This window comes from Drosophila eugracilis, unplaced genomic scaffold (genome assembly GCF_018153835.1).
Source record: "Drosophila eugracilis isolate 14026-0451.02 unplaced genomic scaffold, ASM1815383v1 contig_1858, whole genome shotgun sequence".
NCBI lineage: Eukaryota > Metazoa > Arthropoda > Insecta > Diptera > Drosophilidae > Drosophila > Drosophila eugracilis.
The window spans coordinates 6,084-127,803 of record NW_024572708.1 but is presented as its reverse complement, the minus strand read 5'-3'; the positions used below and the strand labels follow the sequence as shown (position 1 = coordinate 127,803).

Sequence of the window (121,720 nt, the reverse complement as noted above, 5' to 3'; positions counted from 1 at the left end):
CATCCTGCAGAGCCTAAAAGATAGAACCATGGCAAGCCTTTCCCACAGCTCCCCGAAAGGAGGTCCTGCCGTGCGATCCTCATTAGCTAAACTGGCCAGATGGATGTCAACCGATCGATGGGTCACCAATCCACTCGACAGACGCGGCGTTAAATGAGCTGTCATAACATTTTGTCCCAACCCCTGAGACAAGGAGCAGAGAGTGGGTTAAGCCAAAAGCGTTAACACGATGTCTGGGCAGCAAAAAGGAACTTCTACGACTACTTCCACTTCCACTACCACTTCCTATTCCCCACTTCCCATGGCAATGTTCAGTAGAGCGTGAAAGTTTCATATGCAGATGATGATGGGTTGACCATCATCTCGTGCAGCCATACACATTGTCCACTGTGACAGGGAAAACAAAGTAAAATACTTTATTACGTGATACCCGGGGACGAACTCCCTTCAAGTTTTCGATCGCAAGAAGGTCGAGCGGTCAAGCAGCCTGGCCAAAGGATATATATATACATATATAACCCGCCGAAATCAGGGCAGGTTCCTTGCCTTGTCAAACCCTCATCCTGAACTTTTGAAATACAAAAAGAAAAGGAAAGGTTCACGCCGCTGTTTTCTTTTTTATTACTTTCGCTTTTCTTTAGTTTTCCACCGCGAGCTGTTTTGGGCTGTTGCCCATTATTATTATTGTTATTATTATCTGGTTCTTGTCCCTCCGGCTAATGACCGCCGCTACTGAATTTTAACCCAACTTTTCCCGCTCTGAATTTTTCTTGTCCAGTTTTCGGACTTGTCGTCTCATTAAACATGCATTTCTTTAATTTCGTTTTGATTGAAAGTGAAACGGATACTTACGCATTCCGAAATCCGGAAGTGCCATGTAGTTGGTAAGTTTGGGATCCTCTTACTATCTTCCTCCGGTTTCGGATGGTTGACGAATAATGAGTCGAGTATTAGGCGAGGCAAGGTTCCATAACCGATTGTAGATTGTGAGGTAAATCTGAAAAAGGTTAAGAGTAAGTAGGTTTGTAACATTTTTTAAAGGGGGGTTAATACTTAGATATACTTGCACGTGTACTATTTTACAATTTCATACGAAATAATAGTAACTGAAAATATTTTAAATATCCATTAAAAAGGTTTCAAAAACTATTTTGCTGAAAACTTCAATGAAATTTCCACAGTTCTAAATTGAAATGTTTCCTTTCAAACCATTTTGTGGCCACACTTTAATAAAGATAAAGGCGAGACAATAAAATCTGCACTCAATTTGAAACCCAATTTTGGTAAATTGAGAAAATTCGTGAAAAATCGGCCATTAAAAGCGGGCACACTCCAAAACTCTAATTGCAATTTAAACGTTTCTCGAGTGGCGAAAATGGGAAACAACAACAGCGCCCGCCCAGGCACCCGCTTAATTTTGTACATTGACAAAAGTATCGTATCGGTGTTTTGGGATCTGAAAATGTATATATATATATATATACCATATAGACAGAGAAAGGCAGATATATCCTACCGAACCGATTGACAAAATATTTAACGCACCTTTCGACCCGCACACTTTTGTTGATTTTGGTCGCGTTGGGCCCGCTTGAGATCCGCTGGCCGGCCATGCACGCGTGCCTTCTCCATTATATTATCCTGGCTGGCGATCTCTGATCGATCGGCGCGAACAGTTGCAAAAACAGCCCGATAAAACCCAAAAGGACCAGTAGAACACGAAGCGAGAGGGCGGGTTTTTCCCGTGTCTCCTGCATGTCCTGTCAGGAAGTCAATGTCACTCGCCATCGTTGACGTGTGTGCGAATGTGTCAACATGTGCAGAAACGGGAGACCAGGACAATGGACATTTAGCATTAAACAGTTATGTTTGGCTGGGCCCTGCGGGTGCTCCTCACTTCCCCTCATCATTATTATTATTATCATCAGTGCAGGGAAAAACATTGCCAAAATTGGTGATCAGTTTTCCTACAGACTTCTATCTGTGAAATATAAATATTATTATTATAAATGCTTTTATTTTAGTGAATTTTTTAGACATACCAAAGTTGTTTTAACTAAAATCTGCAATAAAAAGTGTTATTATGCTATAGGATTTAGGATTCTTTAAGTTTAAAGCAGTCATTTACCACACTTTACTGAAGATCTAGGCTTGCCAAGCTTAGTCTTTGAATGTTTGTCAGTAAACTAATAACTACTAGCTTTCTAATACATGTTATATAAATATTTATTACTAGTTTTTCAAAGTGTATTAGTAAAGTAGGTGGAGTTCTGAGCACCGCATGAAGGCGCTAAATGCGCTCCAAAAAAAACCTGGTAGTGGAAATATTTCTAGCAAGGTTCTAACAAGCCGTATCCCTCGCAGCCACACCAAATTTCACCTGTTGGCCAGGGCAATGTCCTTCAGTTCCTTGCTGCTGCGTCCGCCCTTGACTTTTGGACTCATCCTTCTTCTGTTTTCTGTTTTTTTTTTTTTTTTGGTCCAATTAGGCTGCACATAACATGTTATTTGGGCTGCCAAACCGCACATTGTCCAAGGCAGGTGTAAAGGTCACGAAAAGTGGTGAAGGTCCAAAGAAGGTGCCTTATCAAGGGTCCTTGGCCTGCGGTCACAGCTGAAAATCTAGACCACGTGCTTAGGAAAGTTCATAATAATACAAGGGCAATCAATGTCTCTCTAGGAACTTCTGCTTGAAATAGAAAGAGTTTATTATTAATAAATGTAACTTAAATGAAAATTCTGTAAGACTTACTTTTGAGATGCTATTGAAGGTATGTAAAAGTTTTATATAATATTAAAACATTCTCCTTATCATATACATAGATGTGTGGGAACCTTTAAGGATCCAAAAATATGCAAAAATGTCAAAAGAAGATGCATCAAAAAAGCATTATTTCAATATAATCCTTCCTAGCCCTAAAAATAATCAATCAATTTGCTTTTTTTTTTGTCAATAATCTGAACTGTAGGAAAAACCCAGAAGATTGCTGATGGATATATCCATAAATATTCAACGAAGAAGCGCCTAGTCTAGTCACAGCCCTTGACATAATCAATCTTAGGGATTCCTAGATCTGGATTATAACTCCCCCCCTGATTTGCATATGCTCTGCATAATATTGCCATGCATCATCCTAGCTATAATTGCCAATATACCTTACGGAACCCAACACTTCTAGAAGACAAAAAAAAAAAAAAAAGAAGAAGTAGAAAAAATGGAAACCCATCAAGATTCCGTCAGAAAGAAGACCGCGCAACCCTTTTACCAAAACTTCTTAGGGGCAGGGACGTACAAATGTTGCACATCATCGGGCCGCATATCATTAATGCAAATCTATGGGACTGTCATGTCATTGAAAATATTATTATAACAATTGCCAGAGCTCGGGCACGGGAGATATCCTACAGATCTTGTGCGAAACTTCAAGCGATCTTTGTTGCGATCTTTTTCCCTTTTGCTACTTCATTAAGTGCGGCTCACTTGACAGCAGTCTCTCTCTGTCGGGATGTGACAAAATCATCCATCCTTGAATCTAAATCGTCCTCAAAGGAACCCTTTTCTTTTTGCCATCGTGAGATTCCGATCACTTGAAGTGTGCAAAAATTTAAATGAGACGAGTCGAGTCTCGCGGCATCGGATTAGAATTGAATCATTTGCAATTTTCCGCATTTCACTAATGAAAGGACGGCGGTGGCGGAGGGAAATGCAAAAGGAAAATCTCAAGGCGTCGATAAGGAAAATAGGAAAAAAAAATAGGGTGATCCCTGGAAGGGTGACAAATGCCAAATGATGGGATCCTTCCCCCTTTTAATCCTTTCATTATTTTCTTTTTTCGCGCGCGCACTCTCTCCAAAAAAAAACTGATTTGGCAAACAAATTTACAAATGCACTTCAACAGAAGTTTCCCCCGGCGACTTGGTGCGAGTTAGGGATAGGTGCGTCCTGTACAGGTATATGGGTAGCGTGTGTTCCGCTACAGCGATCCCCGCTGCACTGCCCTGCCATGTGGCCATATGGACCTGACAGGCGCGACTAAAAGTCGCCCGACTTCGACTATTTTGCATAGAATTCCACAAGCAGCGCAGCGGCAGCTGTGACTATGCAAAATGCTTAAAAAAAAGAAAGAAATATTTATAAAAAATATATATATATAAAAATGGGTAGAAGAAAGGATCATAAAATATAGCATTTACCCTTAAGAAAATTTCAACCCTGTTAATCTAATTTTGAAAAATTTTAAACAATGTTTTAAATTTAAGACATTTTGAAGAACCTTATCCCCTCCAGGTTTTCTTACGACATGGAATATGGTTTAGAAAAGAAAACATCACCCTCTGGCCAAGATGGGCAGATGGATATGGTGATGGAAACCCATAACTACGCCTAACTCTAGCTTTGTGCTTGCCATTTGCCGTAATTGAAGTTGAGACCCCGGCGACACCCAAAAGTCTCTCCAAAAAATCAAATATCATATATCAACTTACATATCAAAACAACGGATGGCAAACAACAACAGAACGCGGAATGGAAATGGGAAATGGAAAATGAATGGGTATTATTTGGAAGGAAAGTCCAGGTAGAGTCAAATTCACTGCCATTACATGAGCTCACACCTTTTCGCCGTGCCAAGAAGGCAGGAATCTGGTGGATGGAGATGGAGATGCCTACTCTTAGAAGGCAGCTGCTGCCGCTACCGCTGCCGCTGCCTTATGCAAATCATGTTTATGCAAATTCCCAGGACACACGATAGCTTCTTGCGTTTTTTTTTTTTATGTTATGAATTATTGAACTATTGGCAGTCTAAGCAAATATAAATTGAGCAATAAATTGTTCAAGGGTCGCAGGATCGCAGAAGTAGCTGGGACATCAAAACAGCGACACAAGAACGCTGTCCACAGGGACATCGATACGCGTGAGTCCTTTTCCAGAAATATACAAAAAAAAAAAAAAAAAAAAAACACAACATGTGACATGACGCAGTCGGAAAAGCAAAAGCCAGATCCAATTACGATAGGCACTGAACTCCGGCCAAGTGGATGGATGGATGGATGGAGAGCGGGAGCAGGCCAATTAGACGAGTTAGTCGCCCGTTTGATGGGCCCAAATTGAGGTGACCACGTGACCACGTGCAGCTGACAAGCGATGTGCAAGTTTACCCATCGCAAATGAAGTTATTACGAAAGTTGATAGCAAACGAAAGTGGAAAAGAAAGTCCAGAGCCTATGGTACGTGCCAAGAAAATGACAATATCAATTACAGAAATGCCAATATATACTTAACTATCTTTTAGTTAGTATAAATTCTGATTAAACTGAGAAGAAGTTGAGTTTAAGAATTAAGATTCCGATTTTCTGTCAGAGATTAGAACTTTTGTTATGCGAAATAGAAGCATTTGGATTGTCAATCACTGGCAATGGACAGCTGGTTGTATGGCCGGGAAAAAAGAGAATGAAAAACAAGTAAACAAAAACACAATGAGCCCATCCATTTGGCTTAGAGCGTCTTAGGGATCGTCGTCGTCTTAAGCCAGATGCAAATGTTTTTTTTTTTTGGGAGCAGGCACCCACACACCGAAAGCAGCTGCAACAGTGATCCCAAAAGGCATTGTGCAACGGGGCGAAAGGATTTCGATCTGGGGACAAGAAATATTGCAGGATTGTCCTGCAATACGATGGCAATTGCCACAGTGGGCTAAGCCAAATGAGTTCCACACAGTTGGAAAGGAAAACAGGATTTAAAAACTAGAATAGGACAAGATTTGCAGATACGTACATGTGAATGGTGGCGACTCCTCAATGAAATGAATGGCACACGCGCTCATCGGGACTCAGGCGCATTAGATGTCGCCTCCTCCGGTTACGCCGGACGTCGGCTCATGCTAATGAGGATCATCCAAACAGGTAAGGTACACAGGTACACCAGCTACACCGATCGTAAATCACAACACACCCCGTGTAGGCGTTGGTAATCCTTTCGACACTTAATTAGTCCAAACTGTGGCTAAGTCTCGAGCCTAAGAACCATAGAAATCGGCATTCGTCTTGGATGTAGCTTCGGAACTGAGAAGAGATCAGATCTGGAAGAGATTAAAGTAAACGGAATAAGATCATAAAGTAGTTGACAGGGTGCATTATCTTACCAAATCCTAGTTGTGGAAATTCACAGGTTCTGGCTGAAAGATATCCCCTAAAATTTCAATATGCTTAAGGATCAGCAGGGGAGTTCAAGGAGTGTTAGTTAACGTAACATTTATTAGTTGAAAATAAATATCAGGTAAACATATTTTATATTGGTCTTGGCCAAAATAAAGCTTTCAATGTGTATTCAATTCGTGTACAAATTACAAAGGCCAGCCTTAAAATTTAACACAACTTGAAGTTCACATTAGATTTGTTACAAACAAAAAAAAAAAATAGATATGAAAGCAATTCATTTTGGTATAACTACAAGTTCATTGTCCTGGACCAAACGCTTTAATTCCTGTGCACGGAGAAATGGACGGTATCGTCGTTGGACCCTGCCGCTCTGTACCCAGAATATTCGTTCTGCCAAATCACATTTTCCCTGGTGTCCTGCACAAATAGCTGGTATCCTGTTTGTCCCATATACCAATCGATTTAAATTCCTATAATGGCCAACAGATGCACTTCCTTTAGTTACAGAAACCGCTTTTACTTCCTTATTTACTCCTGATGCACCCAGATCATCCAAACCAACTGGTATGCTAGCGACAATTGATTCCGATGTGTCCATTTCTTGACAGGCTTTCATCGATAGTTCTGGTAGATTTTTAACTTCCGAAATAGTCGGTTTGGGACGTGGAACGTATGGACTTATTGCCAATGATTTTGCTTTTAATCTCTCCAGCACTTGGTTATGCCTTTCCAATCCCAAAGAATCTTGAAGTATATTCACAAGGTTGCCTTGGTTTGGTGGGCGTTGGATATTGACTTCCGGTTTCTGAGATCGTGAACTATTTATGGGGTTTTTAGTAACAATAGTCAAAACGATTAGATAAACAAACCTTAAGTACAAATTTAACTGCGCTGACCTTTTTAAGCCATATATTGGCCATGTACGATTAGAATTATGCCGCCGTATACAGCTATCAGGTATCGGTAGTGAGGCATAAGGTACACAATGTAGAAAACCGGGTGGCGGCAATTTTGCAGCTCGACGAGAAGGCTTCGATTCCTTAACCGGATCAATTATTTCCGATAGAATTTTCGGTAGCCCATCAATGAATGGATGCCGATTACTTGAATCGCGCATCATTCTATTCAAGAGATAAATACAATTCGGTGGATCAATTTTAATATCCTTGCTAGTGGTTGTGGTTGGTGGTGGCTTACTCGAACTAGCTTTTGGATCCACCGAGTCTGGCTCACTACTAGACGGAAGATTATTTGTAGATATCTTTAAGTCTTTGGCCTTTTCGATCGCTTTTTGAGTTCTCTTAGCTTCTTTTGCTGCTAACTTTTTTGATTTTATTTCATTCATACGAGCTGTTTCCTGTTTTCTAAAACGCCTTTTAAGCTTTCTAGAATTGACAGTCTTCTTTGGATCAACACCAATTTTTCGTGTATCTAGCTGTGGATCAATCTCCATCTCATCATCCGTTGAATACGTATCCGAGTCCTCCAAAAGCGTAAACTTATTTGACTTTCGAAGCAGTAGATCGGTCGCTCGGCTTTTGGATTTGTCTTGGGTATTCTTTGGTACATTGTTGTATTTAGTTATCACAGACTTGTTATTCGGTGGGGATCTTAAAGTATTACTTTCCAGAGACTTCTTATCCCCCGTATGACTAGATTTATTAAGAGTAGACTTATTTGACCTTTGAACTATTGGATCAGTCAATGGTAGTTTGACTTTGTCTTTGCTGTTCTTTGGCACGTCATTTTCGTTCGTTATCACAGACTTTTGATTTGGTGGGGATTTTAAAATATTATTTGCCAGAGGCTTCTTATCCCGCGGATGACTAGATATATCTTTCTTAAGCTCTTTGACTTGTATCGGGCTAACCTGTGGTAAGGGTAGTACATTTTTCACTTTGGTTTTGGACTTTGGTGAATTTTCCGTTTTAACTTCTATATTTCCAGGTACAATGCGTTTTGGCTCAATCACCGGTACTTCCTTATCAACATTCAACATTATTTTCGGTCCTGATTTCGGGACATTCTTTCTTGGTTTAACAATGAGCCTTGCTGATTCTGGTTTTGTATGTATACGGGTCCCCAAAGCTGGCCACTGACTCTTATTTAACATTAGATCATGAGGAATAGGGACCTGTAAAAACAAATTAAATAGATTTAAAGCTTTTTTAGATTCAAACCCATTTCTGTAGCTCACTTTTGGGCTCTCCTCCGATTTTTCGATTGGCCTCGATGGTATAATATCATCCGCTTTAGTTGGTTTTACAAGAGTCGCATTGGTTGATGGTAGCTGTGGGATCTTCTCCTCATGTGGAACCCTTTTAGAAGTTGCTGGTTCATTTGGCTTACTGTTTGATATCGTAGACGATTGAGTCGCCAGATCAGCCAGTAAATTAGCGAAATGCAACTGATCCTCTCGTGAAACTTTTGCAGGAGATGGTATTGTCTTCTCCGGCAATGGGCTAGTAATTCGAGCTTTTTTAATTGGTGAATTTGCAGGTAGCTGCACCACCGGATCGGCAGGTGGATCAGCGATATGCAACTTATTCTTCCGTGGAACGTTTTTAGAAGTCGGTGGGGTCTCCTCCGGAGGTGGGCTAGTGATACGAGCTTTCTTAATTGGCTGACTGGTCGAATATACAGATGACTGCGCCACCGGAGTAGCCTGTGGATCAGCCGTCGGTGGGATCTGCTTCGGCAATGTTCCAGTGATAAGAGCTTTGTTACTTGTCTGGCTGGTCAAATTTGCAGGTGGCTGAGCCACCAAACCGGCAGGTGAATCAGCGATATGCAACTTATTCGTCCGTGGTACATATTTAGGCGTCGGGAGGATCTCCTCCGACAGTGGGCTACTGATACGAGCTTTTTTAAAGGGATGACTGGCCGAATTTGCAGGTGGTTGCGCCACCGGATCAGTCAATGGATCACCGATATGCAACTTATTTTTACGTGAAACATTTTTTGGAGTCGGTAGGATCTTCTCCGGCAATGGGCAAAGAGCTTTGTTAAATGGCTGACTGACCGAATTTGCAGTAATATGATCTTCTTCAATTAGTTGATTGTCTGCAGTTAAAGGTGGCAGAGCATTAGCACCGGACAGTGATTCAGCGATAAACGACTTACTCTCGTGCGAAATCTTTACAGGAGTCTGTAGAATCTGCTCCGCCATTGGACTAGTGGCATGACTTTTTGCAATTGGTTGACTGTTTGCGGGTTCCGTTGGCTGCGCCACCGGACCAGCCAGTGGATCAGCGATAATCGACTTATTCTCCTGCGGAACAATTATAGGACTCGGTAGGATCTGCTCCGGCAATAGACTAGCGATAGAAACTTTTTCAATCGACCGAGTCACAGGATCAGCCAGTTGATCAACTACTTCCAACTGATCTGTTATTTTTTCAGTAGTCGGAATAATGTTAAAATTTGAGTTCTGCTGTTTTATTGGAGTGGCTTCAAGTTTCTGCTCAACTATGGGGCCCTCATTTCCCATATATTCTACAGTTTTCGCTTCCTCTTTATCTTCCTCTTTAATCATGATCACATTGTTGGGCTCAGGGTGAGGAAGTTCGTCTTTGGTAGCATTATGTGGCATCACGCCCAGGCTGGGATCATTTGCATCAACTTCCGCCTCGACCACAGTCACATCTGCGTCAGATTGATCGGTCAAATTAGGATCCTGAACAAAAGCTTCAATAGCCATTGGGTTCTCCAGTTTATGTGTCATATTGGGATCTTGAAACATATCAGGTTGATTAATCATTATCGGCTGTGCCATGTCTTGAATCACTTCGCTTGTCCGAGCCATTGATCCGTAAACAGGATTATGGTTCTCGGGCACTGTATACATCATATTTTGTGGCCTAGAGTCCAGGATTAACCTATCCCTTGTTCTAGTGACTCGAACATGGGATCCCAAAATGATCTCCACCACCTGTGGTTCCTGTTGCGCATGAGCCAAAGAATGGGTTACTGGAATCTTATATGAAGCTGGCTGCTGTTGCTGTGGCATCATATAGACTCCCAAAGGCTGGGGATTGTTATCCAGAGGCTGAATTAATATTGGCTGTGGTGTGGCCAAAGCTTGCTGATGCACCTGCGGTTGCTGTGGCATCACCAAGGAATATGTTACTGGAACCTCTTGCGAAGCTGGGTGAGTCTGAGCTTGCTGATGAATCTGCTGTGGTGGCTGAGGCATCATATAGACTCCCAAAGGCTGGGGATTGTTAGCCGGAGGTTGAAAGGATATTGGCTGTGGTGTTGCCAAAGCTTGCTGATGCACCAGCGGTTGCACTGACATCGCCAAGGAATGGTTTACTGGAACCTCATGCGAATCTGGTTCTGTCTGAACTTGCTGAGAATCGTTAGCCGGGTGTTGAAACGATATTGGTTCTGGTGTTGCCAAAGCTTGCTGATGCACCTGCGATTGCTCTGGCATCATATAGACCTCTAATGACTGGTGATTGTTGGCCACGGATTGAAATGGCATTGGCGATGGTGATGCCAGAACTGGCTGAGGCATCTGAGGTTTCTGTACCAACACATAGACCCCCGGTTGCTGGTATTGATTGGCCACGGTTGGGAGTGATGGTGATGGCAATGGTGCCTGACCTTGCTGATGTATCTGAAGTTGTTCTGGCATTATATAGCTTCCCAATGGCTGAATATTATTGGCCACTGGATGGGAAGGTTGCTGGACATTTGTGATCATGGGTTGTGATGCCTGCACTGGCATTTCATAATTCTCCGGTTGCCGGACGATCTGCTGAGGAGCACTGGGATGAAACTGAGACACTTGAGCATTGTACCAACAGCCGTGACGGTAAAAGCCCGGCGTGTTACCAAAAAATACGGTCTTTCGGCGCCTCTGTTGACCGTTGAAGCCCTGATACAGCGGGCCCTGTGGTAGTGCAAACTTTGCAAAATGTGGTTGGATAAACCGTGAGTCGTACCGCGGGGCATGCCGTTGGGCGTACAGATGGGCACGAGCTGGGGCATGGAGATCGGAATGTGGTGAAGCACGCGGTTTGCCATACGGTGCTACGTTTGATGTATAATACTGTTGAGAATGCAGCGAATGATACGGATTGGTATAATGCTGGTCCAAGTTACCAGCCATGGCCCCAAAGTTCCTTGCGCGTGGCTGGTAACGCACACCACCGTAAGCCATTGCGCTCGTATTAACTTGAAAGTAATGAGCTTCCTGAAATTAAATCGTTTTCGATTTACCATCAAACAAATTATTAAATAATTACGCTTGGATTCAGTTGATCATGCTCCATGTACACGCACAAGTTTAAGGAACGCTTTGCGAGACAAACTGCGCACCTGCGCTGACGAATAGGAAAAGAAAAAGGGGTAGACAAATTCGCAAAGCGTTAACTTTTAAAATCACAGCTGGCAACGCTGTCAAGTGTTCTAAAAGACGCACTATTAACAGTTAGCCTTGTTTGATGTAAATACAGTATGATTTTACCTTTCCAAAAAGTTAAGTCATCTTATTCAACCATTTTTGATTTTATTTTTTTTAAATATATTAAATTAATAAATAAAAACCATACGCAGTCAATTTATGTGATCTCAAAATAAAATTACATACATATGTACATAGATTAAGGATATTCGACTTGACTTTTAGTAATTTAGTATTTATTTAAATAGTGGCTGCCCTGGCCTTTGACTCTGGCTGTGATTAATTAAATTAAATCTATATGCTTACAAAATCAGTGACTATATTTATATATATACTTATTTATATTTTTGTTATATTTACTTACATATATATTTGTGTATGTGAGTATTTTAAATTCGCAAAGTTTACAGTTACATTTTCTGTTGTGGTGCAGAAATCAGCTGTTGACTTATTAAGTTTGATCGTGCAGTAACCCTGGCAATTTATCTTCCTGCTTTTTCCGGTCAACTTGGTCGCCATTGAATATTTTGCCTGGACAGGAGAAGTCATATATCTTATATTAAAATCAATTTAATTTATTGGAACTGCTCAGGGTAAGTGTGGAAATGCCAAAATGCATATTCGGTTGGCCGAATTAAACAGATTTTTCGGTTTTTCTTGGATAAACGTGGTTTTTTAAATAGTGATTGGTTTTTTTTGTGGCTTTGCTGGAATTCAACTGGCTTGCCTATATTCACCGCGTCAATGACAAAAACAAACGCCTTAAAGGCTAAACGTTTAACGCTCGCATTTGCATATTTAATTGTGAAGAAAATTGAAGAGAATTGCCCAAATAAAATGCTGGGAAATACAATCAATTCTCGTGAAAAGCGGACCAAAAAATAGTGAAGTTAGGGGGAAACTTCGAGACGGAGCAAACGAGAGGGAAGGAATGCATCCAAAGTGATGCGAGTGCGTCGCGCGAAGTGTGAGTAAAATAGGAAGGTAACCGCATGGCGGCGAAGACGTCGCGACTTCTCATCATTTGCTTAAAGAAAAAGGGTTAAAAAAATGCAAATCATGTAGATACCGTAATGGGAAATGGGTTCTCCAGGCAGGCATCCGGGTTCCGGATCTGTCGGAATCCCAACCTTCACATCACATGTCACCCCGGGAAGTTTGTCAAACGTTTGACAGCGGCGCGATCAGGTTCCCCGAAATTACTGCTATGGCCTGCAATTAAATGTGCATAAAATGTAAAAGTTATATGCTGAAGAAAACCCCTTCGGTGACGTTTTTCCTTAAACGTTGCGTAATTGATTAGCCCGCGGCGGCACTGGGCAGGATTTTCCATTATTTCTTATACTCTTCTTTGGCAGCAGCGAGTCCCGCGCTACCATCCCGTTGACCCATGTCCAGGCGTCGCTAATTGTGACCCAAAACCCAATTATAGTAAACGACCCTCTGTCAAGGATCTAAAAATGTTCATACATATCTCCATATGGTGTGCAAAGGTGGATCCGACTCGCTATAATTATTTGTTTAACTAAACTCTGTATAGTTTTTATCCAAAAGAACATGAAAATTAGTTTAGCCCAGAGAGTTTTATGTCATATTTTTGTATTTGTATTTCAGAAACTTTTTAAAAAAAAAGGAAGCCTAAGTATTAGATATCTTCAAGATTCAATATCAGAATGCATTTGATTAATCATCGTAAGTTATATACACATAAACTTTGAACTAATTCTAATTTAGTTCTTATTTTGATGGTAATCACAGCTGAACCTGTGCCAAAACCCGAACCCGCACCGGGGGTAGACTTCGACGATGATGACTCGGACGATAGCGATGACGAGTGGGAATTTGTACCAATTGATTTCGAAACCGATAATTCTGATTATGAAATTGATGATATTGATTGTGATGTCGATTGATCACGAAGTCTACTTACACTAAGTTTAGATTACTAAGGCGCTACATATAATAAAATGTACTAATCATTGGAGAAATTTGATTATTTATGTATTTAGGTTTAAACTTCTGGAGGCATCAAAATGGCGTGCATCTGGAAAATGGGCGAACAATTTTAAAAAACGCTGTCCTTTTTAATGAAAGGGGCATCGTACCGCAGGCAAAACTGGAGCACAAACAATCAGAGATCATTGCATTTTTTTCGCACGTTTGTAAGTTGTGCGATATTATTGCAACCCTTAACCCCCTCGACGTTGCTTAACCCTTTCGGTCGAGGTGGTTGTGACCCCGGCGATTGTCTGCTGATGCTAAACGTATTAACCCATGACCGCTTTAGCCATTGTTTATTGCCTAATTTGCGGTTAAATTTTGATTTTGGCACAATGATTTAATTTTCGATTTCACATTTTCCAGACAGATTGAGATTTATGTGTGTGCTCGGTATGCGCATGTTTGCCAAATAATAAATCTGGCAAAGAGTGTGCGAATTTTTATATTTTTGGCGCGCCGTGTTCAGCGATAAGGAAACACAAAGGATCTCTCAAAACGGGAAGACGTGAGAAAGAGCCAAAAACGGAGGGCAAAACAGAAAATCAGATGATCCATATAAGGTAGGCATTTATACATATATATGTAGCTGAAGTTCAAGGAAATATCCTAGAAGAAATTGAAGTTCTTATAGTAGTGGTTTCAAGATCAAACAGCTCTTAACTTTTCTATAGTCATTAGTTTAAAATGCATAACCCACCGAATACGTAAGTATATACAAATTATAATATTGGTCTTAAACTTATATATACTTTCTTATAGATGCATTAATCATGCCGCTGCTATCGCTATGAATTATCTGGATCTGGACCTTGGACCCCCCCGGCTAATGACGGAACCTGGCAACTTGGGTCAGTGCAGAAAATCAATTAAATACAAAACGCAAAATGTTTACAATGTAATGACCAATGACCGAATGACCCACCACCACAATAACGCGCCCATGAGGGTCAAGGATCACGCCGGCATAATGATAAACTGTCAAAACTACACTCTATGCTAGATCATATCTGGCAAATTGCAAAGCCACTACTGTCCAGAAACAAACCACCCCCAATTCAGGTCAGGTCAGTATAACCCACGTGCCTAACACATTAACACACGGACGGACACAAGGATCAAGGACCTGCTGTCGATCACAACTTTATGACTTCTCGTAATGCCTCTGTAACGCCCCCTTTTTTTATTTTTTGCTTTTTCCATAATGCCCTTGACATTGTGTGGGGTTAATTTAGGGTTACCCGCGGGGTTTTACGACGGGAAATTTGTCAGACGTTGACAGTTTTCAATTATATGTTTGCATATCGAGTGCGTTCTAATGTATTTGTGGCATGTTGTTCTTGGCCAGGAAGTCAGTGAGTCAGGAAGCCAGGTCCTTGCATAATTACAAAAGTTTTTACGACCAGGTTGCCATGGCGAAATCTAGCGAAAGAGGTTGAGATTCAATAACGGTCGGAATATGGTAATTATAGTGCCTTCTAGATCGGGTTCTTTGAGAGAAAACTTAGAAATTTAGATATAATAAGTATCTCGAATCTTTTTCTAATAACAATCATAAATTCCTATATATTTAACCTAAGAACTATTTATATAAAAGTTACTAATAAATTTAACCTTCTGGGACAGAGAGGTGATAGTATTCTCTTACATTTTATAGGACTAACTCCCCTGCTGCTACATTTTCACAAACTGATATCATACATTAAAGAAAACCATTAAATTTCATCCGCTATCCATATCCACTTTTCATCTTTCAAGAGCTTCTGTTGCGAATTCTGAACTGGACCAAAGTACTCACTTAAAGGCATTGTAAACAAGCATGGATCACCATTTATATATGGGCCATATATCACCGGACCATTGTAAGATTCTCACTGATTTATGTCCATTGCCATTGACAACTATATTCCCTCTTTCCAGGTAGCAAAGCTGACCAAAGCTGTTTACACCAAATTTATGTCACACGATCAATTGTCCGACACAAAGCAATAAAAACAAGCACGCAGGGGTCAGTCTTGGGAATTGAGGATCGAAAATCATGAATCAGTACTGTGGAATATACATATATATATATGTTTTCGCTGGGCTAATCCTCCTGTTTGTCGTGTTGCATAATTTTCCAACCCGCTGAACCGCCCCGGTGTGGTGACCCGCCAAGATTGTCGCCGTGTAATGAAGAGGTCACTCGGTTCATCGGACGGGGCGGACACCGTTTGTTTGTTTTGGCTTCGTGACAGTTAAAGGATTACAGCGGCCGCGACATGGGCGCGAACTTTGTGGTCCTCTGATAATACACGTTGACTTCCCGCCGGACAGCTGCGCACATCCTGCTGGATCTGGGTTTTCTCCATTCGATACGTTTTCTAGAGCATTACATTAGAGCAAGCTCAGGACAATTGGGTTTTTGTTAAGGCAGGATCTTCGCAGGATGCGGTTTGTGTAACGATCGCCAATCACTGGACATTTTATGCAATGTCATATCCTGCAGCATATCCTGTCGCTGTATAGCGTGATGAATGATCCCAGTGATTCCCAATGAAAACCAGCCCACGAGATTCCCACAACCGTACAAAAGTCAGGAAACGATGTTAGATGGTTGGTTGTGTTTTTTAATCTGCTTAGTAGCTATAGTGATTGAAAATCTTGACAAAGAATATAACGAACACATAATGGTAATACATATAATCTGGATCTTTAAAAAGTATCTCTGTGATTTCTACAGATTTTACTAAAACAATTTCTTTCCCAAAAATTATCAAACAACATTGATTCATGAACTTAACTTATAGAATTTTATAAAATTAAAGTCCCAAAGTCAGTCAGTCACTTGAATTTAACATCACTACCTATAAAATTTTCTAATTAGGCCTTTTTTGACATTATTTTAAGGACACAACAATAGATGAGGACCACAGACAGTGAGAACTTCAAGTCAAGGTGAAGCTCATAGACAAAGCCCGGCAGCTGAGGTGATCTTGCTCCAGTTCCACATCCAAATCCTCCGCCAAGTTCAAAGATAATAATGAGCAATGTAATTGGCGCATTTTGCAGGATTTGAACAAGGACAGACAAAAGGAGAAGAAGCAGCTGCTCTGCCAATTGGCACACAATGGAGCGGCACATGCCACACTCTGGCGAAAAAAAAACTCAAATCTAAAGAATGGAAAATCGGGGGACTGAAGGGAAAAGAAGTTACGGAAGAATAAAAAAAAAACGGGGACAAGTCGTCGGCTATATACGACGTAACTGCACATTGACAAAAAGGAAGCGTCGCAACAATGGAAAAGTGAAAAATCTCTGGCGGAGGCAACACCCAAAGGACAGCTGTCTGCATCTCCATCTGTTTGTGATTCCCCGCAAGAAAGACGAGACCAAGCAACTCCGAAACGACTATCGATCAAAAAGGACTTGATCCCAAACACATAATGCAAAAAATATTTTATTTTTATTTCAGCCAACTTAATGCCTATAATACATTAAGCATAATATTAAACGAATAGCGCGAATTTATAACAAGGAGGGAAGTAACAAATGTTTATAACTAGAAGATAACTAGAGATTAATACTAAATTGTGTTACTGCTTTAGGACTCGAGAAACTTGGCGTCCTCTTGCCCAGAGATCGGCTGGATGCCTTTCGCTTAAGACGTCTTCTAATTGATGTCTTGGCCAGGGAAGAGACTAGATGGTTGGTGTGAGCTGCGAGACGACTCGAGTGACTGTTTATCTGTTCCCTGACAGATGGAATGTGGAGGCCACTTGCTACGGTTTCGTTTCTAACGTACCACTCTTACTCGTACTCTTTGTACTTTCTTGACGTTAGAGTCTGAAACCATGCCCCATACTTGGATGCAATAAATCATCGAGGGCACCACAATTGATTTAAAGATTAACAATTTGTTACCAAGACTAAGCTCCATGTGAGTCGCTTATCCAATATCCGCGAGCAGCAATTTTTGAAAATGTTAAATATTTAAACATAAACGGAAAAATTAAATGTTAATGTCAAATTTTTTAATTTTAAAGCAAATTAACTGAGTGCCGAAAGCCAGTTTACGGCTATATGAGTTACCAGCAAAGGCTTAAGTTAATAACCCAAAAATAATCATGAAAAATGGGTCCTTCTAACGCCCAAATTTAAAAAATTAACTAAAACTTAAGAGTCGACGGTTACCCGCCAGTTGACGGCCAATTAATGGCTATCTTTGTTAATTTTAAGTTAACCGAAATTTTGGCGCATACCGCGGCACTTGTAATTCTCAACAGGTTCTAGCAGAAATGTTATGACTAGGGCGTTGCTGGCCGGTGAAAAATTAGTCAAGTCATTTTTGTGTGTGTGTGTGTTTCTGCTAGTTCAGTGCCTCCAAGTGCCTTCAAGTGCCTCCAAGTGGTCCGGTGGTACCTGGACATGGCCTCCATTGAGGATGCAGTGCATCATGGATTTTTTTTTGGAAATCCATGTGCTGGCCTTTTGATGAAGTGGGATGCTGGATACATACGACGATGCCTTCTATATCAACGATGGACTTCGGCAAGCCGGAAATAAAGGTAGGTGGCAAACTTTTTTTTTTTATTTTTAGTGCAAAAGCCGAGGAGCATAGCTGTCCCATAATCCGCAGAATTTGTATATATAAAATATAGAAACTACCTGAGCATGTCTTTAAGATAATCTGAGCAGAAAAGGATGTTATTTTCTGAATTAAAAACTAATAAGAATAAAGATATTAAAGATAATGTATATTATAATCCCAGGAATATAACGAATTTTTAAGAACTCCTTGCTTATAAAATTATGATCCTTTAACAATATATACATTTTCCAGATCTACCATATTACGCGCGAGTACGCGGTCAATCGCGGTAATTGGATTAGGGCAATCGTGCTGAACCCTTTATTTTTTCTTCGGCTACAACATTCGGCGATCTACGTTTGACCCTTGTCTCCTGACCCTTCGACCTTTTCGGATGCTGCTAGCTGCAAGCAATCAAGGAATGGCCCTTTCCAGCCCTAGGAAAAACACGGAAATTAATTAAGAAAACATCCCCGCGGCCATCTACTGTCCCACAGCGGATTTTTATTACTTGTAAGTAATTTAGTCTCACATCAGTGGGCAAACGAAAATTTTTAGATACTTTTTGTAGATGCTGCCAGGGAAAAGATACATTAGATGAAGGCTTTGGAAACTTTTGAAAAATATTAAAAAAAAATAATAGGAATTTAAGGTTGGGGACTTAGGTAAAAACGATGCTCACAAAAGGTACTTCCCTATTAGGGCTTGAAAATTGTAAAGTTTCGTGACAAAGGGCTGGCTAAAAAAGGGTGTGAAAATGTCTTAATAATAGTTAATTTTCCGCTTATCACTCCTCCAAAAAAAAGTTCCTTTTACGCTGCTCATTACCTGGCTTTCAGTAAAGCTTACCCACGAGCAAAAAAAATTAAAAAAACAAATCCAAGCCTTCAGCTGTCAAAGGCACACACCCACTGACTTTGGAAAACGGGAAAATCGACGTTAATTTAATTCAATTTCCAACCATTGTCTGCATATAAACAGTTCATTAGGAAGCTAACCAGTTATGAGAGTGAAACTCAAAACGCTGCCGTTGCCTTTTCTTTTGAGTTTTCCCAATACACGAACGGGACACTTGAAATTACGCTTAATTGGCGGGGAAAACAATGTTGAATGCCTTTGGCATTTTGGGAAAATGATAAGGAAAACTCCCTAATTACAAACAAGACTTTTTTTCGGGTGCAAGTAAAAATAAAGAAAAGGGTTGGAATTGGAAGAACTCGCCTGGGAACGTTGAAACCCCGATTTTCCATCAAGTTCGAAAAGTTTCCCGATAAACCCCGGCGATGGAAAATTGTGTCCCCAAGCAGTCATAGTCATACATAGATTTTTTAATAAATATTTGACATGGCATTTTCACTTAAGCCCAGCGCATGGAAATCCATTGTGTGCAAACAGGAGGTCGGTTAGCAACCCTAAGCGGAAAATTTGTTTAAACAACTGAGCAAATATCGGCAATTCGCCCGCTAGAGAGAGAGAGAGAGGGGGTTAACTATGCTTTCATTTCATTTTTTATTTTTATATTTTTTTTTTTTTGGGAATTTCTCCCCCAAAAAAAAAAAAGAGAAATGTGAACAAAAATTTGCTCTAAGCCGGCAATCAAAATACAAACAAAACACAATCATCACTCAATGGGAGCTATTGTTGTCCATGTGAAGCACCTGAGTATATGGAACAAGGACGACATCCCATCCCCCATGGTGACTCTGGCCAATGTGCATTTTGCAACCGATTTACGTTCCTTTATAATCCCTTCAATCGCGCTGTAAACTGGCAACTGGTAACTGGTTCCTGGTTACTACTGTCGCTATTGTTGCCCTAAATAGCCTTTTCTGAATCACTGGACTGGCACAAAGGATTCGCCCTCAATTGCGCAACTATTTCGATTTAGAAAATAAAATCAAAAAATTTAATAGAATTGGGCCAAACTGGGCTTAACACCAAAAAATTATGTTTAATTGCTCGAAGTTTGGGCAGGACTTGAGTACTACTTACAGATGTTTATATATATATATATATATATATATATATACACTTTTTAAAAGATATATTAATAATTATAAGAATCCAAAACAGACTGATTCAAGTAGGCTTATGATTTTAACTTTAAAATAAACTCAAATTAAAGTAGGCTCCGTGTGTATTAATCATTTTTAGATTATCGAGTTCAAAATTCGTCAGTACATTTTTAGTAGGCATTATGCCAGCATCTAAAATTTAAAAAACTAAAGCCAGAGAGTTTATATATATATATATATTTTTTTTTTGAGATCACAAAGGGATATCTCTCGGAAGATTATCCCAAAATACTAACTAAAATTCAAGGAGCAAATGTAAGTTATTAAAGTAAAAACTTTTTCTCATTTTCACATCAATTCTTTTTTTTAGAAAACCAAAAACATCGAACTTGGACAAGTTTTGAAAACTCGTAATATTCAGGCATAATATTCCGGCACAGACGACAACATATTCTCTTTATATCCTTTCTAACAAACTGAAAGGATTCTTTGCGAGTATTCCCTGATATTAACAACAAAAGCCTAATGGCCAATAACTTGCCATTATTTTTCCGATCGTAATGAAACGTTACTTTAAAATGCCATGCGGCCTTACTAATGAGCCATCTACTTCGGAATTAATAAAAGAATCGAAAAAGCTCTCTAAGGAAATGGACCAACAGTTTGAAGAGCTAGAGCAGCATTGTGAGAAATTCAGAAGGGAACATGGTAATCTAGTCGCAGAGACCGAGGAGCGTTTTAAGAATAAACAAACTACTAAACCGATCAACTTGAATAGGCCAGATGAATTGGAACGTCTACGCGATGCGTTTAGTGAGGCAGCCGATATGATTTCTCGATCGAATTCCGAGTGCGATTCCAATGATGAATATTACGATCCACGTTTGAGTTTTAATAAAGGTCTAGAGGAGAGCTCCTCGGAGTATCGTGCTGGTGGCTATCATCCGGTGGCCATTGGTGATATATTCAATCATCGGTATCATGCTATTCGAAAACTTGGATGGGGACACTTCTCTACCGTTTGGCTGTGCTACGATTGCGCCATGGATCGTTATTGTGCAATAAAGGTGGTCAAATCGGCTGACCACTTTACAGAAACCGCACGCGACGAGATCCGATTACTTTTGACTGTCGACAAGAACGGCAGCCACTCAATGAGGGAGCGAATTATTGAATTTATTGAACATTTCTATATAAGCGGATCGAGTGGGACACATCTTTGCCTGGTGTTTGAGTTACTTGGTGACAATTTGCTAACCCTAATCCGAAAATCTCGATTTCCTGGACTGCCCCTTGGGAATATTAAGCAAATAGCACGACAGGTTCTCGAGGGCCTGTACTTCTTACACAACAAATGTCACATAATACACACCGATATAAAGCCGGAGAATATACTTCTGGTGGCCAACGAAATGACAATACGGTCTCAGGTCAACCGGACAACCAATGCCTTTCTCAAGGTCCAAGCTCAGAAACAAAAATCTAGGTAAGTATTATATTTAGAAAAGCAAATTTTGATTATGATTTTTAATTTGCCTAAAACATAGTTCTGCTCGTGGAAATCTGAGTGACAGGCGTAGGGAAGCCAGTTCCAATCCCTATGATATGAAGATGACCAAGACGGCCAAGAGGAGAATGAGGGCCCGGTCGAAGAAAGTGATCTCCTTTTTCGAGAATCACCGCCGGTGGCTTCGCCGACAAGGCACCTTGGATCTGCTGGGGATGGCGTTAAATGACCGCCTTTCACCAATAACCGCCGCATTGGGCGTCACCGACATGCTGCCGTTTATGACCTTTAACTTTGATGGTCTGGTGATCCTCAAAGAAACCGATTTGGCCAAACTACAGAATATGGCCAAGGTCGAAAGAGTTGGCGATATGCTCGCTGTACATCTTAACGACGACAGTCCCGAGGGGCAAGCAAAAAGACAGCGCAAAGTGAATGTCAAGGATAAGACCATAGAACAGATACTAGAAGAGAACTTGGATCCTCTAACGCTCCTGCTCAAAAGTCCGTTGCAATTTATGCGCTATGTACTGAGACAGGTCATTATATCGGATCGCGCGATACATGAAGCATCCCATAGTCTGAGCAGGAATCAGCGGAAGTCCTTAAATGGTCATAGCCATGGCCATGGTCATGGTCACCAACACCAGAAGAAGAAGCCGGGATCAAAACCGGTATGGATAATAATAATAACTATAAATATGCAATGAAAAATAATACCAACCAGATTCCAATTAGGTTTGTATTGGATTTTGGTTGGAATTGGTTTTAGTGGCAGATTTCGGAACTAAATATATAATCTAAATTTGGATATTTGAAATTCCAGAGTTACATTTTTCATTTAATCCATAAAAGTATTATAGTTGACCTTTTTTCTTTTAGAATAAAAGCCCGGATAGTAAATTCAAAAGTAGGGGACCCGTTTTCAATCTTTACCCTTTGGACCCAGCCAACGAGTACTGTAGGCTGAATGTGAAAATAGCTGATATGGGTAATGGCTGTTGGTTCGATCATCATTATACCGACGATATACAGACCCGAGAGTACCGTTCCGTAGAGGTGATTCTTGGCGCGGGATATAATGAGACCGCAGATATCTGGAGCGCGGCCTGCCTTTTTTGGGAACTAGCCACTGGAACTTATTTATTCGATCCCCAGTCTAATCGTGGCAGCGCCAGTCTGGATGAGGCACATTTGGCCAGAATCATCGAGACATGTGGTCCCATACCCAGGGGTCTTGTCGAAAATGGTGATTATTCTTCGGATATCTTTACCGAACATGGCCAGCTACGCAATATTACCCATTTGAAATCCCGAAAATTGGTCCCTATCCTGGTTGATCAATACGGATGGGACATCCAGGAAGCCAGGGACTTTGTAGCCTTTTTGAAGCCAATGTTGGATACAGATCCAAGCCGTCGGATCTCTGCCCGCGAAGCCATGGACGACTACTGGTTGTTGGACGAATGGGTTGGGAGTGAGGAGGAAAATCGTGAAAGGTATCGAAATAAGATGCCGGGGTCTACGAGGAGCGAGGTCGAGGAGGAGCCACGACCAGGGACACCCGATCCGAGGTAAAATGATTCGTTCCGTTCTTAGAAAACTTTCGAATCCCCTGGCAGTATCCTTTTAAAAACGCCAAGTTAAATAAAGTGCGTCTGTAGTTGCATTGACTTTTTATGAATTGGTATATAGGGCATTTTAAAAATGAACATGCAATTAAATCAACTGAAATTGAAAAACTTACGTTTTAGAACTGGTTCTAAATATAGCATTCCATTGCTTGTAGAAAAATTTTTAAGCTTAGCCCATTTTAGGCAATAAAAACAAAATACATATAACACCTTGTAGAGTACTGCGAAAATCTATGTTTCTGTATTGGCTTGGGTGCAATAGCTAAATTTTTATAACGGTTGTTTAAGCTTAGAAACTAGCTAAATTAGCCATTTTGTCACAATAAAAGCCAATCTGTCAGCACTGGCGAAACAGCTGATTGACTTTTGTGTCCCATCCCTAGAAATTAACGTGTTGGTGGAAGTAGAAGCAAATTGAAATCGCGCGCTGTTTAATTCGCTTGTTTATGCCAAAGTCCATGGCTGTTAGATCGTTTAATTAGTCGTCTGCAACTGGTCGGATTAGCTTAGTGACACCAATAACCAGTGGGTTTCCTAGTGAGTTTCAACAATCTTCTAATCTATCCCAGATATTAAGTAAAGAAAATATGTAGATGTTTGGCGTTGTTTGTTATGTAAAGCGCGTATAAATTGTCTGGCGCGTTGATAACAGCAGACACTCAGCTGATAAACATACACAAAACCCATGCGGAAACAATTGAAACGACCCCACAGCACAACCGACTACCCGCCACCCACACGCACCTTGGGTTGCCGCTCAAGGTTGCGCTAGAGATGATCAAGAAACTGTGACTGTTATCGTGATCGTTATCGTGACAAGGAACAGTTTCATGAAACTGTTTAAAAACAAACTGTCAGTTGGTTTGAAATCAAACCGAAAACCCCAGAGACTTAACATAATCCACGCTTTTCGAAGTAAACCTAGTTTGAAATTCTTAAATTATATATGAGATATATATTTACATAAATATAATATAATCTATTTATATCCGTCTTAAAAAAACATAAACCTTTGAAAGTTTGTGGTTCGAATCTATATCTATTATTTATTACATTTAATGTTGTTTGATTTTTTTAAAAAATTTAAATCATGTAACCTTTTTTGCTCATCTCAATCGCGTGTTTTTGATATTGACGTTATAGCGCCAAATTCGAAATGTCAAGAACAGAAATCCAAACGTAACAACAGCCATATCGCTTATCTTGCGCCGGCGAGAGATAGCGGTTACCTGCTCCTCCACCTTCCTTAGCTTTGCATCGGATTTGCATCGATGTATGGAGCCATGCTGCTTTTTCACCTGTCCGTTTTGCTTCGTTTCACACACAGCATGCCCAGGAATTGACTTCGCCTCAAATTCTGGATATAGTGAGACGTTATAAACGCCGCCACGCCCACTGCGGTGCCACCAGATCTACGGTACCGAGCTTGTGACGCCAACGTTGTCGACAACCGTCGTCGTCGTTTCTGTTAAATAGCGAGATTATTTAATGTTGGCCACAGGGCTTCTGGCTCGCAGAAACATTCCAAACCTGCCGGTGCTTAATACATGGAGGACGCTTCTCCGGACCGCTAGAAACCGCCCTTCATCCACGGCAGCTCTTAAAATCCAACAAAACGTTCTGGAGCAACATCAGCCACTGCGGCCATTCACCCGAGCATACCCAGCGTAAGTGATCATATTTATCCCAGCTTACGTTGTTTTTTTTAACTTATAATTGTTACGCCATATAGCTCCAAAGTCATGGACACACCGACAGATGTATTCCAAGGAATTACCGATCGCTTTGCCGGAGTCACAGTTGATGGACGTGAAGAGAAAGTGGACAATTTCCGGGAAAAACTTAAAAGTAAGTTTATATTTTATATAAACTTTTCCAACTTCATTAATTTTATAAACATAATTAACTTACAAATGACTTTCTTACAACTTTATCTTCAAAAATTGTTTGCTATCAAAAATTAATTAAAACCTTATCAATCTAAAATTAGAACTATACTAAATTAAATTTTTGCCAACCAGTATAATCCATCGTGATTTTCTATTTTTATCAGCTTAAAAAATAAAAAACCAACAAACACAAAACAAGCAAAAATGGAAAAGTTCTGTAATCTATTATTATTTTGATATTCTCACCTTGTTTTCTGTCTAATACTTTCCAGAATCCCTTGACTTTTGGACAACAAACAAGAACCGAGCTATTTGGTTCCGTGTGTACAAGGAGCAGGCCGATTGGGTGCCAATTCTGGCGGAGAATGGCTTCGATTTCCATCACGCAAAGACCGGAGTGGTGGTCATGTACCGCTGGCTACCGGAAGACGAGTCCAATAATCTGCCCAATTTCGCACATACACTGATGGGCGTCGGCGGGCTAGTGATCAATGATAAGAACGAGGTTCTGGTAGTGTCCGATCGGTTTGCAATGATACCCAATAGCTGGAAGCTACCCGGTGGTTATGTGGAGCCGCGGGAGAATCTCATCGATGCGGCGATACGTGAAGTGGTAGAGGAGACAGGAATCCGCACAGAGTTTCGGTCGGTAGTCACTCTGCGACATGCCCATGGTGGTACCTTCGGTTGCTCCGATCTATACGTGGTCATCGCCCTGAAGCCCCTTAATTTGGATTTTAAACGATGTGAGCGGGAGATAGCACGACTCCAGTGGATGCCCATCGCGGAGTATCTGCAGCATCCGCAGGTGCACGAGACGAACAGGCAGTTCGTTTGCACGTTCTTGGACTACCAAAAGCGTGGCTTGACCCTCACCTGTCGCGACGATGTCCACCAAGTGCTTAAGAAGAAGTATAACTTGTATTACGTGGAGCGTGAGCAAGAACAAAAGCAGGATCAAAGTAATTTGTGAGACTTGAAGGTTCAGTGGCCAAATCCTTAGTGCAATTTCTATTAAGTTTTTTTTTGTATTTCCAAGCCAGGATGAGCACAAGTGCATATTGAAATGTTCATAATATAGTTAAATACATTGTGTAATCAAAAATCACACACTTTTTCAACACGCCCAAAATATGGTAATATTTTTTTAAGGGTAAGCCGATATTATTAGAAATATTTTAAAATTAGCTATTAGGAAACTGAAATTAGTACAAAGTAGTAGCTATTTATAAACTTGTCCACACTCGGATATTGCTGTAAAGGTGACAATATATAGAATATAGTTAGTATAGGCTTTAAATGATTATTTTTTGAGAACATATTTTTTTATTGTCACGTCAAACTTAATGTGATCATAAAATCAATAAGTAACTTTAAAAATCTATATTTAATCGAAAAAAAATTAAAAATTAAATTTTGAGTCATTTAAAAGAGATAAAGAAACATTCGCTTTAAAAGGATAGTCGTTAAGATTTTGTTTTGTCTTTTTCAATTTGTTTTAAACATTTTCAATGAAAATCGCTAGATTTCTACAGAGTTGCAGACTATCAAATGAACAAAATTTGAAAATAAGCTTGAAATGAACAACCTATTAAATGATTTTATCAAGATTGCTTAAGTATATTTGATATATATTTGATGATCAGTCAAAGACAATATAAAATATAACTCTTTCCCTAAGGTACAAATAAATCTTAAGATTTTCCTTTAAAATTTGATGAATAAGAATGTCTTTTTATATTTTATTAGCATATATTATCAACAATTTTTGAAAGTATCTTCAAATTGTCCATTACCAAAGTTCTTAAAACTTTACTATACACAGAATAAAGTAAATGTTAATTCATTTACCATCGATTTCAAAATTGGATTAAGTGTATTTACACAAATGTATAAATAAATATGTTTTTGGCAGTTTTTATAATCGTTTTCTAGTTTTTTTGAAATGATATTTCAAAATTTAAAACTGAAACGAAAACCTCATAGGAAATAAAAATAAAACAATCGATAAATCTACTAGGATTTAATATTTAAATAAACAGTCCATTCAAGCGATTCTCATTAATATAAAACATTTTCGGGTTGCCAATCTATAGCCCGGTGACTTCGGATATAGGCCAGATTCGGCAGAGCACGCGACTCCGGACGAGACCGACAGGTATAGGTCCGTAGTAGCGAGAATCTGAGCTATTGCCCTTGTTGTCGCCCTCAATCCAAATGTATCCGCGAGGCACGTAGTCCTTGGTCATCACAGGTTTCTTGGTCTTGGCGCCACTGTACTCCGCCTCAATAGGACTAGGTTTTTCGATTAGCACCTGGTCACCGGACACGGCCACGATTCGCTTGCAAATAAACTGGCTGGCGTTGATGGGCGACACAGCAATAACTATATCACCCGGCTGATAGCTCCGCCAGTACTTCGACAGACGTTCGGTAAGCAGGACGTTGTTCGAGTAAAGAGTGGGCTCCATGGAGGGTCCTTTGCACTGAAGCAATGAAACGAGATTAGTAACTTGGACCAGCAACGGATATAGGTGTGCAAGGCTGATGTGTTTTCGTAAAAAAAAAGTCTATAGATTTCTTAAAAAGCACCAGCACAGTCCACGTATCACCCCAAACCTTAACCCTGGTGGCTTACCACAACGAAATCGCCAATGTACTCGGCGGCGCAGTGCGTAATGGCCGCATATGCCACCGTGTACCGCATCAGGGTGCCCAAACGGGAAAGGATCTTCATGGTGGCGATTCCGGCGTTGGCTGATCCACATCCGCCCGTTATCAAAGCATTTCCCGACTCCTGATCCTGTCACTAAACTCCGGAAGAGGAATGTGCTCCTCCAATCGAATGTTTATGTTGTGTAAAAATCAGGGCTGATCTAAAGCACAGCTGAGCTTTGAACGAGGGCTACCATACGCAAAATACTCACAATAAAAGCGATAAATTTGAGTTGGCGCAATTTTCAAATTGACAGGCCAAAGAAAACCACAAGAATTTAGCACATAAAACCACGTATATTTATTCCTACTTTTCATCAAGATTTTTGACTAAGACTGCCAGGCCTGGCATTTATAGGAGTATATCTTTTGAATACAACTAACATTCATGTTTCGTATATTTCTTGCAGGTCTCCAATTACATTCTTTTAACTTACAATTAGAAATACATTAGTTACATTGAGAGAGTTGCTAGGGGGAGGTCGTTAGTCGAACCGAAAACGTACACAATGAGATAAATCCTGGAAATAGACACTAATTCATATATCGGCCTGCATATATGTTTTATATATAAATATATATATATAAAATTAAAGCGATTCGGTTAGTCAGAAACTGTTGCATATTTGTTTTGCTCTTAATTAAACGTAATTTACAATTTTTGAGGCTATATATATACATATGCCCCTGTGACACTTAGACCCGATATATGTATATATATACATTACATATATTTAAGATACAGAAATGTTTAATTAATTTTAAGTAAAGGCAATATAAATATGCTGCTTGCTGCTAGCTGAAACGAATCGCTTGAACTTCAATTTCAATTTAAAAATCATTTAAATACAAATTGTCGGATGATTTCGCCACCCGTCTAACTTAAAATATAAAATAAAGTCAACAATAGTGCAATAGCGCATAAAAATAATTTAAATTCTACTACGGCCTAGTTGGTTGCCTAATGCCCATAATAATATTTCATCTGATCGCTTTCAAAGTTTTGTTGTTTAGCTTGGAATCAAGAGTTTTTCGCTTTTAGTACTTTTAGTTGGTTGAACTGGCGTTGGAAGATTTTGGACTTAACCCGACGATTTACTCCAGTTTCTTGCCAGCTACCGGTTCGGATTTCTGACGCTTTTCCTGGCGCTCACGCACATCCACGGCTGCCAAATCAATGCCCGCCACGTAGGCGTGCATTACCGAGATCAGGGCCTTGAGTACGGCAAAGGGACCCGTGAGGAAGGCGAGTATTTTGAAGAGCGATGCGCCAAATACTGCAATTCGTTGGTAAGCATTGATTAGATTAGTAATACCAGTTCAAATAACACTGTACTAGTGTACTCACTCAGCGGTCCGTAGGTGAAATGCAAGAGGTACAAGCACACATAGAACAGCTCATTGACGCAGCACATAAATGTAAGAATGTCCTTCTGGTAGTACAGGCGCATCACAAAGTTTTCATTAACCTTGTGCGAGCTGCGTCCAACCACAACGCTCCTGTAAAAAACAAAGGAATACGTCATTAAATTGTTGTCCCTAACAGTTCAGACGACGTGTCCCATTTACGTCTGCATGAAGAGCCAGTGACAGGCGACATCGATGGCGATAGACAACTGGAACCAGAACATATACCGGGGGTAGAAATAGGCCAGGGTGACTAGCAGACCAGTGGTGCCACAACGGTCGGTCAACTGGTCCAGCATTGCTCCAAAGCGAGTGCCTGTAGGATGGAAAAGATGGTAATTTAGTAATCATTAAGTCCAGAAATAGCAAGGTCCAAACGTATAATAATTGTACAATATACTTTCATTTAACTAACATTGTACAAAGTTCCTTCTCAATTCTAACCACTATCTTTGTTAAAGGACTATCAATATACCCATAGGAATATTCCCTATTAATGCAGATAGCTTTTAGCGGTCTATCTCGGTTTTAAAAATGAATCCATTAGAATCGATTTCTTTAAACGATCTTTCTATATTGTTTTGTATATTCCATAATTCTAAGGCATAATATTGCCCATCTCTCTGTCCATATTTCTGGCCCTACGTCATCCATCGATTGGTTATCCAGCCGTGACCATATCGGGATTTTTGGGCGTGCTTTTATTGGCAAAATATCGGCAGATAACCATTATGGAAACAGGTGCTTGCGGTGTGTGCTGCGGCCAAAGTGCGCGCACAAATCAGATACAGATACGGCAATAGCTATAGCTAATTTAGATTTTAAAGGGGAGAGGATCGTGTATGTTGCTTACTTTGGTTGAAGGCCCGGGCGGCGTGTCCATCGACGGCGTCCAACAGGGCGGAGGTTACATAACACCAGCCGGAGATCACATAGTTGGTGGACATAAACCAGAACGCGATCAAAGCCAGAACGATGCGGGCATAGCCTGGAAAATATCAAGATATGAGCGGCGATATATATACTTCAAATATATTTGGGGGGAAACATCGGATTGTGTGACTCAGTGGGGTGGACACTTCACTTATCGTTGAACCGCCTTGCATTTCACAGGTTGCCAAGCAGCACTCAATAATCCAATTAGAGAACACCCGAAACGCTATAACTGCGCCGCATAAATCGAACATGCGATTTGTTTACCTTACCTCAGCCCACTGGAACGCGTATAGAAAACAAGACTCACCGATCAAATTTGGTACGAAGATGAAAACGTTATCGTGCTCGGCGATTGCCATTTTGTGATGGTGCTGTTATCTTTTAGTTTTTAACTTTTACTTCCCGATCGGTTTGTTTTTACCTAATTAAATGCCAAAAGCTCTGCAAAAAAAACCGAACAAACGAATTTTGCTGTATCTGGTGTGGCCGCAGCGTGACTTTTATGAAATACCAAAGAAGGTCGCAGAAAATACTAAAATATACAGTATGGTTGCCTCAGTGTATATGGTACATACTTTAAAAACTATTATATTCCATAGATTTCCATGGCATGGTCACACCGCCCATGACGACTTTACACAAATCATAATAATAATAATAAAAAGTAGCCGAAAATAATGCACAATTAACGCGATCCGACGGAAGCTACGCGGTGACCCACATGCTGTAGCATGGACAAACTCCGAGGCGGCAGCCTGGTCGGTGGCGGCAGTGGATCCTCCAGTGTCGTGGGATCAACGACTCCGGGACCGGAGCACCAGCAACTGGAACAGTATCCTAAAAACCTGATCGAGCAATATCTAAGGGCCTCCAGCAAGATTAAGAAGTTCGAGCGGTCCGGCTTCTTCAAGTAAGTGGTATCCTTGGACTAAACCTTTGTACACAGTTGGATATACATACATACATATTTAGAAACAAATTAAAAGCCAAAAAAAAGATATTTCAATATGTTTTTATTGATTAAATTATTTGTGATTGTTTGTGATCCTCAGACGCTTTGCACCCAGCGTGGTAGATGTGCAGGCGGACTTCCAACGACTGGCCTACAGCTTCGAGGAGTCGGGCATCCTTCAGTATGCGGCCATGTGCCACATAGGCTACGCCAAGTGCGAATCCTATGGCGGATCTCCTCAACGTGAATCGGAGGCCTACCTGAGAGCAGCAAGATCCTTCCTGGGAGCACACAATGAATCTGGACAGCTGCACCTGCGCACCCGGAGCTCGGGTTTCCGAGAGGGGGCGCTCCACTGCTATCATCGTGCCGCTGAACGAGCGGTGGACGGATGCGTCTTCAAGGCAGCTATTTTACGAGAGCTAAAACAGTTGCAACGCCAGTTGGACAGCACCAGCAGCTTCGCTTCGCCCACGCATCAGATTCATGACCTAGAAATCAGCGCCGAGACGTGTGGGCAGCGCGGCGACTTCCGGAGTGCACTGCAGCACTATGATGACATTGTGGACAATGTCTACGAAAGGCGCGGTGCTCGCATGTACGGAGAATTATTAAGACGCGTAGAGGTATTACGTCTGCTGCTCCTCGTCCATTTAAATCTGCCGCCTGCACGCCAGTCTCCTGCCCACATCAAGCTGATCGAGTACTACTATAATCTAGCCCAATTCGAGGCGTATCCTTGCTCGGCGGACGATGGCGGATCAGTGGAGCGTCCGGGTGCATTTGTACCGGAGCAACAGCAGTATGCTCTAGCGGAGATAACGTGTGCCTGGGTGGAGCGCAATATGTGCGATCTAAAGCACCTGCTTCGCGACTTCGGAGCGGAATTTGGAGCCCTGAGTGGCGTGGAAAGGCAGCTTCTTACGGTTATGCATGCCAACTTGTCCAGAAGCTACTAGAATCTAGACATAAGATCGTACTGTACATTATATACTACTGGATCATTACCACTGAATAGCACATGTAACTATCGCTTAAGTGTAACCAAGTCTACCAACTAACCTTTGAACGTGCCTACACGCATTAAAAACTTTAATAAACGAAAGACCAGGTGAATGCAGCAATAAACGAGACGGTGCGAAACGCAATGATATGTAATGTAACATTTAAACAAAACCATTTGAGATTTGTACAATAAATAATAGAATGCGAATGGAGATTGAGATGACTAAAAATTGTCTACTTTCATGTTTTTTCCCGTGAAGGATCTGATTTATTTACTTTTTATGGTAGCCAAGAATCTTTTCCTTTTTTCCCAACACCTTCAGATAATCACTAATAAAGGAGAAAAAATTTTGCATTATTTTGGTCATTTAATTTGTTTATTTACCTTGTCAAGCAACTTCTGTTTTGATCTTAGCAATTTCTCAATTAAGTTAGCTAATTAATACGACAAATTTCGGCTGCCACAACTGATATTCAGCATTTAAATCGTTTAAAATTCTATATCGCATTGTATATGTTTCGTTTTTTTTTTTTTTTTTTTTTGCCATACAAAACGTATATATTTTTTTTGCTGGAGTTTACAATTCCAATTTGTTAAATAACCTATAATATCTGCTTATGTGATTTGTAAATTTTCATATATATATATATATATGTACGTTTCATGTAATACCCATTAATCCTTTCTATGCCTGTTTTGGTTTTTGTTGTTTCGTTTTGTTATTTACTTTAATTTAAATCGAATATTGAATCGCTAAGCACACGCTGTCTTTATCGAATCCGCGGGCAACAAAATCACGGTACGGATTTGGGAGGGCAGTTAACAATCGTTTCTCACACATTTTGGTTCGACTCGCTTAATCAGAACTTTAATTACATTGGTTTTTTTTTCTGTTGTTGTTGTTATTGTTGTTTTAATTGTTTAATATGTAAATATATAGTTAAGGCGTAAATAAATTACAAAAAATAAAATATATTTTTATATATATGTTTATATGAAACCTAGCGAAGAATTTAACGAAATTATATAAGCGCAAGATCACAAGCAGTTTTGTAGTTGGTTGTAGTTGATTTATATTTATATGTTGTAGTTCCTGGTTTGTTTGTTTGTTTGTTGTTGTCGTCCACTTCATATTTATATATGTATATTTATAATTTTATTTAGTTTAATTCGACACATAAAATCATAAAAATTCAGCTAAAATTTGTGTATTCTTGTTGAGTTATCAACAGTGATTGTTGTTCTTATGTGAGTTATGTATACTTGTGGTTGGATTTGGGTGTTTTGAGTTTTATTGTTGACTTAAGTTTGCCGATCGAAATGCTGTTTACATGACTTGACTATAACGTAGTGTAAACCGAAGGATAATTTCGCACAGAATTGTATATCTAGCGAACGGGCAGCCCAATATCCGGATATCACCCGCCGCCTATTGAAGAGAATGGATAGTGTGGTCTGAATGTCACTGTGGGTGGGGGTGTGTGTTTGTTGAGTGTTGTGGGTGCGCGACTGTGTGTATGTGCAGGTGTGTTGGCGTTGGCATCTATCCACTAGATATTGTGTATCTAACGGATATGATCTACTTTCCCGCCTTAGCCTTCTTCTCGTTCTCGGAGGTGATCTTGTTCTTGAGATGGTCCTTATAGTCCAGGATGCCGCCCTTCCACTTGGTTACCGTCTCTTTCTCACACACCCAAATCTCCTCAGCCACCTGGAAGAAATGAAAAATTATTAAACAAATCGTGAGTATGTATGTTTTCCTTGAAGAGAATGATATGAATAATTGTTGATTACTTACCTGATTGATCAGACGGAAATCGTGACTAACTAGCACCATGCCGCCATCGAAATCGTTAATCGCATCCGCGAGCGCGTCGATGGTCTCCATGTCCAAGTGATTGGTAGGTTCGTCAAGGAGGAGAAGGTGCGGCACCTGCCAGGCCAGCCAAGCGAATACCACGCGACACCGCTGACCATCGGACAGCTGGCGTATCGGACAGACCTGTTGGCGACCGGTAAGGCCATAGCGACCAATAATCTTTCGCATCTCCTCCTTCTCCTTGACATCGGGGAAAGCGCGCATCATGTACTCCAGCGGACTGGCATCCAAGTCTAGCAGCTCATGCAAATGCTGGTGGTAGCGAGCAATGCGCAGATGGGAGTTCTTACGGATCATGCCAGAGGTGGGCACCAGATCACCATACAGCAGCTTTAACAGCGTGGACTTGCCGGCTCCATTGGGACCTACCAAAGCAAGACGTGTGTCTAGATCAATACCGAACTCCAGATTCTTGTAGATCCACGGTGTTTCATCGTTGTATCGGAAATTCACATTCTACGGCCAAGCAGATATAAAAGTTAAAGTTTATGCTTAGTAAATTAACCAGAATTACATACCTGAACCATAATCACGGGTGGCGGCACCTTTCCGCAAGATGGGAAGTAGAAGTTGAGCACCTTGTCATCAGATACCTTTTCAGTAAGACCCTGGGCGACCATCTTGGCCAACGTCTTTTCCTTAGACTGCGCCTGTCTCGCCAACTTCGCGGAACCGTGACCGAAGCGGGCAATGTAGTTCTTCATGTGCGAAATCTGATCCTGCTCCCAGTTGTACTGCTTCATCTGGTTCTCCAGCAGTTCCATGCGTGTGCGAACAAAAGCCTCATAGTTTCCAGTGTAGTACTTGAGCCGCTTGCTCGTCAGGTGGATGATGTTCGTACATACACCGTTGAGGAAATCCTGCGAATGCGAGATGAGTACCAGGATTCGCTTGTATGTCTTTAGCTCCTCCTCCAGCCACACGCAAGCGTCCAGATCCAAGTGATTCGTCGGTTCGTCCAACAACAGCAGATGGGGCTTGACAAACAGGGCGCGGGCCAACGCGATACGCATACGCCAACCACCTGAAGGGGTAGGTTAGGATATGGATTAGTTAAGACATTCCTTGGGGTAAAAAGAGAACTACTCACCAGAGAAGTCCTTGGCCTGTTTCTGTTGCATGGCCTTGTCGAAACCGAGACCGTGAAGGATGCGGGCCGCCTTGACCTCTGCCAGATCGGCTGACATGTCGTCCAGTCGCTCATAAATGTCGATCAGCTGCTCCTGAGCATCGTCCTCATCGCTCATGGCCAGCTCTTCAGCAAGTTTCTCCAGCTTGATGCGCTCCTCATCCACCTCCATAACGCACTGCAGCGCACTTTTCGAGCTGGCCGGAATTTCGCGCGTCAAATGGAAGATATCGATGTGCGGAGGTACCGGTACCTCCCTGCCGCCGAGAACAGCCAGCAGCGAGGATTTACCACATCCATTTAGACCAATCAGACCATAGCGGCGTCCGCAATTTAACTCCAGCATGGTGTCCTGCAGCAGCTCGGAGCCAAAGAACGTGATCGAAAAGTTAGCGATCTTGACGTCGCGGGAACGCGGATGCACCGCCAGCGATCCGGTGCAGGATCGGGCCTCCGCACTGATCCGGGCCTCCTCCTCTAGCTTAGCGCACAGCTTCTCCTCCTCAGTCAGTTCACGTTCCGGAACACCATTGGCCTTCTTCGTAGAGGGTATTTGCTGGATCTTCTTGTTGCGCGCATCCTTCTTCTTTTGCGCGTCGCGTTTCTTCGCGGCGGACGACATTATTCTGGCTGAAAATGTGAATCAAATCAGGTTAGTATTACTTTACTGGTATTTTGTTCTCTTTCGAAGATTTTATTTCAATCTTTCTTTGCCAAAGGTTGTTAATATTATGTTTTAAACAGTCGTCGCAAGTTATGACAGCAAGTCTAAAAAATCAGGAGTGCTACGAAAGCTAATAAATGGAAAATAATTTTCAAACTACTAAATTTACTAACAAATTAAATATTGTCGTAATATAAAAGAATAGGTCGTGTAGTTATTTCATTAAAAAAAAAGGTTAGATATTTCCACAAGGTGTTAGAACCGGAACGGGTTCCAAGTAATGTTGTGGTTCCCTTATCTACGAAAGCCAGACACGGGTTTTTTTTTTGTATTTGCAGTCGATTACCTTTTTAAGATTAAAACAAAAGAACCAAGAGTTGAGCACGTTTAAATATTGCAGATCTAAGCTGTTATGGTAGGTAATATATTAAAACACTTATTGATTTATTTGGATAACAGAATATTGAATTTGCAATACAAGTAATTACTCATCCATAAATAGATTTTTTTTGCCAACACGTACAGCGTTTGCTGATTAAAGAACTCTAAAAACTGTATAAACACCTATTTTTTTTTTGCCCTTCAATCTTTATCAAATTCTTTACATTTTAATAGTTCGGTTTTAACTATCGATTGGAAATTATTTGCTTAACACTTAAATATTTGATAGTTCATCTATATTTTATGAATGTTCCATTATTTGCTTTCTTTGATGTGTTATTTAAGTGAGTGATTAAATCAGTTTTATTGGTTTTTCTATGTAAAATATTAGTATTATAAATGTATTACTTATCAAATTTAAAGCAAAACTAAAAAATTTGGCACCATTTTAGGCAGCACTGTTACTAGCCCTTTTGCCGCCTTTAATTTTATGGGCAGCACTGTTTATGAAAGAGAGAGCCAGGATCACGTTCAAGGCCACCTGGATTTAGATTTCCGGCTGCCATTAGCTCCCTCTTTCACCAACACTTGCACTTGCATACACATAGGTTGCGTGTAGCCAACTGTTTCAACAAAAAATCTGAACTCAATTTTAAAATTAGACAGCGTCAGCAAAAACTCAAAAATTTCCACTGTGCTAACTGCGCTCCACTGTGCCGCTGTCGGCCTCCCTCTTCATCACGCCTCGCACTCACACACATGCTTTCTCTCTCTTCCTCTCTGTTGCCGAGGGCAATACTTCTTGTTCTTCTTCTGACCGGGATGTCTCAATGGATGGATGATTCACAGGGACACCATGGTTACAAAGGAAACCTTGTATCGGGAGACCGAAACTACAGAAAAACGCATAAAAATTGAAACACACGATCTGCCCCTTTCCTACAAACACACACTTGGCTGATGTTACAACACGCACACACAGAAAAAAAACACCAACACACAGTCAGCATTCGCAGAATGGGAAATTGCATGTGTGTTGCGCTGCGCACATTATTGAATTTTCCACAGTGAGATGACGATGACAGCGTGCAATTACTCACCTTGGCGTGGACTTGGCTAAATAATTAAGGTCAGGAAAGTGTAGCGCGAAGGAGTTACAGTTATCCTATAGTTCGAAGTTCGCGAAGGATAACGGTACGGCAACGGTAACGGAACGTAACGGAACAGATCGGTTCGGATCGCACACACACACGCACGCACGGAGCAGCTGCTGAAAAGTGCCTGCTGCCTGTTACCGTTTTCGGTAGAAAAAGAGAGAGACGACTGAACGGAACAGAACGGGAGAAAGGCTCCACGTGGTGGCGATGTCGTTTTGCGTGGAACGCACGGAGCGGGAGAGGATTCGGTCGGCAGTGCAGCAGGGTCACACTTGACCAACGGGTACACTGGCACACTGGGGATGGGACAACTAACGATATTTAAAGCACTCCAACGGGGCCAATGATACGTTCTTTCAATTTCTTAATTTATCTAATTGTTATGATGTTTTTTTTAAATATTAATAAGTAAGTATAATGTGGTAAGAAAATAAGTATTCAAAGTATTTATGTCTTTTAAATGAACAAAGATTTGTATGTCTTCGAGAATGTTATATATATTCATATGATATAAATATTTAAAAAATTATATATATGAAAATTAAAATTTACAAAGCAATTATTAAAAACGTTATGTTAAACAATACATCATTACTAAACATAATCGTATACAAGCTACTAACTATCTGGGCACACTAAACGAGGGTAAACAAAAGTTGTTTTATTTATTAAAGTTTTATTTTGACTGGATAGGAGCAAAGAATTGGCCCGAATCGGCCACAAATAGGTGATGTTGAAAATGAGCGATAGCACCAAGATCCCGATCACCGAGTTCCTAGAGGCGTACCGACGCCAGCCGTGTCTCTACAATACGCTACTGGACACTTACAAAAATCGGGTGTCTCGGGAGGAAGCCTACGAAGCGATAATCAGATCCCTAAAGATACCTCAATTGACCGTGGTGGACATCAAGCTTAAGATCAAAAGCGTGCGCACTGTGTACTCCAAGGAGTTACGCATCTGGATGCGAGAAAAGGAGCAAGGCAGGAGCTACGAGCCCAAATTGTTTTGGTTCAAGTTGGCCGACTCTTTTCTGCGCTCCGTATCCCTCTCTCATTGCAAAAGGGTAAGTTATGGTTTGGTTTGATTTTAGTTTTTGGTATAAATTTAATTTTCGGAATTTGCAGCCTAAGAACAAGCATCCTAATGTTTCACAATCTCCAGTTAAAGTGGAAGAGGCGCCCCCGAGCAAATTGCTCTTCAATGCCACCGCAGATATCAGTATGAGCGAGGATGCGCTTGAGGAGGACGACCCAGATGCAGATGGCGAGGCAGTGTGTGCTCCCAACGATACCAAGGCTCCGGGGAGCAACTGCATAATTTCCATAGCACCGGAAATGGTGCGTGCCAGTAAGACCGAGCTAATCATCGATGATTCGTCGCTGTGTTTAGTGGATCAGCAGCAGCCACAACCTCAGGTGCATCCACAACAGCTCCCAGCCACGCCGTCACAGCGAACACCGAGGAACCATCAGGTTCTAGATTCCGTCAGCGAGGATGAACTTGTAATATTCGGCCAAAGCATCGCCTCCCAGTTGCGCACCGTCACAGACTCTTATTCTCGGTCCGTAGCCAAGCTGCGCATCCAGCAGGTACTATTTGAGGCGGAAACTGGACAATTTCAGAGCACCGAAGTCAATAGTACGCAGCTCCAACATACTTTATAATCCTAAGTCTAGGTTTAGGCCAACTAGTTTGTGTATTAACGTGTAATAGTTGTAGTCGTTGTGCTCAACTTTGGAAAAAGGCTTCAACCTGTTTGCCGTTTAATGTTTGTAGTTAATTTCATTCCGATTAACGAAGTATAAGTAGAAATTGTAAATATTACTTCATAAAAAATATATATATTAAGCAATATTAAGAAAAAATATAATAATTGTTCTTAACTTCCAAATACCTTAACATGCATTTAGCAAAATATATTTCATCATGTGCAATCAATAAGTTAAAGTAATAATTTAATAAGGAAATATTTATTAGGTGTATTTCTAAGCATAAAATATTATAAATATTACACATTTACGTTTGTCCTTATTTAAAATTTAGACTTATTTAACGATATTTTTATACAAGACTGTAAAATAAACTAAATTGTGTTGGCCCAAAACGGTCAAAAGTACATACGATAAAAACAAAAGCAATTCTGCGAAATAAGTTGAATCAAGTGCAATTTTTAAACTATAAGACCAATATATATTAAATCCTTTAAAACTTTTCCTATTAACTTAAAAAATATCGAGTAATGAGCTAATTCTTATAAGTCATGTCCATTATCGATTCATATAAATTTAAATTATTTGAAAGTCACTTGGCGGCGATATATAAGTCACATTTCATATTAGACTGCCACAAAAAATCAAACAGTATTTCCACAAATTTTCTATTTGCTACCAAAAAGTTAAAACAAGAACCCATCGATAGCCATCGATAGGAAAGAGTGATTGCAATTTATCGTTACCGTGGATTGGAGCTTTGGCGGTGTTTGGTCACACTGTTTACGCTTGTCTGTGGAAATTTCATTTCACAAAAACCGAGATTGTTAAATTAACCAAATTAGAACGTTTTAAACCGAAACAAGAATAGCAGCAGTTATGCTGCATTTATTTATAATTGTGAGTATCGCTAGTCGCAATTTCGAGGACGTACAAACATACACACACGGTTAGTACTAGCACACCCGACACAAACAGGCACAAACACGCACACAGACAAACTCTCACCCACTGCATTGTTTCTATTCTGACTGTGGCAATTTCTTTTCCCTGTTGTCTTTTTTTGTGTTGTATTACAGCTAAATTACTTTTTCTTCAAATTTATATTGCGCTACAAATTCGCGTGTGAAAAATAGTTTATATTTGCTTGAAACAGCCCTAAAAGAAAGGAAAAATGCAACCGTGATAGAGGAAAAAGTTTTTGTTGTTGTGGCTGCTAGTGCTGCAATAATGAAAATTCGGTGAAGCAGACACATGCATACATACGAACACTTCTCATTTTCACTTGTTTATTGTGAATTGAGGGGAAATTGGCATAAAAGAATGTGTGTTTTTCGCGTAGTTTCTATGTGTATGTGTGTGTATGTGGAGAAAAGGAGTTTGTTGCAGTCTCATGTTTTGTTGTTGTGCCAACCTTGACTTACGCATCTTTCCTCCACTTCACTTTTCCGCTCTCTTTCTCCGCTCCTCTTTCTCTCTTTTCGCCTTGCACCTTTATGCGCTTGGCGCTCATTTGACATTTTGCTCAAACATGTTGCGTTTGACATGTGTGTGTTTGTAAAAGAAAATAGTGCAAAACAACAATTGAATCGGAAATCTAAGTCGTACACCTTAATTCTTTATAACCAAAAACACAAAAACAAAGGTCTTTTAATGCGCGCGCGCTCTGTTTGGTGTCACTTTTGTTTTTCTTAATTTTTGCGTATCGCTGTTGCCAGTTGGAAATTTGTGTCCAATTTGCTTGGCTCAGCTGACAAGTGCAGTTAAGTCGCGAGAGCACGAAGAAGGAGAGAACGAGAGTGTTAGAAGGAGTGAGCGGGAAAGAAAATTCAAACGTCAAAGTCAAAATTCTCAATCAAAATTTTACAAACGTCTGTGCTTTTTTGGTCAATGTATTTCATTTATACCTTACTTATTTTCCTAACAATAGTTATTCCATAACTTTACTTTTACAGTTATTTGAATACGCTGACATATAAGTTTAAACCAAAATTCGATGCCCAACCAATAAACAATCGACAACTTTTCGCCATAAACACCCACCAAACAAATTAACCACTCAACGCACAGCCAACGGAAAAAATAAGTGAAGGAGGGAGGGGAGGAGCACCACCACCACCAGTGGTAGCCACCTGCTGCTCCATAAGCTCCAGGAAAAACTACCGCGATGAAGGTGGACACGGTGAAGCTAAAGAAGGGCTCCTCGGAGCTGACGGCCGAATGCCGCGAGCTTATCGATGAGCTAACCAAGCGGCGAACGCGAACCGAACTCCTTGAGTTCCTCGACACCGTCCACGTCTGGATCTACGGCAAGTGCGAGCTGTACCATTGGATCGAGATTCTGGACCGCTTCGACAAGATCCTCGAGGAGGCATCACGTCATGTCAATGGCAACGAGTTCGTGCTGCAGTGCGACACCAACTTTCAGGAAACGGTAAGGACAACGGTTAGTTTTCACAGTGTAGTACCTCTAAAAATGTTTCAAATTTCTCACGAATACCTTTTTTTTTTCTCCAAATTTTTCCTATCGCTTTAAATTTTATTTCTGTATGGAATTCATCTTTGAAAAAACAATTTGAGAAGTTCATCTTACTGCGATTCCATATTATTTTAGGATTTTAAATGGATAAGGAATAAAATGTATTAATTTAAACCGACATCGACCCCATAAAAATGATTATTTTTCTAAATATGTATAATAAAATGTGTTTTCCTCAGGATGTCACTCTGCTGTTGCACGTACTTAACTTCACCACTTTGCTGATCGAGCACTCGTTCTCGCGCCACCTGTACAACTCCATCGAACACTTGACAGTGCTCCTCTCTTCTCAGAACATGGATATCGTCCTGGCCGTCCTTAATCTGCTTTACATGTTTTCCAAGCGCAGCAATTTCATACCCCGCCTGCCGTTCGAGAAAAAGGAGTTACTGATCGTTAAACTTTTCAACATAGCTGAGGTAAGTAACTGCGGTTTTCTTTAGAATTTTTAAAAATAAGAACTATTAATTTTAGCGCTGGGGCGATCCCAACTATGGCCTGTCGCTCAAGGACTGCTGCATTGGCGAGCCAAAGCTGGAATTCCTTTACCAGCTATGTATCGACTATGTGGACGAGCACGGTCATGCCGCACAGCTGGAAATCCCGGACATGATGGACCTATGCCACACGGCATCAGCTCCCGAGGTGATCAAGACGATTGCCGGACAGATCTCAAAGCCTAGTGAGGCAATCAAGGTATGTTCTCAACCAGCATGACTATAAAAATAACCAATCTTTAACGACTGATGTTTTCCATAGATGCGCATTGCCCATCGGGTGCGCTTGATCTCAGGCTTCAACAATTACAAACTGCGACTTCAGTTCGTCCAGGCGCGTCTTCAGGCCGTCTCCATTTTGATTTACTCTAATGCCCTGCAGGACAACACGGACAAGGTGTTATATGCCGGCTTCGGCGAAGAATTATGCGAGCTAATCGACAAAGAGGACGTCCATCTTGTCGAAATACGGGCGGCAGTTTTGCGCACACTTACCTCGATGTTGCACTTCGACCGCAATCCAAATGTCCCGAGGTAAGAGATTAGTTGTACCTTTATTGACTATATTGTGGATTCACCGAATATGACTTTTTTTTTGTATGTTTCCTGTGCAGCAGGGCCGGGTCGCGTCTGTTGAAGATCGTGCATTATACCGGAGCTGAGCGGCAGGGCGGGACGTTGCCGCTTTTGGTTCGTGACTGCATCGATAATCTAACCACATACGGACTCACCGAGCGGTACCCGCTCATTCTGGCCACCTCACTTTTCTCGCTGCTGTACCATCTGGCCAGCTACGAAATGGGTGGCTCTGCTTTAGTTAAAAGTGGCATGATGCAATCCCTACTTTGTGTCATCAGCTGGCCGGGAGTGGACCTCGAGCACATTACATTCGTAACGCGGGCAGTGCGGGTGATCGATTTGATTACCAACATAGACATCGCCCGTTTTCACCAGAACAACGGACTCAACGTGTTCATTGACCGTCTGGAGAAGGAAATCAAGAGCTGTTGTAAGGCATTGGCTGACATCGGCATCACGCTAAAGGAGTCGACTCTGCGTGACGACCATAAGCTAGATACCTCGCTGGACCAAGTCGATGAGGATGTGGAAGGTGGTTAGTGAATCTATATCTATTAGTTTATATTAATTTTGAAAATATCATGCAAGCTTTTTAAATCTATCATAACTGTAAAAGTCGTAAATGTTTTATGGATTCACGGCTTTTATTAATGAATATAATTTGTTTGCAATATTTCTTTTACAATATAAGCAAAAATCTTTATATATAACCCTTTTATTGGTTACTTTTCATTTCTATTTTAGACGGAACCGGAGAGAACACCTCCGTGGCCAGTGGAAGTGGATCGCCGCGCCGCGGGAGCTCGACGCCCAGAGGTTACATAGACCATAGTGAAGTAGAAGGCTTAGGAGCAGGACTCCTGGATATTGGTGGATCACGCAACTTGGCAGGCGGCAGCGGAGAAGGGGCATCAAGTAATTCCGGACCGATTATGGGTTTAATCAACCGAGAGATTCGTCCGTCGGCCATTATGTATCCCACAAATAGTTACTACGCCCGTCCACTGGCCGAGCGCAAGGCGGAGCTATCTTCGCAGCTGCCGAGCAGCCTGGCGCCGAAGAAACCGTCCTGCGTCACACAGCGGGCGGCACTGCTAAAGTCGATGCTAAATTTCCTGAAGAAAAGCATTCAAGATCATGCTCACTTTAGCAACATGCGAAACATTATGGAGACTAGTCTAACACAGTCGCTGCGCCACATCATTGCGAATGCAGAATACTATGGACCTTCGTTGTTTCTGCTGGCCACCGATGTGGTAACCGTGTACGTGTTCAACGAACCATCGCTGCTCTCCTCGCTGCAGGATCTGGGTATAACCAGTGTTATGCTAAAGGCGCTGTTACACAAGGATGTGCCAGCTACCCGGGAGGTGCTGGGATCCCTGCCCAACGTATTTTCCGCATTATGTTTAAATGAGCGTGGATTGTTTGAGTTTCTTTCCTACGATCCGTTCGACAAGGTGCTGAAGGTGCTGCTTTCCCCGGACTACTTGGTAGCCATGCGGCGGCGCCGTTCTTCGGATCCGCTCGGCGATACGGCTACCAATTTGGGCAATGCCATGGATGATCTAATCAAGCATCATCCCTATTTGCGAGCCGATGCTACAGAAGCAATTGTCAGGCTCCTAAATGAGTTGGTTCGACTCGGCTCCGATCCAAGTTTCATTTGCTGGCGGGCGAATAAGGAAAGCAGTGGCTCTGGATCCGGATCTGGCAGTCACGGCGTTGGTCATCATGTGGCATCAACACCCTCGCCCATGGTCATGGTGGCCGGCTCGGGAGGATCATCTTCAGTCCTTCAGGGTGCAGCGGATACAAATGATAGCAGCGGCGATGACGACGACGATGATGATGAAATGAGCTCTGCTTCGCAGCAGCAGCAACAGCCTACGACACCGGGTCAAAGTGGAGGTGCATCAACACCCAGGACTCAACAGGCAGGAAGTGTAGGAGGAGCTGGAGGTACAGGAGCGCAAGCAGCTACATCGCAAACTGTCAAAGTGGTGACGCCTCCGGAACGAGAAGCCATTCCCCTCATCGACTATATTCTTAACGTAATGAAGTTCATCGAGGCGATATTCAGCAACAGTCCGAATGGCGATCACTGTCGGGAATTTGTACTTCACGGAGGATTAAGGCCCATCCTTCAGCTGCTATCGCTGCCCAATCTACCAGTGGATTCACCAGTGTCCACTACTTCACAAGCGGTAGCAAATGTTTGCAAGGCGATACTTAGCCAAGCGCAAGAAACCAAAGTGCTGGATGTTGCACTCAAGCAGCTGGCCGATATTGTGGCTCAACTGAAGCCACTTATAAAGCACTTTACTTTTCCCGGCGGCAGTGTCTTACTAGCGGAGCTAGTTTGCTGCCAGCGGCTAGAGGATGGCTTTGCCAACGCCGAATATACACCCATCTTGCACAACATGAGTTTTGTGCACGGCTACGTGGTAATGCTGGTGCATCTTTGCCGAAACGCCTCCAGTGATATGAGAGGTATACTTCTAAAGCGGTGGGGTGTCAATCGCGAAACCGGAGTCCAACTACTGCAGCAACTCGTCCAGCTTTACATTTCCCTAGTGTGGGAGAGCACTATCCTGTTGAATCTTTGCTCGGATGAACCCACCCAGCATCCGGATCTCATCTGGGACGAAATTGCAGCCCAAATGTCAGCGGCAGCTGGTACCGCGGATCCGCTAACGGAAGCAGAACTATCGAGGAAGCTGGAAAGAGCGGCAGAATTCCGGACAAAGTACACCCCAGAAGAACAGTTTCGATACATAAAGTCATTATTGGCTGCGAGTTCCCGATTGGGAAGGGCTCTCGCTGAGCTTTTAGGCACCTTGGTAAAGCTATCAGTGGGATCACCACAGACACGGCAACGTCGCATCAACGATTTGATTAGTAATATCAACAAAGTTCCTACGCCAGAGGCGCGCGAAATAGCCCGCATCCTCAGCTCAATATTGGTTAATGGATTTAGTCACGAAAGCATACTGCCTAAGCCTGTACCAAAACTTAAACTCACTTTCCTGATCTGCTCGGTGGGATTCACAGGCCCGATGCTGTTCGACGATAAGCGCAGCGCATTCCATTTGATGATATCGCAGTTTTGTGCTGAGAACGGATTAAAGGCATTCTTTGAGATGTTCTATTGGGCCTTATCGTTGGATAATGTCTCCCAGAAGTTTGATTTTGATCAGTGGGCTTCAATGGAGGATCTGATGCAATCGCATGAGGATGACAAGCGTGATTGTCCGGAGGGCACCGGTGAGTTCCTTGACGCGTGGCTGCAGCTGCTCGAGAAGATGGTGAATCCCCGAGCCATGTTGGACTCTCCATACACGATGAGCCCCCGGCTAAATTATCTACCCGATTCGGTTCCATTTGAGCCGGTCTTCTATCTAATCCACATCCACCAGCTGGCCATGCAAGCACTGCGCAGAATCTGGGCCCGGCGCCCGATTCCAAACTATGGACCAAGCATGTTTGAGACTATGATCGTGATTCTGAAGCATCTGATCAAGTCACATCAGACCCTGTTGGATCGCTATCACACAAGGATGAAGGAGATTAAGTTCGAGAACTTATACATCCGGAGCACGGACGATGGTCTGAATGCGGATCACATCAAGACGCTGACGGACATGGGATTTTTGCACTACCATGTCATCGACGCCTTGAGGACAAATGCCTCTCTGGAAGAGGCCACCGATTACCTGCTTAATAATCCACAAGTAAGTACCATGTCGACGACTGGTGGTCTGTCAAGCGGCACTGCTCCACCTCCGCCGCCACCACCATCGGCATCCACAATGGACATTGACATGGAACTACCCGCGGATGGCGAATCAACGCAAAGTAAATCCTCCACTTCGGCGCAGTCCAGCTATGATTATAAGCACCTAAAGCTAATGCCGTCATTGATCTTTGATCGCTTTTGCGATGAAGCCATCTCTCGGGCATTCGAGTTCATGGAAGCAATACCGGATACGGTCAATAGTGCTGCGGATTTGATAGCTGTACTATACAGACGCCACAATCACCTGAACAAACAGGTGTTTGTTACCAACTTTGTGCGCAATATCATACAGTGGGTGGACTTTACCTTACAGCTGTTTGAACCGGCCAAGACAACCGGGTCGAAGGCGTCGCGCCTAGAGGAATGTTTAACCGGAATGACGGCCACTCGCCTGTTTGTACGCCTCAAGACATCGACGCTGCTGCTCGAGGAAAACTACAGTGATCTACACCGGCCCCTGGTGGAGGCGATAACTGCCCAGGATGCAATGGTGTCGCTGGTGAAGTTACTGGACTGTATGAGCCAGTGGATGTTGGAACAATCCAGCGAAACGAATACCGGTCAGCAGCGTGCAACTGTGCCGCGATGGGTGCAGAATCTGGTGGATCTAATCGATGCGATTGACAGCATTAGCCATATTCTGCAGCGTAAGGCCAACATGCGAGCAGTTAGCAGCGATGTGTGGCGCTGGTATGACGCTTCCACGGGCAAGTGGAATACCTATTCGGATGCTAACAACGAGCTTATCCGAAATGCATACGCGGCCGGTGAAAGGTGGATCCATATCAACATTGGAAGACAGCGGTGTACCGTCAGCCTGAACTGCATGACGCAAGTGAGTGAAGCATCCGGAACACATCGACCCGTCTGTCCTGCTCTGAAGCTCAGCGAGGCCATCACCAATGTGCAAAATCCAATGGCGCTACACAAGGTGGAACATATGATGAATCGCGTGGTCCGGACTTCGCCTGACGGCACGGGCACTGTGCATTCCGATGAATTAATTTCCTTGCGACAGCTAATAAACTTTAGCGATGGCCAGCAGCAGGAGAACTCAGCAAATTCAAATGAGGAGGGAGCCAACGATGAGGGCTCAACCGGAGCCAGTAGTGGATCCCCGCCAGCCGCTATGACCACGCGCAGCAAGTCGCGACTAAAGAATGCAGCCGCTGCAGCTGCCGCTAAGGTGAAGTCCCATACCGCAGGCTCACCACCCATACCCAAACGCACCCAAAAGATTATACTCAACGAGGAGCAGGTCGGCTTAAGCAAGTTTGACTGCGGGCGCATTATCGGCAGCATTGTAGACCTACTGCAGCCTTCGCATCTCATGCTCAACGAAACGAAGCTTTCGCTACTCCGACTATGTGCTAGATTAACGCGAAACTACGATAACGCCCAAGTGTTTATCCGACGTGGAGGAGTACGGATGCTCCTGCACCTCCAGCAGGCTTGCAGTTTTATGGGCTTTCCTACGTATGCAAACATTATCCTGCGCCACGTTCTTGAGGCCCCACCCGTGCTTCAGGAGGCCATGGAAAGAGTGCTGGGCATGCGGGCAGCGGGTAACGTTCCCGTGGGTCATCGCGACCTTATATACGTGCTGACCCAGGTGTCATCGGCGGTTTCGCGCAATCCACAGATCTTTGTGGCCGCCGCTAAAGAGATGCTCAAGGGCGAGTACCAGATTAACACAAACGGCACGACGCTTGCAGACGATGCACGAGTTATGGTCAAGTCGAAGTTTGGCCAAACACCGACGACAGCAACAGGCGGTGCCACGCCGCATTCGCAAACGCCAACGCCACCACCAACGTCTAAAGATGAACTCAAGGACGATCCCCAGGTGCAGTCATCAGTAGCCGTACTAAAGGATCTGCTGCATGGATTAGTGCAACCGTGCTGGCATTATGGCGGCACTGAATCTGCAGATCGTGGTCAAGGCGCCGCGGAGCTGCTACAGCCGGATCAGCCCCCAGGAATGGCGCAGGGATGTCACGATGATGAGGTAAGTCGAATTCCTTAGAGAGCAATTAGTTTATAAGATATTTATCAAAAACAAATCTTCAAAAAATCTTTGGTTTTTAAAGTATAAATAACTAAATATTATTTTATTAGTTATATTTCCGGTTCCAGGAAACCCCCGCACCTGCGATCAGTAAGAAACAATCCTCAAGTGGTGGAGGAGGTGCAGCTGCTGGCCAAGCCCAGTCGACAGAAAAGTTTGAGCCCTGCTGCTGCACCTGGCACATCCCTACCAGCGGACATACCCACGCAAAACCCACTATTTCGAGGGCAACCCTGCTCAAACTGTTAGCGGATTCAACTCGAGCCTACCAGTCATTGGTGCCGCGTGTCCTCTTGGCCCACGTTTATACACCTGCAGATAGTCCACTGATCTCCGCACCGCAGCAGACCTTCCTTGGCGTGCTTCTTGATCGTTTCCTGCCTATAACCCAAAGGCATCATGTCCCCGAGGTCAGCACAATGACCCGGGTGCTGATCTGTTCCCTATCAGACTGCTACCAACAACCCGGAGTCCAGATTCATGTTGCCGGGGAGCTGCACGCAGCGGTGGCCAGAGCCTTAGCCCAGCCGGATTCCGCCGAGAAGCACACACGTTTGCAGGTTCTGATGAGTCTTTACCCTAATCTCATTGAGTCACCCATGTTGTATGACAAGGTCCACTTGCACCGCAACAATATGTACCGTGTACTCCTTCGCCAGGGAGTAATGACCTATTTAACGAAGGTGGCACAATACAAGGATCTATCAAATCACAATACGCTGAGCACTCTAGCAGCTATTCTGCGACCCATGGAGATCCTGCTGAGATTCAGTGTTTCCACCACTACACTGGGATCGAAGAGACTTCTTTTTGGAAGTAGCGGAGCTGGATCGAATGGATCTGGAAGTGGTAGTAGCGCTGCAGGCAGTGGCAGTGGCACAGGACCAGGATCTGGTAACACCTACGGGACCATCATTAACCGGCGACTATATCCTCGTCTGGCAGGACGTAGTGTTGTCAATGTGGAGCGCGCCAATGCGATGGGTGGTGAGCACGTACTGCGGGACATAATTCGGAACGTGCTGTCGGATCGTCGTCATGCCTTCGAATTCATCTTCAACTCAGACGAGATGGCCGTTGACTCGGAAGACTCGGTTGCTACGGGCTCAAGAGGAGTGGGCGGAGACGGCCCTGGCACAGGTGGTGTCGGAGGTGGTGGGTCGGGTTCAGGATCAGGTGGAGGCACCGCTGCTGTTATCGACGTGGTCGAGGAGCGAAGCAACGGCGGAGATACCAACGATCCACCTGTAAACGTAAGCTCTGGATCATCAGCAGCGGGTCAATCTTCGACTAGTGGTGGACCGGTTCGTCCGGTACTTAACTTCGATCAATTATGGGACGATTTCCTGCAGAGTGAGGGACTTCGCCTGGCTTCGCGAAGTGGTGGTGGCGCCGGATCCGCCAGTGGATCCGCTGTAGCAAGTACAACCGGACAGCAAAACGGAAGCAACGCCACCACCAACTCTGGCAACAATTCCGTTAGCGGTGATCCTCGTTTGCGAACAAATCCCGATGTGGATGTGAGCGTTGGCAATGGTGGAAGTAGCAGTACCAATTCTGGTGTTGTAAATGACAATGGTATCAGCGGTGGTGGCGGTAGTGATGGCGCCTCCACCTCATCGGACACTGGAGCTCCTGGTGGTGCACGTGATTTGAGTACAACGATTCTGGGCGATGTCAGCACTTCCGAATCAGATTCGGATGCTTCCACAGAAAACGACGAGCGGAATGAGGAGGACGAAGATGAAGATGACGACGCACCCGATGAGGATGTGGATGAGCATAGCGAAACAGATGTGGACGAGGAGCGTCCTCGCCAGTTTATTGAGGTCTTTGATCACATTTATGAGCCGGAATCTTCTGAGACGGCGTCGAACGATGCAGATGTGGACAACGACGATGATGATGACGAAGATGAGGACGATGTGGACGACGACGATGATGACGACGAAGACAATGACGACGAGGATCGCGAGGAGGGTCAGAGCGTCATGGATGCAGAGCTGGAGAACCAAATTGACATCGCCCTCGCCCTTGTGTCTTCTAACAATCGCCCTAGGCGCAGTGCAGCGGTTAACGCCTCTGGCGATGGCTCAGCCAATCGTCCCAATCCTGATGACGAGGTGGACGATGAAGACGACGATGTTGATGGTGATCCCGATGGAGATCCTGATGTGGATCCCATTGGTGGACCATCGGCTGCCCATGCAGAGGCCTATCTATACGAGCGTTTAGGTAGCGGCCTAATACCCACACCGCCGGTTGGTTTCCGTGTGCGAATGAACAGCTCCATTGCCCAACCGCTAGACATTGATGTAAATGGCGGCAATGGTGGAAATGGAAGTGGTTCTGGAGTCACTGGATCAGCCGGCGGATCCGGCAGAGGGTCGTCGACGAGTGGAACAACTGCCAGCATCGGAGCAATCGCCTCGGCCGCTCTACGTCCCTCATCTGGCTCGTGGATGGCACCGGACTACAGTTTTATTGGATTGTCGGGTGGAGCAAGTGGTGGTTCTGGCCTCGATCGTTCCATTGGCAGCGGAGCAGCTGCTGGTGGCAACACCAATGGTAGCGAGGTAAGCGCATTTCTAATGCCCATTATGTCGCATTTGGAACGCACTGGTGGTGCCTCTGGCAGTAGTCAGAACATGAGTAACCTGCTGGACGAACAACCAATGGGGACCGGCAATGGAGGAAGTGCCGGAGGATCAGCCTCTGGCGGAAGCGGTGTTAGTGGGGGTGGTGCAAACTCCGGCACTACGGGACAACATCCGAATGCAACACTCTGTACGAATGGAGTCCGGCGACGATTGCTCTATCTGGACCAGCAGTACTGTGTTTGCATGCCCACACATCAGAACCCCACTGAAGAAACTCAGATGGAGACGTTTACTCAAGATGGTAAGTAATTAAAGTGTTTTTATATTGAATTCGCTAATTTAATTTTTGTTCACCCATCCCAGCTCTCCACTGGTGGCTAGAGGAGGCCACGCTTTTGGACATGGAGAGCCAGACTGACGCATGCCTATATGCCGCTCACTTTCTGCTGCCGCATCTTATCAAAGATTTGAAAATAGCGCATCAGCAACGTAAGCAGGATGAAGCTGCCCGAAAGGCTGGTACCATTTTTACAACATCGACACCAGCACCTAGTGGAGTTTCAACATTCTCCAACACAACGGCGGGAGCGAGCACAGGCGCGCCAACATCGACAGCTTCGTTTGCATCCAGTATACTCGCGAATGCCGTTACAGGCGGCTCAGGAAGCAGCAGTGTGGTAGTGCCACCAGTGGCAGCCTCTGCGACAGGGGGCACCCGACGCAGTTCAATTCCCGTACTGATGTCATCAAGCTTTGCTCCAAGCAGCGGTACTAGCGGAACGGGAGCCAATGCCACCAGCGACGCTACGGCTTCATCTGGAGGAAATACGAGCCCTTACACATCCTGTAAGTAATTTTCAGAACATTCAAGTAAAAATTTATCTATACAATGTTACTTTTGTAGCGTCCATGAGCGGTAGTGTATCCTTGGATGCGCAGACTCGTCCGCCCCGTCAACGCGGTGGATTCCGCCAGCATAGTCAGCTGCCCTTTAACATTTACGCTGAGATTGACCTGACCAACGAGCAGGATAGCCAAGGCGCTACCTCAAACTCGACAGCCGATGGGGCTGAATCACAGTCACAGCAGAACTCCTCTTCATTGGCACAGATGGCAGTGATACACCATCGCCATCCACCGGCCCCAATTCTGCCTTCTTCGCGAGCTCACTCGCGTCTTGATGAGGCAGAGATGCTACTTCTGCAGGTATTATTTTCGTAGATTTCCACATAAATACAGATGTAAATTTACTTTCTCTCTCTTTTCAGTTGGCCGATCGCCAGGCTGTACGCAATCGCTTGCAAATGTCCAGCGGACATACAAATTCCTCGCGAACTTCGGGGTCAGCGCTGATTAACGCTCGACCCAATCGCGATTTACCCGCCCGTCTGCAACGTCTTGTTCAGGCCCATAGCTCTGTTTCCAGCCGTAACAGTGCGTCCGGGTCCGCGCCAGCTTCGTCACTTGTTTCAATGCCGACTCCGATGTCCAATGCGGCTCTGGATCAGATAAACGTCACGGCTCCGGATGTTGTTGCTTTGCCACCTTCCCTAGAGGTTGATGTAGACGTGCTTCCTGACATACTGGATATGCCCCAACAGGAAGCGCAACCAGAGGAAGATCAACTTTTGCTACCACCACCTCCGCCGCCACCGCCCAGTGATACGACGCCATTGGTACTTACCGAGGGCGAGCTGTGGCCCGGTACTGTGGTCAGCGTTGGAACTAGGCAGGACCAACCAACTTTACCGCCAGCCAATGAAAATACTGACGAAACTAACCAATCTAATCAGATTCCAGAAAGCAGGGAATCTACTTCTCCGAATTCACAGGCTCTCCCCGCAGAGCCAACGCCAGTGGAAACGGAAATCGGTGGAGCTCCCACAACCAGTACCCAAACTCCAGCATCAACAGAAGATTCCGCCGCTGGTGGAACAACATCTGGAGGAGCGAGTGGAACGACAGCCACCATAACGGACATGAGTCCTGAAGTGCGGGCAGCTCTCGGCGATCTAGAGGTGCCCGAAGGTGTAGATCCCTCTTTCCTCGCCGCTCTGCCGAGTGAAATGCGAGAAGAGGTAATCCAGGAGCATCTCCGTATGCAGCGCATTCGACAGCGTGCGCAACAGAATGCTATTCAGATTGCCCACGACTCGCTGGTCGAGGTCAACCCCGAATTTCTCGCAGCCCTGCCACTGAATATCCAGTCAGAGGTGCTAATGCAACAGCGCATCGAACAGCAACGACAGGCGGCTCAGACAGCCAATCCGGAGGATCCGGTGGACACTGCCGCATTCTTCCAAAACCTGCCCGAGAATCTACGCCAAGCGGTAATTATTAAGAATTCCATGAATGACTTATGTGTTTAAAGTACATGTTCGTATCCGTTTTAACATTAGATACTTACCGATATGGAGGAGTCGCAGATAGCCAGTTTGCCTCCAGAGTTGGCTGCCGAGGCGCAATTCCTTCGTCGTGACTGGGAATTTCGTAATGGCGCCCGCATGGACGCCCATCCACCAAGCAATGCGTTATGTAAGTCGGTCGTAAATTCTATATTTGAAAATATATTAATCCTAATATTTTACTAATTTTTTTTACTTTAATAGCTCGTTTCCAGACAACGCTGCAGAGCCTGGAGGAGGCACGCTGGCACAGTTCCATTTGGTATGATGCAAGTGGCAATGCCCAGCCGCAGCACCACCAGCACACAACGATTGTACATCATCATGCGCACCCACATCATGCTCCGACCATGGGCAAACCACTCGCCCTTTTAATGATGGAAGATGAAAACATCCTCCTTGATCCGGATTCGCTAGCCACACTCCTGCTCTTCCTGTTTGTAGAAGACCAGAAAGTAAACAGCATGCGTCTGCATCGCGTCATTCGCAATCTGTGCCACCATGAACCCACGCGTGACTGGATAATCAGTGCTCTGATCAGCATCGTACAGAAAACCAACGAGGACAATGGGAACTTTGGAGCGGGTCAGGCGGGCGGCAAACCGGAGTGGCTAAAACTGCGTGTGGACGCTGCCTTTGGCTACAAGAGCAACATATTCCTGATAAATCGACTGTACGAGGGTAGTGCGCGGAGTATCAGCATCAATCCGCAGGCGGCACAAATGATAGTGCGCAACTGTCTGGACTTACTGTTTGTCCTGGCCAAGCACTATCCATCCAGTTTTGTACCCTACAATCGCGAGGTGAAAGCCAGGCGTATATTGAGTGCGGTATTTGGCATGCCATCGCCTACATCTGGAGCAAGTGGAGGAGCTGCTAGCGGTTTGGCAGGTCGTGGGGTCGATGATGGACCACCAGGTGGAACTCTAGACTTCCGTTCACGTTTCTGCCGCTACCAAGTTGCGAACCGTTTACGTGGAATACTCGATGATCATCCTGCACCAAAACCATCAACGCCTTTGGATGAAGCCCCCTCCACATCGAAGGCGGCGGCAGCCAAAGCAGCTGCTACTGCCAAAGTATCTAGTGGAAGCCTTAATCAGCAGTCAGTGCCGTACCAAACCAATGCGAAGAACTTTTGGGATGTAGTGCTAAACATCGATCAGCAAACCCAAGTGCGTTTAGCCAATGTGGCTCAGTTTCCGCTTATCTCACAGCCGGCGTGGGAATGGCAAACGAATACCGCCGATTTCCTCTCCTTTAGCGACTCGCCATTTGGTCAGTTGCTTGAAATGCTGCCCTACAAGGTTATATGCCGATCTCCCCATCTCACCGATATGCTGGTAAAGTTGCTTGCCTCACTCAGCACTGAGTTGCCCAAGGAGGAAGAGCAGTTACCACTCAGCGATCAAATGCCCACGTTGATTCCCATTGGTCAGGCAGCGGGAGCAGCGGCGGCATCAGCAGAAAATACCCAGGTCAATGCATCCGAAATTGGTGATAGTTTGACCGCCAACATTGAGGAGCAGGCGACTCCAGCCAGCGGTAATCCTGCCTCCGGTGATAGTAATGTGGGAGCGAAGCGAACCCAGCTTCCAACTTTAAGTGTGGCACTGCCAGTAGCGCCATCGAAGCCACGTCGCAAGATCTACTCCAAAAACTTCTCGCAACTGCAGTTGGTTATCGAGGTGCTGACACACCAGTGCGGAACCACCGAGGGCTTAGACAACGTGGCGAAGTTGATTGTGAACCTTACTCAGTGTTCGCAGGCATCGAATGCCATTTTCATCCAGTACTTGACAGCTGCCATACTGGGATTGGCCGAGGAAGTGCGTCAAGCGATACAGATGCTGCTAAATGAGATTCGTATGTATAACATTCACCACGGCGTGGCTAGAACCACCTCACAGGCTGCCTCCACTTCCGGTGCAGCAGGCGCAACAGTCGGATATGTACCTACAGTGTCGGGAGCCAGTTTGCTACCTAATTTGGCCGTCCATGAGGGCATTATGCAGGATCGCTTTACCGCGGAACATGTGATCATTTCGGCGCCAAAGAACGCCAAGCCCACCTGCGAGTTGCAGTTGCCTTCAATGAAGAAACTTATGTCCAACTCCTCTGCTCAGCCATACTTCCTACGCACGCTGAAGATCTTCATGCAGGTGCGTGATATGTATGAGGCGCAAAATGGTTTGTCCACAGGCAGTGGAACTTCTGGTGCTGCCGGCGACAACGACGATGACATCATCGATATTGAGGGCGATGGTGGAGCGTCCGGCGGTAGTAGTTCGGATATGGCTCCTGGATCAGCTAGCACAATTTCTCCTCCTCCACCTATGGAAACCAACCAGAACATACAAGACGGTGATGAGGACGAAGAAGATGACGATGAGACAAGGGCTTCACCTGGAGTCGGCAATCATTCAACAAGCGCTGGCAAATCAGCCAAGCCCACTTTGAGTCAGATTCTCTGTCTGGACGTGCTATGGCACACGCTTAGCGAGTGCCTGGTGGCTCTGGAGGAGTCCAAGGACGAGTTCGCCGTCTTGGTGTTACAGCCCACTGTGGAAGCCTTCTTTCTCATTCATGCCTCCCATCGCGGTGCTACCAAAAAGTCGGGACGCGGTACGCTCGCTGGAGTTGTGGGCTCTGGACTGCGAGCAGCCGCCGGAGGAGGAGCACCCACATCATCTGCCCAGGAGCACAGTCCTTCGATGGACGATACTAGCAGCGCAAACACTCTGAGTTCGACTAGCTTTGATGGTGAGTTTGGGGTTAATAGAAACATTTAATGTATTATTCAAAAAATCGAATCACCAATTTCATTATAACCAGATGAGCCGCGAATGCTAGATGCCTCCACAAACACGCCGCTTTCGACTAATAGTTCCGCCAATACAGCGCTCAGCGCACACGAGGCGCAGCTGCGGCAGGACCGCCAGAAGTTCCTTCTGTTTGCGGAGAAGCACCGTACTGTGCTTAACCAGATCCTGCGCCAGTCTCCAACTCATCTTTCGGACGGACCATTTGCCGTGCTAGTTGACCACACACGCATTCTGGACTTTGATGTCAAGCGAAAGTACTTCCAAACGGAGCTGGAGCGCCTGGACGAGGGTATCCGGCGAGAGGAGCATACGGTTAGTGTTCGTCGCGTAACCGTTTTTGAGGACTCGTTCCGTGTATTGTATCGTCTGGGTCCAGAGGAATGGAAGAACCGCTTCTACATCGTCTTCGAGGGTGAGTTTCGGACTTAATAAACTCTTAGTTTATAAGAATTATTTTATTCATATTTATCCTAACTTCTCTTTGCAGATGAGGAAGGCCAGGACGCTGGCGGTCTGCTACGCGAATGGTATGTGATCATATCACGTGAGATTTTCAATCCGATGTATGCCTTGTTCTGCGTATCGCCTGGCGATCGCGTCACCTACATGATCAATCCCTCCAGTCATGCCAATCCGAATCACCTGAGCTACTTTAAGTTCGTCGGCCGCGTAATTGGTAAGTATATTCAGAGACTCTTGTCATTTACCAGCGTTTAAATATCACTTTAATTTTTTTCAACAGCCAAGGCTGTGCACGACAATAAGTTGCTTGAGTGCTACTTCACCAGATCCTTCTACAAGCACATACTGGGCAAACAAGTGAAACACACGGATATGGAGTCGCAGGACTATGAGTTCTATAAAGGACTCGATTATCTCATGAAGAATGACATCTCCACTCTGGGTTACGAGCTGACCTTCTCCACTGAGGTGCAGGAGTTTGGTGTCACCCAGATCCGTGATCTCAAGCCAAACGGTCGCGACACCGCCGTGACCGAGGAAAATAAGTTCGAGTATGTGCAGCTGGTGTGCCAGCTTAAGATGAGTGGCTCCATCCGTCAACAGTAAGTATTTAAATGCAGACATATATTTTATTCGAGATCATGGATTCTAATTTCTTCTACCCCCAACACCAGATTGGACGCATTCCTTGAGGGCTTCTACGACATTATTCCAAAGCATTTAATTTCTATATTCAACGAACAGGAACTGGAACTTCTCATATCCGGCCTGCCGGATATTGACATTGAAGATCTAAAGGCGAACACTGAGTACCACAAGTACACCTCCAAATCGGCCCAGGTGAGACCTTGACTTCCCTCTTGCTATCCCTCTCTAAATCATGACATTTCCATTTGTTAGATTCAATGGTTTTGGCGTGCACTGCGAAGCTTTGACCAAGCGGACCGCGCGAAGTTCTTGCAGTTCGTCACCGGCACTTCGAAAGTGCCCCTGCAGGGCTTCAGCTCTCTGGAGGGAATGAACGGGATTCAAAAGTTCCAAATCCATCGGGACGATCGTTCCACTGATAGATTGCCCTGCGCGCACACCTGGTGAGTAAGAGTTGTAAAGGTTTTAAAATATAGTAAAGAACTTTGGGAAGTTATTAGATATTTTAAAATTTATTTATTTCATTTGCGTTCTATAAATTTAATTATTAATTAATGGAATTTCTTGATTGCAGCTTCAACCAACTGGATCTGCCCATGTACAAGTCATATGACAAACTACGAAGCTGCCTGTTAAAGGCCATCCATGAGTGTTCCGAAGGCTTTGGCTTTGCTTAAATAGCAACCGAGAACCCATGGACGCAACACTATTCCTAATACGCCTGATAACACCGGCTAAACGACGAGAAATGCAAAAATTGATTTGAACAGAACAGAATAGAACAGAACAGTCACTGCAAGTTTGCGAAAGCCGCAACAGAAACTGCATGCATACACAGTACATATAGTTATATAGTATATATAAAAATGTTGAATTAATTATTAATTTTCGCGCCTATATATATAAAATATATATTTTCTTAAATTTTCAAAACAAAAAAAAAATCAAATGAAAACTAAAAAAAAGGAAAGAAAAAATACTGATACAAACGCGAAACAACATATTCGACTAACATTTCTCTGCGAAACTCATCCTACTATATTGTTTTGAAATTCTCGTCGGTTTGCACATTTTCATTAAAAGGAAAGGATTTATATAAAAGAAAAAAGAAATCACAATTTGACCTATTTTTATTTACCTAAACACGAAACCGAATAGCAAAGGATTAAACGTAGTATATAGAACGCAAATGCACATAAACAGATTATACACTTTGGTTTCTTGTTTACTTAAGTGAATTTACCGAAGATAAATGGGGAGGTAAAAAATAATTAAATGGATTAAAGTATTTTGATGTAAGAGATAAGTCCTTATGTTATGCATTTTATGTTTACCTTTGGAAAAATGAGCCGCAGATGTAACTTAAAGAATGTGGAATAAAGTAAGAGTAAGCTCATTTATCATAATACATTTTTAGAAATCACTACGTGGGCAGGACTAAAGAAAATTTAGCTGGATGGTTAAAATTTATTTATTTGTAGAAATTAAATTATTTAATTAAAAATCGATTAATACATTTTGAATATTTCGATATTATCGCGGTTTTAGGCTATCGATATCACCGTTTAGAAATAAATTGATCGGAATTATCGATTGTACCACCGATTTTTTGACAGCTGTAGTGCATATGGATTTGTTTATCCGAAAAGAGCTGACTGTTCTAGGCAGCGGCACTGAGCTCGAGAATGTTGTATCTCATTGCATCAAGCTACTCACATGGCTACGCGCATGTCAGGAGGAGATACGCTCCCAGCATTGTCATCTGGAACTTAACCAAACCGTTGTTGAATCCCTGCTGAAGGCTCACATATATCTGTTCGAGTGCTATGATCGCTTTGGCGAATCCCTGGCCGATCGCTGTGATTCCAATAGTTTTTTTGAGGGGTGCTCCAGCGCCGAAGATCGTAAGCAGTGCATCAGAGAGCTGTGCAGGAATATTGTGAATACACGAAAAGGAGAAGCGCATGCGCCAATCCTTTATTTATTGCATAGAACGTTTGCTGAGATTCAACCTGCTTGGAGTGTAATTCGTGATCTGGACTGGTCAGAGATCCGGAAATCCGACACACTGAACGGTAGTGATCTTATCAATCCTGATCTTCACCAAATGCGACGCCTGGTGAAGCGAATTTGTCGTTTGTCCAGCTTTCAGCATATGCAGATCGCTCTGAAACGCTCTCTAGTGCTGGTCGGCTTCCAGGTATGGCTGAACCTTTTCCAGGAGTTAAGAGAAAGTGAAATCCATTCCGACTGCCACTTAGTGCGTCATATGATCTGCGACATTCTGACAGAGGGAGAAACACCCACCAGTTCGGCTTTTTTGCACAATATCTATCTATTCGTATCTCAGTCCGCCAACAAGGTTAGATTCTGGGCATGTCTGGAGCATGTGCGTCTGCCTGGTAGCCTGATTGCCTACTTAACCGGCCATTGGAGCCGTTACCTGCCATATATTGACCTGGATGAAATGCAAATGACCGCCGAGGCTCCTATCGCCCAAGTACCATTGAACGAGGCTATATATGTGACCCACCTGATGCTGGTAACCGGATCCCCCTGTCGCCGCGAATTCAGTCACCAGCTACGCACCCTACTGTCTGCCAAATCTTGGGCCCTGCTTCTGGAGCTGCTCAATAAAGTGGCCTTTGTATTCAGTTGATTACAATACAATTTTAATCATTTCTAGGCAGAAACTCGCAGTTGCCATCGGTCAGGCGGATCACCTTCTCGCCCTTCTCGGCCAGAATCTCCTCGATGTTGCGCTTGCCCTCCAGATCCGTAAACCAGTTGAGATTGTCTGCGATCAAATGGTGATTGGAGCAGCCTTCGCAGGTCACAATGACAACACCGCGCTGGTAGGCCACCTTCGAAATGGTCTTCATGTTCCGCGTCTTGCACACTTTGCAGGTGTAGATCAACTGCATCTTGGATTCCAGTTTCGCCAGAGGAACGCTATTGGTGGCCACAGTCTTATCAGCATCTTTCTGAGTGTGAAAAATGTAATTATTACATATATGTATTTCTTTTGGTCTGATAATGTTTGTTATTTGTAACTCCCAAAGAACGTTTACCTTTTATATAGAACCTATAGAAACGAACAGAAAACCATTCTTCAATAATAAATGTTAGAATTAAAAAAAGGAAATAAAAACGAAGTAGTTTATTAATTAAGTTGGTTAGAAAGTTACAATATTTATATGTATATTTAAAATTCAACATTCTATTAATATTACACACACAAAATCAATACAAACTAGTAATTTGTAGAAAATTATCAATTATTTTCTAGTATAAACCCATTCAAATTGATTGTTTTTGGAAATACAATAAGTAACTAAAGAATTTCCAAACTTACCACCGTCTGAGTACAGTGTAAGCTGCGACAAATGCACGTGTATATGTTGCTGTTGTTTTTGCTTCTTGGAACAGCTGATTGTGTTTTGGTTGCAGAATATTGCAATTGCAACTGGAATTGTGCATAATTTAAAGCCCTAGTTTGTGTTTTTGGGTTACTTGCATACAGTGTGAGTTTTGCTGTACTTGCACTTATTTTATGAAATTGTCGTAGAACAGACATTTTTGATTTGTTTTTATATTATTTAATTCTGTTAAGCCGTGTGAAATTCAGTTGTACTTAGGGATGGAACTTTTGTTCTAGTAGTTGTAAAATAAAAAATAAAAAAAACAAGCAATGAATCAATACCTAGACTAAGAAGCTCAAGTTCTTGCTTTGCTTAAATGTGAATCTATGTTCTGTATAATTTAGCTTTTAGTTAAATTTTTTTAAGACGATGTCACGGTTTTGAATCTAACCGGTGACTCCGTCTATCGATAGCTCCAGTCAATGTCATCTCACGTGATACTATCGACAGTAGTGTCAGAACCATCTGGTAATAGCACTTATATTTTCGAATTTTTTTGTGGAAATTGTTGAGGAAAAACAAATTATATAAAGAGCAAGAAGCGATGGCGACACGTGTGGTGGCAACAGCGACAGTGCGGGCGGTGACAGGTCGCAAGCTGATCCCGACGCGGGCCGCTTTGACCCTGGTAAGAATCCTAGAACCTGATGAAATAGGCGCGTGCTGCTGATGAAGTAACAGTCCTCACGAACACATTCTTAACGTCAAATCCTTTGCAGACTCCCGCGGCGGTGCTTCGCATCAAGACCCTGCTACAGGACAAGCCGGACATGGTAAGTGGCTACTGACAACCAATAGATAGGATGGCCAGACATGTAAACATGTCACTAGGCTTTTAAGGTTCTTATCTTAAGATCGCAGCCCACAGTACCACAATACCTTATGATTTTGTTACTTGCTTAAGATTCTGATTGGGAAAACTTAAAAAAAGAGGTTCTGTTAAATGGTTTTAAAATGTATTATTGTTAGTGGATGTGCTTTAAAAATTGTTTGGAAATTCCCTGCGAAGTTGTATCTGAAGTTGTTTTATGATAATAAGAATCGCATTTTATTTTATAACCGCTGTATTTCGGTTAAAGCTTTGTGTATCTTTATAAATAAGCAAGAAAATGTTGTCTTCTTTAATCTACGTAGATTTCTGAATATTTTAACCTTCTCACACAAAAAAATTACTTTATGGCGTATAGACTTATCCTTCTTAGTCTTGAGTGAATGTCACCCACTTATCATATTAAATATTGACGAAATTTATTAACTATTAGTCCAAAAGAATGTGTGACCGTGATCTATAAATTAGATTTAAAAGGCTTAGAGCTTATTCTATACCCTAATCAAAGTCGGCTAATAATTTGGTGTTAATTCGCCAAAAGGTTGGCTTGAAGGTGGGCGTCCGACAGCGAGGATGCAATGGTCTATCTTACACGTTGGACTATGCAAGTCAAAAAGGTAAGCCGTAGTCCTTGGAACTCGTCAGTGGAGAGCTAATGCATGACTTTTTTTGCTAATATTTGCCAGCAGACAAGATGGACGAAGAGGTAATCCAGGATGGCGTCAAGGTGTTTATCGACAAGAAAGCTCAACTCTCGCTGCTGGGTAAGTTCAACCTTGAAACTTAAACCATTGGGTACCCAGTTAACTTTTAATCCTTTTCAAGGCACTGAGATGGACTTTGTGGAATCAAAGCTGTCAAGCGAGTTCGTGTTTAACAATCCAAACATCAAGGGCACCTGTGGATGCGGAGAATCGTTCAGCATGTAAACCGACGGAGATCCGTCGGCACCCGCCTCGCAGACCTAAATTAACCAAGTTAAATGCAGTATGCGGCCTGACTTAGTATCTCAATTCTGTTGGCAAAAGCACCGCATCCTTTGTAAATTTTACTTCGCAAACGAATTCTAAATGTTAAGTTGTGTTCTATAGTTAAATTTTAGTTGTAGCGCTAGGTAAGTGACCCCCGCTTCCTGGCTGCAGGCTGGCAGTTTGTCCTTTTAGCCCTAGTTCAATATATAGACAAGGAATGTTCTATGAAAGATCGCAATCCTAGTTTATTGTGTACGAAAAATACTAAAAACTTTATTTTCACTATCGCTGATTTATTCCCTGAAAACCATACTCCTCGTAATCATCACGCGTATAAACGAACTCGTCGAAGTTTGGACTGGTCGCAACTTCTTTGCCGCCGTACCAGGCGTAGCTCACCGGATCCTCTGGGCAGACGAGCGAAACCTCCAGGTCATCGGGAACCAATGCGCGTAGGTCGCTCTTAAGGCGCGGAAGAAAGCCGGGAAATTGAGAGCTGCCGCCCACAATAAGGATGTTGAGAAGAAGTTCGCGATGCGCCTCCCAGGGGCAAGCCTTAAGGCAATCAGCTACTGCCTCTGGGATGCCGACCTGTTGCACACCAATATCAGAAGGATTAAAAAGCAGCTCCGGCACGGTAAAGCGCTCATTGCAGAGCGGCACCATCTGCTGCTGATCCTCGTCCTCCCTCGGCTGGCCCGGCACACGAACATATCCCCGTTTCACAGTAGTAAAGTCCGGGAGAACATAATCCAGCGAAAGTTCTCGACGCTTCTCCTCGGCCTGATGCACCCTCATAGCCTGCTTAAAATCTTCCGCCACAAAACAGACATCCTCCTTGATCTGGTTCACGACATGACTCTCGTCCATCACGTTCAAATGACGATATGATATCAGCTCCTTGAGATGATTAGTTAGCGCCTTACCTCCCATGTCAATACGACGTATGCCCTCGAGGACTCGACGTCCCAGTACAAAGGGTACGATATGGGTGAAACTGTATCCGACGTCGATGATGATGCAGTTCAGTGCCTGCATTGTGGTGCGCTCCTCGCTGTCGGCAACATAGTTAAAGGCGGCCAGATCAGCGGCAGTGGTCTTATACACTCCAGCCGCCCGGTATTCCTCGAACAGCATCTCCATCATTGCCTCTTGGACGCTTTGAAAATTCATCTGTGGCTCAGTGATTACGATATTGCGGTTCTCCAACGTGCAGCCTATGCCATCCTTGCTGAATATGTAGTCCCATACCGTTTTCTGTGTATCCCAGTTCAGCAGGTACCCGCGCTGGAAGGCCAGAATGTAGAACAGCGCAGAAGTGTCCCGACATTCGTCTATCTGATTTCCGACAAAAGCGCGCCGTCGCTCGCTCTTCGCCTTCATGATGCAGTTGGGGACTACCTGTGGCTCATCCTGGCTAGCCAGACCCACCTTGGCCGTGTATGCTCCGTTGTCCAGCACCACCACTGCGCTGGCCATCCTTTCCGTCATTCGTGTGATTCTTTAAGCGATTCTATGGCATTTTCCTAAAACAAAATTATTTACGCTTTAGAGCTGACGATTAGAGTCGATTGTTCGATAGTGATTACTATTTAGCTTTAGCGCAACGATTCCATTTTTACCGGCAGTTTCGGATCTGGTATTTTTTTCCAGAAAAAATCGATAACTGTTAAATTATCTACAGAGATAATCGAATAATCACTTTCAAATTATTTTACATATAAACCAACAAAAAACCAACATTGTCATAAGGCAATGGGATTTGCATTGATAGTTGAAAAATTAAAAAAAAACATCGGATTAAATCACATATGAGTTTTCCAGAATCAAACGCTAACAATATTATATTTGGGCCAAACATGAATATATTACAAAACTCCTCAACTAGGCTTACATGTTATTTGGAAATTGAGGAGGTAGGAGCTGCCAAGGGCAGAACCTCAAGCTTGTGGGAATCACTGTGATCTCTGACGAAGTGCAGTACCTCAAAACCCACCTCCACCATGATTAGGATAATGATCATCCACTCCAAACGGATGTGATGGGCATCGTTAAGGTTGTGCGAAACCAGTTCGGCCAGTTCCACACAATGGTTGATCTTCTCGTTCATCACTTTGGTGCGACGAGTTATACTAAAGTAGGAGCACACCTGCAGGTAAAGTGCCTCCAGTTCCTCTCGATCCCAATAGAAATCGGGGGCATCTAAAAGGTCCGACGATAGGTTGATCACATGACGCAATGCAAAGAGTTCGCCAGTTTTGCGAAGCATGGCCGCCCGTGAGATCTTCAGTCGGCGGCCCCGCTTCAGATCTTCGGTAAGATGCTCTATGGAATCTATATACCGATCCAGTGTGGCCTCCCAAATGCCTAACTTGATCGACTGCGCCATTGCATTGGAGAATGTGTACTTGTACAAAAAACTATCTGTATCGGCGGTGACAAAAAACTTGCCATTCTGAAAGAAGGCACGCGACGTCACATTAAAATCACTGCTTTCAGCCACCAGATCGCCCTCCACATCCACCGCAGTCGATGGTATATAGGTGTACGGCATCACTTCGCTCTCCCCGTGAACCAAGGCACTCACATACGATTCCCTTTCGAAAGAGCGCAGGAAACTCAGCACATTGTTTGTCTCGATGTCGCTGCAGTTCCAAAAGACCACCGAACCCTCGCGGAAAAAGAATATCTCTCGTGGCTGCTGTCCCGTCGGATATTTCGCTGCCACAAAGAGAACGTTCTGCTCCATATCCAGATTGTCTGTGGAAAAGAAACGCTTTGTTTCATACAGATTCTGTTCACGAAGCGCTATTTGCAGATCTTCTAGGTTGTACTCTTCGGCAGTCGTAAAGCCACGGGTATTGAGGAAGCCCAGAGCGGACAGTTCATCGATGGCCAATCGCTTCTTCCGAATGATTCTGGTGCGAATGGGCGATAGTATGGATTCTAGGCGCTCCTCGGCCATCGGCATTGGTTTCACCTGAACCTGAGCTTGTTTTCTGGGAACAGTTGGTGTAGGAGAAGCGGGTGCTGTTGTCGGAGACGTAGAAATGGCTTCACTAGCCAGCCACCTTCGCCGGTTCGTCATCCACTGCGCCTGGAGCTGCTGGCGAGGAGTTCTAAGTCCTCGCAAGAGCACTTGCTCGATTCCCAGACGTGCAAAGTTCATGGCGTTTATCTTAACGTTGATTTATCCAAAAGCAACTAATTGGCCATTTCTTGCAGATGGGTTCGGTAACGTATCATATATAATGGCTATATAATATAATAGCCGGTTAGGTTTCTTCACCGATTGTCCTTTGTTGTGATTATCGAATTCGATAAGCGCCCACAGTGATGGAATTGGATTCATGAAATAAAATTCAATGATATCTTGATATATTTAAATACCAAATAAAGAATCTTATGGATGGGTAAAAAAAAAAAGATAACTTGGTTACAAATTTCATTTTATGCCAATGTGTTAAAATTTCGTTATCCAGTCTCTTAAACTACCAAAATCTGGCGATAAAATAGCTTAACTATCTGATCTGTGTTTTGGTGGTAAAAAGCTAGCATTTTCAGCTAACCTAAAACACTATTCCGATAGCGATAACCATCAGCTGTTTTCCTTGCTCCCATTCAACCAACTTCTTTCCCCAATTGGGGAAAAACAAAACGCAGTAACTACCCAACATTCAGCACGTGCGGCGTCAAAAAAAAAGACGCACTGCAGCAGGCGATAAGAGAAGGAGGAACGCAAATGTGCAGCACCGACTGAGAGGGACATAAAATGAACGCATTGCGCAACATCTTCACATCACGAACGCTCAACTATTTGCGCCAGAATGGACAGAACGCTATTCTCAACGCCACCCAGCAGCAGCAGGCAGTGGACGCCGTACCTCTAACCACCGATCCCGACCAGCTGCTAAAGGCATCGCGTCCCACACCGCTCTCCATACCGCGCTCCATACTCGATGCGTGCCAGTTTTCGGCCAAACCGTTTGACCTCGGACGCACTGCCTCCGGAAACCAGGGAAATGGCTCCCTTTCGCCGACAACACTGAAGCGTTTCGGTCGGATGCAACGCCGGGTGGAGTTAGTATATCGTTGCAAGCTGTGCAACACTCGAAATACGAAGACTATCAGCGAGGAGGCATACTACAGCGGTGTTGTAATCCTGCAGTGTGACGGTTGTGCCGTTGACCATTTGATCAAAGATAATTTGGGACTCTTCACTGGGAGCGATGGCGATAGTAGTATTAGTTCCGGAATCAGTACCAGCAAGAATATCGATCAAGTACTAGCTGATCGGCATGCTCGGGTCCGAGTGATCAAGGTAAATGAGCACGGTGAGCTCATTTAGAAACTCTAGTCAAGGGGCATCAGTACAGGAGACAACCTGGTGCCGTCAACCTACGAATCGTGTCCAAGGAGGACACACTCGAAACGGGAGAAGCACATTGAACCCAAGCACCCAAGTTACCAATTACAAACCGGAATCCCACATATTGTTCCGAGCTCAGACGGCTGTAAATGATAATTGTACTGTAATTGTTGATTGTTTCGGGCCGTGAGTAATGCCTAAAAAGTGATTAAAAGAACGCCCAGTTCGAAAGCTAAAACGTTTATAAATATGACTAAATCTGTTATTCCTGTACGGACTATCTAATCGGGGTACACAGAAATGCAAAGGATGTTATATATTTAATCATAAAAATATTAAATTAAAAAGATATTTAAATATGCAATGGTCAGCAAACCTTTTGTTAAAACTATATTTACTTAGTATTCATTATTTGCTTAATTTGATATGCACCCGGCTTTCTTTCTGTGTACGGAAACGCATATATACTAGACGCTGATAAATGTGTTTACCGCACAACTAGAAATCCCGTCCAGTCAAAATTCGACGTATCTGGAGTGCCCTAGAACCCAATAGTAGTGGAGGGGTTGGTGGTAGCAGGTTGCTAATTGATCGGATCGATCAAAACACAGCCGGGGTGCTAATTATCGCAAAAATAAAAATTGGCACGCTGCCTTCTTTTCAAAGCAATGGTGAAATTTACCGCGGATTTATGTGTATACATACATATATTTATATACGGCTATGGCGCTAGACTATAGTTTATAAATGTGTATATAGAACACGCCCCTGCCGAGTGATCGCTTCTGCGTCTTAGGGGCTTTGGGGGCCAGCCACTTGCGATGACACAAACCCAGAAAGATATGCCTCCGAATTGGCTAACAACAGCGGACTTTTTAAAGTGACGACACGTGCCCGTTAGTTTGATCGGGATTTAGAGAGCTCCGGAGTCTGTTATACATATATATTAAATACTTAATGAGTGTGTCTTTTATAACTATGAACTTTTGTAAAGAGTTTTGCATTTTAGAAAAATCCAATCAATTAGTTTGGTGTCATACAGGCAAACATTCGAATTCCCATCTAAGCATGACTTTGCACTTTATATGACGTCAACACAATTAAAAATATATTATTTAAATGGTAAAAACAAGCACGATAATTCCAAAGTATAACTAGCTTACTTGCTATATAGTATTTACCAGACGTGCGACAACAACTGTAAAGATACTGATAACGACGTCATCTGCTATCTTTGGATGAAAATTCAAGTGTAATAAATAAAACACAGATGGTTTGTTGTTTTGTTTTTAAATATTTAAACCTATTTATTCGAGAATACTTCGAATATGTGTGTGTTTGTATATATTGTATCGTACTAAAATCTCATTTGATATTACTAGGATAAATAAAATTGTGATTTGTTTACATTTTTTCTCTTATTTAATTTACATTTTTAGAAGACGCTTATTATGTTTTGTTAAAATAGTCATTACGATTCTACTTTGTTTAAATATTTCGTTTTTGTTTCGGATGAGTTTCTCTTTGCTTTTTGTAGGTTGTGGTTTTTCCGTCTGATTCTCCTGGAAGCGCACTTTTGTTACGATTCTTGTGATTATTAATCTCCTTCTGGCTCTTAATTGTTTTGTTTCTTATTTTGTCTCCTCGTTTTCTGTTAACTATTTCACAATTTGTTTGAATGCTCGACTAAATCCAAAAAGTAAACCAAGTGAATCCGCTATCGGCGACGATCGTTGATAAGCAAGATCTTGGATTTTGGTTTATTTCGCATGAGTAAGCTGGCAGATCCGTGTGGTCCGCGAAATTGTGCTAAATGAACTTAGGATTAGATGAAGCTTCGCCCAACACTGGGCGATCGTTTCCGTATGCTATATTGCCATGGCTATAGCTAATATGTATGTTAATAGTTAATCGGCCTGCTCGAGTTATATATTTACAAATAGGGTTACAATATACGGTTAAGGTTACAATTACAGGACGAAGCGGCGCGATTTTCGAGAAACTAATTCGCCTCGAAATGTATTACAGATTCAGTCATTCGCGGACAGTGCGATTCGTAACCATAAGGCAATAGCAATTGCCTTAAAGCTGCATCACTCACCGTGCAGTACATTATATTTTGTGTATGTATGTGTGTATTTCGGTTTTAGTGGCTTAAACATAATTGTTAGATGCTTAGTAAAATAGTTATTGCTGTTAATTATCGGCATAAGTGGCTTGGTTTTCTGTTCGGTTTATCAGTTTGATGGCATATATGGTTGTCTGCACTTTTAGTTCACTTTCGTATAAATATATAGTTAGTACATAGAATACTTTATGAAATACTTAGTTCTGGAATGTATCGACTCGCTCACATCGATTTTGGGAACGGAGGGGATGAGGAGGAATGTTTACAATTCTTACATGGTTAATTACAATCTTTGTGTTTCCTTGTGTGTTGTGTTTGGGGTAGAAGAACTCGAAATTGGCACTGAAATGTTAAGTATTTGTTATTTGTTATAAGTACCGATCTATCCCTCTCTTTTTTGGCCCCTTCCTGCCTCTATCTCTTTCTATTTGAACTTACTCAATAATCATTGGGAAGTGGAAGGAAGTGTTTGCCATTTTGCTTAAAACTAAAGTTGCATTAATGGGCGTTGTTAAATACTTTTTTGCTTTTAAGTACGACTACAGGTAAATTGGATTTATATAATATAAAACACAATCAAATTAAAATATAAAACAAAATAATACAAGAGACCCTGCTGTTTGAATTTTACGATTCAAGCAATATAAATGGTACAAATAAGAATATTTGTAACGAAGAGAAACTTCGATTAAGGTTTCTGATTAATCCTATTAAGTTTCAGTTAACTGGCTTTAATTCCGAACCGAATCATATTGCAAAAAGGGCCGAGCCTAAAATTAATATTAAAAAAAACTAACTAAGCTGCCTGGATTGCTGGCAATTTAAAGACGTTACAGTTGCAGTTTCAGTTACTTTTAAAACTATTTGACATAGCGACCACGCCCACGGCCACGACCGCGCCCCCGACCGCGGCTTTTGGCCTTGGAATGGTCCTTGTCCTTGTCCCTCTCCCAATCCCTATCTCACAGACTACTACGACCCGAACGCCCAACAGCTCCGACGGCTCCATTGGGTCGATTGTGCCGACGTTTGTGCAGATAGAGACCAGCCGCCTGGGCGAACGCCGAACCACAGATTTGGCAGACGTAACGCTTGATTTTGTCATGGATTTGTTTGTGGTTCTGCAGGTTCTTTGTAGACTTAAATGTCTTGCCACAGATATCGCACTTGAACTCCTCGTTGCTATAGTGCTGTTTCAGGTGCTCAAACAGGCTGTTGCGCGCCACAAACGATTTATTGCACTGCGGATAGTCGCATTTATAGCACCGCTCCCGCTCATCCTGATGAACAATTTGATGCGCATTTAGGTGACCCGGCGTGGCAAAGCTGCGGCGACACACTTCGCATCCATATGGCTTGGCAATATCACTGCCACCACCACCGCCCATTGGATCTTCATCGTCGGCAATATCAACAGCTGACTTGGAAGCTTTTTTTCTTCGTCGAGTGCCGCTGCCTCGGGATTCTTCGCCTTCAGTTTTGATTTCCTCATCCCCAACACCACCGTCCATAATGCTGTGATTAAGCGCCAGTGAGGGAAGGAACAGCTCCTCGTTATGCCGCCGCAGGTGCTCATCATAGTTAGCCTTCTCCCGGAAGCTGGCCGTGCACAATTCACAATTGAACTTTACTTCGGTTACGCCGCCCAAATGCAACTGCTTGTGGCTATCAAACTCCTCCGCATTGTGGAACTGGATGCTGCAAATATTGCAGAAATAACCGCCACCCAAACTGGGCTGGTGAGTGAGCATATGGAGGTCCAGTTCTCTGAGTGTTTGCACAATCTCCGGACAATGCGGGCACTTGAAAGGCGGTATATCGTCGTCCATGAAGTGCATCTGGTCGTAGTATATATAGTTCGCTATGAATTTCTTTCCCAGACGCTCGCTATTGAGGCGCTCCATCTTCTGCTTGGAGTAGTCGAAGCGCAGCTGGGAAATTCGCTTCGAGATCTGAATGGTGGTTACGTCGATCAGCTGCTGCAGTTCAATGGCCATCTGATGGAGTCCCTCGCCTCGTCTTTCCTTGCTGCGATAGTCAGGATCAAAGCGATTGTAAAAACACTGATACCTCTTCACCATGCTCAATAGCTTGGCCGTGGACGTGTCGTTCCAAATGGCCGAAAAGCGGCGTCGATAGGAGGTTTCCTGCCGGAAGGAGTAGAGTTATTGATTGACCATTTCATATTCCCACCCCAAATCTCATTTCATATGCACTTCTAAATTCTGATTAGAAATTTATGAATGTTATGATGAGGTAAGCAGATAATATATTTTTAAAGCGCTAATTCAGTAGTGAAGAAAAAAATTCAGTAAATAAATTCTGATATTTAAACGAACATAATGTGAATAAGAATTTGCTCTAAAGCCGCCCCACTTTTATGTTAATTAACCCGCTGTTGTATGATTCAACCCCCGTTCAACATATTCGGCCAGATAGATCGATTTAAAGGGATGACCACTAACCTTGACAACGGCATCGGACATCTTATCGTTGTAACTGTATACCTCGTTGAGGAAATGGAGCTCCTTAAAGTACCACAGCGTACTGATATTGGTCTTCTCTAGGGCCATACGATTGCATTCCCGCTTGTACACCGTCCGCAGGTTGTCCCACTTACGGGTGATGGCGTCCTTGGCCAGTGAGATATTGAAGCGACTCTTGAACTCTAGCACAATCCAGTCGAGAAAGCGGGCGCGCTTCACACGATCCCGAAACTGTGCATTGCCGTGGTCCCACAAAAAGGGGTTGCGCTGATACGAGTGGATGAGGAACTGGATCATCTTGCGGTCCTTAATATGCATCGTAACCTCCCGGTCGCGCTGAGGGGTGGGAAAGTAACAAAACAATCATTACAAAAATGTTATATGGAAATTAGTGAATATTAAGGGTGAAATAAATGTAATTCCATATACGAAAAATGTTCAATATTCTTAATTCATTTTGTAAATACCTAAAACTCTTACATGTTTTTTCTGCATTTATATTCTTCAAAAGATATTTTCGTGATAAAATAATATATAGTGTAAAAAAAAAATATGCTTACTCCCAGTAAAGACTCCTCCACCATCTCATCATAACTGAGGAAGTCGGATTCTGGACCGAAGCCGCTGTGGTTGGCACCGTCGAAACCGCCGTAGTCCATGTACTCGCCGGAGTTGTCGTCCATGTAGCTGTTGTCTGGATCACCATAGTCGTCCATGGAGGAGTCACCGTCGCCGGCGATGAGTACCTCGCTGGAAATGTCCCTATGGCGCTGCTTCGTGACCTTTTTGCGCGGTCGTGGCTTGGAACTGACTACTGGAACATCGTTCTCGGGCAGTATGGCTTCGTCTTCATCCTCGCCGACATCAGAATCGGGTAACCTGTGCTCGTCGTCGTCATCCTCATTCGCAACCACATCATCGTCGCTGCATGGCAGTTCTTGCAGCTCCTGTTTGATGACCATCTGCGGCTCCAGCAGAGCCGTGTCTGCGTCCGTTAAGTCTTCGATCTCGTGGAAGTTAGGCAGATCCCCGTTGCGACTCGACAGGGACATTGGCTCTCCTAGACTAAAGGATAGACGGGAGGCGGGATTCGCCACGGACTGATCGCCCAGATGGACTGTCTGCATGTGGCCAATGAAGGAGTCGAAATAGAGGAACTTTTCGCTGCAGAAGATACATCGCAGTGCGAAGTATTGGAAGTCCTCTGTGGCCGTCACCACGCCGCAGTCCTTGGTGCAGTGACGGAAAATCTCCTCGTCGTTGGTACGTGGATACGCCAGGACACTCATCGTGTAGCCTGCGAATCCTCGTCCTGTCCTGTGAACGCTCGCAATTTAATTTGGGGCTCTCGGTACGCTGCTCTGTGGTCGGCGCACTCAAATATCCTGCTTTATTTTTACTTTATTCCGATTTTGCCAATACAAGTTTTTTTTGTGTTTGGGGTTTGGGCGCACGGTTGCATTTCGATTGCTTATCGACATCGGCGGTAGCTAGCCTATCTATTTTTGCTTACTCAAAAAGCGTAAATACTTACAAAACATTAATATTTCAAAATCTACATTTCGATTATTACTTTAATTTTGTTAACTTAAATAATCCTATTATATTGTATATATATATATATAAGCCGTTATTATTATAAGTTATAATTTTTCTGAAAAATTATATTCTTTGATTTTGGAAAATTTAAAGCTTATAAACATTCGGTATGATGGGTTTCCAATTCAAAATAATATAATTAATGACAACATAAACTATATTTCTGATCTAAAATAATTTGATTTTCATAAAACATCGTTAATATCGATAGTGCCATGAAGGAATGAATGAAATGAATAACCTTTTGGTATTTGCCTGACTTGGTCACATTTGTCATCTGATTTCTTCGGCTCACATTCAGCGTGTTTCGTTTAGCTGATTTCTTGATTTAATTTGTTCAATAAGGAAAATTATTGTTTAACAACGAGACGCGATGGCTTCGATTAGCTTGCTGAACCCCAAGGCCGAGTTTGCTCGCGCCGCCCAAGCTCTGGCCATCAATATCAGTGCCGCCAAGGGATTGCAGGATGTGATGCGTACCAATTTGGGTCCTAAGGGCACAGTTAAAATGTAAGTGACTAAGCATTACTTTTATTAAGTCTCACTTTACATTGCGATAGGAGTTTAAGTCAAAAGTATAGCTAATATATATAAAAACATAACTTTTGGCCACAGCTGCGGCGACGGCAAGTTTGAGGTTGGAGTTGAACTAGCGGCATGCGTCATCGCAAGGGAAAGAGAGGGAATGTCGGAAAGAAAAAAGCTTAATATTTATGTTTTTATTAAATTACAAGAGGAACCTTAAATGATACTTGCCGTAAAAGACTTTTTTTTAGTAAAAAATTAAGTTCTGTTCGCATAAACCTTTGTGTGATTCAGAAAGTGAGACAGAAAGAGGCGTGACTTGACTCACGCGCTGTGCGAAAAGAAAAACATACTAATTCTAGAAACTTCGCAGGTTGGTTTCTGGCGCCGGCGATATCAAGATTACCAAAGACGGTAATGTGCTGCTCCATGAGATGCAGATCCAGCATCCCACTGCCTCCATGATTGCCAGGGCCAGTACTGCTCAGGATGATTCAACTGGCGATGGTACCACCACCACGGTGATGCTCATTGGAGAGCTCCTGAAGCAGGCGGATATCTACCTGTCCGAGGGTCTGCATCCCCGAATTATGACAGAGGGATTCGAGAAGGCTCGCGACAAGGCACTGGAGGTGCTCGACAAAGTCAAAGTGCCTGTTGAGATCAACAAGAAGAGCCTGGTGGAGGTGGCCAACACTAGCCTTAAGACCAAGGTGCATCCTGCCCTGGCCGATCTGCTCACAGATGTCTGTGTCGATGCCGTGCTGACCATTGCCAGTGCCGATAAAACCAAACCTGTGGACCTCCATATGGTGGAGCTAATGGAGATGCAGCACAAAACCGATACAGATACGCAGCTGGTGCGTGGCCTGGTCATGGACCATGGTGCCCGTCACCCGGATATGCCGAAGCGCCTGGAGAATGCCTACATCCTTACGGCCAACGTCTCGCTGGAGTACGAGAAGGCCGAGGTGAACTCGGGATTCTTCTACAAGACCGCCGAAGAGCGTGAGGCCTTTGTGCGCGCCGAGCGTGACTTTATCGACCAGCGTGTGAAGAAGGTGATCGAACTGAAGCGCTCTGTATGCGATGGCACCGACAAAACTTTTGTTCTGATCAACCAGAAGGGCATTGACCCCATCTCCCTGGACGCCCTGGCCAAGGAGGGCATCCTTGCTCTGCGTCGCGCCAAGCGCCGTAACATGGAGCGTCTGGCGCTCGCCTGTGGTGGCACTGCCATGAACTCATTTGACGATCTGCAGGAGGAACACTTGGGCTACGCTGGTGTGGTCTATGAGCATGTGCTGGGTGAGAACAAGTATACTTTCGTGGAGGACTGCAAGAACCCGCTGTCTGTCACGATCCTGATCAAGGGTCCCAACAAGCACACGATCACCCAGATCAAGGATGCTATCAGGGACGGTCTGAGGGCTATCAACAACACCATTGCCGATAAGGCCTTGGTGCCCGGAGCTGGTGCATTTGAGGTGCGTGCCTACAATGAACTGGTCGCCTTCAAGGAGACCATCAAGGGCAAGTCCCGTCTAGCAGTACAGGCCTTTGCCGATGCTCTGCTGGTCATTCCCAAAACTCTGGCCGTCAACAGCGGTTACGATGCCCAGGACACAATCGTCAAGCTGACTGTGGAGGATCGCCTGTATCCCGAACTGGTCGGTCTTGACCTGGCCACTGGCGAACCCATGAATCCCGTCGATCTCGGTGTCTATGACAATTACATCGTGAAGAAGCAGATCCTCAACTCCTGCTTAATCATCGCCAGCAACCTGCTACTCGTCGACGAGGTGATGCGTGCAGGCATGACGAGCCTCAAGGGCTAGTCCCATCCATTTCATTCGATTCATACACGTTAACCAAGTTAATGCGCTGCCTGCTTTTCAACCCGCGTCTCTCAAAAACCACAACCAAAAGAAACTAAACCTATTTAATTTGAAAATACACGAACTCGGAATGGTTGCGGCTGCAAGTATTCACAAAGAAATATTAAATCATACACAGATCTATAATTATCGCTAATGTATTTTCTATATTTTTATTACGACTAATGATTACTTACTAAAAACCATTGGTTTAAAAATAAAAACTTAAATTGAAACGAAATGTTAAGTGTTTTAAAAATATGAGTAAAAATTGTATGCAATTTTGATAAATTTTTAAATATAACGACGCAAACTGTTAGTCTTGACACTAACTATAAAATAAAAGTAGCAAAGCTTCACTTCGCAATATAAGAATACCCATACTACTTTTTTTTACACAAACCATAAAATAAAAGTAGCAGAGTTTCACACCACGCTGAATGGTCATACTACTTTTAGAATACCTTGGTATTTTCCAACAATCTATTCGCTACTATATGCAGTCAACAGTTAGTCGCTTTCGCCTGGAAAGTGGAAATAAACTAAATCAAAGTATATTTTTGTAAATAATAAGTGTTTGTGTCTTAAAATGATATCAGTAACTTGTGTAGCCCCTGTGAATATAGCTTTAATAAAATATTGTAAGTACAACTCAGTGGCATTCAGTCAACACAAGTGGCTTATGGTCCTCCTTTTATTTTAGGGGGAAAGCGTCATGAAGACTTGATACTGCCCGTCAATGATTCCATTAGCATGACTCTTAGCACAGATGATGTAAATATTACCGACAATTTTATTTAACTATTCATTTTTTTTTTTATCAAATCTGTATAAGGTAAATAAATTATGTGCATACTTTTAATGAGCGTGAAGTGTGAAGCCGGTTTACACTCGCAAGCGAAAGTAAATATGATAAAAAAAAACTTTCTATTTAACTTTTGTTGATAGGCTCAAAAATTTTCACTTTTCTCCTCATTTTCTTTGATTTTTAATTTTTCCTATCAATTTATTGTAACAATTATATTTCGAAAAAGTTCATTAAAACTTCTGAAAGTGATAAAAAAAAAAATGGATAGTTTTAACTTGACAATAATATATTTTTAAAATTTTGTTTTCTTTTTAAGTTGTGCGCCAAGACTACAGTAACTGCTTCAGAAACTTTCGAACAGAATCGAATGTGGTTAAATGGAGATGAGGTGCCTTTTGAAGAGAGTTCACGTTTGCAACGCTGTTTAAAAGAAGGTGAGGTTTGTTAGCCTGTAAAGTACGATTCTTTTAATAATATATATATTAAAAATATTTCCAGTTCACCGCCTGGCACTAAAGAATGGCAATCAGAAGGTTCCTCCATCCTGGAAGATACACATTGCGTCGGTTAACAATTTTCCTACCGCTGCTGGACTGGCATCCAGTGCAGCAGGCTATGCCTGCCTGGTATACTCCCTATCTCGACTTTATAACATCCCGCTAAACGAAGAGCTAACAACTGTGGCACGACAAGGTAGTGGATCAGCATGTCGCAGCTTATATGGCGGATTTGTACAATGGCATCGTGGTGCTCTTGATAATGGCATTGATTCGGTGGCCAAACCAATTGCATCATCAACACACTGGCCAAACATGCATGTACTCATATTGGTTGTTAATGATGAACGGAAAAAGACTGGTTCGACAAAAGGAATGCAGCAGACGGTGAAAACATCACAATTGATAAAGCATCGTGTAGAGAAAGTTGTACCTGAGAGGATAACACAATTAAGGGAAGCAATTGCTAATCATGACTTTCAAACATTCGCCGAGATTACGATGAAGGACTCAAATCAGTTTCACGCCGTTGCCTTGGATACTTATCCACCATGTGTGTATATGAACGATGTATCTCATAGGATTGTATCTTTTGTTCACGACTATAACGAGATAATGGGAAGCTATCATGCTGCATACACCTTCGACGCTGGACCAAATGCTTGCCTATACGTATTGGAGGAAAATGTTCCGAGTCTTCTGAATGCAGTTCAAAAAGTGTTTCCAAGTGATATAATGGATAGTGCTGCGTACTTACGTGGTCTTGCCGTTCCAAAACTAGATAGTAATCCGAAAATTGAGGCTTCTCAAAAAATCAAAATCGAATCATTAGATAGTCATGCAAAAAATGCCTTTAGATATATAATTCATACAAAAGTTGGTGAAGGGCCAAGAGAATTAAGCGCAGATAATAGTTTATTGTTTAATGGACTTCCGTTGGACCACAAGGGGTAATATTCAATACTTTTATAATAATTCATCTGCCTAAGGCATTGTTTTAAACTATTGAAACAGTGGGTGGAGTGTTTATAACATGAAAATTATATAAAAATGTTTACACAAATATTTATTTATTTATATTTTTATAAGAATACCACTAACAATATCATTTTATAACAAATAAAGCTTTATGGAAACTGAAATTGACAAAAGTTGTGGTGATTTTTAAAAAGAAAAGCATTTGTGCTACAATTTGTGAAATGAAATAATGAGCATTGTGGGTAAAAATATAATTATTCAACTTCTAATACATGAATTCAATGACTATCTAATATTTGTTTGAATACAAAATAAACTCAGCCTATTTGAGTTTTTAAATATGTTTATTAATGCGCATATATAAAGATCTGTACAAACAATATAGTAACTAATTCAGAAATGGTTTAACAAGTAAATGCTAATGAATGGCTCTGTTGTCTCCTTCAGAAGGAGTTCATGCCAGATAATAGCAACTGCTGACCTGAATTAATGACAAATTTACAAAATAAACAAAAATGAATACAAAGTATAAAGGCTGTGAGACAACACAATCTTGAAAATAAATATAAAAATAAGTAATTTCATAATTTCTTGACCCTTAATAAAACCAATCAATTGCTATTTAAAACTTAAACAAAGGATATTTCTTGGTAACCGCCCAGATTTCTTGGTTTTTATGAAAACTCTTGATAATCAAACAATTTTTTCAACATTCTACGTTTTCTTTGCCTTGCTAAGAAAATATTTATTATTATTATTATTTTATTTTTTTTTTTTGATATGGTATATGGCAGACTTCAGTTTAATGTTTACATTTTAAAAGTGATCGAAGCACTGCTATTTATTTTTTTATACAATTGTATATGTAGTAGATATTAGATACGATGTAATCCATTTTTGCACAAATTACGTGAATTATGTATAAATAAGCAACAAATGAAGAGCGTAACAATTAGTAAATAAATCTTTGCAGTTGCACTGAGTTTATACTCCTTATTAAATAATTAAAAATAAGTACATTGTATGGTCATGGTATTATAAAGGTTAACATATTTATAAGGTAAGATTGTGGTTTCCTGGTTTCCAGCATAAAATAAAATGCATCTCATGTAAAACCCCATGGGTAAATGGGTAATCAAAAATTAGTTTTTTACACAACGATTATATTCAGATTACCTATTTTTTTTTCTTCTTTCATTTTAATTTTATCTACCGACGAATGCAAAAAATAATAGAGAACTCTACTGAACTGAAAATCTAATGGTGAGGCTTCAAATGTTCCACATAGTTCTCCGGAATGAGTCCTGTTTTGCCATTTAGCGTACCTTGCAGCCAGCCAGGTTCGTGCGAGTAACGAACTATAATCAAAGAAATTAGAAAATAGAATCGGATAAATATTTACAAACGATATAGTTTTCACTTACCATTGGTTATTATTTGGTTGGGCTCAAACGACAGCTCTCCCTCACTTTCTCCCATGCAAGCATAAAGTGTGCGCACACGACTATAAAAATGAGAACAACTTTTAATGAATTTTCCTTTTAACAATATGATTAATATGGATGATATGGCAAAGGGAACGTAGGAAAATGCATTATAAATTACTTACGCTGTGCCCGTTGACAAATCACGTTTTATTTGGTTTATGTCACGATTACGATGCATTTTACTTGGCGGATATTCGGAGCTATCGTTTGTGGTGCCGCCACAGCTTAGACTAACTGAGGGCAATGTTGTGGCCGTAACGACCTCATCGCAGGTGGTTCCCAGAAGTGGCGACAACGATGAATTCTGTGACGTTGTCAGTGCATAGTCATTAGAGTTTCGTGTGCTTAAATGCTGTGCAACATTCGCACTGCTACTATTTGTTGCGACAATAGAGCTGCCCAAGCCATTATTGGAAGAAAGTGAATCACATACGCTGTCATTAGAGCTCGATGTTGATGTTGGCATTAAGGGGGAATAATGTTTTGTCTGTCCGTACGAGTACAGACCCCGTTGAACGGGTGGATGCTGCTGTGGACCACTGGCACTGCCCAGAAATCGCTCCTTTCGCATTGCGGTATTTGGCGGGGAAACATTGTTTAGGCTAATCCGATTGCTTGAGGTAGCAGCACCACCACTAGAGGTGTTTGTATATATATGGCTACTGGAGCCAGACTGAGTCACTGGCGTTGCCGTGGTCATTAGGTACTCAGGATGTCGAAAATTACTTGTGCTACTCACGGGGATGGCATGATGTGATTGTAACGCCAAACCACCATTGTTAGCACTTATGATACCATAATCGGGCGCGACATCAGTGTCAGTACATGAGCTGGGTACATAACGTCGTGTGCTTGCTTCATTTTTCGATATTGTGTGAAGATTATTGATGCTACCGATTGTTGGTGATAGTATTCCATTTAACATGTGCATTGGTGGCGACAGGGATATGCACCCAGCTCCACCACCCGAACTATTCATTACGTTCGATCCGAGGGCATAATTGTCGCCATTTGGAATATTTTGCAGGCTAGATGACATCGAGGGCTCTGTACAGTTGGATTTGCTGACGACTCGATAGATTTTCTGCTGATTTAAGAACATTTGATTTCCCGCCGTGGTACTGCTACTACCACTGGTGCCCATGGCACCCGTAGAAGCGGCTTTTCCTATTTGAGATGCCCGAGGCATTCGAGTCGGTGGACTGCTGCGATTTGGGTACATGATGCTCGGTGCTTTCGTAGCATCTGGTAACTTAACATCAGCGCTAGGTTTGTTCTTAAAAATCCTCTCATAGTTATCAATTAGAATGTTGATGACGATATTATTAAACTTGATATCCAATATGGCTGCCACTGATTCTTCTCGTGGTCTTAACAATGTTGGCCCGAAAACCACTCCAAGATTAAATACGGACATTTTGTTCTTTTCGTACTTCCGTGAAACGCTAAAAATGTAATTATTTAAAATTATTAATATAATTAAAACCAACTATTACATGGATACTTACTCTGTTAAGTGACGAATAACCATATCTAGCATCTGAAAATTAGGTTGCGGTAATTTGTAGACCAGCTTGTGCACCTCGTTCACGCGTTGATTTAAGGTTTCTTGCTCTGAAAATATCATTTATTTAATATTTTATATTATCATAATATTTAGACCATAATAAGCTTACTTGCTGCTTCAATAAAATCGCTGTGGTATTGATATGTCATCAATGGCTCATTTAGATTCCGCAGATACATTTTTAGAGCACTAGCTATGGTGTTGCTTTCCATTAAATCACGATACTTGTCGTCGATAAAGACATCATCGGTTTCCTTTTGATTGAGACCCAAAGCCAAAAGCTTGCTGATTTTGGTTCCAACACCACTTTTCCGATAAATCCCTTCATCCTCCAGACCTCGGATTTCTAATACTTGTATGCATCTGCGGATAAACATGAATCCGGGTTCATCCAGTTGATAGGCCTCGCTGACTTTGATTTTACCGGGAGCCAAATATGTCTTTAAACGAAAATGTTAATATAAATAGTAAATAAAAAAAAATATATTCTAGTAAATTAAACTTACCGGCTCCGTGCCATCCATAGCACTTATCCAATACCGATGATCCTTTTCGCTTAAAGCTTGAAATGTATAAACGACTCCTGGTTTTTCCTTAAAAGTCAAATCGAAGCAAAACCGCTTCTCGAACTCAGATGCCCGTCGCTGGCAGGAGAAGAGCGTTAGTTTCTCGTCATCACGTGCCTCGGGCCTCGTAAAATTGTGATTCATTTGATTAAACTGTAACATTGTGAATTCCCGCTTCTGCTTCTTGAATGTACAATAGTATTTTGTCCACGTTGCTTTGAATGGCTCTAAAAGGGAGATTTTCAGAATGGAACCTATAATTCGGTTGCAATAAACAATTAGTTGAAGGCACTCAATTATCATTACATTATTTTTGAAGTAGCATTGAATCTTTCTTTTAAAAAGACTATCTACGCAAAACTACAGGAATTTGGTTTAAATATATATTAGTTAATATAATAGTATTATATTATAGGTTTAGCAAAACAGATCATCAAAATGATAACAGTCAACCAGTCAACCAGTAATAATAATAATCTTATCTTATATAAGTAAACGTAAGTAAAAACACGTACTTTTTTCCATCAGAAATAAATAGCCACGTTTTGTAAAAATTTCCTCGGGCTTCTGTTAACAAAATGATGTATTAGAAAATAATGTTCTATATATAGATATTTTGTATTATCGACTTACTGTGCGCTTTTCCATATACTTTGTTTTCAATTCAGTCACTTTTTCGCGGGCCTCCTCGAAATTTTCACGAGTCTGTAAAGTGATAAAGATTTGATTGATTTATAATCAAAATAGTGAAAACAATGATTAATCGCCAACTTACTTTCTGGACCTTGTGCCTCAAATCCTGCAGGTAGTCACGATGATCCTCTGCCTGTTCGTGAGCTGTGTGGTAAAAAACCAACCAGCCAGAAATAAATGCGAGCAATATCTCCACAAATTCGAATTTGATTCGTTCCTGCACTTCTTGTATGCGCAAAACATAGCTCAGTGACTCTTGAATATATTCGCGCTCGTGCATGCCCAAGCTAGCATCAGCCTATAAAAGAAATAAATATTAATATTGTTAATATTATTATCAAAAAACAATGTGTAGTGTCTGTAGTTTTATAAATAATATCTAAAATTATATACCACTCAGCCCAAAGATAAATCGACCATCAACCTCTTAGAATTCATTGTTTGCTTAGTGTAAATTATTTAGAAATTGTGTTTTTCTTAATTGAGGAAAAAAACCCGAAAATTATTAATAACTTACCTCCTGAATTGTGTTTTCGGGCTTTTTAGTTGACATATTGAGAAAACGCTCCTGTGATTGACAGAACTTCTCAGTTTTTTTATCAAATTTTTTTTTGTTTTCTTTGACGCCACCAATTTGCTTTTTTCGAAAATCCTCCAGTGACTCAATAATATGTTTATCAGCGAGCGTTAGCTATTAAAAAAAACATTCAATTTTGGATCCTAACAAATTTGTCGGTTTGAGAATATAACCATTCTTTTGACTTACCATCTTTTCGCGCTCATCTTCAATATTGCCAATAATAGCACCGAATCGTTTTAGGCTTTCACAAATGACATTCTCATCATCGGTCTGAGCAGTGCCTATGCACTCAAAGTTAAAGTCGGTAAGTAAAATGGCCAATTGTTTCATTCTAGTGGACAGCACTGAAAAATATCAATTGCAATTTGATCAAAACATTCAAAATAAATATATAAAAAATATCAAAATAATAATGTAGTAATAAATCCAATTTTTCTTTTTTCATTTCATGAATTTTCTTTATAAAGAACATATTTCTTATTTTATAAACCCATTTGACAAGTATTGTTTTTAAAGAAGGCTACGCTTTGTACTTCTTAGAAGTCATTTCTATCGTAACACTACGAGTTATTCTTATCGTAACACTAAAACTTAAAAAATGCATAAAACGCAACCGTTTTTGCTTAAACCAAAACCGAATGATGTGGAAGAGTAAGATAAAAGCATCTAGTAATATCATTTGATTTTAATTTTTAATTCTTTTTTTTTTTTTTTTTGTTAAATTAGTAAAATAGAAACGCAAATTCTTGAATTTGCGGAAGCAACTAGGGGGAATTTAAATAGTGCGTTAAAAAAAAATGAAAACGAACCCATGTTAAGAATGCTAACCCACACAAATATGACGCCAAAAAGACGTTTGGTAAAGGAACTTCAGGAATTTGAAAATACGGACATATTCGTTATTGTCAACGATCACGCCTTCCTCTGCCACTCTACTGTTCTATGCTTTTACTCCAAGGTGATGCTTAAAATAATACCATCATGTTGCGGTCATATTGTTTTTAAGACTCCAGAACTAAGTCAAAAGGGTTTTAGCGATTTGTACAATTGGATGATTTCAACTCAAGGCACATTGGATATATTGGATTTTGCCGACCTTATGAGAAGCGCATTTTTTCTGGAAGTAAACGAGCTAATAGAGCTTTGCTGGAAAACTCTGGATACTCATCTTTTCGATGAATTCTCAGCGTTTAGTGTTATGTACGAGAGTCGAAAAGCCAGTGAGCTAATGCCAATATTTAAAAAGATGTCTGACCGTATCGCAAGATCGACTTTAGCAATTACATGTTCTCAAGAATTTTTGTCCTTAAGTGAGGTTCAGATATGCGGCCTTCTACAATCCAATACCTTGTCAGTGAACTCCGAAATGGAGGTGAGCTTACATTTATTGCTATAATCACAGCAGAACATTCATGATAATTCCATATTATCCTAAGATAACGATCAATATTTATAAAATAACAAAATGATACACTTATCTATTTGATAGTATTCATTATTGACCTGGCAAGATACTAAACTCTTATCTTATTTGTCTTTTTCATATTCTCAACTTAAAAACCTAAAACACATTGTTTATATCACATTTTCTTGCCATTTTTTCGATCTAGAATGTACTGTTCTTTTTATCTGTGAAGCTATCTGTTCATTCTTTTTTATGACTATTACTTTTTTACAGCTTTTATATGGCACACTGAAGTGGCTTATACATTGCTGGCCACAGCGCTCTTCTAGCATAACCACGGTTATGAAAGACATTCGCTATGGATACTTGCCACCAACAATGTTGACCAACCTAAAGTCATCGGATCCAAATAATATTGGTCCATTTGTTGATATAGTTAAGGTAATTAGTGAGTCTCCCGATATAAGAACTCTGATTCGGGATGGATTGTTCTACAGTAGTTTAATCATAGCCTGTGCCAATGACCCATCTTGCATTGAAAATAATATTGAATTTAGTACGTTTAAATTGCTGGATCATCGTAATTGGATACGTGATAAAAACTGTGAATATCATCGTCCCGTGACCCGAAAATCTCCTAATATGCGTTATGTTACATTTAAACAATATCAAAACTATCTACAAACTTTGATCAGTAGTGGTCGTGAATTTGACAAATTCTTGGAGTATCCCGATGACGAAGAATATGCTGAAACAAATCCTGCTTGGCTGAAGAGGCGAAAAATCGATAGAATGTTGCTTTGCTTAAGGACATCATACGCCAATCAGAGTTGGTATATCAAAGATTCGTTAAACAAGATATTCCAACAAGGAAAACGAAAACAGCTTGTGAAAAAATAGTGTCTCCTTAAAAATATGAAAAGGAAAATTGGCAGCAACCCAAGGAAAATGGTTTATCATATACATATTTGTTTTAAATATTTACATAAGATTGTTTAAAGTCTGAGAATTTTCCTTGTTTGATTAAAACCCAATTTTTTTCCAATCGAATAATGCATTTGTTCTACTTACTTTTTGCTGCACTCATAAGATCTTTGACCTCTTTGATTATTCGTTTTATTTGATGACTAGTGTGATCCAGTTCCTTTTCATGGCGATTCAAATTTTCGCGAAAGTCCGGACTGTCGACGATGCATTCCTCAAATTCCAGTGGCTCCAAGCCGCGGCGTATATTTTTGCCGCCGCCCATGTTTTTTGGATTTGGTTTTAATAATATTGAAGAATTTTGCTGGCCGAGTATTCTTAAAGTTTTCTTTAGGCTCAAATCGAATTTTCACAGTGTTGAGTTCTTTCTCAGTTGCAAATATATTCTGTATAATTGTAAATTGTTGGTGCTGTAGTGTTTGAAACATTTACAGCAAAAATGACTCCGATAATATTTTAACTTTTCAATGTAAATACTGATTTTCAGTTGGCGGGCGATGCATATTGTTATTCCTGTGGATACAACTAATATTAAAATCCATTTTTTTTCGATTTCAAGTATAAGTGTGAAAAGTAATATAATTGTATTAAGAATTCTTGTACCCATGCATCATCCGGTTTTTATTATGCATAATAATAACATGATTATTCTTTATCAACGATATTTTCGGAATCCCCAGTTCTCGGTGAAGAAATAAACGCGCTTTTATTTGCAGTAAAAAATCAATTAAATTCTTTTGTAGCTCTGGTTACTAAAATAGTGATAATTAGCTGTTAATTAATCATAAAATAAAATTATTATTATACCTAGAATTTGTCTAGAATAGGGATTATTGAAAGGTGGAATAATATTTCATTCAAGGGTGGATCTCAATTGATTTTAAACGGCAAAAGAATTACCGAAAAAGTACGCCTTCAAAATGGTATATACAAATAGATTACTTAGAATGATAAGTTAAGATAAAAGTTGGGTAGTCACTGACTAATTTTCATCGATTTCGGACCACTGTTTTTTCTTCTTATCGTCGTATACCGAAAAACACCCACACTTTCATAAACTTCTTATCACTTTCAAATATAGAAGCGTTTACCAAAAACAAGTTTAAATACATTTGCGAACACTTTTCTATCGAAATCATACTAGCCACAAGCTGATAAGTACCTAGCCATTACATAAATATCAAATAAAGGCTTGCAAATTGCGATCATTAAATTGACTTCACTAAAAAAATTATCTTTTTAAATACATAAGATTCGTTTCCTTTATTCTCGGACACATTTAAGGCAAATACAAATCCACAACTTTGAATTTATTGCAAAATCATTTTTGGTGGACTTTAAGATTGACATAATCAAAATATTATACAAATAAAACATTGCTTTGTGTATTATATAAACCAACAACCTGATGAATGTATTCTCCAAACTCAAAACGTTTACCGAATGGACCATATCCACAGAAGATAATAAAATATTTGCAAAAAAGTTATTTTTATTATCGGTTGGTCAACATTCCTGCAATATTTTTATGCCACGCAAAGGACCACTGAACATTGATAACATATACGATTTCTATTTTTACTCTTATGAACTGCAACTCGATTGCTTTATGAAGAAAGCTAAGCGGTTCATGTAAATGCAAAATTAATTTAACAATAATCAAGAGCTAAACAATAATACAAATAAACGAACACATGAACAGCGATTGTAAATCACAGTCGAAGGTTATTTACATTGTACGCTAGGCCGAATTTGTTAAATAAACAAATAACTTCAGCTGATTGTATGCACGGCCCAAAAAACCCAACTGTTGCTATGTATTTTCGTTAGTTAGTCTTTAAATTTTTAAATACTGGCTTTTTAAGGCTTAAAAAACACTCAGACATTCTCCGTTTAAATTTATCTTATCGTTTTTACCATACATAGTTATACCAGCTTAAAGTTGTTGAATATACATAGGTATGTAGTTATGTACATATGTATGAACACACCGCCTGTATTTTGAATTGTTGCTAAGTATTTTGTGTACATTTTATATTTAAAAATAACTTTAGTTTATGTTTGCTTAATGATAAAAAACTGAGTTGCGCACTTTACAACACTAATTGTAAGAATATGAGGGAGGGGAGGCTGTATCGAGAGTTTTTCTCTTTTTTTTTGCATAAACTTGTTAAATTTTGATGTACATATGTAAACATTCGTCTTAAAACAGGTTGCGAGGCCACTACAACCATAATTTGGATTTCGAACATACCCCTGGGATGAAAATGAACTGCAACACTAAATCCTTTGTTTATTTCGTATACATGTATTTGTTTAAAAAAAAAAAACTAAATAATATATATATATAAATATATATATGTACATATACATAGATACACACCAGCACAGATATGTAATGGAATCACAAATAAATAAATGAAATCCTTAAAATTAAGCGTTTATTGGATCATCTCAATACACATTTCATATGACTTTAGCCCATTGGAATTCACTTGTACAAAAATAAATGCTCTTAGTTACGAAAGGCAACCGTCGGTAGTTTTTCGCGTACCGCAACCGCACACACATTTGTACCGTGTTAAAATTACTCACAGAGTAAACATTAGTGTATGAGTAATTTCCCAATATCTAATGTTGCTCTGCTCCAAGAACGCAAATTGACCGCGTCGCGCGTTTCGTATCAATAAACGGATATTATTTAGCATCAATTGCACATTTCATTTCATTGTATTCGAAATGCACCACAATATATATATTACTTTGGCTGTTAAATCTCCGATTAGAAAAAAAAAATTAATGTAGGTCTGATAAAAATACACAAGTTATCTTAACGTGCTGTTAAATATATAAAAAGTGCTGTTAAGCGCATCTTACACCATGTTTCCACTAAGCACAACAATTGCAGGAGAGTGCAAATTAAATATTTATAAATAATTATATAGTTATTAAATGAATATATAGTTTTTTTAATATACAGTTTTCTTTTTTTGTTAAATGCATGTTTATTAACAAAAGTTATTATTGAATAGTGGAAAACGTAAGTGGTATAGTGGAAATGTAATCCTTTGCTACAAGAGTTTGAAAAATATTTATATTTATATTTATATGTTTATATAGGGCCTTATATAAAGCATTGGATAGTAGTAATTTACTATTTACTAGTAATAAGTTAGAGCTAAACTAACTCATCACAACCTATTTATTTAAACTAAACAAAATTAAAGCAAAATATGTTATTCTTAACATTTTGCTCGGATGTGCTCTGCGGATGTGGTATATTATCTTAAATACTATCGTGATTTTCTGAAAACAATCGGTACTGCCTAATAAAGTCACACCATCGATGGTTTGACAGCTCTATTGGTTAGTCCGGACCGGCTCGGTTTTATGCATTGTTAAAATATATTATATAAGCATGATGCGGAGTGTTATTAACCAATTATTGGGTCTCAGGTTGGTACAATTTGTATTGCTTTAAAGAACAATTAATACTATTTTGTTTCTGTATTCAGGCTCAGCGGTAACTGCGGTGTTATGGTTACACAGGTGCGTGACAAGGGCCATTTAAGCAGACCTCGTCAGCGGAATCCCCAATGGTTTTTGCGTAAAGAAGTCACAGTAAGTTGTACATATTTATTTATGTTCAATCTAAACATTCATTAATATTTCAATGCAACAGAAATACGATGACTTGATGACAGCTGAAAACAAGCAGTTCGTCAATGAAGTTGGTAATGAAAAATTTGGTGCTCCAGCAATTATAAAAGAGAATTTGATCAAGACCAAGGAATCATCCACCGAGGCAGTTTGGACTCCTGGTTTAAGGAGGTGCGGTGTTATAGCTCGAAAAATTGGTCAATATCCTCTTTGGCTAAAGAATGGCGAAAGAATACGCACAACGCTGTTGCAGATTGCGGATAACCATGTTATTAAATACATTCCTCCGGAAGAGTATTTACCAGCCCAACCTCCAAAAGTTCACAATTTGCATAAGCGAGGATGTATTCTCGTTGGCTCCGAGACCACAAACCCAGCTCTGCTGACCAAAGAATACTCGGGAATATTTCGGGATTCTGGTGTTGTTCCCAAGAAGAACTTGGCGCGATTCATCGTTTCTCCAGAGGCTCAACTTGAGCCAGGCACTCCCCTAAATGTAAATCATTTCGGCATCGGTGACTTTGTCGATGTTCGTGGCAAAACGTAAGTATTTTTTTAAAGTATTGTATAAATGTAATGTAAGTGTAATCCACCATTCTTTTTATACAGTGTTGACCACGGGTTCCAAGGTGTTGTCAAACGTCACGGATTCAAAGGAATGCCAGCCTCACACGGCGTTACAAAAACACATCGGCGTGCCGGTAATATTGGCGGAGGTGGCGAAAAGGGTCGTGTTTGGCCTGGTACAAAGATGCCTGGACATATGGGAAATCGGTGGCGTGTTATTAAAGGATTACGTGTGTGGCGTATTAACTCGAAATATAATGTTATGTGGGTGCAGGGCAGCTCAGTGCCCGGCCCCACTGGCGGTCTTGTCTATATATACGACACAATTTTACCACTACGAAGGAACAAGGAAGCCCCTCCATTCCCAACGTTTTACGGGGAGCCGCAGCAAGCATCAGATGATATATGGTTCGACAAGGTGCACAACTTTAAAAGCGAGTCAATAACATATGAAAACGAATAACTTTAGTACTTAAGGTATTATAGAAATCTAATTTGTTGTTTTGAAATTAAAAACTATTTTATATACAAAACGTCTTTGAAGTTTATGACAATGATGATTGTGTTGTCATCAACTGGGATACATGTTTACATTTTATATATTCTTCGTATTGTCGTAATGGTAAACATAAAAAAAATGTATATAGTTTAGTTTAAAGATTATTGTGTAAGTAAAAATGCGACCAAATCACAATCAAAGACTTTTGTTTCAGTGTTCTCAGTTATTCTATGTGTGAACGCTCCGCATCAGCATTTTAAAACGTTAAAACATATTTTTCTATATAGACGCATAGAACCGATTAATAGCTTATCGATATCTTATCGATGTTCCAATCAGATGTTCAGTTGCGGTCCGGTCACACTAAATCAAACATAAAAATCGTGCCGGTTTATTATTATTTTTTAAACAAATATATTAAATAGTTTAACGTGCACAATTAGCAACTGGAATTATGCCGAAGGAACAGTTTCGCGCTTCTGCGCTTAACAAAAAGATGTATGTTGTCGCTTTATATAATATAAATTTTTAATTTAACCAAAATTCCGTTAGTTCCCATGTGCAGTTTGGAATTAGCGCTCCCGATGAAATTCAACAAGAGGCACAGGTGCGGATTATCTCCAAAAATCTGTACCAGGCCCAGAGGCAACCAGTTCCCTATGGAGTTTTGGATCGTCGGATGGGAATTAGCACCAAGGACGCCATGTGCGAAACTTGTGGACAGGGTCTAAACGAGTGCATCGGCCACTTTGGTTACTTAGATCTCGCTCTACCTGTTTTTCACATTGGACACTTTCGTTCTACCATCAATATCCTTCAAATGATTTGCAAGGCATGTTCTCGTGTTATGCTGAAGCCCGAGGACAGACAAGTGTACGAGAAGAAGCTGCTTAACCCTAACTTTTCGTATCTGGGTAAGAAAGCTCTACATGTGCAAATTTTGGCCAAGGCAAAGAAGGTTACAAAATGTCCACATTGTGATTCTCCAAATGGTGGAGTTAAAAAGGGACCGGGGCTTCTGAAAATTATTCATGATCCTTACAAGGGGCGTAAAGTGGACTCACTGTTTACTAATAATATGAACGAAATGCTTCGGTCTACGGAGTCAAATCGTGACCTTAACTCAGCGCTGGGTAACTATAGCACCGCCGAGGAGCTAACACCGCTCATGGTGCTCGATCTCTTCGAACAAATCCCTCAGGGAGATGTTGCACTACTAGGAATGTGCTCGCGCAATGCCCATCCAAAACATTTGATTGTTACCCGAGTCTTTGTGCCACCTGCATGCATTCGTCCCTCGGTTTTGTCCGAAGTAAAAGCTGGTACAACTGAGGATGATCTAACCATGAAACAAAGCGAAATCCTGCTCATTAATGATGTAATTCAGCGTCACATGGGCACTGGTGGGAAGATCGAGCTCATACACGAGGACTGGGACTTTCTGCAACTTCATGTCGCTTTATATTTCCACAGTGAAATCAGCGGAATACCCATTAATATGGCACCAAAGAAGACGACACGCGGAATAGTACAACGATTGAAGGGCAAGCAAGGCCGTTTTCGTTGTAATCTTTCTGGAAAACGTGTGGATTTCAGTGGACGTACCGTTATTTCACCAGATCCTAACTTAATGATCTATCAGGTTGGCGTTCCTGTGCGTGTGGCGAAGATTCTTACATATCCCGAGCGCGTTAATCCCGCCAATATGAGTCAAATGAGGGAACTGGTACGTAATGGGCCAAGTAAGCACCCGGGAGCCAATTATGTTCAGCAGCGCGGATCTAGCTTCAAGAAGTATCTTGCCTATGGTAATCGGGAAAAAGTGGCGCAGGAGTTAAAGTGCGGCGACATCGTTGAGCGTCATCTGCGCGACGAAGATATCGTATTATTTAACCGTCAGCCTTCACTTCACAAGATGTCTATTATGTGCCATCGCGCAAAAGTGCAGCCGCAAAGAACGTTCCGCTTTAATGAATGTGCCTGTACGCCTTACAATGCCGATTTTGATGGCGATGAAATGAATCTGCATTTGCCACAAACAGAAGAAGCAAGAGCCGAAGCCTTAATATTAATGGGCAACCAATCGAATTTGGTAACTCCGAAAAATGGTGAGATTTTAATTGCCGCCACGCAGGATTTCATAACCGGTGGCTATTTGCTCACACAAAAGGAGGTCTTCCTTACTAAAGAGGAGGCTATGCAGTTAGCCGCATGCTTTTTGGCCAATGAAGACTCCACCATGCACATAAAGCTACCACCACCAGCTCTTCTTAAACCGCGACGTCTGTGGACAGGCAAACAAATGTTTAGCTTGCTAATGCGACCAAATAACGATTCTCAAATTCTCCTTAATATGGTCAATAAAGGTCGGAATTACACGCGAAACATGGATCTGTGCAGCAATGACTCTTGTAAGTATTAATATGCCATAATACATTTAAAAAAAAGTAATAACATACTTCGTTGTCAGGGATTCATATACGCAATTCAGAACTGATGTGCGGTGTTATGGATAAGGCTGCCTTGGGTTCTGGTACAAAACAGTGCATATTTTACTTGATGCTGAGAGACTTTGGTGAACTTCATGCGACAAAGGCCATGTGGAGATTAGCAAGGGTTCGTATATACACTTACTATCTTACTTAACTATTATATTAGATAATTACCAACGTGATTTATGTCCCATTGTTTGAATTTATTTAAATTAAAATCAGTGCAGATTTTATATATTGTTGCTTGTAATTTGATCAATATAGCTTAGGAAGGAAGTTAGGCGAACATATCCAGAAGGATAGCTGGCGGTACATTGATCTTCAGCGACAAACGAATTAATGCCAATTTGTTGCCACTCTCCAATGCTGGTGTTGTAGATGATGAGTGGACCGCCAGAATCTCCGCTACAAATGGACATGTTACTTCCATCAAATCCTCTAGCACAAAGTGTCGACTCCATAACGACGTTACTCCCAAAAATAGACAGGCATCCGGAATTTGGAATTATTTCTACTTGGGCATACATTAATGTTTGCGAATAGTCCAGGTACTCATCGTCCAGTAATCCAAATCCTGCTATGATTGCCACAGTGCCCACAAATGTGTTCGATTGCTGGGACTCGGTTACCAATTGTATGGGTTGAACGCTAGATGAAAATGTCAGTGCTTCCGGAAGTTTTATCAACGAAACATCGTTATTCAAATTTTCGTTGTAGTTTGGATGGACAAAGATATTTGTAGACGTCATGTTTTGAGCGTCTTCATTGTTTAGCTGGATACTACCGAATATCAAAAAGATAGAGCTATGGCCATCGGTGCAATGTGCTGCCGTCAGTACCCATAATGAAGAAATTATGGATCCTCCACAAAGCAGATCATCCCATTCGTCTCGCTTTAAAATCACTTGCCAAGGAAACTGACCAAGTTTTGCCTGACTTCCAGATATTATCCGACCTTGCTGTTTAAATTAAACCAATAAAGTAAACCATTCCATATATTGGGACTAGCCAGTGTTCTACTTACAATATCGATTGGGTCGGAGGTTGCCAGTCCAATGACCGTAATCACAGCTAATAAAATTAGCATTAAGGACTTCGCGAAATTTAGCGCCATGTCTTTCGTGCTTGGTGCTCTGTCGGAAGTTAGCTTTTGTTTCACACGTCTCAATTCCTTGACTCACTCCAGCTATCTTTTATCTCTATATTTTGCACGAATTTTTTTTAACATTGTGCCTTTCTGATAAGATTAACTGCTAACTTAATTTAGTAAATTCGACGTAGGTCTTGCTCTCACAATAAGGAATGGTATCTTACTAATTCCATTGTTATTACACCTGACTTTAATTAGTTCCCAGAACATGAAGCGGTCTAAATGTGTTTTGTGATTATTGTTCCCAGGAACGTGAGCAGCTTTTTAAAAATATTTTGTGAGTATTATCACCAAAAAGTTAAGTCCTATTAAACTTTTAAGAAGTAGCCGTTTTAAGGGTATTCAAATTTCAGGTTACGAAAATTACATCGTCAACGTTGAATAGCATTCTCTCCTTCACCTTTAGGGTAGACACTAATTAATTATAAGTGCAAGGGTCTATAAAATTCGACGAACGTATTCGACAGATATTGATTACCCAAAGATTAAAGATAAAACGCACGCGTAATAAATTTAAGCCAATATAATATGAAATTTTTAATATATAGAAAATACTTTTAACCCAGAATAATCTAGGATAAAGTTGACTTTTTGACTTTGTTTTTTGCTAAGTCCAAAGTAAATCTTCTTTCCAGATCGCATCGTACTTTTTGCAGAATCGCGGTTTCTCGTTCGGCATCAGCGATGTCACTCCAAGCAAAAAACTTTTACAGCACAAGGAATTGCTACTGGAACATGGATACGCAAAATGTAATGAGTATATTGAAAAGCTTAAGGCGGGAACTCTGCAGTGTCAACCTGGTTGTACGCCAGAAGAGACACTGGAATCCGTAATGCTGCGGGAGCTGTCGGCTATTCGAGAACAGGCTGCCAAGACATGTTTCGCGGAGCTCCATCCCACTAATAGCGCATTGATAATGGCGCTCAGTGGATCAAAGGGTTCAAATATTAATATTTCCCAAATGATCGCTTGTGTTGGTCAGCAAGCTGTTAGTGGTAAACGAGTACCCAACGGATTTGAGAATCGAGCTCTACCTCACTTCAATAGACACTGTAAGTGGCTTTTTTCTGAGTTACATTTAAGCTAATTATACTTTTGTTTACTTTAGCTGCAATTCCTGCGGCCAGAGGTTTTGTCCAGAACAGTTTCTATTCCGGGCTAACCCCGACTGAGTTCTTCTTTCACACAATGGCTGGTCGTGAAGGTTTGGTCGATACAGCCGTAAAGACAGCGGAGACCGGATATCTGCAGCGACGATTGGTTAAGTGCCTTGAGGATTTGGTTGTTCATTACGACGGTACAGTTCGTAATGCTGTCAACGAAATGGTGGACACCATATACGGTGGTGATGGTCTAGATCCTGTATCCATGGAGACTCGGAATAAACCTGTTGATCTGGTCCATCAATATGACAATCTGCGTGCTCAACATCCACGTGGCACGGATCGTCCACTTTTGGCAGAAGAAATTCCACAAGTCCTCGAAACGCTGTTAGGCTCTTCAGAATTTATAGAATCCCGGGAAGATTTCAAAATAGATGTTAGGTGAGTGTTTCCACAAGAATTTAAATAGTATTTTCCTAATATATTTTATATTGCAGAAAACACATTGTCACTGTATCCAATCGCATTGGGGAATTGCAGAAACGCTATGCTAAACATGAAAACCTATGCCATCAGATTGAATGCATCACCGCCGAGCAGCTATTGAAATTTGTACGTCGAATTAATAATCGATATAATCGAGCTATAAGCGAGCCTGGCACAGCAGTTGGTGCCATTGCTGCGCAGAGTATTGGAGAGCCAGGAACCCAGATGACCCTTAAGACGTTCCATTTTGCTGGTGTTGCTTCGATGAACATTACTCAAGGTGTACCACGTATAGTTGAGATTATAAATGCAACGAAAACCATATCGACGCCAATCATAAGTGCTGAGCTGCTGGACAGCCATAGTATGGAATTCGCCAGGCAAGTTAAGGCGCGCATTGAGAAAACCACTTTAGGAGAGTTATCTTCCTATGTTGAGGTTGTATGCGGACCTTATAGCTGCTACCTGGCCATTGGAATAGATATGGCAAGAATTAAACTTCTTGGCCTACATATAAACTTAGATACAATTGTTTTTAGTATATTGAAGTCGCGTATGCGAGTTAAGCCGGCTCAAGTGGATGTTGTTCCGAAGCACTCGCGAATTATTGTTCGAGTGGAAGCCACAAGAACTTCAACTAAAAATGCAGAATTAGCACGACTAGCACTTGGTCTGCAGAACGTCGTTGTGGCGGGTCTGCCAAATATTAATCGTGCTGTCATTGCTGTTGATGATGCCAGACAGCCTCCCACATATAAACTATGCATTGAGGGCTATGGACTTCGTGATGTGATTGCTACATTCGGTGTAGTCGGTAATCGTACTCGCAGTAACAATATTTGTGAAATATATCAGACACTGGGAATAGAGGCAGCGCGGACCATCATTATGAGTGAAATAACGGAGGTGATGGAAGGACATGGTATGAGTGTCGATTCGCGTCATATCATGCTCCTTGCCAGCCAAATGACGGCACGTGGTGAAGTATTGGGTATCACTCGACACGGTTTGGCTAAAATGCGTGAGAGCGTCTTTAACTTGGCATCGGTAAGAAAACATATTTGGTTTTCTTCTTTGATGTATAATAATTTGTCATGTTTTTATCATTTTAGTTTGAAAAGACAGCAGACCACTTGTTTGATGCAGCATACTACGGCCAGACAGATGCCATTAATGGAGTTTCAGAACGCATAATTCTAGGAATGCCGGCAGGAATTGGTACAGGTATCTTTAAGTTGCTACAACATCATGAGGACAAGCAGGTTCACCCTATTGAAGAAACTATATTTAGTTCCCTGAATCTAGAGTGTGTGGTGCCCGAGTCTTAAATTTACATATTATTATAAATATTATAAAATATTGACTAGTTTTTAAATTAAATAATATTTTTTGTATAATAAAATGTTGTGAATCATATTAGGTAGGACATAAATGGCTGGTGTTATATTATTAAAAAAAAGACGATAAGTATTTTGTTGGTAACACAGAGAACCTCATAAAAATATGTTCAGTTCCTAGCGTTTAACATAAACTATTCGACAATTTGGATTTAATAATATGTGTATCTGACATTCTGACAAAGTATGCATTTTTTTCTGCACAACATTATTTCTAACTCTTTAGTAAATCATTGGATATTCATTTTAAAAACCCCGCCTATTTCACTTTCCACCGTTTCACGTCATTTTATTCTCATTGAAAAGCTGTCAAGACATGGTCACACTGCACCCAATTGTGTTTACCAAAACAACGTGTTGTTATTAAATTAAGTTATGGTTTTGATATCTGATGCTTTTGGCTTGGATGTTTCCAATAATGGCATATTGGTTGGTACGTATAATATTTGATAGTACTTGATATACAAAATAGATAAAAATGCCGATCTTTAACATATATAGGCCATGGAGATCAAGCGGTGTTATACAGCTCAACAACAAAAGCTGAACTGCCGGTTTGCCTGCGTGAAGGAAACGTCCGAGGGTTTGCGTGGAGTTCTTTAGGTCAATCCAAAAGATTATTATTGCTGTTTAGCGAAAATGAGTACTCGCTAATTAAGTGCACCTCCAGTTCTGAGAAAGATCAGTTTCAACTCCTTTACGAGGGTGAGACTAAAGACTGGATTAATACTGCCGAGTTCCTGGATGAAAATGCAACAGATGCTAGGAAACGATTTGTTCTGCACACATCGCATAGTGCCCTTTTATATTTGGAATACGATCTAACGAGTGCAAGCTGCAAAGTTCTGGAATTAGGACGGTGTACCGACAGTTCCATTCTTTATTACACTAAATTGCACGGCAATTGCTATGATCAACTGGCCATAATAAGCGGAAATGCCTTTGGAGAACTATTGGTTTGGCAAACAATGTTGCCCATAGAATCTGATACAAAAACGAATATGAAAACATATCCGTTACTATTGCGTCTACAAGCACACAATGGAGTCATACATTCCATTGATTTTAACTTGGAATCACAATTATTGGTAACAACATCAGATGATCGTTCGGTAAAGTTTTGGAACATACAAAAATCTGGAGACTGGACCACCGCCGAAATTAAACCAATATTTAGTTGCTACGGACACACTTCACGTGTTATGTGTGTTTCAATTTTTAAAAGTGGTAAGATTCCCTTTGAAAGGAATTGTCTTGTCTTTCTATAATAACTTTATTTATATTGCAGATGGCAAAATACTTGTGGCCAGCGGAGGTGAAGATTCGTATGTCTGCATTTGGAGTACTTCTGGTGAATTGTTATTAAAACGTCGTCAACATTTTGGAGCGCCTATATGGAGACTGGGTTTCAGTAAGGATGCGAATACCCTTTATAGTACCAGCTCTACTGGTAATGTATTCGGTCAAAATCTTAAAGAAGCCCTTGATCGATCCAGAAATATCCCTACTATATTAAATAGCTTAGGCGATGACAATGAGTTTGTCCGAAATCTAAAGTTTGTAAATGATGAGATAATTGTCGGTTTAAGTAGCTCAAACCTATTGTATTATACCCAAATATTGCCAGATTCTTCACATACAAACATTTGGCTTCCAGTTAAAGAGTTTCCCTCTTATAAACGTACAGTTTTAGAGGTCTTTGATAACATAATTGTCACCTGTGGTCATAGGCGAATAACACTGCACAGATATAATCCACTTACAAATAATTTCGAGCAACTTTTTGATGGCACCAGAATGAAGGGCACCATACGCTCATTTCATTTCTTAAGTAAAGATTATTATCTTGTCTCTGATAATTTGGGTTACTGCTTATTGCTGAAGAGCCACCAGCTTTCTATAGATTCTCATATTGCACTGTTCAATAACCGTGAACCGTGGATAACAGCGGCATTGCTAATTTCCGAAAAGTATCTTTTGTTGGGCAATCGTGAGGGCCATGTCATGCTCTACTATCGTAGTAGTAATGAAAACCCCTTTGAATTAAAAGATACAATCAAACATTTACACGGCAAAATGGGTTCTAATTTCTTTAAGTTGATAAATCTTAATAATAATTATGCGCAAGTTATGAGCGGTGGTCATGAGGATTTCCTTAAATATCTTCTTGTGAATTTATCGGACTATAATCTATATATTAGTCAACGAGTGAGTGTTCCCTTAGCTTGGGTTGAAGCATCTCCTTCAGAGGACTTGATTTTAGGTTTTAATGACAATCACATTGTCGCCTGGTCCCGACAATATGATATCCTTTTGCAATTCGCTTGTGGCGGAGGCAATCGGTGCTGGGATTACCGTCTGGGTGATAATTCACTATGTTTAGCCTATGTCAAGCAAAAGCAAGTGTTTTTCTTTCGGAATTCACTCTACAGTGGAGTTGCTAATCAAATTAAAGACATAAAACCAAATACTTGGCATACACGCAATTGCAATATAATTCGTATTCTTGAACACAAGAATCAATCGTATCCTTTTATTCTCTCCGCTGGTGAGGATAATATTATAAAAGTCACAAAAGTACTCAAAGATTCATTATCTCAATGTGCAGAAATGCACTCTCATATCTCGACTGTTCGTAGTTTACAGGTGCATTTATATAAATCGGACAAAGAATCGAGTACTTGGCTTGTTTTTTCAGTCGGAGGAAGATCCCAGCTCTGTATTAATCAACTGAATATAGATATCTCGAATAATTGCAACGTAACCGAATTGGCCAGCCATTCTTTGCATAATGCAGCGTCATCTAAGACTAGTACTATAAAAGTCCGACTTATGGCCATCGATATTGCCCAGCATTCTAATGGGAGCTATTTTTCAATATATGTTGCCGGTGGTGATGGAAACATAAGCCATTATATCTGGAATTCAGAAAATCCCTCCCATCTCGACTTAAAGTTCTTTGTAGATATAAAAAGATGCCCACTTAGCATACATTGGATTGGAAACAAAGAAATTTTATTAGTTTCAACAACAAATGGTGAAGTCTACGGCTTTGATCAGACACTGCAACATATCCGTGTTCAGCTAAAGCTCCATGTGACGGGCATAAATACCATAGATATATATGTTCATAAAAATCTGTTGCATATATTATCCGGAGGGGATGATGAAAATATCAAATATACAGTACTTAATTTAGATAATAATAATGTAGAATATAAAACTGAATTCCTGGGTCTTCACAATGCCCAAGTTAATGCTTTAGCAATACACTGTCCCACCAAAATTATTGAGGGATCTGAAATGTTTGCCTATACTTGCAGTATAGACAGACAGATATATAAAATAGACCTTGGAACGCATAAATATAGTCGAGTTGGATATACTTGCATAGCAGATGTTAAGGGAATGCTTATTGATGATCACCAGCGAATGTATTTTTATGGATGTGGTTTACAAATTTTAAATAGACAATAAGTTTAAGTAAATATTAAGATTATTGGGACCTCATTGTGTATATTTGTTGAATAGTGTTTAACGAAACCAGAACTGCCTTAACTGTCATTCTTAATGTGAAAACTTGAAAAGTTTCTGCCTACGTTGCGTTCTAAAAAAAATAAATAAAAAATGTCTTGCATAATCTTATTTTGGATGTTGGTTTGGAAGAATTTTCTAAAACAAAAAAACAATAAGCTAGTGTTCTTTCTAGCAATTACTTTGCCAGTAATATCCTCATTACTGCTGTTATATATTTGTTCTGCGAAAGATCGAACTTTGAAGGACTACAAAAAAAATGTGGAAGGGAAAGTTTTAGAATTAAATTGGATTTCGCTTATTGATAAAATAAACGCAAGACGACAGAAAATTGTGAGCAAACAGGACAAGTAAGTAATTTAAACATAAACAATATTTTTTTATTATTTATAACATTTTATTAATATTTCTTTTAGTTTTACATATAATGTATTCATACCGCAAATAAGCGTGGCATTTGCTCCCAATTCGAATGCTGCACTGCGAAATCTGATGGATGATGCCTTGGGGAAACTTTCCATCGGCAAAGATAAGATTGTCGAGTTTCAAAATTGCAATGATTTGCGGACACACGCTTCCTCTGAACATTATTTGGCAAGTGTGTGCTTCCGCCAAGTGGATGAGTCAAAAAGAGGTTTGCCATCGGTATTGCAGTTTGTGATAATTATGCCATCAGAACTTCGTGCTTATGAGAAATCTTGGATCGGTGATTGTTGGAAGGAAACCGATTTATTTGTCGATCATGATAGCTCCGAAAATACCGAAATGGACGAGGATAGCAATACGGATTATATAAAAGAGGGTTTTGTGGCTCTTCAGTATCATATCAGTGTTCAATACCTGCTGTCGGCTACCAATTTGGAAAATTTCCCAAATATCGTTATGCGTCGATTTAATGAAAACTTTAATTTTCTACTTTCCAATGGCGTAGATATATCAGCCATATTACTGATTCAACTGGGTTTTATGTTTCCCGTGACTTTGCTAGTTAAGGTTTGTTATTTTAATTGAAGTATACAATTTGTATAATTTTTAATCTTTCCAGCTTATTGTGGAGGAAAGGGAATTGGGACAACGTTACATGTTGAAGGCTAATGATGTAAGCGTAACATTGCAGACTTCGGCCTGGTTTTTCAACGTCTTGTGTAATTTCCTGGTCACCTCAACTCTTATTACTTGCTTGCTAAAGGTATACTTTGTATGGCATATGTAATTCAATATAATAACTTATTTATTTTATAGATTGCATGGAATGGAACGTCATCAGCTTTGGATAAATGCCCCTGGCTTGTTTTGTTCTTATTCCTGTGCTCATATGGACTATCAGTGACAAGTTTTGTAATTTTTCTGGCATCTTGCTTTCGGAACTCAAAGGTAGCTATTGTTATGGTACCAATTATATGGGTTCTACTGTCCCTGCCATTTTTGTCCGATAATGATCTAATATCCGATGTATTTTATGGCATAGCCACCGTAATCCTTTGCAATGTAGCACTAAGTCGGGGTTTAAAGAAAATGATGTATATCGAGGATTATCCACTTAAAGTGTCAACTGGAAAGTATTTAATGTACAAAATTATGGACTATGATTTTGGTCTAATTGTACCCATTGCCTGTTTCTATGCACAAGTATTACTTTTCATTATATTCACCTTAGCCTTGGAAAATCATGCATTCGTTTGGCTTGCAGGTGTTCTAAAGAAAAAGTCTAAAAGATCAACAGGTATTCCGCTAGCTCATAATGAGCTGTCATTGGCTAGAGAACAAGGAATTAGTTCTGAAGATCATATAACTAATATACCGATAGAGTTTCGTAACGTATGGAAAAAGTTTTCCAAAAAGTTTGTGGTCCAAGACTTTAACTTAAGTGTATACTCCGGAGAAATCGTAGCACTTTTGGGTCATAACTCGTCTGGTAAAAACACAATTGTAAAGATGGCATACGGACTGATAAAGCCATCCATTGGAGATATATACCTATCTGGTTTCAATATAGTTAGCCATAAACGACAAGCCTTTAAAAATTCTGGGATTTCTGTGTCATGTGAACCACTATTTTCGGAATATATAGTCTTCGATCATTTGCTATTTTTCTGTCGATTGCGTGGTCTTAAAAAAACTGAAGCCAAAGAAGAAGTCAGATCTTATCTACGCTATTTGAAAATAGAAAAGATAGAGAAGACCCAAGTGAAGAATCTAACGATTGGACAGAAACGTGTCTTGCAAGTGCTGTGTGCATTCGTTGGAAAAACGAAGATTATAATTCTCGACAAGCCTTTCGACAATATCGATGAGGCCAAGGCACGATTGTTATTTAACTTTGTACAGGAGCAAAAGAAAAATAGATCTATTTTGTTCACCACCAATAGTCCAAAAGTAGCCAGTGGCCTTGCCGATCGTATTGCCATAATTTCAAAAGGCAATCTATTATCATATGCAACTGAGAAAAGGTTTTGCCATACCTTAAATGATGCCTATCGTTTGGTGAGTTTTATAAAGTAAATATTCAGAATATTTAATAATTTTGTACTTTTACAGACTCTATATGGCAACGAAAATTGCGATTTCCAGGAGGTGCAAATCTTTTTGTCAAATTTCATAGCTGACATTAAGATGGACTCAAGCTTGGGTGATTCTGCAGTTTATCTTATAAAGTATCAAAACCAAAATGAATTGATTGATTTACTTGAGAACTTGACAACATATAAAGAGGACTTGAATGTGGATACTTTTCAACTTCAAGAATGCAGCCTCGATGACATTCTATACAACTTGTTAACTCGTGAGCAATCCAGCTTGGAATTTGGTGACCCAGTATCACAGATACCTCCCATACACAAAGAACCTAAGGAGAGATATAAGATACTAATCTTGCATTTTTATCAAGTTCTTCGCCAGCGTATGATGACTGACATTCGAAAGAGATTCTTACCACTTCTAAAACTTCTTTTGCCCACCTTTGTGGTCATCTGGACACTGTGTATGCCATATTTTTGGGACAATGGCAGAGAACCATACTCTATTGAATTTCCCATTTCTGATCATGACAATGGCATTTTTCTAATGCAAAAAGATTTGTCGGATAAAGACCTATTGGAAGCAAGCAAGGAATATGTTAAAATTGGAGCTACAGAAGTAAATCCGAATATTGGTCTTACGAAATACATCCAAAATTATAAATATGAGAATAACTTGTTAACAGATGTGGACTTTCTGGGCGCAGTTGTTTTTAAAGACGGCAATATCGAAGTTCTCTTCAACAACAAATGGCCACACACAGCACCGGATAGCTTGGCCTTGGTCATGAACTCCTTGGCAATGTAAGTTCAAGCTCTTTTAGATCTTTATACCTATATATTTGTGAATTTTTGTTTTAGTGGCTTGTTGGGTTCTGATGCTGGTATAAAGGTGGAATTTGAACCTTTGCTCTTCTCCTCAGTCCATTCTTTACAATTGAATCTGAGCATCGATGGCATTGACTTGATATTGGCCAGTTGCCTGACCTTTAGCTTCTGTTTTATCTGGAGTATTCCCATTCTATATATGACCCTTAATCAAAACGGTCGCTATAACTATATTGAACTGATTGCTGGTATGCGAATGAGCATTATGATTTTGGCCTTTGTAGTATACGATATAGTGTTTGTCTTCTGCGCCCTTTTACCGGTTAACTTGGCTGTGATATTCCTTCAGTGGGATGTACTAATGGACACTGATATTTTCAGTAAGCTCGCCAAATATTTATATAGTTAGTTCTCTTTTTATTTATCTATTATTTAAAAGTGTTTGTTGCCCATGTCCTGGCGGTTGTTGCAATTTGTGTACTTAGCAGTAATATCCTAATATCCATCTGCATATCGGACATTCATAATGCTTACCTCAAGGTGATCACTTTCTACTCATTCGGCATTGCAGCCTACATTGCAGTGAATGAATTACATCCCCTTGCCGATCCGAATACGATATTCTTTCTTTTCCTCGACTTTCATCCGTATTATGCCTTATTGCATAATCTAATGCGAATAGCCAGTATATCGGAGATGTTGTGGCTCTGCAGTGATTTGCAAATTTATGAGACCAGTGTCTATGCGGAGCAGTGCCAGAGAATTCCCAATTGTTGTGGTAAATTATGTCGTATATGTCTTATTAGGAAATGTATATTTCCAATTTATACCTATTATGTATCTACAGATATCAATGCCCAAAGGTTCTTTTACTTTCGGTACTTATGTTGCGTTTATCTTTTAACAATCGTAGTATGGATTTCAATTTTCATCTGCCTGAAATCGCATTTGGTAAGGCAGAGGCCACGTCAAGTGAAATATTTCTGGGACAGTGAGTAAGTTGTGGTTATCTTGGCTTTTTATAGAATATTAAAATAATCGTTAATCGGCATCAGTCCAGATAATCAATATGATCAGAATATTTTACATATAGCACAGCCCAATGAGCTTGAAAATACGTGGATATATGAGAAGTCAAGGGTTAGCACGTTAGAACGAAATTATATAGAGAGCAAAGTTTTGCATGTAAAGCACGTGAGTGTTTTCTTTGGCTTAAGGCCGGTTTTGAAGCATATTGATTTTATGATCAATCGGTAAATTAATATAATAGTTTATACATAAACACAAAAGTTTCTGCAATATACCTTCAGCTATCAAGTTTTAAGCGTTTTTGGAGCAAATGGATCTGGAAAAACGGTTCTGATGAAGACCATTCTAGGAGTTTACAATCCCAGTTTGGGAAAGATAATAAGTTCGAATAAGGTCCCCTTCAAATCGGAGAACTTGGAAGTCTGCAATTTAATTGGTTATAGTGGTCAAGATGTTCGATTTTCACAATCGTTAACGATATTGGAGACCTTTTATCTGCTATTACGTATACGGATGTCGAATACAAAAAAATTAAAGGAAGATGCTAATTATTTGTGTAAACTATTTGGTTTATATAGCTATCGATTTCAGTTGCTTTCAACCTGCAGTCGAGGAATATTGAAGAGACTAAGCGTTGGCATAGCTCTGATGAGTGATGCTGATCTGATCCTTTTGGATGACCCCTTTACCCATCTGGACATAATCTCCCAGCGCAATATACTTCGTTTAATCCATGATGTGCGCAGTCATGGACAATCGGTGATCTACACTTGCACCGACACCGAGTTCTCAGCCTCGGCACTGCGAATGGTCGCTCTAAGCCCGCCGCGAATCGGAGCAATTGGAGAGCGGCAAGAAATCCAGCAGAACTATTACACATCTTATTATGTTGTCGAAACTAGAATCTATATGCCTGAATTATCTAGTGCCATTGATTTGGATTCTTCATCGACGGAAGATAAGGATCAGGAAAGTGGTTTGAAATTAGAAGAACTATTTATATTCAGGCAGCATGAGTACTCTAAGGTACGCAATAATAATATGGACAGATGGAAATATCTAAAACTATGTGGTCTCATTGAGAAAATATTTCCCCATGCTATTATCAAGTGAGTAATTTTACCAAATAACTAATAAGTTTGTATTATTAATTTAACTTTTTGCTTAATTTAGAACTGTAAGCTTTCCCAAGGTCTGTTTTTGGCTGTCCAGTCATATGTATTCCATGGCGCAAATTGTTAAGACTCTTCATCTGAACAAGAAAAATTTTTATTCATATTCCATTTCTCAGCCATCAGTAAGTTCCCTTTTCCTTTACATCAGGCCACCAAAAACCACTAAGGAGTCATTTCTTTATTGAACGTTTCTTAAATTATTATTAAATTAATTTGTAACGCAATAAATGTATTAATACAATTTTGTTAAATGAATGATTCGTTTTTCCCAAAGGTATTTTAAAAGATTTGAAATAAATTTTAGATTTGAATGCAGATGTAATGAGAATACAAAAACAATCTCAACGAGATATAGTTTTACACATTCTGAACATTGTTGCCTTAGTTATGGGAAAAAACTGTCGCTAAGTGTTTGGCAATCAAGTAACGAGTCCTACGCGGTATTACATTCCTCATTTGGACCATTTATGGCTGTGCTATGGTCAAAAAACTGAGATTTTTGGGCCCAAAATCAAGTATACGTCTTATGGCAGCAGAGAGTCCGGTTTTGTTGCCGTTTTTAGCTCTAACTTTGTTAATACAAGACGCACGGCTAAGCCAATGACTGTTTTATGCAGCTAACAACCGAAACTTAACACCCCTATACTTGCTTTTATCATTATTGCTCTGATTTTTCGGTGCGAGCTCTGATTTAATGGCAGAAAAATCAAGAAATCTATTTCTAACAGAAATTTGCAATACTATGTTCGGTTTTTAGCTCTAGCTCGGCCAAAACAAGACGCACAGCCAATATAACGACTGTTTCGTGCTGCTAACGACCAATACTAACCACCCCTATCACCCGTTTTTCGATTTTGGGAAAGTCAAGGGGTACCATCATGAAAATTTTCAAAAAATGCCGAAAAATGAAGTTTCCCAGATTTGAATGCAAATCAATTGGGAATCATGGCAATCAAGTAACGAGTCCTACGCGGTATTACATTCCTCATTTGGACCATTTATGGCTGTGCTATGGCCAAAAAACTGATTTTTTTGGGCCCAAAATCAAGTATACGTCTTTTAGCAGCAGAAATTCCGGTTTTGTTGCAGTCTCTTAGCTCTAAGTTTGTGAATACAAGACGCACGGCTAAAACAATGACTGTTTTATGCAGCTAACAACCGAAACTTAACACCCCTGTACTTGCTTTTATCATTATTGCTCCGATTTTTCGGTGCGAGCTCTGGCAACCGATTTGTAACAGAAATTTGCAATACTATGCTCGGTTTTTAGCTCTAGCTCGGCCAAAACAAGACGCACAGCCAAAAGAACGACTGTTTCGTGCTGCTAACGACCAATACTAACCACCCCTATCACCCGTTTTTCGATTTTGGGAAAGTCATTTTTGGCCCAAATTTCGCATTTTTGATAAGGGGTACCATCATGAAAATTTTCAAAAAATGCCGAAAAATGAAGTTTCCCGGATTTGAATGCAAATCAATTGGGAATCATGGCAATCAAGTAACGAGTCCTACGCGGTATTACATTCCTCATTTGGACCATTTTTGGCTGTGCTATAGCAACAAAACTGATTTTTTTCCGCCAAAACTCAAGTATACGTCTTTTAGCAGCAGAAATTCCGGTTTTGTTGCAGTCTCTTAGCTCTAACTTTGTTAATACAAGACGTACGGATAAGCCAATGACTGTTTTGTGCAGTTAACAACCGAAACTTAACACCCCTGTACTTGCTTTTATCATTATTGCTCTGATTTTTCGGTGCGAGCACTGGAAACCGATTTTTAACAGAAATTTGCAATACTATGCTTGGTTTTTAGCTTTAGCTCGGCCAAAACAAGACGCACAGCCAAAAGAACGACTGTTTCGTGCTGCTAACGACCAATACTAACCACCCATATCACCCGTTTTTCGATTTTGGGAAAGTCATTTTTGGCCCAAATTTCGCATTTTTGATAAGGGGTACCATCATGAAAATTTTCAAAAAATGCCGAAAAATGAAGTTTCCCAGATTTGAATGCAAATCAATTGGGCAATCAAGTAACGAGTCCTACGCGGTATTACATTCCTCATTTGGACCATTTATGACTGTGCTATGGCCAAAAAACTGATTTTTTTGGGCCCAAAATCAAGTATACGTCTTATGGCAGCAGAGAGTCCGGTTTTGTTGCCGTTTCTTAGCTCTAACTTTGTTAATACAAGACGCACGGCTAAAACAATGACTGTTTTATGCAGCTAACAACCCTTAACACCCCTATACTTGCTTTTATCATTATTGCTCTGATTTTTCGGTGCGAGCACTGGAAACCGATTTTTAACAGAAATTTGCAATACTATGCTCGGTTTTTTAGCTCTAGCTCGGCCAAAACAAGACGCACAGCCAAAAGAACGACTGTTTCGTGCTGCTAACGACCAATACTAACCACCCATATCACCCGTTTTTCGATTTTGGGAAAGTCATTTTTGGCCCAAATTTCGCATTTTTGATAAGGGGTACCATCATGAAAATTTTCAAAAAATGCCGAAAAATGAAGTTTCCCGGATTTGAATGCAAAAAAAATTGGGAATCATGGCAATCAAGTAACGAGTCCTACGCGGTATTACATTCCTCATTTGGACCATTTATGGCTGTGCTATGGTCAAAAAACTGAGATTTTTGGGCCCAAAATCAAGTATTCGTATTATGGCAGCAGAAAGTTCGGTTTTGTTGCAGTCTCTTAGCTCTAACTTTGTTAATACAAGACGCACGGATAAGCCAATGACTGTTTTATGCAGCTAACAACCGAAACTTAACACCCCTGTACTTGCTTTTATCATTATTGCTCCGATTTTTCGGTGCGAGCTCTGGCAACCGATTTGTAACAGAAATTTGCAATACTATGCTCGGTTTTTTAGCTCTAGCTCGGCCAAAACAAGACGCACAGCCAAAAGAACGACTGTTTCGTGCTGCTAACGACCAATACTAACCACCCCTGTCACCCGTTTTTCGATTTTGGGAAAGTCATTTTTGGCCCAAATTTCGCATTTTTGATAAGGGGTACCATCATGAAAATTTTCAAAAAATGCCGAAAAATGAAGTTTCCCAGATTTGAATGCAAATCAATTGGGAATCATGGCAATCAAGTAACGAGTCCTACGCGGTATTACATTCCTCATTTGGACCATTTATGACTGTGCTATGGCCAAAAAACTGATTTTTTGGGCCCAAAATCAAGATTACGTCTTATGGCAGCAGAGAGTCCGGTTTTGTTGCCGTTTCTTAGCTCTAACTTTGTTAATACAAGACACACGGCTAAAACAATGACTGTTTTATGCAGCTAACAACCCTTAACACCCCTATACTTGCTTTTATCATTATTGCTCTGATTTTTCGGTGCGAGCACTGGAAACCGATTTTTAACAGAAATTTGCATTACTATGCTCGGTTTTTTAGCTCTAGCTCGGCCAAAACAAGACGCACAGCCAAAAGAACGACTGTTTCGTGCTGCTAACGACCAATACTAACCACCCCTGTCACCCGTTTTTCGATTTTGGGAAAGTCATTTTTGGCCCAAATTTCGCATTTTTGATAAGGGGTACCATCATGAAAATTTTCAAAAAATGCCGAAAAATGAAGTTTCCCAGATTTGAATGCAAATCAATTGGGAATCATGGCAATCAAGTAACGAGTCCTACGCGGTATTACATTCCTCATTTGGACCATTTTTGGCTCTGCTATAGCAACAAAACTGATTTTTTTCCGCCCAAAATCAAGTATACGCCTTATGGCAGCAAAGAGCCGGGTTTGTTGCCGTTTCTTAGCTCTAACTTTGTTAATACAAGACGCACGACTAAAACAATGACTGTTTTATGCAGCTAGCAACCGAAACTTAACACCCCTGTACTTGCTTTTATCATTATTGCTCTGATTTTTCGGTGCGAGCACTGGAAACCGATTTTTAACAGAAATTTGCATTACTATGCTCGGTTTTTTAGCTCTAGCTCGGCCAAAACAAGACGCACAGCCAAAAGAACGACTGTTTCGTGCTGCTAACGACCAATACTAACCACCCCTGTCACCCGTTTTTCGATTTTGGGAAAGTCATTTTTGGCCCAAATTTCGCATTTTTGATAAGGGGTACCATCATGAAAATTTTCAAAAAATGCCGAAAAATGAAGTTTCCCAGATTTGAATGCAAATCAATTGGGAATCATGGCAATCAAGTAACGAGTCCTACGCGGTATTACATTCCTCATTTGGACCATTTATGACTGTGCTATGGCCAAAAACTGATTTTTTGGGCCCAAAATCAAGATTACGTCTTATGGCAGCAGAGAGTCCGGTTTTGTTGCCGTTTCTTAGCTCTAACTTTGTTAATACAAGACACACGGCTAAAACAATGACTGTTTTATGCAGCTAACAACCCTTAACACCCCTATACTTGCTTTTATCATTATTGCTCTGATTTTTCGGTGCGAGCACTGGAAACCGATTTTTAACAGAAATTTGCATTACTATGCTCGGTTTTTAGCTCTAGCTCGGCCAAAACAAGACGCACAGCCAAAAGAACGACTGTTTCGTGCTGCTAACGACCAATACTAACCACCCCTGTCACCCGTTTTTCGATTTTGGGAAAGTCATTTTTGGCCCAAATTTCGCATTTTTGATAAGGGGTACCATCATGAAAATTTTCAAAAAATGCCGAAAAATGAAGTTTCCCAGATTTGAATGCAAATCAATTGGGAATCATGGCAATCAAGTAACGAGTCCTACGCGGTATTACATTCCTCATTTGGACCATTTTTGGCTCTGCTATAGCAACAAAACTGATTTTTTTCCGCCCAAAATCAAGTATACGCCTTATGGCAGCAAAGAGCCGGGTTTGTTGCCGTTTCTTAGCTCTAACTTTGTTAATACAAGACGCACGACTAAAACAATGACTGTTTTATGCAGCTAGCAACCGAAACTTAACACCCCTGTACTTGCTTTTATCATTATTGCTCTGATTTTTCGGTGCGAGCACTGGAAACCGATTTTTAACAGAAATTTGCATTACTATGCTCGGTTTTTTAGCTCTAGCTCGGCCAAAACAAGACGCACAGCCAAAAGAACGACTGTTTCGTGCTGCTAACGACCAATACTAACCACCCCTGTCACCCGTTTTTCGATTTTGGGAAAGTCATTTTTGGCCCAAATTTCGCATTTTTGATAAGGGGTACCATCATGAAAATTTTCAAAAAATGCCGAAAAATGAAGTTTCCCAGATTTGAATGCAAATCAATTGGGAATCATGGCAATCAAGTAACGAGTCCTACGCGGTATTACATTCCTCATTTGGACCATTTTTGGCTCTGCTATAGCAACAAAACTGATTTTTTTCCGCCCAAAATCAAGTATACGCCTTATGGCAGCAAAGAGCCGGGTTTGTTGCCGTTTCTTAGCTCTAACTTTGTTAATACAAGACGCACGGCTAAAACAATGACTGTTTTATGCAGCTAACAACCGAAACTTAACACCCCTGTACTTGCTTTTATCATTATTGCTCCGATTTTTCGGTGCGAGCTCTGGCAACCGATTTGTAACAGAAATTTGCAATAGCTCGGCTAGAGCTAGCTAGAGCTTTTTAGCTCTAGCTCGGCCAAAACAAGACGCACAGCCAAAAGAACGACTGTTTCGTGCTGCTAACGACCAATACTAACCACCCCTGTCACCCGTTTTTCGATTTTGGGAAAGTCATTTTTGGCCCAAATTTCGCATTTTTGATAAGGGGTACCATCATGAAAATTTTCAAAAAATGCCGAAAAATGAAGTTTCCCAGATTTGAATGCAAATCAATTGGGAATCATGGCAATCAAGTAACGAGTCCTACGCGGTATTACATTCCTCATTTGGACCATTTATGACTGTGCTATGGCCAAAAAACTGATTTTTTGGGCCCAAAATCAAGTATACGTCTTATGGCAGCAGAGAGTCCGGTTTTGTTGCCGTTTCTTAGCTCTAACTTTGTTAATACAAGACGCACGGCTAAAACAATGACTGTTTTATGCAGCTAACAACCGAAACTTAACACCCCTGTACTTGCTTTTATCATTATTGCTCCGATTTTTCGGTGCGAGCTCTGGCAACCGATTTGTAACAGAAATTTGCAATAGCTCGGCTAGAGCTAGCTAGAGCTTTTTAGCTCTAGCTCGGCCAAAACAAGACGCACAGCCAAAAGAACGACTGTTTCGTGCTGCTAACGACCAATACTAACCACCCCTGTCACCCGTTTTTCGATTTTGGGAAAGTCATTTTTTGGCCCAAATTTCGCATTTTTGATAAGGGGTACCATCATGAAAATTTTCAAAAAATGCCGAAAAATGAAGTTTCCCAGATTTGAATGCAAATCAATTGGGAATCATGGCAATCAAGTAACGAGTCCTACGCGGTATTACATTCCTCATTTGGACCATTTATGACTGTGCTATGGCCAAAAACTGATTTTTTGGCCCAAAATCAAGTATACGTCTTATGGCAGCAGAGAGTCCGGTTTTGTTGCCGTTTCTTAGCTCTAACTTTGTTAATACAAGACGCACGGCTAAAACAATGACTGTTTTATGCAGCTAACAACCGAAACTTAACACCCCTGTACTTGCTTTTATCATTATTGCTCCGATTTTTCGGTGCGAGCTCTGGCAACCGATTTGTAACAGAAATTTGCAATAGCTCGGCTAGAGCTAGCTAGAGCTTTTTAGCTCTAGCTCGGCCAAAACAAGACGCACAGCCAAAAGAACGACTGTTTCGTGCTGCTAACGACCAATACTAACCACCCATATCACCCGTTTTTCGATTTTGGGAAAGTCATTTTTGGCCCAAATTTCGCATTTTTGATAAGGGGTACCATCATGAAAATTTTCAAAAAATGCCGAAAAATGAAGTTTCCCAGATTTGAATGCAAATCAATTGGGAATCATGGCAATCAAGTAACGAGTCCTACGCGGTATTACATTCCTCATTTGGACCATTTATGGCTGTGCTATGGCCAAAAAACTGATTTTTTTGGGCCCAAAATCAAGTATACGTCTTTTAGCAGCAGAAATTCCGGTTTTGTTGCAGTCTCTTAGCTCTAAGTTTGTGAATACAAGACGCACGGCTAAAACAATGACTGTTTTATGCAGCTAACAACCGAAACTTAACACCCCTGTACTTGCTTTTATCATTATTGCTCCGATTTTTCGGTGCGAGCTCTGGCAACCGATTTGTAACAGAAATTTGCAATACTATGCTCGGTTTTTTAGCTCTAGCTCGGCCAAAACAAGACGCACAGCCAAAAGAACGACTGTTTCGTGCTGCTTACGACCAATACTAACCACCCACATCACCCGTTTTTCGATTTTGGGAAAGTCATTTTTGGCCCAAATTTCGCATTTTTGATAAGGGGTACCATCATGAAACTTTTCAAAAAATGCCGAAAAATGAAGTTTCCCAGATTTGAATGCAAATCAATTGGGAATCATGGCAATCAAGTAACGAGTCCTACGCGGTATTACATTCCTCATTTGGACCATTTTTGGCTGTGCTATAGCAATAAAACTGATTTTTTTCCGCCCAAAATCAAGTATACGTCTTTTAGCAGCAGAAATTCCGGTTTTGTTGCAGTCTCTTAGCTCTAACTTTGTTAATACAAGACGTACGGATAAGCCAATGACTGTTTTGTGCAGTTAACAACCGAAACTTAACACCCCTGTACTTGCTTTTATCATTATTGCTCTGATTTTTCGGTGCGAGCACTGGAAACCGATTTTTAACAGAAATTTGCAATACTATGCTTGGTTTTTAGCTCTAGCTCGGCCAAAACAAGACGCACAGCCAAAAGAACGACTGTTTCGTGCTGCTAACGACCAATACTAACCACCCCTATCACCCGTTTTTCGATTTTGGGAAAGTCATTTTTTGGCCCAAATTTCGCATTTTTGATAAGGGGTACCATCATGAAAATTTTCAAAAAATGCCGAAAAATGAAGTTTCCCAGATTTGAATGCAAATCAATTGGGAATCATGGCAATCAAGTAACGAGTCCTACGCGGTATTACATTCCTCATTTGGACCATTTATGACTGTGCTATGGCCAAAAAACTGATTTTTTTGGGCCCAAAATCAAGTATACGTCTTATGGCAGCAGAGAGTCCGGTTTTGTTGCCGTTTCTTAGCTCTAACTTTGTTAATACAAGACGCACGGCTAAAACAATGACTGTTTTATGCAGCTAACAACCGAAACTTAACACCCCTATACTTGCTTTTATCATTATTGCTCTGATTTTTCGGTGCGAGCACTGGAAACCGATTTTTAACAGAAATTTGCAATACTATGCTCGGTTTTTTAGCTCTAGCTCGGCCAAAACAAGACGCACAGCCAAAAGAACGACTGTTTCGTGCTGCTAACGACCAATACTAACCACCCCTATCACCCGTTTTTCGATTTTGGGAAAGTCATTTTTGGCCCAAATTTCGCATTTTTGATAAGGGGGTACCATCATGAAAATTTTCAAAAAATGCCGAAAAATGAAGTTTCCCGGATTTGAATGCAAATCAATTGGGAATCATGGCAATCAAGTAACGAGTCCTACGCGGTATTACATTCCTCATTTGGACCATTTTTGGCTGTGCTATAGCAACAAAACTGATTTTTTTCCGCCAAAACTCAAGTATACGTCTTTTAGCAGCAGAAATTCCGGTTTTGTTGCAGTCTCTTAGCTCTAACTTTGTTAATACAAGACGTACGGATAAGCCAATGACTGTTTTATGCAGTTAACAACCGAAACTTAACACCCCTGTACTTGCTTTTATCATTATTGCTCCGATTTTTCGGTGCGAGCTCTGGCAACCGATTTTTAACAGAAATTTGCAATACTATGCTCGGTTTTTTAGCTCTAGCTCGGCCAAAACAAGACGCACAGCCAAAAGAACGACTGTTTCGTGCTGCTAACGACCAATACTAACCACCCATATCACCCGTTTTTCGATTTTGGGAAAGTCATTTTTGGCCCAAATTTCGCATTTTTGATAAGGGGTACCATCATGAAAATTTTCAAAAAATGCCGAAAAATGAAGTTTCCCGGATTTGAATGCAAATCAATTGGGAATCATGGCAATCAAGTAACGAGTCCTACGCGGTATTACATTCCTCATTTGGACCATTTTTGGCTGTGCTATAGCAACAAAACTGATTTTTTTCCGCCAAAACTCAAGTATACGTCTTTTAGCAGCAGAAATTCCGGTTTTGTTGCAGTCTCTTAGCTCTAACTTTGTTAATACAAGACGTACGGATAAGCCAATGACTGTTTTGTGCAGTTAACAACCGAAACTTAACACCCCTGTACTTGCTTTTATCATTATTGCTCTGATTTTTCGGTGCGAGCACTGGAAACCGATTTTTAACAGAAATTTGCAATACTATGCTTGGTTTTTAGCTCTAGCTCGGCCAAAACAAGACGCACAGCCAAAAGAACGACTGTTTCGTGCTGCTAACGACCAATACTAACCACCCCTATCACCCGTTTTTCGATTTTGGGAAAGTCATTTTTGGCCCAAATTTCGCATTTTTGATAAGGGGTACCATCATGAAAATTTTCAAAAAATGCCGAAAAATGAAGTTTCCCAGATTTGAATGCAAATCAATTGGGAATCATGGCAATCAAGTAACGAGTCCTACGCGGTATTACATTCCTCATTTGGACCATTTATGACTGTGCTATGGCCACAAAAACTGATTTTTTTGGGCCCAAAATCAAGTATACGTCTTATGGCAGCAAAGAGCCGGGTTTGTTGCCGTTTCTTAGCTCTAACTTTGTTAATACAAGACGCACGGCTAAAACAATGACTGTTTTATGCAGCTAACAACCGAAACTTAACACCCCTGTACTTGCTTTTATCATTATTGCTCTGATTTTTCGGTGCGAGCACTGGAAACCGATTTTTAACAGAAATTTGCAATACTATGCTCGGTTTTTTAGCTCTAGCTCGGCCAAAACAAGACGCACAGCCAAAAGAACGACTGTTTCGTGCTGCTAACGACCAATACTAACCACCCATATCACCCGTTTTTCGATTTTGGGAAAGTCATTTTTGGCCCAAATTTCGCATTTTTGATAAGGGGTACCATCATGAAAATTTTCAAAAAATGCCGAAAAATGAAGTTTCCCAGATTTGAATGCAAATCAATTGGGAATCATGGCAATCAAGTAACGAGTCCTACGCGGTATTACATTCCTCATTTGGACCATTTTTGGCTGTGCTATAGCAACAAAACTGATTTTTTTCCGCCCAAAATCAAGTATACGTCTTATGGCAGCAAAGAGCCGGGTTTGTTGCCGTTTCTTAGCTCTAACTTTGTTAATACAAGACGCACGGCTAAAACAATGACTGTTTTATGCAGCTAACAACCGAAACTTAACACCCCTGTACTTGCTTTTATCATTATTGCTCTGATTTTTCGGTGCGAGCACTGGAAACCGATTTTTAACAGAAATTTGCAATACTATGCTCGGTTTTTTAGCTCTAGCTCGGCCAAAACAAGACGCACAGCCAAAAGAACGACTGTTTCGTGCTGCTAACGACCAATACTAACCACCCATATCACCCGTTTTTCGATTTTGGGAAAGTCATTTTTGGCCCAAATTTCGCATTTTTGATAAGGGGTACCATCATGAAAATTTTCAAAAAATGCCGAAAAATGAAGTTTCCCAGATTTGAATGCAAATCAATTGGGAATCATGGCAATCAAGTAACGAGTCCTACGAGGTATTACATTCCTCATTTGGACCATTTTTGGCTGTGCTATAGCAACAAAACTGATTTTTTTCCGCCCAAACTCAAGTATACGTCTTTTAGCAGCAGAAATTCCGGTTTTGTTGCAGTCTCTTAGCTCTAACTTTGTTAATACAAGACGTACGGATAAGCCAATGACTGTTTTATGCAGTTAACAACCGAAACTTAACACCCCTGTACTTGCTTTTATCATTATTGCTCCGATTTTTCGGTGCGAGCTCTGGCAACCGATTTTTAACAGAAATTTGCAATACTATGCTCGGTTTTTTAGCTCTAGCTCGGCCAAAACAAGACGCACAGCCAAAAGAACGACTGTTTCGTGCTGCTAACGACCAATACTAACCACCCATATCACCCGTTTTTCGATTTTGGGAAAGTCATTTTTGGCCCAAATTTCGCATTTTTGATAAGGGGTACCATCATGAAAATTTTCAAAAAATGCCGAAAAATGAAGTTTCCCAGATTTGAATGCAAATCAATTGGGAATCATGGCAATCAAGTAACGAGTCCTACGCGGTATTACATTCCTCATTTGGACCATTTATGACTGTGCTATGGCCAAAAAACTGATTTTTTTGGGCCCAAAATCAAGTATACGTCTTATGGCAGCAGAGAGTCCGGTTTTGTTGCCGTTTCTTAGCTCTAACTTTGTTAATACAAGACGCACGGCTAAAACAATGACTGTTTTATGCAGCTAACAACCGAAACTTAACACCCCTATACTTGCTTTTATCATTATTGCTCCGATTTTTCGGTGCGAGCTCTGGCAACCGATTTTTAACAGAAATTTGCAATACTATGCTCGGTTTTTTAGCTCTAGCTCGGCCAAAACAAGACGCACAGCCAAAAGAACGACTGTTTCGTGCTGCTAACGACCAATACTAACCACCCCTGTCACCCGTTTTTCGATTTTGGGAAAGTCATTTTTGGCCCAAATTTCGCATTTTTGATAAGGGGTACCATCATGAAAATTTTCAAAAAATGCCGAAAAATGAAGTTTCCCAGATTTGAATGCAAATCAATTGGGAATCATGGCAATCAAGTAACGAGTCCTACGCGGTATTACATTCCTCATTTGGACCATTTATGACTGTGCTATGGCCAAAAACTGATTTTTTTGGGCCCAAAATCAAGTATACGTCTTATGGCAGCAGAGAGTCCGGTTTTGTTGCCGTTTCTTAGCTCTAACTTTGTTAATACAAGACGCACGGCTAAAACAATGACTGTTTTATGCAGCTAACAACCGAAACTTAACACCCCTGTACTTGCTTTTATCATTATTGCTCCGATTTTTCGGTGCGAGCTCTGGCAAACCGATTTGTAACAGAAATTTGCAATAGCTCGGCTAGAGCTAGCTAGAGCTTTTTAGCTCTAGCTCGGCCAAAACAAGACGCACAGCCAAAAGAACGACTGTTTCGTGCTGCTAACGACCAATACTAACCACCCCTGTCACCCGTTTTTCGATTTTGGGAAAGTCATTTTTGGCCCAAATTTCGCATTTTTGATAAGGGGTACCATCATGAAAATTTTCAAAGAATGCCGCAAAATGAAGTTTCCCAGATTTGAATGCAAATCAATTGGGAATCATGGCAATCAAGTAACGAGTCCTACGCGGTATTACATTCCTCATTTGGACCATTTATGACTGTGCTATGGCCAAAAAACTGATTTTTTTGGGCCCAAAATCAAGTATACGTCTTATGGCAGCAGAGAGTCCGGTTTTGTTGCCGTTTCTTAGCTCTAACTTTGTTAATACAAGACGCACGGCTAAAACAATGACTGTTTTATGCAGCTAACAACCGAAACATAACACCCCTATACTTGCTTTTATCATTATTGCTCCGATTTTTCGGTGCGAGCTCTGGCAACCGATGTTTAATAGAAATTTGCAATACTATGCTCGGTTTTTAGCTCTAGCTCGGCCAAAACAAGACGCACAGCCAAAAGAAAGACTGTTTCGTGCTGCTAACGACCAATACTAACCACCCATATCACGCGTTTTTCGATTTTGGGAAAGTCATTTTTGGCCCAAATTTCGCATTTTTTATAAGGGGTACCATCATGAAAATTTTCAAAAATGCCGAAAAATGAAGTTTCCCAGATTTGAATGCAAATCAATTGGGAATCATGGCAATCAAGTAACGAGTCCTACGCGGTATTACATTCCTCATTTGGACCATTTATGACTGTGCTATGGCCAAAAAACTGATTTTTTGGGCCCAAAATCAAGTATACGTCTTACGGCTGCAGAAAGTCCGGTTTTGTTGCCGTTTCTTAGCTCTAACTTTGTTAATACAAGACGCACGGCTAAAACAATGACTGTTTTATGCAGCTAACAACCGAGACTTAACACCCCTGTACTTGCTTTTATCATTATTGCTCCGATTTTTCGGTGCGAGCTCTGGCAACCGATGTTTAATAGAAATTTGCAATACTATGCTCGGTTTTTTTAGCTCTAGCTCGGCCAAAACAAGACGCACAGCCAAAAGAAAGACTGTTTCGTGCTGCTAACGACCAATACTAACCACCCATATCACGCGTTTTTCGATTTTGGGAAAGTCATTTTTGGCCCAAATTTCGCATTTTTTATAAGGGGTACCATCATGAAAATTTTCAAAAATGCCGAAAAATGAAGTTTCCCAGATTTGAATGCAAATCAATTGGGAATCATGGCAATCAAGTAACGAGTCCTACGCGGTATTACATTCCTCATTTGGACCATTTATGACTGTGCTATGGCCAAAAAACTGATTTTTTGGGCCCAAAATCAAGTATACGTCTTACGGCTGCAGAAAGTCCGGTTTTGTTGCCGTTTCTTAGCTCTAACTTTGTTAATACAAGACGCACGGCTAAAACAATGACTGTTTTATGCAGCTAACAACCGAAACTTAACACCCCTGTACTTGCTTTTATCATTATTGCTCCGATTTTTCGGTGCGAGCTCTGGAAACCGATTTTTAACAGATTTGCATTACTATGCTCGGTTTTTTAGCTCTAGCTCGGCCAAAACAAGACGCACAGCCAAAAGAACGACTGTTTCGTGCTGCTAACGACCAATACTAACCACCCATATCACGCGTTTTTCGATTTTGGGAAAGTCATTTTTGGCCCAAATTTCGCATTTTTTATAAGGGGTACCATCATGAAAATTTTCAAAAAATGCCGCAAAATGAAGTTTCCCGGATTTGAATGCAAATCAATTGGGAATCATGGCAATCAAGTAACGAGACCATTTATGACTGTGCTATGGCCAAAAAACTGATTTTTTGGGTCCAAAATCAAGTATACGTCTTTTAGCAGCAGAAATACAGGTTTTGTTGCAGTCTCTTAGCTCTAACTTTGTGAATACAAGACGCACGGCTAAAACAATGACTGTTTTATGCAGCTAACAACCGAAACTTAACACCCCTGTACTTGCTTTTATCATTATTGCTCCGATTTTTCGGTGCGAGCTCTGGCAACCGATTTTTAACAGAAATTTGCAATACTATGCTCGGTTTTTTAGCTCTAGCTCGGCCAAAACAAGACGCACAGCCAAAAGAACGACTGTTTCGTGCTGCTAACGACCAATACTAACCACCCCTGTCACCCGTTTTTCGATTTTGGGAAAGTCATTTTTGGCCCAAATTTCGCATTTTTGATAAGGGGTACCATCATGAAAATTTTCAAAAAATGCCGAAAAATGAAGTTTCCCAGATTTGAATGCAAATCAATTGGGAATCATGGCAATCAAGTAACGAGTCCTACGCGGTATTACATTCCTCATTTGGACCATTTATGACTGTGCTATGGCCAAAAAACTGATTTTTTTGGGCCCAAAATCAAGTATACGTCTTATGGCAGCAGAGAGTCCGGTTTTGTTGCCGTTTCTTAGCTCTAACTTTGTTAATACAAGACGCACGGCTAAAACAATGACTGTTTTATGCAGCTAACAACCGAAACTTAACACCCCTGTACTTGCTTTTATCATTATTGCTCCGATTTTTCGGTGCGAGCTCTGGCAACCGATTTGTAACAGAAATTTGCAATAGCTCGGCTAGAGCTAGCTAGAGCTTTTTAGCTCTAGCTCGGCCAAAACAAGACGCACAGCCAAAAGAACGACTGTTTCGTGCTGCTAACGACCAATACTAACCACCCCTGTCACCCGTTTTTCGATTTTGGGAAAGTCATTTTTGGCCCAAATTTCGCATTTTTGATAAGGGGTACCATCATGAAAATTTTCAAAGAATGCCGCAAAATGAAGTTTCCCAGATTTGAATGCAAATCAATTGGGAATCATGGCAATCAAGTAACGAGTCCTACGCGGTATTACATTCCTCATTTGGACCATTTATGACTGTGCTATGGCCAAAAAACTGATTTTTTGGGCCCAAAATCAAGTATACGTCTTATGGCAGCAGAGAGTCCGGTTTTGTTGCCGTTTCTTAGCTCTAACTTTGTTAATACAAGACGCACGGCTAAAACAATGACTGTTTTATGCAGCTAACAACCGAAACATAACACCCCTATACTTGCTTTTATCATTATTGCTCCGATTTTTCGGTGCGAGCTCTGGCAACCGATGTTTAATAGAAATTTGCAATACTATGCTCGGTTTTTTAGCTCTAGCTCGGCCAAAACAAGACGCACAGCCAAAAGAAAGACTGTTTCGTGCTGCTAACGACCAATACTAACCACCCATATCACGCGTTTTTCGATTTTGGGAAAGTCATTTTTGGCCCAAATTTCGCATTTTTTATAAGGGGTACCATCATGAAAATTTTCAAAAATGCCGAAAAATGAAGTTTCCCAGATTTGAATGCAAATCAATTGGGAATCATGGCAATCAAGTAACGAGTCCTACGCGGTATTACATTCCTCATTTGGACCATTTATGACTGTGCTATGGCCAAAAAACTGATTTTTTTGGGCCCAAAATCAAGTATACGTCTTACGGCTGCAGAAAGTCCGGTTTTGTTGCCGTTTCTTAGCTCTAACTTTGTTAATACAAGACGCACGGCTAAAACAATGACTGTTTTATGCAGCTAACAACCGAGACTTAACACCCCTGTACTTGCTTTTATCATTATTGCTCCGATTTTTCGGTGCGAGCTCTGGCAACCGATGTTTAATAGAAATTTGCAATACTATGCTCGGTTTTTTAGCTCTAGCTCGGCCAAAACAAGACGCACAGCCAAAAGAAAGACTGTTTCGTG

General features: G+C 41.2%; 24 protein-coding genes across 33 annotated transcripts; 15 read left to right on the top strand and 9 right to left on the bottom strand.

The window, feature by feature from the left end:
• Nucleotides 1-20,362: 20,362 nt before the first annotated feature.
• On the top strand, nucleotides 20,363-23,325 carry LOC108110013 (SRSF protein kinase 3-like). Its single transcript, XM_017218849.2, has 4 exons — nucleotides 20,363-20,464; nucleotides 20,520-21,635; nucleotides 21,697-22,330; nucleotides 22,539-23,325. The coding sequence occupies exons 2-4, from the start codon at nucleotides 20,710-20,712 to the stop codon at nucleotides 23,232-23,234; spliced, it is 2,256 nt and encodes a 751-aa protein (XP_017074338.1). The 5' UTR covers nucleotides 20,363-20,464; nucleotides 20,520-20,709; the 3' UTR covers nucleotides 23,235-23,325.
• A 355-nt stretch (nucleotides 23,326-23,680) lies between these two features.
• Nucleotides 23,681-26,284, top strand: LOC108110049 (nudix hydrolase 8). The gene is made up of 4 exons (XM_017218925.1): nucleotides 23,681-23,827; nucleotides 24,618-24,957; nucleotides 25,023-25,138; nucleotides 25,452-26,284. The coding sequence occupies exons 2-4, from the start codon at nucleotides 24,779-24,781 to the stop codon at nucleotides 26,150-26,152; spliced, it is 996 nt and encodes a 331-aa protein (XP_017074414.1). The 5' UTR covers nucleotides 23,681-23,827; nucleotides 24,618-24,778; the 3' UTR covers nucleotides 26,153-26,284.
• Nucleotides 26,285-27,187: 903 nt separating this feature from the next.
• On the bottom strand, nucleotides 27,188-28,062 carry LOC108110052 (mitochondrial inner membrane protease subunit 1). Its single transcript, XM_017218928.2, has 2 exons — nucleotides 27,818-28,062; nucleotides 27,188-27,665 (listed from the first exon to the last, which is right to left on the bottom strand). Exons 1-2 carry the CDS (start codon nucleotides 27,914-27,916, stop codon nucleotides 27,270-27,272), a joined length of 495 nt encoding a protein of 164 aa, XP_017074417.1. The 5' UTR covers nucleotides 27,917-28,062; the 3' UTR covers nucleotides 27,188-27,269.
• Nucleotides 28,063-28,274: 212 nt separating this feature from the next.
• LOC108110051 (CDP-diacylglycerol--inositol 3-phosphatidyltransferase) lies at nucleotides 28,275-30,738 on the bottom strand. The gene is made up of 5 exons (XM_017218927.2): nucleotides 30,545-30,738; nucleotides 30,155-30,289; nucleotides 29,464-29,617; nucleotides 29,243-29,394; nucleotides 28,275-29,171 (listed from the first exon to the last, which is right to left on the bottom strand). Exons 1-5 carry the CDS (start codon nucleotides 30,594-30,596, stop codon nucleotides 28,990-28,992), a joined length of 675 nt encoding a protein of 224 aa, XP_017074416.1. The 5' UTR covers nucleotides 30,597-30,738; the 3' UTR covers nucleotides 28,275-28,989.
• A 90-nt stretch (nucleotides 30,739-30,828) lies between these two features.
• Nucleotides 30,829-32,406, top strand: LOC108110048. The gene is made up of 2 exons (XM_017218924.2): nucleotides 30,829-31,147; nucleotides 31,290-32,406. The coding sequence occupies exons 1-2, from the start codon at nucleotides 30,969-30,971 to the stop codon at nucleotides 32,146-32,148; spliced, it is 1,038 nt and encodes a 345-aa protein (XP_017074413.1). The 5' UTR covers nucleotides 30,829-30,968; the 3' UTR covers nucleotides 32,149-32,406.
• A 1,063-nt stretch (nucleotides 32,407-33,469) lies between these two features.
• LOC108110047 (ATP-binding cassette sub-family F member 2) lies at nucleotides 33,470-37,568 on the bottom strand. The gene is made up of 5 exons (XM_017218923.2): nucleotides 37,349-37,568; nucleotides 35,165-35,833; nucleotides 34,593-35,098; nucleotides 33,994-34,530; nucleotides 33,470-33,906 (listed from the first exon to the last, which is right to left on the bottom strand). Exons 2-5 carry the CDS (start codon nucleotides 35,823-35,825, stop codon nucleotides 33,775-33,777), a joined length of 1,836 nt encoding a protein of 611 aa, XP_017074412.1. The 5' UTR covers nucleotides 35,826-35,833; nucleotides 37,349-37,568; the 3' UTR covers nucleotides 33,470-33,774.
• Nucleotides 37,569-37,688: 120 nt separating this feature from the next.
• On the top strand, nucleotides 37,689-39,546 carry LOC108110050. Its single transcript, XM_017218926.2, has 3 exons — nucleotides 37,689-37,813; nucleotides 38,099-38,471; nucleotides 38,533-39,546. Exons 2-3 carry the CDS (start codon nucleotides 38,136-38,138, stop codon nucleotides 39,070-39,072), a joined length of 876 nt encoding a protein of 291 aa, XP_017074415.1. The 5' UTR covers nucleotides 37,689-37,813; nucleotides 38,099-38,135; the 3' UTR covers nucleotides 39,073-39,546.
• A 312-nt stretch (nucleotides 39,547-39,858) lies between these two features.
• Nucleotides 39,859-58,945, top strand: LOC108110038 (E3 ubiquitin-protein ligase HUWE1). 7 transcript variants are annotated; one of them, XM_017218896.2, is made up of 19 exons: nucleotides 39,859-40,017; nucleotides 41,073-41,551; nucleotides 41,836-42,075; nucleotides 42,131-42,352; nucleotides 42,416-42,687; nucleotides 42,768-43,264; nucleotides 43,477-48,539; nucleotides 48,668-51,500; nucleotides 51,563-52,045; nucleotides 52,104-52,405; nucleotides 52,468-53,529; nucleotides 53,599-53,734; nucleotides 53,809-56,367; nucleotides 56,440-56,841; nucleotides 56,917-57,105; nucleotides 57,172-57,493; nucleotides 57,566-57,731; nucleotides 57,792-57,982; nucleotides 58,114-58,945. In XM_017218896.2, exons 2-19 carry the CDS (start codon nucleotides 41,285-41,287, stop codon nucleotides 58,214-58,216), a joined length of 15,309 nt encoding a protein of 5,102 aa, XP_017074385.1. In that variant the 5' UTR covers nucleotides 39,859-40,017; nucleotides 41,073-41,284; the 3' UTR covers nucleotides 58,217-58,945. The 7 variants fall into 7 exon arrangements, with proteins under 7 accessions (XP_017074385.1, XP_017074383.1, XP_017074381.1 ...); XM_017218894.2 differs by having other exon boundaries at nucleotides 42,768-43,267; nucleotides 48,650-51,500; XM_017218892.2 differs by having other exon boundaries at nucleotides 41,073-41,563; nucleotides 42,771-43,267; nucleotides 48,650-51,500.
• A 221-nt stretch (nucleotides 58,946-59,166) lies between these two features.
• On the top strand, nucleotides 59,167-60,198 carry LOC108110093. Its single transcript, XM_017218987.2, has one exon. It carries the CDS (start codon nucleotides 59,167-59,169, stop codon nucleotides 60,196-60,198), a length of 1,032 nt encoding a protein of 343 aa, XP_017074476.1.
• On the bottom strand, nucleotides 60,190-61,331 carry LOC108110094 (uncharacterized protein C24H6.02c). The gene is made up of 2 exons (XM_017218988.2): nucleotides 60,895-61,331; nucleotides 60,190-60,523 (listed from the first exon to the last, which is right to left on the bottom strand). The coding sequence occupies exons 1-2, from the start codon at nucleotides 61,114-61,116 to the stop codon at nucleotides 60,212-60,214; spliced, it is 534 nt and encodes a 177-aa protein (XP_017074477.1). The 5' UTR covers nucleotides 61,117-61,331; the 3' UTR covers nucleotides 60,190-60,211.
• Nucleotides 61,332-61,401: 70 nt separating this feature from the next.
• Nucleotides 61,402-62,991, top strand: LOC108110095 (iron-sulfur cluster assembly 1 homolog, mitochondrial). Of its 2 annotated transcripts, none has more exons than XM_017218990.2 (5): nucleotides 61,402-61,589; nucleotides 61,681-61,734; nucleotides 62,332-62,407; nucleotides 62,480-62,554; nucleotides 62,616-62,991. In XM_017218990.2, the coding sequence occupies exons 1-5, from the start codon at nucleotides 61,506-61,508 to the stop codon at nucleotides 62,717-62,719; spliced, it is 393 nt and encodes a 130-aa protein (XP_017074479.1). In that variant the 5' UTR covers nucleotides 61,402-61,505; the 3' UTR covers nucleotides 62,720-62,991. The 2 variants fall into 2 exon arrangements, with proteins under 2 accessions (XP_017074479.1, XP_017074478.1); XM_017218989.2 differs by having other exon boundaries at nucleotides 62,477-62,554.
• On the bottom strand, nucleotides 62,982-64,340 carry LOC108110092 (actin-related protein 6). The gene has a single exon (XM_017218986.2). It carries the CDS (start codon nucleotides 64,250-64,252, stop codon nucleotides 63,044-63,046), a length of 1,209 nt encoding a protein of 402 aa, XP_017074475.1. The 5' UTR covers nucleotides 64,253-64,340; the 3' UTR covers nucleotides 62,982-63,043.
• Nucleotides 64,341-64,573: 233 nt separating this feature from the next.
• On the bottom strand, nucleotides 64,574-66,065 carry LOC108110113 (required for meiotic nuclear division protein 1 homolog). Its single transcript, XM_017219010.2, has one exon. It carries the CDS (start codon nucleotides 65,928-65,930, stop codon nucleotides 64,659-64,661), a length of 1,272 nt encoding a protein of 423 aa, XP_017074499.1. The 5' UTR covers nucleotides 65,931-66,065; the 3' UTR covers nucleotides 64,574-64,658.
• A 290-nt stretch (nucleotides 66,066-66,355) lies between these two features.
• On the top strand, nucleotides 66,356-67,494 carry LOC108110086 (DNL-type zinc finger protein). The gene has a single exon (XM_017218976.2). It carries the CDS (start codon nucleotides 66,534-66,536, stop codon nucleotides 67,107-67,109), a length of 576 nt encoding a protein of 191 aa, XP_017074465.1. The 5' UTR covers nucleotides 66,356-66,533; the 3' UTR covers nucleotides 67,110-67,494.
• A 1,035-nt stretch (nucleotides 67,495-68,529) lies between these two features.
• LOC108110085 (putative zinc finger protein 840) lies at nucleotides 68,530-73,195 on the bottom strand. Its single transcript, XM_017218975.1, has 3 exons — nucleotides 72,305-73,195; nucleotides 71,724-72,080; nucleotides 68,530-71,405 (listed from the first exon to the last, which is right to left on the bottom strand). The coding sequence occupies exons 1-3, from the start codon at nucleotides 73,031-73,033 to the stop codon at nucleotides 70,221-70,223; spliced, it is 2,271 nt and encodes a 756-aa protein (XP_017074464.1). The 5' UTR covers nucleotides 73,034-73,195; the 3' UTR covers nucleotides 68,530-70,220.
• A 407-nt stretch (nucleotides 73,196-73,602) lies between these two features.
• Nucleotides 73,603-75,986, top strand: LOC108110058 (T-complex protein 1 subunit zeta). The gene is made up of 2 exons (XM_017218938.1): nucleotides 73,603-73,853; nucleotides 74,242-75,986. The coding sequence occupies exons 1-2, from the start codon at nucleotides 73,717-73,719 to the stop codon at nucleotides 75,704-75,706; spliced, it is 1,602 nt and encodes a 533-aa protein (XP_017074427.1). The 5' UTR covers nucleotides 73,603-73,716; the 3' UTR covers nucleotides 75,707-75,986.
• Nucleotides 75,987-76,219: 233 nt separating this feature from the next.
• On the top strand, nucleotides 76,220-78,192 carry LOC108110060 (diphosphomevalonate decarboxylase). Its single transcript, XM_017218941.2, has 4 exons — nucleotides 76,220-76,386; nucleotides 76,449-76,519; nucleotides 76,870-76,987; nucleotides 77,052-78,192. Exons 1-4 carry the CDS (start codon nucleotides 76,335-76,337, stop codon nucleotides 78,002-78,004), a joined length of 1,194 nt encoding a protein of 397 aa, XP_017074430.1. The 5' UTR covers nucleotides 76,220-76,334; the 3' UTR covers nucleotides 78,005-78,192.
• Nucleotides 78,193-78,743: 551 nt separating this feature from the next.
• On the bottom strand, nucleotides 78,744-88,100 carry LOC108110057 (rho GTPase-activating protein 26). Of its 2 annotated transcripts, none has more exons than XM_017218934.2 (13): nucleotides 87,694-88,100; nucleotides 85,398-85,823; nucleotides 83,108-83,265; nucleotides 82,859-83,032; nucleotides 82,424-82,639; nucleotides 82,282-82,353; nucleotides 82,164-82,215; nucleotides 81,589-81,902; nucleotides 81,192-81,522; nucleotides 81,024-81,129; nucleotides 79,638-80,960; nucleotides 79,453-79,532; nucleotides 78,744-79,386 (listed from the first exon to the last, which is right to left on the bottom strand). In XM_017218934.2, exons 2-13 carry the CDS (start codon nucleotides 85,573-85,575, stop codon nucleotides 79,286-79,288), a joined length of 3,105 nt encoding a protein of 1,034 aa, XP_017074423.1. In that variant the 5' UTR covers nucleotides 85,576-85,823; nucleotides 87,694-88,100; the 3' UTR covers nucleotides 78,744-79,285. The 2 variants fall into 2 exon arrangements, with proteins under 2 accessions (XP_017074423.1, XP_017074426.1); XM_017218937.2 differs by having other exon boundaries at nucleotides 81,589-81,875.
• LOC108110059 (kelch-like protein 4) lies at nucleotides 83,417-85,361 on the top strand. 2 transcript variants are annotated; one of them, XM_017218939.1, is made up of 3 exons: nucleotides 83,417-83,572; nucleotides 83,648-84,293; nucleotides 84,600-85,361. In XM_017218939.1, the coding sequence occupies exons 1-3, from the start codon at nucleotides 83,520-83,522 to the stop codon at nucleotides 85,224-85,226; spliced, it is 1,326 nt and encodes a 441-aa protein (XP_017074428.1). In that variant the 5' UTR covers nucleotides 83,417-83,519; the 3' UTR covers nucleotides 85,227-85,361. The 2 variants fall into 2 exon arrangements, with proteins under 2 accessions (XP_017074428.1, XP_017074429.1); XM_017218940.2 differs by having other exon boundaries at nucleotides 83,417-84,293.
• A 565-nt stretch (nucleotides 88,101-88,665) lies between the features above and the next one.
• On the top strand, nucleotides 88,666-90,070 carry LOC108110012 (39S ribosomal protein L3, mitochondrial). Its single transcript, XM_017218848.1, has 4 exons — nucleotides 88,666-88,766; nucleotides 88,826-88,931; nucleotides 88,993-89,513; nucleotides 89,580-90,070. Exons 1-4 carry the CDS (start codon nucleotides 88,729-88,731, stop codon nucleotides 89,998-90,000), a joined length of 1,086 nt encoding a protein of 361 aa, XP_017074337.1. The 5' UTR covers nucleotides 88,666-88,728; the 3' UTR covers nucleotides 90,001-90,070.
• A 329-nt stretch (nucleotides 90,071-90,399) lies between these two features.
• On the top strand, nucleotides 90,400-96,700 carry LOC108110088 (DNA-directed RNA polymerase III subunit RPC1). The gene is made up of 7 exons (XM_017218981.1): nucleotides 90,400-90,534; nucleotides 90,589-92,447; nucleotides 92,507-92,652; nucleotides 94,314-94,731; nucleotides 94,788-95,223; nucleotides 95,280-96,315; nucleotides 96,381-96,700. Exons 1-7 carry the CDS (start codon nucleotides 90,491-90,493, stop codon nucleotides 96,594-96,596), a joined length of 4,155 nt encoding a protein of 1,384 aa, XP_017074470.1. The 5' UTR covers nucleotides 90,400-90,490; the 3' UTR covers nucleotides 96,597-96,700.
• On the bottom strand, nucleotides 92,711-93,696 carry LOC108110090 (brachyurin). The gene is made up of 2 exons (XM_017218982.2): nucleotides 93,553-93,696; nucleotides 92,711-93,487 (listed from the first exon to the last, which is right to left on the bottom strand). Exons 1-2 carry the CDS (start codon nucleotides 93,640-93,642, stop codon nucleotides 92,759-92,761), a joined length of 819 nt encoding a protein of 272 aa, XP_017074471.1. The 5' UTR covers nucleotides 93,643-93,696; the 3' UTR covers nucleotides 92,711-92,758.
• A 305-nt stretch (nucleotides 96,701-97,005) lies between the features above and the next one.
• On the top strand, nucleotides 97,006-100,305 carry LOC108110104 (regulator of Ty1 transposition protein 10). Its single transcript, XM_017218999.2, has 3 exons — nucleotides 97,006-97,098; nucleotides 97,167-97,892; nucleotides 97,954-100,305. The coding sequence occupies exons 1-3, from the start codon at nucleotides 97,041-97,043 to the stop codon at nucleotides 100,140-100,142; spliced, it is 2,973 nt and encodes a 990-aa protein (XP_017074488.1). The 5' UTR covers nucleotides 97,006-97,040; the 3' UTR covers nucleotides 100,143-100,305.
• On the top strand, nucleotides 100,277-105,998 carry LOC108110103 (ATP-binding cassette sub-family A member 17). Its single transcript, XM_017218998.2, has 11 exons — nucleotides 100,277-100,549; nucleotides 100,616-101,192; nucleotides 101,245-101,388; nucleotides 101,442-102,683; nucleotides 102,738-103,519; nucleotides 103,577-103,923; nucleotides 103,983-104,321; nucleotides 104,391-104,538; nucleotides 104,599-104,796; nucleotides 104,854-105,681; nucleotides 105,746-105,998. Exons 1-11 carry the CDS (start codon nucleotides 100,293-100,295, stop codon nucleotides 105,930-105,932), a joined length of 5,049 nt encoding a protein of 1,682 aa, XP_017074487.1. The 5' UTR covers nucleotides 100,277-100,292; the 3' UTR covers nucleotides 105,933-105,998.
• The last annotated feature ends 15,722 nt before the right edge of the window (nucleotides 105,999-121,720 follow it).

Excerpts from the sequence above, each read along its gene's own strand:
- LOC108110013 (XM_017218849.2), top strand. The coding sequence starts at position 20,710 with ATGAAACGTTACTTTAAAATGCCATGCGGCCTTACTAATGAGCCATCT. Across the intron at positions 21,636-21,696 it reads GCTCAGAAACAAAAATCTAG|TTCTGCTCGTGGAAATCTGA; the intron begins GTAAGTATTATA and ends CCTAAAACATAG. Across the intron at positions 22,331-22,538 it reads AGAAGCCGGGATCAAAACCG|AATAAAAGCCCGGATAGTAA; the intron begins GTATGGATAATA and ends TTTTTCTTTTAG.
- LOC108110049 (XM_017218925.1), top strand. The coding sequence starts at position 24,779 with ATGTTGGCCACAGGGCTTCTGGCTCGCAGAAACATTCCAAACCTGCCG. Across the intron at positions 24,958-25,022 it reads TTCACCCGAGCATACCCAGC|CTCCAAAGTCATGGACACAC; the intron begins GTAAGTGATCAT and ends TACGCCATATAG. Across the intron at positions 25,139-25,451 it reads TTTCCGGGAAAAACTTAAAA|AATCCCTTGACTTTTGGACA; the intron begins GTAAGTTTATAT and ends AATACTTTCCAG.
- LOC108110052 (XM_017218928.2), bottom strand. The coding sequence starts at position 27,916 with ATGAAGATCCTTTCCCGTTTGGGCACCCTGATGCGGTACACGGTGGCA. Across the intron at positions 27,666-27,817 it reads ACATTGGCGATTTCGTTGTG|TGCAAAGGACCCTCCATGGA; the intron begins GTAAGCCACCAG and ends TCATTGCTTCAG.
- LOC108110051 (XM_017218927.2), bottom strand. The coding sequence starts at position 30,596 with ATGGCAATCGCCGAGCACGATAACGTTTTCATCTTCGTACCAAATTTG. Across the intron at positions 30,290-30,544 it reads CTTCGTACCAAATTTGATCG|GCTATGCCCGCATCGTTCTG; the intron begins GTGAGTCTTGTT and ends GATATTTTCCAG. Across the intron at positions 29,172-29,242 it reads TTTCACCTACGGACCGCTGA|TATTTGGCGCATCGCTCTTC; the intron begins GTGAGTACACTA and ends AACGAATTGCAG.
- LOC108110048 (XM_017218924.2), top strand. The coding sequence starts at position 30,969 with ATGGACAAACTCCGAGGCGGCAGCCTGGTCGGTGGCGGCAGTGGATCC. Across the intron at positions 31,148-31,289 it reads GAGCGGTCCGGCTTCTTCAA|ACGCTTTGCACCCAGCGTGG; the intron begins GTAAGTGGTATC and ends TGTGATCCTCAG.
- LOC108110047 (XM_017218923.2), bottom strand. The coding sequence starts at position 35,825 with ATGTCGTCCGCCGCGAAGAAACGCGACGCGCAAAAGAAGAAGGATGCG. Across the intron at positions 35,099-35,164 it reads ACAGGCCAAGGACTTCTCTG|GTGGTTGGCGTATGCGTATC; the intron begins GTGAGTAGTTCT and ends CTACCCCTTCAG. Across the intron at positions 33,907-33,993 it reads ATTTCCGTCTGATCAATCAG|GTGGCTGAGGAGATTTGGGT; the intron begins GTAAGTAATCAA and ends CATTTCTTCCAG.
- LOC108110050 (XM_017218926.2), top strand. The coding sequence starts at position 38,136 with ATGTTGAAAATGAGCGATAGCACCAAGATCCCGATCACCGAGTTCCTA. Across the intron at positions 38,472-38,532 it reads CCCTCTCTCATTGCAAAAGG|CCTAAGAACAAGCATCCTAA; the intron begins GTAAGTTATGGT and ends CGGAATTTGCAG.
- LOC108110038 (XM_017218889.2), top strand. The coding sequence starts at position 41,285 with ATGAAGGTGGACACGGTGAAGCTAAAGAAGGGCTCCTCGGAGCTGACG. Across the intron at positions 48,540-48,649 it reads AGGGATGTCACGATGATGAG|TTATATTTCCGGTTCCAGGA; the intron begins GTAAGTCGAATT and ends TTATTTTATTAG. Across the intron at positions 56,842-56,916 it reads CTTCTACATCGTCTTCGAGG|ATGAGGAAGGCCAGGACGCT; the intron begins GTGAGTTTCGGA and ends TTCTCTTTGCAG.
- LOC108110093 (XM_017218987.2), top strand. The coding sequence starts at position 59,167 with ATGGATTTGTTTATCCGAAAAGAGCTGACTGTTCTAGGCAGCGGCACT.
- LOC108110094 (XM_017218988.2), bottom strand. The coding sequence starts at position 61,116 with ATGTCTGTTCTACGACAATTTCATAAAATAAGTGCAAGTACAGCAAAA. Across the intron at positions 60,524-60,894 it reads TACACTGTACTCAGACGGTG|AAAGATGCTGATAAGACTGT; the intron begins GTAAGTTTGGAA and ends TTTCACACTCAG.
- LOC108110095 (XM_017218989.2), top strand. The coding sequence starts at position 61,506 with ATGGCGACACGTGTGGTGGCAACAGCGACAGTGCGGGCGGTGACAGGT. Across the intron at positions 61,590-61,680 it reads CGCGGGCCGCTTTGACCCTG|ACTCCCGCGGCGGTGCTTCG; the intron begins GTAAGAATCCTA and ends AATCCTTTGCAG. Across the intron at positions 62,408-62,476 it reads GGACTATGCAAGTCAAAAAG|CAGACAAGATGGACGAAGAG; the intron begins GTAAGCCGTAGT and ends AATATTTGCCAG.
- LOC108110092 (XM_017218986.2), bottom strand. The coding sequence starts at position 64,252 with ATGACGGAAAGGATGGCCAGCGCAGTGGTGGTGCTGGACAACGGAGCA.
- LOC108110113 (XM_017219010.2), bottom strand. The coding sequence starts at position 65,930 with ATGAACTTTGCACGTCTGGGAATCGAGCAAGTGCTCTTGCGAGGACTT.
- LOC108110086 (XM_017218976.2), top strand. The coding sequence starts at position 66,534 with ATGAACGCATTGCGCAACATCTTCACATCACGAACGCTCAACTATTTG.
- LOC108110085 (XM_017218975.1), bottom strand. The coding sequence starts at position 73,033 with ATGAGTGTCCTGGCGTATCCACGTACCAACGACGAGGAGATTTTCCGT. Across the intron at positions 72,081-72,304 it reads TGGAGGAGTCTTTACTGGGA|CGCGACCGGGAGGTTACGAT; the intron begins GTAAGCATATTT and ends CCCACCCCTCAG. Across the intron at positions 71,406-71,723 it reads TGTCCGATGCCGTTGTCAAG|GAAACCTCCTATCGACGCCG; the intron begins GTTAGTGGTCAT and ends TCCTTCCGGCAG.
- LOC108110058 (XM_017218938.1), top strand. The coding sequence starts at position 73,717 with ATGGCTTCGATTAGCTTGCTGAACCCCAAGGCCGAGTTTGCTCGCGCC. Across the intron at positions 73,854-74,241 it reads CCTAAGGGCACAGTTAAAAT|GTTGGTTTCTGGCGCCGGCG; the intron begins GTAAGTGACTAA and ends GAAACTTCGCAG.
- LOC108110060 (XM_017218941.2), top strand. The coding sequence starts at position 76,335 with ATGATATCAGTAACTTGTGTAGCCCCTGTGAATATAGCTTTAATAAAA. Across the intron at positions 76,387-76,448 it reads TATAGCTTTAATAAAATATT|GGGGAAAGCGTCATGAAGAC; the intron begins GTAAGTACAACT and ends CTTTTATTTTAG. Across the intron at positions 76,520-76,869 it reads TGACTCTTAGCACAGATGAT|TTGTGCGCCAAGACTACAGT; the intron begins GTAAATATTACC and ends TTTCTTTTTAAG.
- LOC108110059 (XM_017218939.1), top strand. The coding sequence starts at position 83,520 with ATGCATAAAACGCAACCGTTTTTGCTTAAACCAAAACCGAATGATGTG. Across the intron at positions 83,573-83,647 it reads AAACCGAATGATGTGGAAGA|TAAAATAGAAACGCAAATTC; the intron begins GTAAGATAAAAG and ends TTGTTAAATTAG. Across the intron at positions 84,294-84,599 it reads CAGTGAACTCCGAAATGGAG|CTTTTATATGGCACACTGAA; the intron begins GTGAGCTTACAT and ends ACTTTTTTACAG.
- LOC108110057 (XM_017218934.2), bottom strand. The coding sequence starts at position 85,575 with ATGGGCGGCGGCAAAAATATACGCCGCGGCTTGGAGCCACTGGAATTT. Across the intron at positions 81,523-81,588 it reads CTATGGATGGCACGGAGCCG|ACATATTTGGCTCCCGGTAA; the intron begins GTAAGTTTAATT and ends TTTCGTTTAAAG. Across the intron at positions 81,130-81,191 it reads CGATTTTATTGAAGCAGCAA|AGCAAGAAACCTTAAATCAA; the intron begins GTAAGCTTATTA and ends TGATATTTTCAG.
- LOC108110012 (XM_017218848.1), top strand. The coding sequence starts at position 88,729 with ATGATGCGGAGTGTTATTAACCAATTATTGGGTCTCAG. Across the intron at positions 88,767-88,825 it reads AACCAATTATTGGGTCTCAG|GCTCAGCGGTAACTGCGGTG; the intron begins GTTGGTACAATT and ends TTCTGTATTCAG. Across the intron at positions 89,514-89,579 it reads GTCGATGTTCGTGGCAAAAC|TGTTGACCACGGGTTCCAAG; the intron begins GTAAGTATTTTT and ends CTTTTTATACAG.
- LOC108110088 (XM_017218981.1), top strand. The coding sequence starts at position 90,491 with ATGCCGAAGGAACAGTTTCGCGCTTCTGCGCTTAACAAAAAGAT. Across the intron at positions 92,653-94,313 it reads CCATGTGGAGATTAGCAAGG|ATCGCATCGTACTTTTTGCA; the intron begins GTTCGTATATAC and ends TCTTCTTTCCAG. Across the intron at positions 96,316-96,380 it reads GCGTCTTTAACTTGGCATCG|TTTGAAAAGACAGCAGACCA; the intron begins GTAAGAAAACAT and ends TTATCATTTTAG.
- LOC108110090 (XM_017218982.2), bottom strand. The coding sequence starts at position 93,642 with ATGGCGCTAAATTTCGCGAAGTCCTTAATGCTAATTTTATTAGCTGTG. Across the intron at positions 93,488-93,552 it reads CCTCCGACCCAATCGATATT|CAAGGTCGGATAATATCTGG; the intron begins GTAAGTAGAACA and ends TAATTTAAACAG.
- LOC108110104 (XM_017218999.2), top strand. The coding sequence starts at position 97,041 with ATGGTTTTGATATCTGATGCTTTTGGCTTGGATGTTTCCAATAATGGC. Across the intron at positions 97,099-97,166 it reads CAATAATGGCATATTGGTTG|GCCATGGAGATCAAGCGGTG; the intron begins GTACGTATAATA and ends TAACATATATAG. Across the intron at positions 97,893-97,953 it reads TGTTTCAATTTTTAAAAGTG|ATGGCAAAATACTTGTGGCC; the intron begins GTAAGATTCCCT and ends TTTATATTGCAG.
- LOC108110103 (XM_017218998.2), top strand. The coding sequence starts at position 100,293 with ATGTCTTGCATAATCTTATTTTGGATGTTGGTTTGGAAGAATTTTCTA. Across the intron at positions 101,193-101,244 it reads CCGTGACTTTGCTAGTTAAG|CTTATTGTGGAGGAAAGGGA; the intron begins GTTTGTTATTTT and ends TAATCTTTCCAG. Across the intron at positions 105,682-105,745 it reads TTTCCCCATGCTATTATCAA|AACTGTAAGCTTTCCCAAGG; the intron begins GTGAGTAATTTT and ends TGCTTAATTTAG.